Source organism: Musca autumnalis, unplaced genomic scaffold, assembly GCF_047663935.1.
Source record: "Musca autumnalis isolate F117 unplaced genomic scaffold, ASM4766393v1 scaffold_3, whole genome shotgun sequence".
NCBI lineage: Eukaryota > Metazoa > Arthropoda > Insecta > Diptera > Muscidae > Musca > Musca autumnalis.
Window position 1 is genome coordinate 212,713,810 of NW_027411866.1, and position 139,134 is coordinate 212,852,943.

The 139,134-nt window shown below is 38.5% G+C and overlaps 9 protein-coding genes and 2 long non-coding RNA genes across 13 annotated transcripts; 4 read left to right on the forward strand and 7 right to left on the reverse strand.

Annotated features, from left to right (window-relative positions):
• Window positions 1-21,250: 21,250 nt before the first annotated feature.
• On the reverse strand, window positions 21,251-23,904 carry LOC141398807 (tether containing UBX domain for GLUT4). Its single transcript, XM_073976505.1, has 5 exons — window positions 23,114-23,904; window positions 22,284-22,638; window positions 21,864-22,218; window positions 21,619-21,802; window positions 21,251-21,537 (listed from the first exon to the last, which is right to left on the reverse strand). Exons 1-5 carry the CDS (start codon window positions 23,614-23,616, stop codon window positions 21,411-21,413), a joined length of 1,524 nt encoding a protein of 507 aa, XP_073832606.1. The 5' UTR covers window positions 23,617-23,904; the 3' UTR covers window positions 21,251-21,410.
• Window positions 23,905-24,429: 525 nt separating this feature from the next.
• On the reverse strand, window positions 24,430-68,759 carry LOC141398853 (protein kinase C and casein kinase II substrate protein 3-like). Its single transcript, XM_073976569.1, has 2 exons — window positions 68,428-68,759; window positions 24,430-24,775 (listed from the first exon to the last, which is right to left on the reverse strand). The coding sequence occupies exons 1-2, from the start codon at window positions 68,643-68,645 to the stop codon at window positions 24,760-24,762; spliced, it is 234 nt and encodes a 77-aa protein (XP_073832670.1). The 5' UTR covers window positions 68,646-68,759; the 3' UTR covers window positions 24,430-24,759.
• On the forward strand, window positions 30,448-31,796 carry Pcmt (Protein-L-isoaspartate (D-aspartate) O-methyltransferase). The gene is made up of 5 exons (XM_073972935.1): window positions 30,448-30,674; window positions 30,749-30,885; window positions 30,946-31,189; window positions 31,266-31,429; window positions 31,499-31,796. The coding sequence occupies exons 1-5, from the start codon at window positions 30,620-30,622 to the stop codon at window positions 31,583-31,585; spliced, it is 687 nt and encodes a 228-aa protein (XP_073829036.1). The 5' UTR covers window positions 30,448-30,619; the 3' UTR covers window positions 31,586-31,796.
• On the forward strand, window positions 40,053-64,055 carry inc (BTB/POZ domain-containing protein inc). 3 transcript variants are annotated; one of them, XM_073976568.1, is made up of 6 exons: window positions 40,098-40,306; window positions 40,484-40,735; window positions 53,047-53,232; window positions 53,325-53,390; window positions 58,530-58,723; window positions 62,626-64,055. In XM_073976568.1, exons 2-6 carry the CDS (start codon window positions 40,550-40,552, stop codon window positions 62,636-62,638), a joined length of 645 nt encoding a protein of 214 aa, XP_073832669.1. In that variant the 5' UTR covers window positions 40,098-40,306; window positions 40,484-40,549; the 3' UTR covers window positions 62,639-64,055. The 3 variants fall into 3 exon arrangements, with proteins under 3 accessions (XP_073832667.1, XP_073832669.1, XP_073832668.1); XM_073976567.1 differs by having other exon boundaries at window positions 40,117-40,370; XM_073976566.1 differs by having other exon boundaries at window positions 40,053-40,735.
• LOC141398854 (uncharacterized) lies at window positions 47,855-48,535 on the reverse strand. The gene is made up of 3 exons (XR_012411719.1): window positions 48,439-48,535; window positions 48,103-48,377; window positions 47,855-48,043 (listed from the first exon to the last, which is right to left on the reverse strand). It is a non-coding gene; the product is annotated as an uncharacterized lncRNA (long non-coding RNA).
• On the reverse strand, window positions 62,474-65,226 carry LOC141398855 (uncharacterized). Its single transcript, XR_012411720.1, has 2 exons — window positions 64,527-65,226; window positions 62,474-64,384 (listed from the first exon to the last, which is right to left on the reverse strand). It is a non-coding gene; the product is annotated as an uncharacterized lncRNA (long non-coding RNA).
• Window positions 68,760-69,537: 778 nt separating the features above from the next.
• ArgRS (arginine--tRNA ligase-like protein) lies at window positions 69,538-85,091 on the forward strand. The gene is made up of 7 exons (XM_073976571.1): window positions 69,538-69,863; window positions 69,944-71,070; window positions 82,184-82,348; window positions 82,407-82,544; window positions 82,611-83,005; window positions 83,067-83,396; window positions 83,825-85,091. The coding sequence occupies exons 3-7, from the start codon at window positions 82,307-82,309 to the stop codon at window positions 84,972-84,974; spliced, it is 2,055 nt and encodes a 684-aa protein (XP_073832672.1). The 5' UTR covers window positions 69,538-69,863; window positions 69,944-71,070; window positions 82,184-82,306; the 3' UTR covers window positions 84,975-85,091.
• On the reverse strand, window positions 80,692-81,919 carry LOC141398859 (uncharacterized). Its single transcript, XM_073976574.1, has 3 exons — window positions 81,848-81,919; window positions 81,724-81,790; window positions 80,692-81,649 (listed from the first exon to the last, which is right to left on the reverse strand). Exons 2-3 carry the CDS (start codon window positions 81,779-81,781, stop codon window positions 81,270-81,272), a joined length of 438 nt encoding a protein of 145 aa, XP_073832675.1. The 5' UTR covers window positions 81,782-81,790; window positions 81,848-81,919; the 3' UTR covers window positions 80,692-81,269.
• A 1,089-nt stretch (window positions 85,092-86,180) lies between the features above and the next one.
• LOC141398858 (UPF0415 protein C7orf25 homolog) lies at window positions 86,181-93,174 on the forward strand. The gene is made up of 6 exons (XM_073976573.1): window positions 86,181-86,489; window positions 86,556-86,745; window positions 86,811-86,947; window positions 87,119-87,401; window positions 92,559-92,830; window positions 92,907-93,174. Exons 1-6 carry the CDS (start codon window positions 86,331-86,333, stop codon window positions 92,982-92,984), a joined length of 1,119 nt encoding a protein of 372 aa, XP_073832674.1. The 5' UTR covers window positions 86,181-86,330; the 3' UTR covers window positions 92,985-93,174.
• Window positions 93,100-117,294, reverse strand: Or13a (Odorant receptor 13a). The gene is made up of 4 exons (XM_073976572.1): window positions 116,843-117,294; window positions 93,921-94,376; window positions 93,631-93,838; window positions 93,100-93,566 (listed from the first exon to the last, which is right to left on the reverse strand). The coding sequence occupies exons 1-4, from the start codon at window positions 117,205-117,207 to the stop codon at window positions 93,171-93,173; spliced, it is 1,425 nt and encodes a 474-aa protein (XP_073832673.1). The 5' UTR covers window positions 117,208-117,294; the 3' UTR covers window positions 93,100-93,170.
• An 11,598-nt stretch (window positions 117,295-128,892) lies between these two features.
• Window positions 128,893-131,046, reverse strand: LOC141397074 (V-type proton ATPase catalytic subunit A-like). Its single transcript, XM_073972936.1, has 2 exons — window positions 129,125-131,046; window positions 128,893-129,064 (listed from the first exon to the last, which is right to left on the reverse strand). Exons 1-2 carry the CDS (start codon window positions 130,988-130,990, stop codon window positions 128,966-128,968), a joined length of 1,965 nt encoding a protein of 654 aa, XP_073829037.1. The 5' UTR covers window positions 130,991-131,046; the 3' UTR covers window positions 128,893-128,965.
• Between the last annotated feature and the right edge of the window lie 8,088 nt (window positions 131,047-139,134).

The following is a 139,134-nucleotide window of genomic DNA, read 5'->3' on the forward strand; positions in this document are numbered from 1 at the left end:
AGAAGAGTCCAACATTGTTTCTACTGATACAATTAATTCTGAGATTTCTGACGTGGAAAATTTAAATAATGAAAGCAATTAGGGCCGGCATTTTCGGAGACATTCAGCATTATCATGAACAGCAATTCCCCGTGAATTTTTTCCCTTTCCCCCTTTGGCTTATCATGAAAAAGGTGGGAAGGGGAAAAATCCGCCAATTGTGAAAAATAGCTATCACAATCGAAAGGGAAAGGGAAAAATGTTTGTGAAAAAATTCGCAAATAAATTGATGGGGAATTGGGCAAAAATATTAATAAAAACATCATATTTTGCAATATTTAAACAAAAATGACTTTAAGCACGTTTATTAAATACAATGCTAAAATTTTAATGCATTTAATTATTGATAAAATAGGTATTTTTCTATGAAACTCAATTTTTATTTCCACATGAATAGGCTCGAATGCAAAGTAAACAAGAAATGCGCACACACACTAATTTATTACATGAAAGCGCCACAACAGATTTACTGTGTAGAGTTGCCAAATTTGTTGTTATCGCTGAATTTTTTTATGGGAAAGCAAAAAATATGTATGTCCCACGAACATCCCCAAACAGCCCACAGAAAACTACAGCATGGCAACACTAAAAGTTATCTAAGGTTTTATCTTTTTTGTTTATCTCTTTTTCGCCTTTTTTCCATCTCCCCCATGGACCGCGATAAGGCGAAAAAGTGAAAGGGAAAATTGTTTCACTTGCAAAACTTTTCACTAGTGAAAATCCATGATAAGGCTGATTATCTGTGAGAAAATATATCCTCCTTTTAATGAGAAATATTTGAAAATGTTGAAGATCGACCTGTTATCATCGAAAAAGTCTTACAACTTATCGCGGAAACTGCAGCAATTTGAGCTTTCATCGGCTGAGTCTTTGGAAGCGTTACACCCTAAACTGCCCATAGGTTTTAACGAAAAAGTAACAGCAATTGTACACAGAATTTTAATGCAAAATCCGAAAAAGAAAGATTATTAAGGGGAATTTTTTATTGGCTTACTAGCTAATGGAAAAAGAAAGTATACAACGAATTTTAAGCAGAAAATACATATAATTGTCGCAAGGAAAATTGCCTAATGAAAATATGGACATAGCTGCTTCATAGCAACTTTAAAATCATTCCTGAATATGATGGAAAATTACGAAAATAGTTCTATAGCAGCAAAATGCTCTGTTCATTACACAATTTAAGAGTTTTAAGTAGGAAAACGTTGCAAAGACATGTGACGTTTGAGAAAATATATGCAATGTCAAGATGTGAGGCAGTAATACAATATATAGAATCCTTGGATCTAGAACTTTTCTATGTGGAGGACAAATTCCCAAAACTAATCTGAGTAGATCTCTTTACCCAAGGATACTGTATGTTTATCTTTCTTTGCGTAAAATAAGGCTGACTTCCGTAACGTCAATTGCGTTGTTAATGTCATAAGCATTCTATTCCATATCGCATTAATACAGAATTATTGCAATCCAAAACGTCACTGATGCGTATTTGAAACGCATAATACACACAAAATAATCATCAGGTAGAAACTGATGCATTAGGTAGCAGCTGTGATGATGTCCGGGAAAATTCTTTCAGCTACTAGAGGATGTGAGGTACTAGTGAATACTATGAACCCTTTCAGAGGTTATGAAGTTGGTGGTCTGTTAACGGAGACAATGATAGGAAGGTGTTCGGAGGCAAAAGAAATTACAGACAATCCCACGGCAGCGGGTTCTCTGTACCGGATTGACCCGGGGCCACACAACATCAGCGTTCCGGTCAGCGGCTGCCACCTCAGTGTACATGTGTTTGTATTTGTTTCGTTTTTCTGTGCTGGGAGTATGCTCCGGATTCTTTTGGTCGGTGCCGGGACGGAGGAAAACCCAGGACCAATATATTTGTACTCGGTTTGTCACATCCGCATCTTGACCCATATCCAATCTTCGGTGAGATGCAATAGATGTCAGGAGTGGGTGCATTTAAGGGGTTGCTCTGGACTTGTCCACGCGAGGGACTACGATAGGGACTATGTTGCTGCATGCTGCGCGAGCACAGCTCCAGTGAGTCGTCAGATTACGAAACTCCTTCGTCGTCGGATTACGAAACTCCCTCGTCGTCTGACTACGAAACTACCCCGCAGACCCCTCGACAACAACCGCACACGCAGCCTATAACTCCAGCCGTTGTTGTTCCAATCCCAGAGAATGTATCCTTTTTGCAATTTACTTGCAATGGACTCCGAGGTAAGATCGAGGAAATAGTAGATTTCATGAGTCGGAAGAACATCAAGGTCGCTGCGGTGCAAGAAACCAAGCTCAACAACAACTGTAGCTTACAACATTGTGATGGTTGGTTTGGTTTGGTTTTAGGACGCGCAGCTACCGTTGTTGGCAGCTACTTCACTCGGAGACCTTGAGGTCCATTGTGATCATCCTTAAAGAAACTGTGTGTTGTAGTTGGACTATATGTAATGATGATAGATGCTGGATTATTGCGGATTTGTTGTGAAGTTGAGTGTGTAGGTGATGCTGTGATGATGGATGTGAGTTTATAGGTTGTTGCTGAGGTTGTGATGGTGGATGTACGTTTAGATGGGCTGGATGTGATGATGATGGATGCTGGTATATAAGGTGGGTGGTGAAGCTGGTGACTGGTTTGTTCTGAAGTAAAGTGAGGTGGTTGGGCTATTGTCGCTTTGTTGATGTAAAGTGTCTTGGTGTGATGGATGTGGTGAGTAATGGATATGGTTGCGCGACTGTTGTGATTGTGGCAAAGTTGTTGATGTAATGAATGTGATGTGGGTGTATTGCCGCTGAGGGTGTTGTTCAATGTTGAGCCGATTTCCATCCCCTGTGTGAAGGAGAGAGAAGAAGAAAACAATGATTAATTAGTTTTGTTTGCCAGCCATGTGAGATTTCTGGCAAATTGGTACAAGTAGATGGGGTCTATGTCGGAGAAGAAAGTCAGAGTATTTATCTCATATCTACCGAAGAATCGATGTCTCCTCGTGAGTAACGAGGGGCATCTACATAGTAGATGTTCGACCGTCTCTGTTTCTTCCGGATCTTGACATAGCCTACAGTAGTCTACACCACTGTTGTCCCATCTAGAAGTTAGGGACCTGACCATGTTGTGACCGGTAATGAGACCTACAGTGGTCTTTATCCCTAACTTATTTAGCGAGAAAAGAGAGTTGGTTCTTTTTTGAGAATAGCTGGGCCAGATTGCCTTGGATACTTTACAACCAGTTTCCATTTGCCATCTTTGCCCCGCCTTCTCAAGGAAGTAACCGCGAAGTTGCCGGATGTAGTAGCACTTTGGTGGTCTGATAGATGACTCAACTGGTAAGTCAGTCGACTGAGAGCCACCCCGTGCTAGTTCATCCGCCTCTTCGTTTCCCTTTATGTCACTGTGTCCTGGAACCCAGCAAAGATCAACGAAGTCGCGTACTTCAAGCAGAGCGTTTTTGCAATCGAGGATAGCTTTTGAGTTTATGGTACATGACTTGAGAGCCTTAAGGGCCGCTTGACTATCGACAAAAATAGTCACCGGTCCTTTAAGGAAACTCCCAAGTTCTTTGATCATCTCCGCTGCTTTCCTAATTGCAAAAATCTCTGCCTGAAAGACGCTGCAGTTATCATTGAGTTTGAAGGATTGCTTAATATGTGGGTTTTCGCAGAAGACCCCGGCACCTGTGCCAGCCTCCATCTTTGAGCCGTCTGTATAGATGGCCAGACCGCTAAGAGGAGGGCTACCACTAGACCAGGCATCTCTGCTTGGGATTGTGACGTTAATTTGGTTGAAGTTGAGCACAGTGGGTATATAATCACTGATGTGATCGGGTTCACTGGACTCAACTAAATCGGTGAAGGGGAAAAGGACCTTTGCATGTCCAAATCGTGAACACTGCCACATACTTGCCTCTCTAAGCCTGAAAGCCGTTCTCGCCGCCTGAAATTTGATCGTGATATCCAGAGGCTGGAGATCCAGTATCACATTCAGGGCGGCTTGAGGTGTGCTTCTAATGGCACCAGAGATTAGCAGAGATGCAGCTCTTTGAACACTAGATAATTTGGACAGAAGTGCACTGTTCCCGAGTGCATGCCACCAGACAAGCCCCCCATAGGTAAGAATTGGGAGAACCACGGTATCATACAACCAGTGTATGATCTTTGGTTTGAGACCCCAACTCTTACCAATGGAGTTCTTACAGGAATAGAGTGCCATAAAACCTCTCTTAACCCTCTCCTCAGTATTCCTTTTCCAGTTTAAGCGTTGGTCCAGGATAACACCGAGGTATTTGGCTTCTGATGAGAGTTTTAGGGCAACACCATCCAGCTCTGGTAGCGGGAAATCGGGAATTTTGCGCTTCTTCGTGTAGAGTACGAGCTCGGTCTTCGTTGGATTCACACCAAGTCCATTGGTGCGAGCCCAGCTAGACAGCTGCACTAAAGCACGCCGCATAAGGTCTGATATGGTCGACAAGAATTTGCCGCTTATAAGGATAACAACATCGTCAGCATAGGCTACCACCTTCGTCCTTAGTTGGTTGAAATTCACAAGAATTTCGTTTATTACAAGGAGCCAGAGGAGGGGTGATAAGACTCCTCCTTGAGGCGTACCCCTGCAAACCTTTTTCCTTACGGAACTCTCTCCTAGATGGGAGTTGATGATTCTGCTCTTCAGCATTTCATCAACCCACCTAACAAGGATAGAGGAAACTCCTGCGTTAGTGAGCGAATTATGAATGGATTCCAGCTTCACATTGTTGAAAGCTCCCTCAATATCGAGGAAGGCTGCAAGTGTGAAGCACGAACCCTCCATATTCCTCTCAATATATCCAACCACCTCGTGTAAGGCGGTGTCCACCGACTTGCCTTTAATATAGGCATGCTGCGAGTTGCTTATAGTATTGGAATCTAGATGAGACCGTATGTCGTGGTCGAGTAGTCTCTCTAGAGTTTTAAGGAGGAAGGAAGAAAGACTAATAGGTCTATAGTCTTTAGGTAGTGTGTGACTAGGCTTCCCAGCTTTGGGAATGTAAGTCACCGTTACCTCCTTCCATGAGTTAGGTATGTACGATAGACGCAGGCAAGCCCTGTAAATTTCCTTTATGGTTGCCAGTACCGAGTCAGCTGCATTCTGCAACATAGCCGGGATAATGCCATCCGGTCCAGGAGACTTATAGGGTTGGAAGCTGTCTATCGCCCATTTTATTCTTGGGATGCTAGTTAAGCTGTCAATCAGTTGCTCGTCCTGTGCCGTGCAGCCCTGATTTTGACTCGTTTGTAGCGAGTCACTCTCTAGGTCTGTACAGCCTGGAAAGTGCACTTCAGACAGCAGATTTAGAGTCTCTAGACCAGAGTTAGTCCACGTGCCGTTTTCTCGTTTGATGCTACCCATGGGTTTGGGATCCTTGGATAGAATCTTACGAAACCTGGCAGCTTCGTTTACTCCTTCTATAGACTCAGCGAAGCAAGCCCAAGATCTCTGTTTAGCCTTTTTAATTTCACTCTTGTACTTATTGAAATTAACCCTGTAGGTATCCCAATCTGTACTGAGAGAAGATTTGCTGGCTTTGTTATATGATTTCCTGGCCGCCTTGCGAAGATTGGCCAGGTCTTTGTTCCACCATACCGGCTGAGATTTCTTCCCAGGGTAGGTTATTGGGCAGGAATCCTCGTAACACCTCAGGAGGGACTTACTTAGATTTTTTACAGCAACCTCGACTTCCTTTGATGTAGACAGTCTTTGTGAATTGCCTAACACCGAAGTCGTTTGTAAGCTGTACTTGTTCCAGTCTGTCCTCCTGGGATTCCTGTATGGTTTTTGTTTCTCCGAACTTATGGGGACTTTGAAGAGTATCATCTTGTGATCTGAAAAAGAGCACTTTTCGGATACCTTCCAGTCCATAGCTTCGGAGTCTTCCAAATTGGTTAGGGTGATGTCAATTACTTCGCCTCTAACTCTATTTTGGAAGGTGGGTGTTGTGCCCCTATTGCAAATTCTTAAATTATGTTGCAAAATAAATTTAAAAATTGACTCACCTCTAGTGTTGGTATCGCTGCTTCCCCAATGGAAGTGATGAGCATTTGCATCGCATCCAAGAATGATGTGGCCTGTGCTCCCCATTTCGTCCATTAGATTATTTACGATACCGCCGGGTGGGTCGGGGGCTTCATAGGGCATGTAGACAGAGGCCATTATAAGGGGTTTTCCATGACCTCTGTCCATCCTTATAGTGGTGATATCTCCTCTACTGAAATTAGAGAGAAGCATTAGTTTTAGGTTCTTTTTTGCGACTACACATGTTCTCACCTTGTCTCCGTTCGAGGCAGCGAGGACAGTGTAGTTGTTATTACTCAGTCCAGCAACCTTATTATTGTATAAATAAGGCTCCTGGACTAGAGCAATATCAATCTTGGAAGTCGAGAGAGTAAGTAGGAGTTCGGTAGCAGCAGCTTTACAATGATGCAGATTAATCTGCACCACACTGAGCTGCTGTCGCCTACCTCCTACTGTTGCTTTGTTGGGATTTTGAAGCATAACCTTCCCAATCCAAGGTTAAGCAACCCCTCTCGACTACGTAGATAGGCTTCCCCGCTAACATCCGTTGCAAAGCGAATGACAAGACCGCCGTTCTTCGGATAGGAGCTGAGAATTCTCCAGTTCTCCATCCGAAGACCGACGTTCTGCCTCTCGACTAACTTCAGTATTTTGTCCAACTCCATAGATGGAGGGGGGACCCATACTGAAGTCACCATCCCACACGGGATCTCAGCAATGCTGACAGCAGCCAATTCACTCCCCTCCCAAAGAGGATCAAGGTTGTTAACCGTAGATCTAAGGAAATCCGCAGATTCCTTATTCTCGCAGTTAACAACCATGACCCCCTTATAGGGGGCAGACTGACCGAGTCTCACTTTACTGCGATCCACCTCGTCTGAGATGAGGACGTCTCTAAGATGACCCTCGATTTGCAACCAATGACTTGTGCTGATCCTCCCATTGGGGTCAGCCTTGTCAATGATGGCCACTCTCAGGTCATCCGGAACTGTCCGTCGCAACGCACTGTCACCCTGCTTGGATGTGCAAGGTTTCTCTTGAGACCCGCTGGCTGGTTTACAAGGTTTTTGTGAAGGGACAACAATTGTGGAAGTATTACTCTTCCCTGTGTTGTCCTTCACACTCTCCTTGATCACCTTCGGCTCGCAAGGTTTTTGCGTGGTGGCGGTAGCTGCGGAGTGTGTAGCCCCACAGTTACTGGCACCTGCACTGACCTTGGATACCGGTGTAGCAGAGGTCTGCGAGATGATCGGTCGTGACAGGGATGATTTCTTCGCAGCCGGTGGTTGCTCCTCAGAGGACCTCATCCTCTTCACCACTACGGGTTCGGTGGAGTTTGTCCTCGAGGTACCACTGGTCTTTGAAGAAGTCGTCCCTGACACTGACTTCTCATCCCGTTTTTCGAGCTTCCCCCTGCCCATCAGCCGACCCACCTCCATCACCTTGTTTATGGGCTTAGAAGAAGGGGCAGCAGAGGGGTTTGGGGAGGCAGCGGTTTTTTTGGGCCTGGTTTTTGACCTTGTTGGCTTTTTCACAGTCTGTGTGGACTGTGATTTTGCCAGGTCCCCGGCGGGTGTAGTAGTAGGAGGGTGTTCTGTCGTCACATCCGTACGGGTTACGGCAGAAAACCCTCCCTCACTCGACGTGGGAATTTTGTTGATTAGGAAATCCTTAATCGTTAGGTGAGGATATTTCCTTTCAAATCTCCTCACAAACTTTAGGTTTTTCCTAATCAATTTAAATTCCCTTTCGGTGATGGTCTTGGGGTCCTTATCGACAAATCGCCCACAATACGAGATTGCAAAGCGATAGTCTTTCCTATCCATAGCTTCTTTGCTTGCACGTTTTGAGGTTGAGGGTTTTTGCGACTCATCCATGACTTCCATGGTTGCGTCGCACTCTCCGACAACTTCATCAACCGCAGTTTGCCTAAGAAGCTGTGAGGGGGAAATTAAGTGAGAGTTGTCCGTGCCCATATTCCTAATCGTCAACGAGAGAGAGGTACTTGCACTTGTGGAAGTGAAGACTGAGGGTGCCAAGGCATCCACACCAACATCAGTCGGGGTTTTTTGTTTTTTTGAAGGTTTTTGTTTTTTGGGGGGGGTTTTTTTAAAAGTTCTGTTATCCATAGGCTGATTGTTTTTAAGGAAGGATGGGAGGTCAACCGTGGCATTGCCTCCTTACCACGGTAAGGGCATTGACAGAAAAACAAGTTCGTTACTCGTTGATTCGCCCAGATGTCAACGAGGCTCCGTTCGAATACAGTTTTAGGTACCCCACTGCAAACCTTAAAACACCGATAGGCACGAGTTTTACGCATAACACCCCGGTGTTGGGGGATCTCTGATGGGTAGGAGATCGCTACCTGGATAACCTTTGGTCAGCCGCACTCTCTCGCGCTCAAAAAAGTCAAGTAAAACGGAGCTCTATTGGTCCGTTTAAGATGCCATGTCGAGTACCGAGAGATTGCGACCTAAGCCCCTGTATCGCGTCAAGATTGTTACCCCTGACAGGGGTAAATAATGAGGTGGGGGATTAGCTTTCCTTTTGCACCAGTCTGTTCAATACAGACCTATCTCGCTTGAGCCTGCCTCTAATGACCTGTACATGGAATGTATGGGGGTAGCAGTCAGGTGTGGAACTGCCGAGATAGAGTTGCTGAATATATACATCCCGCAGAGAAATAGCTGTATCTCAGATTATAAGCCTGACATTAGCCCGCTTTTGGAAGGTCATAATCCCAGGGGGACTTTAATGCGCATCATGAGATGTGGCATTGGGCCCTCTGAAACGACCAGAGAGGTATAGCGCTGGCTGAGCAGATTGATAGCTCTACGTTTTGCTCGGTCAATGAGGACGCCCCTACCAGAATTAGAAGAGCGTGTCACAGTTCGCCAGCATTAACCATCGTGTCAACTGGTTTGACAAATGACGTCACCTGGCAACCCGCCATTTCCCTTGGATCATCAGACTATCTCCCCATAATTGTCTCAATCACCAGACCACCCGATTTCATCACCTCTGAACGCCGCACATTCGTCAATCATGGGAAAGCTGATTGACATCATCAATGCTGCAGCCGCTCGCCATATAACTGCTAGTCGAATACCGAAGTAAGACCAAATTTCCCAGCAGAGGCGACGGGATTAGCAAATTAGTGTGATGAGCTTCGTCGAACCAACCCCGACGACCCCCGAGTCAGGCAGCTGACACTGGAAGTTAACAGGCTGCTCGGCGAGCATAAGCGGAACAAGTGGTTAAATCATCTGAAGAGTTGCAACATTGGAGCCGGTATAAGTAAATTGTGGACAACGGTTAAGTCACTCTCGAACCCCGGAAGGAGGGATGACAGGACCTTAGTCACGTTTGGCGACGTTACGTTGACTGACCCAAGTTACTTTAATCGACAGTTTGTCGAGCACCCCGAGAGTGACAGGGCGAAGAGAAGAGTGTTACGTCGCATTAGATCTCTTCCTGCCGAGGATGAACCACCATAGTTTACAATGGATGATGTTGCGAATGCCATCAGGAACGCTATATCATCCAAAGCGTTGGGCCCTGACGGAATTTCCATGGTAATGTTGAAACAGCTGTATGAGCCGGGAGTGGAGTATCTCACTAAAGTTCTCAACCTGTCGCTAGCCACCCTTATTGTTCCCGAAGTCTGGAAAATGGGCAGGGTGGTCCCGCTACTGAAGCCAGGCAAGGATGCCAGCTAAGGTGAATCGTTCAGGCCGATTTCGCTTTTGTCACCTGTAGCGAAGACCCTTGAGTCCTTAGTCCTCCCCAGCATTAGAAATAGCTATCAAGTTGCCGATCATCAGCATGGATTCTGTAAGCAGCACAGCACGACAACAGCGCTGCACACAATCTCCACACATATTTGTCGAGGGCTTAACCAAAAGCGGCCGTATTATAGAACAGTGATGGTGGCGCTTGACTTGTCTAAAGCCTTTGATACTGTCAAGCACTCCACGCTGTTCGAGGACATCGAGCAGACAACCCTCCGGCCAAGTCTGAAACGTTGGATAATCAACTATATGTGTGGTCGCCAGTCGTATGTGGAATTCAGGAACAAGAAATCCAAGCCCCGTAGAGTGAAACAGGGAGGTCCCCAAGGAGGGGTGATATCTCCGGAACTGTTTAACCTCTACCATTCCTGTATTCCGCCCCCTCCAGACGGCATTGAGATCGTAACGTATACGGATGATTGTACGATCCTGGCGTCAGGTATCTACCCTGATGACATCTGCGAGAGACTGAACTCCTATTTAACCGATCTAACACCTTTTTCCATGCAAGGAATATGCAGATATCCGCCACTAAATCGACGGCCACTGTGTTCAGCGAATGGACGGCGCAGTATAGAAGAGAGTTGAATATCAGGGTCGATGGTAGCAGAATTCCGACCGAAAACTGCCCCAAAAGTCTAGGGGTCACATTCGACACCACTTTCACGTCGTCCGCGCATGCCACAGCTATCTGCGATAAACTGAAATGTAGGAGCAAGGTCCTCAAGTCCCTAGCCGGCAGCACTTGGGGTGCAGATAAAGAAACCTTGTTGACCACGTATGTATAAAGCGATAGGTCGGTCTGTGGCAATCTATGCGGCGCCAGTTTGGTCCACGAATTAATGTGACACGCAGTGGGATAAGATTCAAATTTGTCAGAATGCAGCCCTGAGAACAGCAACAGGATGCCTCCTCAAATCTTCAGTGGACCATCTACATGAGGAGGCAAAGATTCTTCCAGTACGACAACATAATGAGATGCTATCGTTGCAGTACTTGCTCGGGTGTTACCGTGAGAGCCATCCCAATCACACCGATACACCCAGGCATATCAAGAAGGATATTTATGCTCTAGAGACGACGGTCCAACAATATAGGGAACCTCTAGATCAACAGGCATATCAGGCAGGTTTGAACAGCATTCACACGGACACAGTCATCGTAGTACATCCCCCATCTATCGACAAACCAGAGTAGTTTTGGCTCAATTACGCTCCGGATATTGCAGTCGCCTAAATTCCTATTGGGCGGGAATCGATCGCAACATGCAAGACATCTGCCCAGTATGTGGCATGGACCCGCACGATACTAAGCACCTATTCAACTGCCCCGCCTAGCCTACTCATCTGACTCCAGTGGATCTGTGGTTAGGAGGTCATGGTTTAAGGTGTCAGGGCCATTTGCAATTTTTGCATAATCGAATATTTTAAAAGTACTGGGGCCTAATTATGTGAGTCGATTCGATCGTGAATTTACTCGTGAATAAGTTTTCGACACGAGAAAAAAACGGCATGATAAGACTCGATCGAAATCTTCTTCTTCTTCTTCTGACATATGTTTCCATATGTCAATTCCACCAACTTTGGGGTGGAATTTTAAAGTGACATGAGACACTAAGTCTATGTTGCCACTTTCACGGGTATTATTATATTTCTCGGGAACTTTGTAGATTAGTTGAAATTTGTTCATGGGTATAATGTAAATTTTGTATGTTAAATTTAAATTTTGATATTGGCGTCTTTATAAAATTTCCATAAGGCAAAATATGCCTTTATGTTGTTGTTTTTTAGTATTAAGTCAATTGTTGGTTGGTGTATATTCAGTGTTCTCAGTTTTTGCAGCAAGGAAAACCTTGTGTTGTTGTGTATGTCTGGACAATGAAAGGTGATGTGGTCTGCAGTTTGAACTTCACCGCAATCACATCTGTCGGTGCTGGTTATATTAATTTTATGCAAGTGGCATTTCATTTGATTATGGCCGAATCGTAGTCTTGTAGTATTTGTTATGACACTTCGGGGTAATTTTAGGTTCCGGAACCAAGGATGGCAGTTGACCTTGGGTGAAAATGTGTAAAATCTTCTTCCAAATACACTATTATTCCATTTTTCTTGCCATGATATAATGGCAGCGGATCTATCTTGCCGTTTTAAGTCCGATGGACATATTTCTGGGTAAGAATCATCAGGGCTGTGATTGGTGGCAAGAGAGTCCACGTACTCGTTTCCATCAATGCCACAATGGCTTGGCACCCATAGAAAGTGCACGGAGAAGGCCTCCCTTGACATTTCATACACCTCATTCTTTATTTTGTAAATAGAGTGATGGGTGTTTTTACTGTTTTGGGAACTGATGGCCATAAGGACTGACTTGCTGTCCGTAATGATGAGGTTTTTCCAGTTTCACAGGTTCTTATCAGCATTAGAGCTTCATGAATGGCATGTGCTTCAGCGGAGTATATAGAACACGAGTTATCAAGTGAGAAGGAGGCTTCAATGTCTAAAGAAGGCATCCATATAGCACAGCAGGTCTTGTCATGTGTTTTTGAGCCATCGGTGAAGACTCTTATGTAATCACTGAATTCTGCTTCCACCGTTGTGTTGTATAAGTTGATGATGTCGGCTGGCGATGACTGGCTTTTACAAACGTTTAAATATGTCGTTTTGGGAGTTAGCAGGTTAGCATTCAGTGGAAACTGGTATTGAATAGGCCTTTGTAATTTTATTAAGTTCGTTGTTGTTCTTTTATCTTCGTACATTTGGAAGAGAGTAGGTCTGGCATAAAACATTTCGTTGTACTTTAAAATAAACTTGTTGGCTGGGTTTCTGCAATCGGCTAAGATGTTGTTAATATAGTTGTTTGCCAAGAATTTAAATCTTTCCGGTAATGGCATGACGTTTGCTTCCACTTCCAGCGATTGAGTGTGTGTGGAGATCATCGCTCCGAGAGAGGTTCTCAATGCTCGGAACTGAATCCTTTGTATTTTGAGAATTTTACTTAGTGGACAGTCAAGCAGGAGATGACCCATATATTCAATTTTGGGCCTAACTACGCCAATATAAAGCCGGATAAGTTGTTGTGGGTTGCCTCCCCAGGAAACTCCACATAACGCCCGGATAATATTCATAAATTGAAATGTGGTTTTATGAATGTGGTCCAGATGCGGCACTAGACTTAGTTTAGAGTCCAGTATAAAACCCAAAAAGTTGAAATTGTTTACAAATTCTATACTTTCGCCCTTGATGTACAGATCTGGTTGGACGTGTATGGCGCGACAATACGATGGTTTGAAGATCATACCTTTTGATTTCTGAGGGGAAAGTTCCAATTGTACTTCGTCCAAACGAGTAACAATGGTGTTTAGGGCATTTTGAATTTTTTGTTTTGCTGTATTTACATCGGCATCTGCGCAAAATATGACTAAGTCATCTGCATATCCCAAAATTTCCACATCCAGGTCATTAAAGATATCGTTGATATAGACGTTGAAACTCAAAGGGCTCAAGACAGAGCCTTGAGGTGTACCCGTAAAGGACCTTCGAGTAACGTAGTTTTCCGAGTCGATGACAAGTTCTTTGAATTGAAAGAGACTATGTACGATTGAACATACATGTTCACTTACACCAAGGCGTTTATATTTTTGGATTAGAATGTCGATATTGACGTTTTCAAAAGCACTTTTGATGTCAAGAAAAGTTGCCACTATAAATTTGCCTTCTCTCTTAGCTAGGTGTGCTGCAGACCATATGCAGGTTACATTGTCTCTTGTAGATCTTTTCTTTCGAAATCCAGATTGCGCATTATTCAGAGAGTCAGACGATTCAAGTTGATGGTCAATTCTTCTAAAGATCATTCTTTCGAATATCTTTCTCCAACATGATATCATAGCAATGGATCTATATGAGTAAGGGTCTTCAGGCGGTTTACCCTTTTTATGTATTGGACATATTTTGTACTCCATCCATGAGCTCGGGATGTCTCCAGAACGCCATACATGGTTGTATAAAGCTAATATTTTATGTCTTACCTCACTGTTGAATGTTTTCATGTGACCGTGACGAATGCCGTCAAGGCCCGAACTTGTGTCATTGGAAGCATCTATAGCTGCATTTAATTCATCCATGGTAAAATCGCTGTCTCTTGTAAAATTATCCACTGTAGGGGGAGCATTGACAGGTCCTATGGGTCCGGATAATATATCATAAAATTTATCCAAGCATTCTTCTGGCATTGTTTTTTGTTTATTTGAGCCTCTTCCTCTGAATTTTTTCACAGTATTCCAAAGTTGTGTTGAGGTGATATCGGCACTTATGTCTTCACACATATTTTGCCAGCCTTTCCGCTTTTCTTCCCTGAGTGTATAAAAATAATCTTTTTGGCATGCTTTTAACTTTTCGTTGTTTACTCTGTTCGGAACTTTTTTATAGCGAGCAAGAGCTCTGATTAAGGCCGCTTTGACTCGCTTACATCTCAGATTCCACCAACTGTTGTCTGGATATATTTTCTTGCTTACGGGTGTTTTGAACTTACTATAAAATTTTTGAGAAAGATTATCGAATTTGTTGCTCTCCGGGCAGTCTATATATTGTTCGTCGTTCATTATATCAATTATGCTGTTGTTTATCCGATCTTGCGCTATATTTCTTGGCACACCGTAGGCAATTTTACGGCAATTTGTGTGTAAGTCGATCTCGATAATTATTGCGCAATGATCCGATCCGAAACACTCGTTCAGAGTGTACCAAGTCGTAATCAGTGCAATTGCTGGACTGCAGATGGATAAATCCAAAGTCGAAGGGGTATTTTGACCAAAATAAGTTTTTGAACCGTCGTTAAGGAGGACAAGGTCTTTATCCTCTATAAACTGAAGCATGTTTTGTCCGCGAAGATCAGTGTTGTTGCAACCCCAAATCTGGTGGTGACAATTGAAATCTCCGCATAATATAATTTTTGCATTTTGGGGTATACATGATGTCATGCTCATAAGATCCGTGTTACTAAATGTCACATTCGGTGGGATGTATGTAGAAATTATGATAATTGGACCAGCGTCACTGTTTACACTGCAAGCAACTGTTTCTATATTTTGATTCGAAACATTAATATTAAAACTGTTGAAGTTTATTTTATTTCTAATTAATATGGCAACTCCGCCACCATATGTAGATCGATCTTTTCTTATAATGTCATATCCAGGTATATAAAAGTCATCCAAGCTATCCAAGTATGTTTCCGATATGCAGGCAATGTCTATTTCTGAATCTCTCAGGAATTGAGACAATTGCGGTTTTTTGTTGCGTATACTTCTCAAGTTAATTTGTAGTATCTTCATTATGAAGAGAATTCATATTTTCTTTTTGAAACGATTCAAAAAGATGAAGGGGTGTGTTGATTTTGCTATCGGTGGATGTGGATGACTGAATGGTTTTTTGATTTTTTGAAAAATTGTTTATTAACTGATTGGGTTGTTGTTTTAGTTGATTTCCTTCAACATTTGATTGGTTGATCTCAATGTCTGTGGAGTTGCACAGTGAATTCATGTCGAATTCAATGCTGGCTGCCTTCTCCAAAGAACCAGACAAAGGAATTATTGAGTTTGGTTGGGTTGCTGAAGTTTCAGTGTTAGCTGAAATGTCTTCAGAAGTTTTTGAATGGGGTGTTTCCTGGGTGCCCTCGGTGGACATATTTGAGGTATTGTCATTTGTGTGAAGAGTTTCCTCGGTAAAAGTATCTGCGTAATTTATGATTTTACGTTTTGTACCACCTTTAGGTCTAGTTTTCAACTTTGGCCTCTTTGCGCCGATTTCAGGAAAGTCCTCCTGTGTGATATTAAATACGTTTGTAGAATTAGTTTGAAGAATAGTTTCTTCTATGTTTATTAATTTTGGTGTTTTTTGGTATGCTTCTGTTTTTGCTTTGTTTCGAAGTTCTACTCGTATTGCGCACTCATTAGATCTGGCATCGTGACGACCATCGCAATTGATACACTTGGGTATCAATGAGCAGACACCAATATGCGCTGCCCCGCAGCGCGGACAAAGTTCATGGGTACGACTGCATACTTTGGTGGAGTGTCCATAGCTCTGTTCCTTTACGTGCAAGAATCTTCAATTTTTACCACTTTTTACTCGAAAAGCGTTCCTTTACTTCAGACACAATACAATTCATATGGGAGCAGTTTACAACTTTTACCACTTTTGCCGGTTTTACCATTTTCAAAAGTAAAGGAACAGGCCGCATATCTCCAACATTTCTTACACTGCAGAATTCTCTCGATAAATGGTTTTACGGGGAATAAAACCTTATGTAGGCTTATATGAGAAGGCAATTTGTCACTATCAAAGGAGAGCATAACCGCGTCGGAGTCAATTCTTTTACCATCTCTAGTGGAGTCAGGTCTAGTAAAACGTTTTACCTCGGTTATTGTGATGTTATCATACATAGGTCCATACTCAGGCTTGTGTTTAATGATCAGGTTCTCGAACAAGTATTGTTCAGAAAATTGTGGATCGGCTGGAATTTGCACTACGGCTTTGACTTCACACAATTCAGCTGGTATGAAGATGCTATGTTTTTTCCGAATGTCATCATTGGCCACAAGTTGGTTGATTGTATCACGGTCTTTGCAAACTATTTTCATTTTGCGTTTGGTTACAAAATGAGTTTCTAAGTTATCATATTTTCCGTGTAATTCATCGGCGATCTTCATTATCGGAATACTTTTATTTTTGGAAAATCCCTGCAAAATCGCTACATATTCGCTTCTATGGTTGGTATATTTTTTAATTCTTGGTAAGGGATACTTAAACCCATCTTCCAAGGTTATTTCGTCGGCCACAGGCCAAACCATGATTAATAGTATACCACTAAGTTATTAATGAGCAAAAAAGGATTTAATTAAATAAATTTGAGTTTTATTTTCTGAATTTTCTTCGCTGAAAAAATTTGCACGTCCTCTTTGTTCGGCGTCTTTCGCGGTTTTTCTCGATCGAAATCGTTGATCGAATGTTTCGAGAGTAACCGGTAATCGAACTATGTGTTCTTCAGGGAATGTTATGAAGGTAGATGTCAAAAAAAATGTGTTTATTTCAAAGCAAAAAACTAAAAAAACAAAATTATGGATGAAAAATGTAAATATTTGTGGAATTTTTTTAACAATACATTGAATAATAATTTCGGAATGAAGTTGTGCTAAGAAAATATGAAAATTAGTAATGTTTGCAAAATTGTTTTGACATTCTTGTTACAGTTTGCTAATACATCTACCTTAATAATTCTCTCTCAAAATAAATGAGAGAATTTGGTGGGTGTTTTGACTTAGCCTCTCTGAGAGAGTATTTCCTTTGGTAAACAACGTGGGATGAACTGTTTAAAATGCACTTTATTAAAAGTTGTTCACTTGTAAAGTGAAGGCTATTAATACCCGCTTGCGCGATGGGCTAGTTCGGCATCGGAAACTCGTCGATTCTCAGCGTTACAGTAACTAGTTCCACTTCTGACCCCTCACAGTGCAATCAAATGTAAACTTTAACATGGGGATGTCATAGGAGGTAACCAATTGACACTCTATGCATTACCTGTAGGTGGTATTGTACTAGTTCCAGGTTTACAGTCATATACCATTTTATTTATAAAAAAAAGTGGTGGGAAATAGTCACAACTGACGCTTCGTCGGGATATATAGGTGTCAATTGGTTACCTTCGCATTACTTATGGGTCAATTGTGAACTAGTACCACTTACCTCTAGTTTAGGACTATTTAAATTGCGACAATTGGAATTGCTAGCGGGTAGAGAGAACAAGAGGGCGATTTGCACATTTCCTTCGTATTCCTTTTTTATACCAGAACAATATGAATAATATCGACACCTCCAAATAATAGTATGCTAAGTCTAAAAAGTGAGTTTTGCAGGAGAAGCTCTCAAAGTTTGGAAATTTTTTTGAACTTCAGTACTATGCTAAGTCAATATTTGTTTATAACTTCTGTTCGGCTTGACCGATCATTACCAAAATTAGACAGAATTTAAGTTAAAGGACGTTCGACACCTCCAAATAATAGTTTGCTAATTCTGAGAAGCGAGTTTTGCAGGACAAGCTCTAAAAGTTTGGAAATTTCTTTGACCTCCAGTACTATGCTAAGTAAATATTTGTTAATAACTTCTGTTCGGATTGTCCGATCATTGCCAAAATTTGACAGAATTTAAGTTAAAGGACGTTAAATATAAAAATGTAAAGAACTTGAAAACATGCTAAGTCGACTTAGCATACTATTATTTGGAGGCGTCGATATGTACGAAGATATTCAGTCCATCAACACTAGCTTCTGTTATTGGATGCTTCATTTATATTTAAGTTATGAAGAAAATGTAAATGTGAATTATTTATACAACTCGTCATTTAAGTTAAGTCAATTAAGTCGCAACTGACGCCTCCTCGTTTACTTGGGGATAAAAGGGTGACAATTGGTTCCTTTCGCATTACTTAGGGGCCAATATTTGTACTAGTACTGATTAGAACTAGTTCTGGACTACTTAAATTGCGACAATTGTAATTTTCGTCGCAAGCGGGTATTAAATAATTTTTTGTTTTGCAGAAATTCATATTTTTTCAACTTGTATTTTAACGACTGCAAACACTAATTTTTGGTTAATGATAGCATGCATATGTATGTATTTATTTTAATTCTAATTTTATCACAATTTCCCAAAACGACTGAAAAGGACTTTTCCCAGTTTCTCTTGTTATTTTGTGTAAAGAATGCTCACAATTATTTACTAATATCATTTTTCCTCTATAAACCGTCAATAAATAAAAATTTTTTACATTTTAAACAAAAATACAATAAGAAATCTTTCATTTCGTTTGTTTACGATAGGCCATTTGGCTACGAGAAATTACTCGCAAATTTATGCTCAATTTCTCGATAATTTTACTCGATAACGAATGTTGTCATCCCAAATTTGAGTACTCGGGTCGAAACAACTCGATACCGAATCACGTAATTAGGCCCCTGGTAAAATAGAATATGTTGCAAAAATTTGTGAGTCGATCGGACAAATATTGGCTGAGATAAGAGGGTTAGAAAGGAAAAAATCATTGTGATTTCTATGTAACATCGAAGTTTAAAACGGGGTTTTCTCGAAAAGACATTCTTAAAAAGAAGTCTACTGTACCTCGGAAACGGCATTCTTATGTTTTTGTACGGTTATTATTCAAAAAAAAAGGTTGTCCTTTAGCGAAAAGTATTTACAGATTTATGGCTAAAAACAATAAATTGTTTTAGTTAGAATCGAAATTTTAACTGTCACAGTTCATCATTTTTTAATACCACGGCAGCGGGTTCTTTCGTACCGAATTGACCCGAAACCCCATAGTGTTTCGACCAGCGGCTGCCAACCCAGCATCAAACCTATGCTTCTACGTAGGTTTTTATGCTGCTACAACAACAACCTTTTTTTAAATGGATATTTTTTTATAGCAAACTGTTTTAGTAAAAACAGTGTTTCGTAGGCGGGCATTTGTCAGAACACTGCAATATTTTTCAACAACAAAAATGTCGAAAGTATGAACTAATATGTCACATTTCAGATGAAAACAAAAACTTCTAAAAAAGTTTGGTAGATTTCTTGTAAAAAACAAATGACAAATGGCTTTTTTCGTCCTAAATAATATAATAATAATAATAATATTGAAGACATTTCACTGATGTTTCCACATTTCTGAAGCTGCTGAAATGTGTGGCGCCGGAATGAAGAATGGGTAAAATCATGGTAGAACAATATTTGTTTACCATGGGGCATAATTATGTTTTTTTGTGCTTAAAGTGGCCTTGTTCCTTTCGGCTTCTTGGTCGCGGCGATATTTCCACAACAATTTGTTAAAAGGTATGTACACCTTGTTTTTTCTAATTTATGTCATGTTCATACCAGCATTTGAATCACGTCGTTCGTTCTCATAATTACGTACACGAATTAACCCGTTCATACGACATGGTACACAATTCATAGCAACATGATTCATATTTTCATGGTTTTTGTTTACAGATTTTAAAGAAAGTTTCAACCAAAATACGGGTAAAATTATTTTATATGAACTGAAAAAATATGTATCCTTCTTTCAGATATCTATTTAATATTAAATTCTATTATTTTCATTCATGTTTTCCATTTTTTCTCACAATTTTGGTGTTTTCAGTATATTTTCAATTTTTTCTATTTCAATAATTAACGAGAGAGAGACCTGCCAACATATATTTTTGGTATACAGACATTCCGGCAGGCATTTGATTTTTGTTTCTAAATTTGTACGCAAATTTGAAACGATGGACAAGAAATGCAACTGCAGTGGAAGAGAAAACAAAATTTGCTATTATTTGAATGTATACTAGTCGTTAAACTGTTTACTTTTCATTCATATTTTGCAGTTTTTCTAAAAAGTTATGGATTTTTAATACATTTTTAATTTTTTATTTTTCCTGTCATAATTAATTTATTTCGATAAATTCTCTCATTTGTTAGAGATGGGACATATTTTATCGTCGTTCTGAGAGTAATTTAAATTGAACAATGTACAAAAATCGTTGTTCGTTCTCAAAATTTTGTATGGGAAATGAAGTAATTGTATCGTAATTTGGGGTCGAACAACGAATAGAGAGCGAATTACCGCTAGTCTGAACATGGCATTAGTTTTTAGGTTATTTTAAAGCCCGTGGGCCATAGTAGAACAAGAAAAGGTAGCAAACGATTGAAGCAGCTTCTCTTTTTTCAATGAATTACCAGCGACCCCAAACATTTTTGCAAGAATTCTACTTTCTGCGAGAAGTTATGCATTTAGTGGAATGATATGGAAACATTCAAATTGAAAATCTAACGAGTTTCCATTCATGTTTTTCAAAATTATTAATCAAATGTGAAAAATTATTAGTTTTTTAAATTCCAATAATTTATAGACATTTCCTTGTTTTGTTTACATGTACGTTGACACTAAGGTTTACAAACAAAAACAAATTTCAATGTGGTTGTTGTTGAGTTGTATTTGTTGTAGTATTAACTTTACCTTGTATTTGTTCTACCATGCCCGTGGGCGTTCTTTTTTACTTTGGAATAGTTTTTTATATAATTTTCTTGCACTTTATACGTACTTTTTAGTCGATTATATTTAGTTCAACAAAAAAGTGCCTCTGTTTTAAGAAATATTTTACATTGCTTTATGCACAAAATGGAAGAAGCAAAAATAAAATCCCTATACGAAAATAAAAGTATTATAAATATATTTGGAATTTACGATAAATGCCTATCGAATGCCAACGCTTTATATTAAAAACAATCTATATGAATAAGTATATAGTACATACATATATAAAAATAACATCACATTTAACTCCAACCAACATAGGTTATTTTATTTGGGAAAAATGGCATAGTTAAGAAATTAAAAAAGACTTCATTTAATAATAAACTATAAGAAATGACTTTGTGTTGTTTTATTAAATAGCATTTTGTTGAGAAGCTTAAATAAATATATCAGGTTAGGAATCAGTCCATTTCCATTACTTCATTATTTCTGGGTCGTTTTGGTATAGCTCCTGTAGAGGGACTTATTTGAGGTCTTTCACATGTTGTGGTGGCCACCTCTTCAATTTTAATGTTTTGATTTTGTTTTCTATCGCAAGAGAAAGCAATTTATAATTTATTAAAAAGCCAATTCATTAAAGTTGGTATTTTAATTTAAGCACTTATTTACCTTAATTTATTTGCTGCATATAATGCTCCTTCTGGGCTGGTCAATTGCTTCAAATATTCCTCCTTAATAAGGACTGTTTCGTTATTCTCATCTTCTGTTGAAAAATGCACCAACGCATTTGGTACAAAATCCAATTCCAATAGTGTCTTATCTAAATCCAATATGGTTTTTGGTGGTATGGTATCTATAAATAGTTAAGCAATATTCAATGTGTGATAATAAACTCATCTACGAAAACTACTTACATAAATAACAAGGCTGTTCAGGTTTGATTAGAAATCTCTTTGCGAATTCGAGGACATCAGAAATTTTATCAATTGGCTTAAACATACCCTGCAATACATGACGATCTGGAAACTGTATGCGTATAGCACAATTTTTGTATTGTGAAATTTTCCGCAACATTGTGTTGTTATTTTCGATTTCACGTAATTTTTCTGTCAGTAATGGAGCATCTGTGTCACCGGTGGCAATTTTACGCAAATCTCGTAGCACTAATTTCAAATCGTTTACCGTAAGATCATAAAATGAATCGGGTAAGTCTTCGATTTGACTTTGTGCTGCATCGAGGTTATATAAAACAGCATTGTGGTCACCAATCTAAAAGATTTATAAACAAAGATAAAAAACCTCTTCTCAACTTGTAGTGTTAGAGTAAACCTCACAATATAATATTCAGGTTCTACATCTGGCTCCATTGATTCTTCTGTCTCTTGTGTCTCTGTGTTTTTAGATGCCTGCATCGATCTACCAGGAGCATCACCCCAATCATATTTTGGTTTTGGAACTTCTTTGGGCGTATCTTCTGTTTTGGTACCGTCTGTGTTTGCTTCTTCGACATCATCATTAGCTTCCGGTTTGGGTTCAGCAGCTTTTTTCAAAGACTTTACCAAATCTTTGGTAATGGCAAAACCACCACCTCCACCCCCGGCAGATTTGGTACTTTTAGGTTTAACATTATCATTTTCATCTTTTTTTGCTTCCACTTTAGCAGGGGGTGGAGCATAAACCATGGCCTGGCTGGAAAGATAAATGGGATTAGAAATTAATAAAGACGACATAAGGGAAACACACATATATAGATGGTCAAATTTTCCAATTTAACAGCAAAATAGGCCCAGTTTAGTGGATGGATTCGTACGAAAACAAAATCGTCGGACTCACTCTAAAGACTCCAACCAAATCTAAAACGCGCAAAAAATTCAAAATTAATTAATTTAAATATTTATGAAACGATTAATCCTAGGAGAGACCGTTCGTCTCGCGTGAAATTTTGAGTGAGCACTAAAACTGGAGTTCTTCCCATTCGAACCGAGTCCCTTAATCTAACTGAAGCTCCAAAACAGAACTTTAGTATGTTCCACTCTACATCTATACTTCCTCATTGCGACGAATTCCTTACATATCGTCACCTGAAATTCCCAAAGACGTAACCCTCAACGTAGCCCTTTGAGATTTACGTCTTTGGGTGTTTCAAACTTTGCGCCATACTCACGTTTTCAACTCCTCCACTTTCTTATTGGCCAAACGCAACAAGGCTCTTCCTTCCAATATACCCAAAGACTTTAATGCTGTCTTTTCCAATTTGTCCTTGCCCATAATATCTTGTCGCATATACATAATGACTGGACTTTCGTATTTTTTCAATTCATCAACGCCAGCCAATTCTTCCACAACGGTCCATAAATTTGTTGTAGATTTAAATTGTGCCTGCTTACGAGTTCCATCTTCCAATTGTACACATATATCAACATTGGCCACTGTACGTTTTTTATCCGCCTCAGACATTTCCAGGAGACAGTTATTAGGGAGTCCACTAAAGCGGAATGTTTGTGCCATAGAAACCTCCTTGTTGTGATGTTTCAAAGTAAAATCATCACTTGACAAGTTGTGTTTAGTGCAAACATCTTCCAGTATTTGGAGTAAAGTCATATTAGGTGAGATCCTCACATTTTGTCGTCTTCCATTGGGCGTGAGGACAGTAACTTTTGATTCCATTTTGTGGATACTTCTCAATATATGGTCTTTGTCGGCTTGACTTGCAAAAATTCCAAATCAAATAAACAACAAATACCGGAGCACGAAAAAGAAGAAGAATTTATCAAAACAATCAATTACCAAGGTAGATGCAAAAACAACAAAAATCGTCCGGTGACCAAGGTCATGGTAGAACAAACCAGGGGCTGGATTCTCGATATAAAGGAAATATTTTTCATTTTAAATTTTTATAGAACAAGAATCCAGTCCCAGCTAAAGTAAATACTACAACAAATATAACTCAACAACAACCACATAGAAATTTATTTGTTTTTGTTTTTAAACGTTAGTGTCAACGAACATGTAAACAAAATAAGGAAATGTCAATAAATTATTGGAATTTAATGCTTTGTTTACATTTACGAAATCCACCCGATTTCAACAGTCAATTCCATTGGTTAAACGTCAAATGAAATCCAATGGATTTCAGATGAGATTTCATTTGACGTTTGAGCAATGGAATTGACATTGAAATCGAGTGGATTTCGTAAATGTAAACCTAGCATAAAAAACTAATAATTGTTCACATTTGATTGAATATTTTGAAAAACATGAATGAAAACTCGTTAGATTTTCAATTTGAATGTTTCCATATCATTCCACTAAATGCATGATTTCTCGCAGAAAGTAGAATTCTTGCAAAAATGTTTGGGGTAGCTGGAAATTCATTGAAAAAGGACCCAGCAAAAAGTTTGCATCCACGGAAGCAGTTTAATCACTGGTGCAAGTGTCACGAAGTGCTTCTTTTTCTATGAATTCCTCAGTGAATTTTACAAGGGAGCGCGCAGAAAGGAAGCACTCCATTTTGCTTCCGCAGCACGCAGTTAGGAAGCACTCCATTTTGCTTCCGCAGCACGCAGCTAGGAAGCACTCCATTTTTACAATTTTTACCACTTTTACGAGTTTTGCGTTCCCGTACACAAAATTTGTATGAAAATCGTTTACGACTTTTACCACTTTGTAAAGTACGGGAACAGGCCATTAATAAGACATTTTAATTTTATTCTTATAGGCCGTTTATATATAACAAGGTTAACCCAGTGGGTCTGGGTTTCAAATGTCATTTCCATTGTATATACTTCAAACAAATCCTCATAAAGAAGGTTAACCCTGCAAAAAACTATAATATAAACGCCGTATTACTTTAATTTCATTTGTTGAATGAAAATTGAATTTTTTATCGTTTATACATAAAAGTGCTTGTTGGATGTAATCCAAATGTGAGGAAAAGGATTGCCTTTTTCATTAGTCCACTAGAAGCGCATCCATGCATGTAATGAAATCCTCACTCCCTTTTTTTGCTGGGGAGAATCTGGTTCAATCTTTTGTTTTTGAAATCAAAGAAGGACATGTTTATTAGGGCATTTTTTTTTTGCAAATTTAACAAAATACCACACATATTAACATTTGTTGTACCGCCTCTATAAGCGGGTTTTTTGGTGTGCGCCACGTCGTTCGGACTTGGAGGATGCTACATGTCGTTGATATGAAGAAGTCTTTATGGGAAATAGTTTTTTTCGGAATGATATATTTTTCCTCAAAATATTATCCCTAATGTACATCGAAAATTGAAATAAATACATATATAAAATGTCGTACGGAATTTGACACTAACATTACAGCCCAGTTCAATCAGCTGGGTATTGCTGTTACCTTATATTGTTCCACCATGGTGGACACCATGCATGGTACAATTACAAAGGTAGATGCCTCAGCCCAGCTGATCGAATCTAAAACGTCAAAACACTAGGAATTCGCCATGAAAAATCAAAACAAAAAACCATATGATTTGGTAAGGGGTAGTTTACACTATATGTAAATGTCACATGACATAAAATTTAATATGTGCAATATTGGGGATTTTTCTTACGCCATTTACTTTGTGCGTCCACACCAGCAAAAATTTAATAAAATTACGTCTCCACATTGCCTGCGTGGGTAGATATGGAATGTTTTTATTTCGTTTCATATGACATTTACATATAGTGTAAACTACCCCTAAGTAATAGATAGCATGTCTACACTTTATAGACAAACACAAGCGAAAATTTTGACAGTTTACGTTATAAAAAAGTTGTTTTGTTGTAGCAATTCGCCGATGCATCTACCTTTGTAATTGTACCATGACACCATGGCACAATTACCTAGGTAGATGAATCGGCGAATTGACATTTCCGCCATTTTCATCTCCAAATTAATGGCGATGACAACTTAACGATAATATCGATAGCAATCGATATTTTAAAACATTATATCTAAAATATCTAATGTTGGGAATTTCGATGGTTTGCCAGCTCTACTGAGGCATCTACCTTTGTAATTGTACCATGATTGTACTGTAGAGTAACTAGACGTTTACACTAGACAGTTTGTCTTCAAATACAACTCTGATTTACTAACACATACATACATAATTTGTCGTTTGTCTCTCAGCTGTCTATCATTTTTTCACAGACAGTTGGGTTAACAAATTTTTGACATTTTTGTGAAAAAGAAGTGAGATGATAATTCAAATGTGCTGAAAACAAAAGAATACGTACAAAAACAAAATATGTGAAAGAAAAACGAAAATGAATCGATGTTTTTCGTTCATAATTTTACAACTGTTTTTGCAGTTGTCTGGACGCCTACGTCACACAGGCAAGTTTTGGGTTTGTGACAATCAATACATGAACTCAACTGTCCTGCCAGTTTTTAAGCTGAGTACACATTGCCAGTTTTGAATGACAGCTTTGCTCGAATAATCGGTTGCTTGCCAGTGTGACCGTTAATTTTTGTCATTCATCATGCACCCACAAAAAATTTTGTGGTTGTTGGACAGTCAGGTGTTGGTTGTATGATAGTGTGCACCAAAAACGTCATTCAAGGAATAAATTTGCAGTGTAATTATCAAATAAAAATGAAGAATTCGTGTGTTTTATTAAATTTGGAGAATTACTATTGGAATTGGCGATACACGCGAACATAACAAAAGAAATTTGACGATACAGTGAACGGGATAACAAGGAAAAAAGCAAATGGACAAATGGTTCTGTGGATGACGACAAAACAAAAAGGAAAAAATAAATTTGTGCATTGTTCTGTTGGAAAAATATAAAAATCTCCCGGAGTTTGAATTGTATTTGTGCGGTACTAATAAATATGGAAATAAAACCAAATTGTGAAAGGAGTGAATATAATAAAAGGAAAAACGAGATGGTTCTGTGGATGACGCAAAAAGAAACAAATTCGTGTGTTGTGCCAATGGAAAAATGTGCTCAATATCTTCCACTGTCTAATGGGCACTTTACACGATATGTTTTTTACATATGAGTTGTCACTTTGCATATACATTTTGTATTGCAGAAGTGACAACTCATATGTAAAAAACATACCGTGTAAAGTACCCCTAATTGAATGTGCTATACTAATAAATGTGCTGTATTAATAAATAAATGCTTGTGGTTTTCCAAATTCATTATATGTGTATTTTTAATTTAGTGGGAAGTCATGGGTCGCTGAGTAGGGATTTTCATGGACAACATTCCCAAGTAAATAGAAAATAGCCATATATTTGTTAATATGCATCATTTTATTGTTTTTTTTTATTAGTTTGTGGTTGCCAGCGCCCATATTTATTGAGCAAATTTTACAATTTGACTGACGGCTTGGCATCCAACATGAATGATAGTGTGACCGCTCCGTAAAACCCAACAAAAATGAAGCAATCGATATTTTCGAAAAATCGTCAGTCAAAACTGACAATGTGTACGGCGCTTTACACATTTTGTACATTTTTACCCAAATGGCGCTGAATAGCTTTCTCTTTAGAAACATTTTACACGATAAATTTGGGCGAGCAAAAATATGCGGCATGTTTGCGGCTTCTCATTGGTTTATTCGCCGGCTTTGACATTTGTTCCAGTTTTTTTGAAGTTTCTGCCATTTTTCCGTTCCCGTACATTTTGGAAAAATGTGTATGTGGAACTCATTTTCGACAGTTTGCTCTTTTGACACTTTTATCATTAAAAAAGTACGGGAACGAAGCTAATTTGTACAAATTTTGAGTAACGTTTTACGTTTTAAATTCGATCAGATGGACTGACGCATCTACCTAGGTAATTGTGCCATGACCGGGACTTACCACTAGCCATTAACAGCAACCGCAAAAACCAAGGCCTACAGAAGATCGGCCATTCTGAATTCTGTTAACAACTTTTGACAACAAACATAATAGATTTTACATTATTGTGATTTGAGTATCTTTGTATTTTAAATCACAATAATGTTTTTGACAACAAACATAATAATCAGGTGGGCTTATTGACCGACCTTGTGTAGGCCTTGACAAAAACTTTTGCCAAAATTGGCACCAAATCGGTTTATCCGTTCGAGAGTTATCGTGCGCACCAGCCAGCCAGACAGACAGACGGACGGGCATTGCTAAATCGACTCCAAATTATCTGAAACACATTTTGGGGTCTAAAACCATTATTTCGATGAGGCACATTTTCCCCGTATGAAAGTGTATATACCCTCGTTAGTCCCGGTCCACACTAGCGTGAATTTCATTAAAAAAATTCATGAAATTAGGCGTTCTTAAATCGAATTTCCCACTACAGCAATTTTATGATTTTACTCTACTATGGAAGTCGATCTAGAGACGCATAATTTCATGCAATTTTTTCAATGAAATCACTCTAGTGTGGACCGGGACTTAGCATAATGCTGAGGGCATGGTAGAATAAAGTAAAGGTATGCCACAGCTAACAGCTGATTACAATTTTTTCTTTTTATGGCCTAATCTGTCAAAAGCAGGGTTGACATTTTGTACTGTTTTTGACATTATGCAATCATAAAGGTAGATGTATCGCTGAATGGTTCCAACAAAAAACTTCTGCTGTAACACTATCCCACATTATTATAAGCCTTCTTTAGTTATAGTTTGGATTTACCGAACAGATTTATAGCGTTCCGGTTAACTTATAATTAAAAGGGATGATTGAATTTCAAGGTGGAGCTTCAAGTCATTAACTTTCAATGTGAAAATTATAAGTCTGTCTGGTTACTTTTCCAGCAAGAATTGTCCAGCAAGAACTTTCTCAGAGAGTAAGAAGTTTTTATTCTCTTTTGCAAGAAAATTGCAAAAAGTAAACAGACACCTTCCCAGCAAAAACCAGCAAGCAATCAGCTGACTTGCCAAAATAGAACAATTTGTCCGCCAATGAAGGAAGCAATAATGTTGTATTTTATTAAAAATAAAAAAGAAAATGAGCCAAAAAAGAATTTTTCCCACTTTGCAACTTTGTTCCCCAAAAAATCAATACAATTAGGCTTGCTATTTCCACAATAAAATTGTTTTCAATTTTCACAAACATAAATCAACGAAAAATTTAAAACAGATGATTGATTGTTTTCAGGAAGAAGAAGAGTGCAAGTGCTTGCTAGAAGAAATTTGTCCAGCAAGAATTTGCAAGCTCTCAGTGAAAGAACGGTCAAAATGTCTCTCTCGAATCGCTCTCTTTTGCTGACTTTTTTGGCCCCGGCACATACGGTACGTTGTGCGTTGCGTCACGCGTTAAAAACAACAACCACATGAAAAAAATGTAAGTGATGCCAAGTTTGTTCTTGAAGTTTTCATGTGGTTGTTGTAACGCGACGCACAACGTACCGTATGTGCCGGGGCCATTTGTGTTAACAGACGACTTCCAGCAACAATTGGTACAAATTGTTACAAATTTTAGGGTAACCAGACAGACTTTATATTTTTAATGCCTCCAAATTAGCTTATTTTGCATTTTCAAATCCATCAGATAGTAAAAGAACACATGTAATAATGGCCCTATATCTTAAAATTGAAAACAATGACAAATAATGTGTATTCGCGTGGCAAAATAAAATTGTTGATTTTTTTAGCAAAACATACGAATGAACTATTTAGTCGAAGGTCACACTAGAGTGGTTTCATTGAAACTTTTAGGTATTTATAGATCGAGTTCCCCACTACAGCAAATTTATGATATCACTCTACTGTGAAACTCTACCTAGGAACCCTTATTTTCATGAAATTGTTTCAATGAAACTCTCTAGTGTGACCTTCGACTTATCAAATATTGATATTAATTTAAATTTGTTCCAAAAGTACGGGAATGTAAAAATTACAATTTTTGTAAAAATTCTGCTGACATTTATCTGCAAATCGGATGCCAGCACGATGTCAGATTAGCCAAACTTGTGAAGTAGAAAATAAGTGAATGACATTTTTTCATTGTCATAAGTTTGGGAAGAACTTTTGCTATTTTTGGAACACTTTTCCAACAAGAATATTCTGGAGTCTAGCTAAAGAAATGTTTTAACATATAAAAAGTGAAGCTCTAAGTTCCATATGTTTTTGTAATACGGGATAGCTATGCAGGTACATCTACCATTATTATTGTACCATGCCATTTGACGTTTTAAGCCATGGCTGCAGGTTGGCATTTCTCAGTGATTTTCATACCTGGCCTACCTCTACGGCATGTGTAACTGCAGCGTAATGACAAACAACCAGTTTCTGTATGTCGAAAGAAGAATGTGTTCGAAAGAAATACGTCTAAACCCCTTTGTGTTTTTCAAATTTGTTTTTTGTTCTGAAGCAAAAGCAAAGGTTAAATTATTTCGAAAACTAAAGTTCGGGCGTGTTTCATTCGCACACATTCTTCTTTCGACATACAGAAACTGGCTGAGAGTTTTCATTGAAAATTTCGTAGTCTGGCATATGACTAACGGCAACCGCAACAATTTTTCATTTTGCGCAGTGAAAAATAACGACACAATGTGTGCGTCATCATTTAAGTTTCACCCACAAATCCTTCAAACGTAAACATTGTTCGCAGTTGCAATCGAGAATTTTTTTTTAATTTTTACGAAAATCAGGACGAAAAATAGCGTAAACACGGATAAGGTTGTCAAATTATTATTTTTATTTACATTTTGTGATATAACTATGGCTTGGCGTTCCGTCGGAGCCAATAATGCCGATCTAATACGACAATTAAGAGGTACTGTGTGATTGCATTTCTTTGTTTGGGAAAAAATTGCAAATAATTTTCTATTGCATTCCCTAATGTTAAAGAGTATGGCGTAATAGCCACGGAAGCAGTGGCACAGGCAATGATTGCCACTGATCGGAAATTTTATTCTCCACGGAATCCCTATATGGATGCACCACAAAGTATTGGTCATGGAGTTACGATTTCTGCTCCTCATATGGTAAATTATAAAAATATTCTAGATCACATCAATATGAACTTGGTATCATTCGTTTTATAGCATGCCTTTGCTTTGGAATATTTGCGGGACCACATAAAACCTGGTCATAGAGTTCTTGATGTTGGTTCGGGTTCTGGTTATCTCACAGCATGCTTCTGGCGCTATATTAAAGCTCAAGATGGTGATCATGATAATACGCGAGTTGTGGGTATTGAACATCAAGCTGAATTGGTTAGGCAAAGTATTGCCAATTTGAATATCGATGATGATTCTATGTTAAAATCTGGTAAACTAATTATAGTTGGTAAGTAAGGAATGTCATCCCGTATAGCATTGAGATCTATTCATATATTAATTTGTATGTTTAATTAACTGATAAGAGGGTGATGGTCGCAAAGGTGCTCCTGATTATGCCCCCTTTAATGCCATTCATGTTGGTGCCGCCGCTCCCGAAACCCCTAAAGCCTTGCTGGATCAATTGGCCAAGGGCGGACGGTTAATTGTGCCCGTAGGGCCTGAGGGTGGAGAACAGTATATGATGCAGGTAGAGTATAACAATTGACTATATTTTTATAAAGATCATAAAGTAGAATTTTTTTTTGTTTCTTCGTAGTACGACAAAGACAATGAGGGGAAAGTCCATCCAACACGACTCATGGGCGTTATGTATGTTCCCCTTACTGATTTACGACGATCCTGACTTCTCCAAGCCTTTAAGGCAGCCATTGTTTTATTCTTGTGCGGACTTATTGCATACCGTTTCTGGTTATGGATGAAATAAATCCCTTCGTTTTTTTGCTCTTTGAGTTCTTCATTTGCAAACGTTTATTTATTTAGGTTCCTTTACGCGAATGATGATAAGAATTTCAATAATAATTTATGATATTAATTTATTTAGATGATATTAAAAATATGTGTTTATTTTTTATTACTTATGTGGAACCTTTGTAGGAAAATTATTTTTAGATACAAGTTATCCCCATCAGTTACCCCCATTCAGAAAATAGTTGCACTTTCCAATTTAAACGTATCTTATAGTACGTTAACATCAAATAAATCCTCAAAGAATTCTAATGTGCCGTTTCCGCGGTACGTCGTTCGTTCTCTATTCGTTGTTCAACCCATAACTACGAATAAATTACTTATTTCCCCATACAAACTACTGAGAACGAACGACGATTTTTCTACGTTGTTCGAGTAGAAATATTCTCCGAACGACGAATAAATATGTCCCATCCCTAACAAATGAGAGAATTTATCGAAAAAATAAATTATGACATGTCTAACCCAATGATTACACATGCAAGTAACTTACAGACAGTTGTGTATACATATTATAGTCGAAACTTCAATTTTTTCGAACTGACACTTGCATGTGTAGACGTTCGGAAAAAAATTGAAGTTACTTTCAAAGCACTTACATTGATTACTGACAAGAAAATTTTGTCGGCAGTGAGGTCGTTAGTTGGTGTGGCAATGAATATGTGTGAGTGTATTTGTGTTTTTCGAACTGCCACTTGCATGTGTAAACGGGGGGTAACCCAACCTTTACACATGCCAGTGACAGTTCGAAAAATTCAATACATACACAATATTTTACTACCACAATTACATTTTTTGAGTTGTCGACTCCACTGGCATTAGATTTTTCATGCCAGCAAAATTTTGAGCTGGCTGCCAATGATATGTCGAAAATGAAAAAAGAGTTGCCGAGACTATTTTTTAATCCATGTACATTTTTGTTTCTTTTAAGAATGCAAAGATTTAATGCATATTTTCAAAAAGATTAGGAAACACAAAAAATACGTCTTAGCAGCTGCAATATATTAGTGGTTAGTAAAGACATAATTTTGATGTTCTTCATGCAAATATAGGTTGATAAATAATTTCCCCTCTGGGATTATACAATATTGAAAAGGCGGCAATACCAGATTCATAATGTTTATGACTGAAAACAATCTTTTTAAAACGAAATAAAATAAAAATAGTGAAATATGTTGTGAATTGTGTTTTTAATCTGAAATATAATGCAATTTTGTGTGTTATATGCGGCTTAAAATAATTTTCGAATTGAACTTGCACTGGCATGTGTAAACACACAAGAAAACTGCATGCCAGTCGAACACTTTTTCGGCATTTTCGAGTATAATACATGTACTCAATTGGCACCAATTTACTGGCATGTGCAATGTCATGTTCACACGAGCGTTTCAATTACGTTGTTCGCCTGTCGAACGACGTACACGAATTAACCCGTTTCCACGACACCATTCGTAATTAACAGAAACATAAACAAATTTTCCTTCATTTTTATTTTCACGAAAACTCATAAAATCTGCATTAAATGAACAGAAAAAGCAACAGACTTTCCTTCAAATTTATCTTCTATATTTAACTACACACATTTCATTCATTTTTTCCATAAATTCTGAATAACTCTGTATTTTCAATATATTTTTATATGTTTCTATTTTTAAAATTAAAAAGACATGTCAAAACAATTTTTGTGTATACAGACTTTCAGTTATTTGTTTCCTTTTTATTTCTGATTTTTTACGCGATTTTGAACTAATGGACAAGAAATGTGTGTGGAATTTAGAAGGAAACACAACCATCTTCCTTCTGCATTTATATAAAATGTTTAGTTCATTAATTTTCTTTCATCTTTTTCGCTTTTTCTAAAAATTTTTGTGTTTTCAACAAATTTTTCAATTTTGAATTTAGACATGTCATAATTATTTTTTTCGATAAATTCTCTCATTTGTTAGGGATGGGACATAATTATTCGTCGTTCAGAGAGTATTTCTAATGCCATGTTCAGACTAGCGGTAATTCGCTCTCTATTCGTTGTTCGACCCCAAATTACGATACAATTACTTCATTTCCCATACAAAATTTTGAGAACGAACAACGATTTTTGTACATTGTTCAATTTAAATTACTCTCAGAACGACGATAAAATATGTCCCATCTCTAACAAATGAGAGAATTTATCGAAATAAATTAATTATGACAGGAAAAATAAAAAATTAAAAATGTATTAAAAATCCAAAACTTTTTAGAAAAACTGCAAAATATGAATGAAAAGTAAACAGTTTAACGACTAGTATACATTCAAATCATAGCAAATTTTGTTTTCTCTTCCACTGCAGTTGCATTTCTTGTCCATCGTTTCAAATTCGCGTAAAAATTTAGAAACAAAAATCAAATGCCTGCCGGAATGTCTGTATACCAAAAAGATATGTTGGCAGGTCTCTCTCTCGTTAATTATTGAAATAGAAAAATTTGAAAATATACTGAAAACACCAAAATTGTGAGAAAAAATGGAAAACATGAATGAAAATAATAGAATTTAATATTAATAGATATCTGAAAGAAGGATAAATATTTTTTCAGTTCATATAAAATAATTTTACCCGTATTTTGGTTGAAACTTTCTTTAAAATCAGTAAACAAAAACTATGAAAATATGAATCATGTTGCTATGAATTGTGTACCATGTCGTATGAACGGGTTAATTCGTGTACGTAATTATGAGAACGAACGACGTGATTCAAATGCTGGTATGAACATGACATAATCGAACAAGGTAGACAAATCGTTGTTCGTTCATTGAATTTTGTGTGGGGAAATAAGTAGTTTATTCGTAGCATGGTACAATAATACAGGTAGCATTATCATGCCAGCTGATGGTAACATAATGTGTCAACTGCATTGAATTGATGTCAAATTTTGACACCTTATGTTACCAACAATTGCCGATGCGGCTACCTGTGTATTTGTACCATGATTCGTAGTTATGGGTCGAACAACGAATAGAGAACGAACGACGTACCGTGGTAACGGGCTATAACGGAAGTGTAAATTAAAATTTTATTGAAAACACAGACATTTTCAGAAAAAAAGGAAAGGATGAATGAAATGTAATGAACTAAACCTCTTAATCCCACACACATTTCATACCCATTAGTTCAAAATCGCGTAAAAAATTAGAAACAAAATGAAACAAATAACTGAAAGTCTGTGTACATAACCATTGTTTTGACATGCCTCTCTCTTTTCTATTTTGAAAATAGAAACAAATACCAAAATTTACAGAATAAATGGAAAATATGCATGGTAGAACAATATAAGGTAACAGCAATACCCAGCTGACTGAACTGGGATGTAATGTTAGTGTCAAATTACGTACGACATTTTATATATTTGTTTCTATTTTCCATGTATGTTAGAGATATATATTTTTTGAGGAAAAAATATATCATATTGAGGAAAAAAATATATCATAGAGTTGAAGAAAGCTCTTGGAAACAATTAAACCAAACTCTCTTTCAATTCCCTGAAGATGATTGGAGATTCCAATCGAAATATTGGATAATAAAAACAAAATTGAAATAAACAACTAGTTTTATTTAAAAAAGCCTGTAGCCGAACGATACCTAAAACACAATATATCATTACGAAAAAAAACTATTTCCCATTAAGACTTCTTCATATCAAGGACATGTACCCTCATCCAAGTCCGAACGACGTGCCGCATACTAAAAAAACGCTTATAGAGGCGGTACAACAAATGTTAATATGTGTGGTATTTTGTTAAATTTACAAAAAAAAAATATGCCCTAATAAACATGATTTCAAAAACAAAAGATTGAACCAGATTCTCCCTTTTCAATGAATTTCCAGCTACCCCAAACATTTTAATCCATTTAGTGGAATGATATAGAAACATTCAAATTGAAAATGTAACGAATTTTCTTTGATGTTTTTCAAAATACTTAATTAAACGTGAAAAAATATTATTTTTTTTTAATTTCAGTAATTTATAGACATTTCCTTTGTTTGTTTACCTATATCGGTGACACTAACCTTTGGTATGTTCCTTTACTTTTGAAAATGGTAAAACTGGCAAAAGTAGCAAAAGTTGTAATCTACTTCCATATGAATTGTATGGTGTCTGAAGTAAAGGAACGATTTTCGAGTAAAAAGTTGTAAAACTTGAAGATTCTTGCACGTAAAGGAACAGGGCTCTTACAAACAAAAACAATTTTCCATGTGGTTGTTGTTGAGTTGTATTTGTTGTAGTATTTACTTTACCTTGATTGTTCTACCATGGAAAATATAAATGAAAAGTGTATGGAAACGTCTAAAACATACATTATAGAGGAAGATTATTGTATGTTCTGTTCAATTTAGTGTAAATTATGTGCGTTTTGTTCAAATTTCCCTAAAAACGGGTTAATTCGTGTACGTCGCTCGATTGCCGAACAACGTAATTCAAACGCTCGTGGGAACATGCTATAAGCATAAACGGACAAAAACATAAGCTGTGTTCCTTTACTTACCTCAGGTTACCATTTTTCCCATTTGTTACCATTTTTAACCTGCAAAGCGTTCCTTAACCCCGAAAAGTGGCAAAACTGGAAGCTATTTTTAAGAGAGTGAGAGTGGAGAGAGAGCGAAAATGGCTTTCTCTTCTACCACAGGCTACCAGCAAAATTTCTACAGGTAAAAAATGGCAGAACTGATTTTTCGACTTTTGTTTGACGATTATTTCACAAATAGACGATAAACAGAAGAAAAAGTCGAAAACTAAATTAAAAACTGTGAAATAAAAGACGAAAATTGATTTTTAATGTTTCTTTTTGACATTGCTGCCAGATATACCATTTTTCCGTTCCTTTACTTTTCTGGTAAAAATGTTCATGAGAGAGCAATTTTGACACTTTTCTCTTTTACCACCCTTACCATTAAAAAAGTAAAGGAACAAAGCTATAGTTTAGCGCAAGATCTATTTAGTCCCGGTCCACACTAGAGGGATTTCATTGAAAAAATTGCATGAAATTATGCGTCTCTAGATCGACCTCCATAGTAGAGTAAAATCATAAAATTGCTGTAGTGAGGAAATCGATTTAAGAACGCCTAATTTCATGAAATTTTTTAATGAAATTCACGCTAGTGTGGACCGGGACTTAACATGTCACGTAAAGAGCACAAATCCAACTCTGATTTGACCGAAAATTCTTCAAGCTGTCAAAATGTTTGTTTACTTTTTCACACAATTAATTCACAATAACAAAAAATTTGACAGATTGAAACCAATCAGCTGGCCATTTCACGCCACCTTATAATTCCATCATGGTTTAGCGTAGACGGTGTTATGCTTGGTTTACATTTACGAATGTAAATTCCATTGCTCAAACGTCAAATGAAATCCAATCAATTTCAGATGAGTTTTCATTTGACATTTGAGCAATGGAATTGACAGTTGAAATCGAGTGGATTTCGTAAATGTAAACCAAGCATAATAGTACATTTACGAAATAGAGTGGATTTCAGCTGTCAATTTCTTTGTGTATAAGTGAAATCTCATCTGAAATCCATTGAATTTCATTTGACGTTTAATACTATGTTTACATTTACGAAATCCACTCGATTTCAACTGTCAAATCCATAGGTTAAACGTCAAATGAAATCCAATGGATTTCAGATGAGATTTCATTTGACGTTTGAGCTATGGAATTGACAGTTGAAATCGAGTGGATTTCGTAAATGTAAACATAGTGTTATAGCACGGTTACACTACAGCTTTTTGCCGGGTTAACCCACTTCATGAGGATTTATTGCTTAATCTGGTCAAATCTGACCAGATTTGCCATACAAAAATTAAATCCTCTCACGACTGGGTTTATTTTAAATCCGGCACAAATCCACCAAAAATACAGAGTTGTATTCGGTATTTGTGCAAAAAAATCCAACTGTACTCAAAAAGTACCAAAAGTTGCAACTGTCTTTGCAACAGAGTTAGTCGTGTTTTGCACGTTTACGATTGGTCGCATGAGATTTTATGGAGTTAATAAATCTAAAGTTATTTGAAAATCATAAAATTATTTATTTTTTACATTAGACACTTTTTTAACAAAAAAGTACGCTTGATACCATGATACAAAAATGTATCCCTGTGTGTAAAATATACCAATATGAGCAAAGAGGGGACGATATCTCATACGAGAAATTGTAAAAGTGTAAAACACGACTTTATTAGTTATTTTGTATGTATACGTAAACAAACATCAGCTGACAGTTTATATCCTCGAAAAACTAAGTGTAACCAGCAAAGATTAACCCACTGGATCTATTAAACCCAGTGGGTTAACCTTCAATAGTGTAACCGGGATATTAAGCAATGGAATTGACAGTTGAAATCGAGTGGATTTCGTAAATGTAAACCTAGCATAACAAACCTGGCGGTTTTCTCAAGTGGTCTGTTCCTTTACTTTTGAAAACGGTAAAACCGGCAAAAATAGTAAAAGTTGTAAACTGCTCCTATATGAATGGTATGGTGTCCGAAGTAAAGGAACGCTTTTCGAGTAAAAAGTGGTAAAACTTGAAGATTCTTGAACATAAAGGAACAGAGCTTATAATGTAAAGCTTTTGTTATTCTGTTTTTGTTATTTGTTGAAATATAATTGCAATAATATAATAATTGTTCCACAAACATCCCAGATGGACGAACGGTGTGTCTTACGACACCACTTGTAGAGAAGTGTTGGGCCAAATACAGCGGTCCGTTGTCTGACGCGTTGAAAACAACAACCACATGAAAAATGTGTAAAGGCCTGGGTACATAAGCTGCCTCGCCTGGTTGCCTTGCTTTCCTGCTCATTTCTGACATAACAAAAATAAAAGAATAGAGAAGATAAGGGCAACCTAGTTCGAAATTGGTTCGGCCTTCTTTATTCTTTTATTTTATGTTATGTCAGAAACGAAGCAGGAAAGCAAGGCAGCTTATGTACCCAGGCCTTAAGTGATGCCAAGTTTGTTATTGAAGTTTTCATGTGGTTGATGTAACGCAACGCTCAACGCGCCGTATGTGCAGCGGCTGAAATACTCAGAAAACTTCGCCAACATTACTGAGGGGTATTTTGCCACTGTTGAAGCAAGCAAAGCAAGCGACGATTGATTCTGTTCTGGCCTTAAACCTTTCATATAGATGCAGAAAGAAGAAGGTGGACTTTCATTATTAATCATCCCACACACATTTCTTGTCCGTTGTGAGTCGCGTCGCGAGTTAATAACAACAACCACATGAGAAATGTGTAAGTGATGCCAAGTTGGTTCTCGAATTTTTCATGTGGTTGTTGTAACGCGACACTCAACGGACCGTATTGGCCCCGGCACATACGGTCCGTTGTGCGTCGCGTTGCACGTTGAAAACAACAACCACATGACAAATGTGTAAGTGATGCCAAATTTGTTCTTGAAGTTTTCATGTGGTTGTTGTAACGCAATGCTCAACGGACCGTATGTATTTGGCCCTTATGTCCCGGGACCTTTATTACGCCATGCATGTATCAACTAAATCAAGATAAAGTCATTATACTGATAATAATATTTATTTAATTTCATTTATTTCAATGGAATTACAATACCTTGCAGAGTATGATAATTCAAAAATATATAAAATTTAAATATTACATATTTAAATAATAAATAATAAATATTTTAAAATTTAAATATTAGCTGTGTTCCAGAACTTAAAAAGTTTTTACAATTTTTACGACTTTTACACATTTTACTCGAAAAAGCGTTCCCGTACACAAAAAAGTTGTAAAATGTTCACTTCTCTTTAAACAAAAATGGCGCTGAATGACGCTCTCTTTAAAAACTTTTTACAAGACAAATTTGGGCCATTTTTCCGTTCCCGAACTTTTTGAAAAAACTTTTTTGTGACAACAATTTTTCTCTCTTTTACGAGTTTTACTATTAAAAAGTACGGGAAAGAAGCTATTATTAGGCCTGTTCGATAACTTCGCAAGTAAAAAGTATTTGCAAGTTCTTGCAACTACTTGCAAGTACTTCTCATTTCTCTTTTACTGAAGAAGTTTGTTATCGAACATCATTTTGTAAAAGTTTGTACAAATTTTTACAAACTTTTGAGTTATCGTACAGACATATTATTAATGGGAACTTTACACGATATGCATTTTACATATGTTCTGCCACTTTGCATATACATTTTGTATTTAAAAAGTGACAAACCATATGTAAAAACCTATCGTGTAAAGTACCCATAAATATTAATATTTATTATTTATTTCTATTTGGATGATCAAAAATATTTTCACCTGTCTTTGACTCATTTTTTACAGTGTATAACGATGACAATTGAATGAGATAAATTTATCTGTGCGTCCACCATTCCCTGTGAATGTTGTAAATACACAAAAGAAGAAGCAGCAAACCACTAAAGAGAAAAATAGCATTTTAGAAGCATTTCTAAAAAAATAATTTTTGTTATTAGAAAAAAGTGCATTAAAAACGAAAAAGGAAATAACAATTTAATTGTTGCAGACTTGCCAAAAAGTCTATTGCACATTAATAGAAATATAAATACAAACAGAAGATAATAGTGAAAAAAGTAATTGTTGTGTTCTGTTGTGTGTTGGTGGTGACAGTGTGTACAGTGTGTGTTTCTTTCGGGGGTCGGCAAGCAGCAATTTTTTTCGTTTTGCAAAACAAGAAAAAGCAATAAAAACAAAGTTCTTCTTTTCTTAATACAAATTGAAACTTTTTACTAATTTCATATTATCAACAGAGTTATAGCATTGTGTTCGCAAAGTGTGAGAATAAACTAATTAACATTAAATAGTGTGTGATAATCATGACCACGGTTAATATTAATACACGTAAAAGTCCTAATGTTCTGAAAAAACAGGGCACAGACCAGTGGGTAAAATTAAATGTGGGTGGTCAATATTTTCTCACAACAAAAACCACATTATCCCGAGATCCTAATTCATTCTTGTCACGATTAATACAAGAGGACTGTGATTTAATATCAGATAAGGTAAGTTGTAACACAACGACAAGAAGAAAAAAACATTGAAATTTAAGTATGCAAGTTGCCAATTTTTTTGTGGGTTTCTCTCGCCATTACACACACCACCCCCCACTAGCAACCAGCCTTTTCATTCTTATCTTATCAACTAACCTTGGATATCATCAGCAGTATTTATAATGTAATTATGTTGATAAGTATTGCAATCCTTATTCGCTTAATCACATCCTATTGCTCTTCCACCTAGACAACTGTGTAATGATGATGATAATAATAATAATAACGACGATAACAATGTTTAATGGCTAATTTACTGCCAAGTTAACTGTCAATTGTAATCTAATCAATCGCCTTTATTTGGTCTTTCTCCCTCCTGACTAATAAATGTTTCTGTCTGTCGGTCTGTCACTCGTCTCGCTGTTGTTTATATGTACAAAGAACAACCTCGCATACCATAATACCATGACAAAAATAATATCAGGGTAAAACAAATAAGTAATTGTAATTGTTTTTTTTAGCTTTTTTGCCACTAGTCAAAATGAATCATTTTATTTGTGGTGCTCTTTTTGTTTACTACCATCAACAATCAGCATTAAGCTCAACAATAACAAACCAGCCAATAAAAATAAATGAAGGCTTTTAATTTGTTTAATTATTATATCCCGAAATTCCGCCAATGCTCTCGTGCACAAAAAAACCCATACCATAAGATTCTTTAATCAGAGAATGTTTATGCTAAAGCAAAATAAGAGGCATGGTTTTAGAAATTTGTTTCCACTGGTGAAACTTGGTGTGATCATCACTACATTATACATTTAAAAAAGTCTAGCTGTCGAATCTGATGCCTAAAATCTTGGGGAACATAGCAGAATTCCAACCACTGCTAAAATCGACCATTACATTCAGCTCTGTGCTCACCTCCGCATTCCACGTGGTTGTTGTTGCACCAGCATATGGTTGTTGTTGTAGTAGCATAGGTTTGATGCTGGGTAGGCTGGCGCTGTTCGAAACCACCACAGTGATTTCGTCTGGGTCCAAACGCTTAGGTTAACGTTCCTAATCGCTTTTGCAACATCATTCGTTGTAAATTGTCGAAGAGATCAAAATCGACGTAGCACTGTTCTTTTCGCACCCTTGTTGTAAAATAAACAATGTGTAAAGTTGTTAAAAAGTTACAGAATAGGCCTACAGGGGCTGTATTCTTGTTCTATGAAAATTTGAAATGAAAAATATTTTCTTTATAATTTTTTCATTTGACATTTGTTTCCTTTATAATATTTTTCATTTCACATTTTCATAGAAACAGAATTGAGCTCCAGGTGACAATGGTGAAATGACAATCTCTCCTAATTCTGATAGGGGCATCCTCATTGTAAAAAGATCGTTCAATTTGCTCAGCCTGCACTATACCCCTCTGGTCGTTTCCGGGGACCGAATGCCAAAGTTAGTGAGCCAACATGTGCCGCGCGTTCACCCATAAGAACGTTAAAAACTTGGGTTTGGGTGTCGGGCTAGTAACCCCCCCTAGAAAACAGCAGCCTACTATGAAAAAACGAAAGAAAAGAAAAACAAACCCCTCTAAAGTTGACGAACCCCGCAAACGTTTTAAGGGCCATGATCTGTGAATCTGTACCTGGAATGTTCGCACTCTTTATAGAGAAGGTGCAGTTTACGCGCTGGCAGATGTACTTGAAAAGTACAAGGCCGACATTACTGCCATACAGGAAATACGATGGACTGGGAAAGATGTCACAACAACACCTAAAGGTGACGCACTGTATTATAGCTGCCATGACACAAAGCATGAGTTTGGTTGCGGTTTTGTACTTGGTCAGAGGTTAAAACGTCTGGTATCCAGCTTCACCCCAGTGAATGAAAGACTTGCTACAATTCGAATAAAAGCAAAGTTCTTCAAAATCAGCTTTATTTGCGCTCATGCTCCCACTGAAGACAAGGACGAACAGACCAAAGATATATTTTATGAGCGCTTAGAAGAAACATATGACCGTTGCCCTGCCCATGACATTAAAATTGTTCTAGGTGATTTTAATGCCAAAATTGGAAAGGAAAATATCTTTGGCCCAACAGTCGGGAAATTCAGTCTCCACAGTGAAACATCTGACAATGGTATGAGGCTGATAGACTTCGCAGCGGCAAAAAACATGGTAGTTAGCAGTACCAGATTTAAGTATCTCGATATTCATAAGGGCACTTGGCTGTCTCTAGACCAAAGAACAATAAATCAAATTGATCACGTTGTGATAGATGGAGGACATTCATCGAGCGTGTTGGATGTACGATCGTTCTGAGGAGCAAACATAGATTCGGACCATTACCTCGTTGCAGCAAAGGTACGTACCCGTCTAAACGTTGCAAATAAAGCACGGACAGACAAAACACGAAAGTTGGACATCGCTAAGCTGCAAACACAACAGATAGCCACAGCATATTCCACTCAACTGACCCAATTGCTTAATGAAAGCGCTTCTCGTCCCGATAACATATCAGCACAATGGCAAAATATTGTCCACTCCATGCAAACAGCCGCAAGATCAGTACTTGGATACCAGAGACCTCCACCAAAGAATCCATGGTATGACCAGGAGTGTCGTGCTGCTACCGAAGAGAAAAATGCGGCATATAGGGCTACTTTACAATCAGTAGCAACGCGTAACGCACGAGAGAGGTATCGGGAGAAAAGGAGATAGGAGAAACGTATTTTCCGCAGGAAAAGAAAGAGAGATGGAAAAGAGGGAGTGTGAACAAATAGAGATGTACAGGAGACAGAACGAAGTCCGAAAATTCTACCAAAGAGTGAAGCATCAAACTGATGGCTTTGGTACAGACCAGACCAGACCAACAAGGTAATTTTGTAACTGATACAGATGGTGTGCTCAGGATATGGAAAGAACATTTTTCCAAACTCTTGGTATGCGATAGCAGTGAAGACGGCGAAGATACCACAGATCCAATCCCAGAAGATGGTATTGAATGTATACCGCCCAGCCAAGATGAGGTAAGGACAGCAATAAACTGGCTGAAGAATAATAAGGCGGCAGGAGCAGATGGCCTACCAGCCGAGCTATTCAAAACCGGAGGAGACACTCTGATAAGGTGTATGCATCAGCTAGTTAGCACCATCTGGTACGAAGAACGCGTACCCGACGATTGGAAAGTGAGCATCCTATGTCCAGTCCACAAGAAGGGTGATAAGACTGTGTGCTCCAATTACAGGGGCATAAGTCTGCTCCCTATTGCATATAAGATATTATTTGGCATATTGTGTGAGAGACTAAATTATTGGAATTTAAAATTATTGGACCCTATCAGTGCGGCTTTAGAAATGGCAAATCCACCATTGACCAGATATTTACCTTAAGAAAGATCCTGGAAAAGACCCAAGAAATGCAGATCGACACCTTCCATCTTTTCGTCGATTATAAAGCAGCATTAGACAGCCCTATACGTTCAAAGGTGTTCCAAGCCATGTCTGATTTTGGTATTCCTGCAAAGCTCATTCGGCTTTGTAGAATGACATTAACTGATACTCGATCGTCAGTTAAAATAGGAAAGGACCTCTCCGAAGAGTTTATTACCAAAAGAGGTTTCAGACAAGGAGACGGCCTGTCGTGTGATCTATTCAACATTCTGTTGGAAAAGGTCATACGAGACGCGAAGGTCAAAAGAAATGGAACGATATACACGAACAGCCATATGTTACTGGCTTATGCCGACGACATTGACATCATGGGTCGATCGGTAAAGGACGTAACTGACACCTTTACAAAAGTCGAAAGAGAATCTGCTAAAGTTGGTCTGGCAGTAAACGGCGAAAAAACCAAGTTGATGGTATCGACGCGTAATATTACCACAAACCCCGCACCATTTGTGAATGTTGGTACCTACAATTTTGAGGTAGTAAAGGACTTCGTCTACCTCGGCACCGCCATAAACACAACAAATAACATCAGTTGTGAAATACGAAGAAGAATAGTGTTGGCTAACAGATGCTACTTTGGGCTGAGTAAGCAGTTTAGGAATAAAGCCACCTCTCGTCAAACAAAATTAACACTTTACAAAACACTGATACTACCCGTGCTAGTGTATGGTTCCGAAGCATGGGTACTTTCTCAAGCAGATAAGGCAGTGCTTGGTGTGTTCGAGAGAAAAATTCTTCGAAAGATCTACGGGGCAATCTGTGTTGACGGCGAATATTGGCGTCGTATGAACAACGAGCTGTATCAACTATACAATGACATCAATGTAGTTGAACGAATCGAAATACAACGATTGCGATGGCTAGGCCAAGTTATAAGAATGAGTGATGATGAACCCGCTAAAAAGGCATATAAATACGGGCCGCATGGAGGTTCTCGCAGACTTGGAAGGCCAAAGCTTCGTTGGAGCGAACAAGTGAAACGAGATATCAGAAAGCTACATATCCCAGATTGGGAAAATACAGCAGCAAACAGACAGGATTGGTGATTTTTTCTTAGTTCGGCTTATGGAACAAATGTTCTGTAAAAGGCCAGCTAAGTAAGTAAGTAATTTTCTTCCAAGTAGCCGACCTTTGGCCGAGATTTAAGACTTTCTGCTATGGACAGGAGCAAATATCGGGCACGGGAACAAAATTTTCTTTTAAATTGTATTTTTTTCAAGTAAACAAGGGAATTTCCGGAAATTCAGAGGCCCATATCTCGGGAAGTATAGACTTTATATTTTTGTAATCAGGACGAGAAGATCTACCTGTGGTAAAAAATTTCAGATTTTCTGCCAGCTTTTCGTATAAACAAGTGGAAGTGGAGGTGGGGGATTAGCTTTATTATTGCACCAGTCTGGTCAATACAGACGTATCTCGCTTGAACCTGGCTCTAATGACCCGTACATGGATCGTATGATGACGGTAGCAGTCAGATGTGGTAGAGTTGTTCAAGGTATACATCCTTCCTCAATACGCTGTAATCATCACAACGCTGTAAGCTGCAGTTGTTTTTGATCTTGGTTTCCTGTACCGACGCGACAATGATATTCTTCCGATACATAAAATCCACTATATCGAAGAACACGCCGCAGTGGGATTGAACTTTCGTGGAGGAGGTACCCGAAGCAGTGCAACGATATTGCCTATGTTTGAACTTGATTTATGTTGGACAAAACATTACGAGGGGCTATTTTGTTTTTAATCGTATTGTTAGCCTAAAGGTTAAGGGTATAACAACGAACATATGTTCGAGAAAAGTGCAGCGTTAAAAAAGAGGAGAACTCGGCCACCTAAACTTGTTATCTTCATGAAAAATATACTGTAAATAAAAAATAATTTAAAAAAATTAAAACACTGAAACTTAATTTTTTATTTTTTATTTTTAACTTTTTAGTAAACAAATTTTTTTTTTGACCACTGAGAACAAAATTATAGTCAATTTAGGCCGAAAATTTAGATAAAAACTTTAAAATGCCTGAAATCGTGTAGTACCGTTATGTAAAGGCTATTCCAAAACCTAGACCTATGTCAACAATTTGTGGTGGAGAAGTTACTGTACCATTGGGGACTCCAAATGCCAAGTTACAGCCAATTCAGTTTTAAAAATGAAGATAAAATCCTTAAAACACTTGAAATCGGGCCGTACATATGTCCATCATTTTAGTGAGAAAGATTCTGTACCAATGGGGGACCTTATTGCCAAGTTACAGTCAATTCGGCCTAAAAATTAAGATAAAATCCTCATAATACTTGAAATCGGGTGGTACCGCTATAAGGGGGCTATACCAAAACCTGGACATATGTTCACAATTTTTGGTGGGGAAATGTCTGTATCATTGAAAATGTCAAATGACAGCTAATTCGGGCAAAAATGAAGAAAAAATTCTCAAACTACCTGAAATCGGGTGGTACCGCTTATAGGGGCTGTAGGAAAAGATGGGCCCATACTCATGTATTGTCATCCAAATCTGAAAGGTGTGCAAAGTTTCAGTTCGATTGGTCAATTGCAACTGTGTTAAAAATGAGTTACTAGATTTGAACTAAATCCGGTGATACCGCTATATGGGGGCTATAGGAAAAAATGAACCCATATTGGATTTGGTTTCATATTCAGGTATTGTCATCCACTGCAACTGTTTCAAAATTGAGTTACCAGATTTGAAATGCAATTTAAATAAAACACCGTAAAAACACTTTAAAAACTGACCAATATTGGTTTTGATTCCACATTAATGTATTGTCATCTAAATCTGATAAGTGTGCAAAGCTTCAGATCGATTGGTCAACTGCAACTGTGTTAAAAATTAGTTACCAGATTTTAACTAAACGGACACCAAAGCAAGTTAAATAAAACACTTTAAAAAATATTTCAAGCCGATAAATTTCTAATGATGTTAATATTTAAAATAAATGGAAAAAAATTGGAGGGTCGACATTTCAAAGGGCATTCTAAATAATATACATGTACATATGTAATCTCTTTAGCTAGCTTAATGTAACAAGCCTTCTGTAACTACCACTTAGTAAATAAGATCAAATCCTGCCCTTCTAGTCATCTATATTATAAATATTTTCATCCCTTTCTCGAAAGATTTAAATGTTTTTTTTCTCAATCAAATATTATTGGCTTTGGTTTTTTAATATTCACATCATATTCATCTGTCCATTTTCGAAATTCTATTGTGAAAAATCACAGTGATGGCATTCATTCATTCCAATTGACATTTATGGATGAATGGATATTTGAATGAATACAAATAAAGCGGGTACTTTAATCAAAAGGCACATTTTCATCGTTTCGTTGAGAAATAAAACAACTTTTGAATGGCTGGCTCTCTGGCTGTTTTAAATAGAAATAGAAAACCTATTTTTGAATTGTTCAGTATAAATGATATGAATGTGAAAAAGAATCGTATTAAAAATTAGAATTAAATACATATTAATATGTTGTATTCTCTATTTCAAAACACAACACACATCCGCAATTATGTACGTTTTACCGTATTCAGTATTGTGTGAAGATTAATGACTGATCTAATATTTAAAATTTTCTCATAATAAATATAAAATTACTTTTGTATTGATATACATACATATTTATTGGTATATTCTGTGAACCAAAATAACAATGGACCATTATGAATTTACCAAAAACAATAACATATTTAATAACATCTTCCAGACAAACGACGACGACGATTTCTTCTAAAATCTCTACGTTTTCTATACATGGGACGATCATACGAGGTAATACTACCCATGGTTTCATATATGTTTCCAACAAATCGTTTTGGCATTATCATAATAAAATCTCTATTAGCCGAATTTCTTGCCAACTATATACATAATAAAAATAATAATTAATTTTAGCAAAACCAAAAAACTTGCAATTTACCCTTTTTGGTTGTGGATTTTTTCTTCGATTTCTATTGCCTTGTGATCTCAATGCTGGTGCAATTTTATATTTATCTTTTCTATGAAAACTAAAAGGCATTCGAATTCGTCCATCAACATCCACAGTTAATAATCCCATTCGATGACCCACATCTAAGGCTTTCTTCAGATATTTTTGTATATTTTCCATTACAAAAGAAGACGAAGAATTTTTAAGGTTCTTATCTGTTTCCTGGGAATTTTGCAATTCCAGGCCCATATTTCCAATAGTCTCAGCTTAAATATAAAGAAGAGTTGTTATATTTACAAAGAAACCACCAAATAATTGTCTACTCACTTGAATTTGATCTTCTTGATAGAATTTCCAAAATTTTAGGTAATAATTTTGAATTTTTATCGCTCATAATAAAATGGAACAGAACACAAGAAACTTTTGACACAAATCTAAACTAATAAAAGTCAAAGAATACTATAGCTCTGTTCCAGAACTAAAAAGTTTTTACAATTTTTACCACTTTTACACATTTTTCGTTCCCGTACACAAAATTTATATGAAAATCGTTTACGACTTTTACAACTTTTACGGCTTTTACCACTTTATAAAGTACGGGAACAGGCCACATGATAGAAATTTGAATTTGTACTTAGTCCACATTTACATTAGGCAATTTTCCGTGCGGCAATTGTCAGTTTGAAGGAGAGAGAGGTGAGACATATGGTTACCTTTTGCCTCTCAGCACCCTCTCTCACCAACAAATTGACAATTTCTGCAAGGGAAATTGCCTAATGTAAATATGGACTTACTCTCCGTGCCCTCCGTATCTGTTTATATTATAGCTTCTTGCCAGTTTATCCTTCTTCATGAGGATTTATTTGACGTTTACGCCATGGAATCGACATTTGAAACCCAGTGTGTTTATTAAATCCGGTTATATATGTATATTAGCTCAAATTTTTTAGCCGAGTCCGATCGGTGTCTTACGAAACCACTTACTTGCGCGGGTCTAAGAAACCTTTTGTTCTTCCGCTTTACCCTCGTCAGTTGGGGTAGGACCGGATTTGAACAGTCACCTTCCCAAGTTGACTACCCTTACGAGAGTCTTTTGGTGTCGGATTATGCCCCTTATCCTTTTCCAGTCCTTTCTGATCCGGGTTCGGCTTTGGAACAGCTTAAGGATCCACCTTACTGCCAGAAGCAGCAGGCTTCACCTCCACTTTTTTGCTTGTCCCCGCCGTCTCTTTCGAGTCTTTGGCTGAAGCAGCGACAGGGTCTGGGAGAAAGATTTTGTCCACCAAGAGTTCACATCTGGGTGCGTTGGGACAAGTTCTTTCGAACTTCCTAACGTACTTGAGCTTACTCTTGATGAAAGTAATCTCCCTCTTGAATGCGAGTTTGCGTCCCTTCCTACGAACTTGCGCAGATCGAAATCGCACGTTTATAGTGCAGCCTCTTTCGCGGATATTGCAATTAAGTTGGTGTCCGTCGATGAAGTCTCCTTGGATTCCTCAACGCAGGCCGGAGACTTAGTGTCAGTGGCTTTTGTTGGAGTTTCCGTTGATTCCTCATCGTTGGTCATCGACTTAGAGTCAATGGCTGTCGATGGATCCTCTTTAGATTATCCATCAACATCCATTGACTCAGTAGCAATCTGCCTCCGAAGCTTAGTATCGGCGGGAACCTAGGTCCACAACCTCTTCGACAACATCACCTTCAGTGGACATGTCATCATCAGACCACCTAGTTGACTCAGCTGGTATCACCGTAATGTCCAGTTCGACGTCAGTGAAGGTGAGATTATTTAGCATGTCCTCTGGTGGCATGGTCGGAACAAGTCTCTCCACTTGGTCAAGGAGTTCCCTACTCTGTCTCTGAAGACTGTCTCCAATAACTTTGAGATTTCCGTGTAGGTAGTCCCCGCCCAAAACTACGGTCCTGTCAGCCGTGGACTGATTTACACCAGTTATGGCTAAAGCGTTGTCCTTTGGAATTGCCGGATTGAATTTTCTGCACTTGTAGCAGTTACAGCTGTAGGTACCAAGACATCCACACCTAAGACAGCCGGTTCACAATCGCTTGATCTCGACGGCACGTGGCTTGTGATCTCACCAACGCTTACCGCCGGTACTGGGTTATTAACTCCCTGCACCGTAACTTTACGCCTTTTATGTTTTTTACCCATCTTAGTTGATTTATTTAAGGGAACTACCTCGATCCAATTTTGGTCCACGGGGGGTTTAAAAGAAAAACCCCCTGGGTCTTTGAGATATGTGAAGACAGAATCGCCTTCGGTTTCCCTCGGGCAGTGCTGACCCCACATAACTCAGAGACCCCCTTCCCATCCGCCACCCGGGAAGACGCGCCCAGTAGAAGATTGGCAACTCCCTTGGGATGATTCCGACCAAGTCCAACAAGGAAAACCACAGTAGCATGGACGATAGTGAAGTAAATTTTAAAGAAGGACCGGCAGAATCTCTGCCTTCGACAGATAATATATCGACATCTGTCGATAAAAATAACGTCCAAGGCAAAATGAGCCAGATGCTACGACTGCATCTGTAGAGTCCAAGGAAAATGTAATGCTTATAAATAATTTGTCTGTTCCAGAAGCTGCAAGAATCTACAAATGTTTACTAAGTAAAAGCCTGTTGCCCAAGGCAAATTGGTGCAACCAAAAACGCTCTAGTCAAACTATCGAGACGGGCACGGGCACACAACAATGGTTTTGGGTTGAACCCATCAAAGACGAACAAGAGAAAAGTCAAATCAATCACCTTTGAACACAAAGGATTCACCTTTGAACACAGAATCATTCTCGACCACGTATTAACGTGGAAAAGGGATGTCGAGAAACGAGGCGCTTTATATTCCATTAAGAATTCCATTGGCAAGGGCTGGGTGTTAACATCACAGGTCATCCATTGGATTGTCACGACCATCGTATCTTCGTAAATTGAACCACGTAAAAAGAGCGGAATCCGTGCTAATCACAGATGTAATGTAGATTAATCTACTTACGGCTCTCAATGTGCTACTTGATGTGATGTTCATCCTAAATAAATTCATGGTACAGCCGCTAATACTTCCAGGCTGCGATTCTACGGTAATCAGAACCACCTCTGAGCTGTTCGAGGACATTGATCAGACAAGCTTATGGCCAAGCTTGAAACGTTGGATTATCAATTCAGGATCAAGAAGTAGAAGCCCCCTCCAGACGACATTGAGATAGTTACGTATGAGTACGATTGTACGATCTTGGCCTCGGGTACCTTCCATCTACATATATTGATTGATCAAACCAACTTTTTCCGCGCGAGAAATATGCAAATATCTGCCAATTCCGACCACTTACTACCCATCTATTACTGTAGAAGCCCGTAGGATTTAACAGGGTGTTCCCTAAGGTGGGGTGTTATCTCCAGACGACATTGAGATAGTTACGTATGAGTACGATTGTACGATCTTGGCCTCGGGTACCTTCCCTGATGTCGATTGTGAAAGGATGAACCTCTATTGATTGATTATACCAATTTTTTCCGCGCGAGGTATATGCAAATATCCGCTACTAAAACTCATTGACTGCAGAAGTTAGCAGTGAGTTGACTGTAGTGGTCGATCGTAGCTGAATTCCGACCTCTTACTACCCATCTATTGCTGTAGAAGCCCGTAGAATGAAACAGGTGGGGTGTTATCTCCAGACGACATTGAGATAGTTACGTATGAGAACGATTGTACGATCTTGGCCTCGGGTACCTTCCCTGATGTCGATTATGAAAGGATGAACTTCTATTGATTGATCATACCAACTTTTACCGCGCGAGCAATTTGCAAACATCCGCCACTAAAACTCATTGACTGCAGAGTTGAGCAGTGAGTTGACTGTAGTGGTCGATCGTAGCTGAATTCCGACCACTAACTATTGCTGTTGAGGAGTGTCAGCTGCCACAACAAACCAGAGTAGTTTTGGCTCAACTACGCTAATGATGGTGAGTGCAGCCATCCTAGATTCCTATAGGACATTCCTACAACTGGGCATGGAACCGGAACCAGATTTAGCACCAATCTGGCCAATCCTCTCTAAGAGTAACAAGAAAGAACGTATCAGTCATCTGTTACAACAACAGATATATATTATCTCAGCCTTCCCCCTATTACTACCAAGAGGTACTGTTTTCCTTTACAAGAAATTGTTAAGAGTGACATTTAATATGGCAATTGATTTGAGCATTCAAATCTCTTATTGCATTTCAATAATTCAATATTTGTGTAATATGCAAAAGTAGATGAAATGACGGAATGTGTGTATCTTGGCTCATTTACAAAATATTTGCCATTTCCCAAAATATTGCAGTAGGTTTTTCCAAATCTTCTATATATTTACACTTTGTACATATGAATTGCAGCTATATGCACTATTGATTTAATAGTTTTGTTGTTGTTACCCTGGCCAGATGTGGTAATAACAAATACCTACACATGACCTGTTTTACAAAAATGGTCGTCTTTCTCTAATAGAAATTAGTTCAAACACACAAAAGAACATTGCAGCAAATGTTTTTAGTATGATTCTTAAATTCATTCATTCATATACTAGGGAACCTTTTTTGAAACGGTGATGATGGTGCTGGCAAAAAATGTAGGTGCAGGTGGTTTAGGTTTACTTAAAAGTTTATGCTGGCATGTGAATTGAATGAACACCAAACATTACAACCCAAACACATTATGATGATGTTTTGGGGGTGAAGGTTGCTGTTATTCGTGTTTTTGTTGTTGTTGTCGTCATTTGTTCTAGTTTTTATTATGAAGCTTTTAAATTGGCGTTAAGGGATGGAGGGAGGTGGTATAATAACGTGACAACTATACAAAAGTTCTATGTCAATCATACATTTGTGTGTGTGTGTGCCTTTATTTTCATTTTGTGCCTTTTCTATTTCTTTTTTTTTCAAGGACGAAACTGGTGCCTATTTAATAGACAGAGATCCCAAATACTTTGCACCGGTTCTTAATTATTTACGTCATGGCAAATTGGTCCTGGATGGCGTATCAGAGGAGGGAGTACTGGAAGAGGCTGAATTTTATAATGTGACACAACTGATAGCATTGCTCAAAGAATGTATTCATCATAGAGATCAAGTAAGTTATCAACTTTTCCCGCTCAAACAAATGATTTGTTTATATGTGTTTTGTCTTTTACGTGCTGCCTTTCCTTTCCTTTTTTTTTGCAGAGACCTCAAACAGATAAAAAGCGTGTTTATCGTGTACTGCAGTGCCGTGAGCAAGAATTGACACAGGTTCGTTGAACTTTATGATTATTGTATTGTTTTGTATACATATTTTAATTGTTTACCAAAGCTAGATAGATGATGATGATGGCGATGACGATATGTCTATATTGTTGTGGTCAATATAATAATAGATGGAAAAGAAAGATAATATAGAGAAATTTTAATTAACAGTTCTAAAAAAAGTAATTAAACATTTAGACGAAAAGAAATATTTCCATGTTGTCAGGGTGGCTAGTAAAACTTTTTGTAACAGCTTATTGTAAAGAAACCTCTAACACCAATTGGACTCGTCCCTAGCTGAAGGATAGGGGAATCCTTCCCAGATATGGGTGGTAAGACGGAAATCAAATACGTCTTGCGGACCAACCGGTAGCTGCGTGTGTCTTTAATTAAAGCGGCTGCAAACAGCCTCTGAATTCCAGGAGTAGCGGTTGAAACTAGACGGAAAACTATAAACCATTCAGAAGGCCTCAGGAAACCACTGAAGTAACTCTCTGTTGAAAACCATGCAATATAAATAACGAACAAACGAGGGTCCTATTTCAACATATTTATAAATTGTTTTAAGATCGCTTATAACCAGGTAATGGAATAGTCAATTAAGGAGAAGAATGTAAAGAAAAAGCTAATCAATCATGGCGGCAGGTTCTAGGATCAACAAAACGGTGTACTTTATGAATAGGAAAATGCTTTGGATAAAGCGGTGCAAAGAATAAGCTAAACACCAACTGCAGTTTACCGACTCGAACATAAACAATAGGTCGCAGAATTGGAATTTGTAGCAAAAATAATGTGCTAATTAGAACGGTGCAGAAAATGAATCAGGGTCAACGTCACTCAGTGTATATATTAGGCCGGGGCGATTTGAAAACCTTAATGAGCCCTTCGCGTTTCTGATTCCTGGGATTGAACTGAGCAAAAAAGTCCACTAGACCATAGTTCTAACGCGAAAATCGAGCCTCCCGATTTTGACTTTCAGTTTTTTATCCACGTTTTTTGGACATTTTAGCATATAACGGCCAAACCATTGATATTTTCGATCCAATACAAAGATAAAAATTTTAGCCAAGGCAGTGATTAAGAACTCTCTAATACATCGCAAAAGCATTAGTACGCTCCTTCAGGCAGTTTTGGCCCTGAGAAGGTTCAAACTTTTCGGAAAATGTCGATAAATTGCACTGTGCCACGGTAAAAGTATGTCCAAAAAACGTGGATAAAAAAATTAAAGTCAAAATCGGGAGGCTCGATTTTCGTGGTAGACCTATGGTCCAGTGGACTTTTTTGCTCAGTTCAATCCCAGGAATCAGAAACGCGAAGGGCCCATTAAGGTTTTTTTCCTTCCATACAAATCGCCCCACCCTAGTATATATGTTTCTATTTGTAGCGTTTGTCTGTATTGTCCCGTGCCGCAACGGAAACCATACGCCGAAATGTAAACCCAGGACCAATAGATGTCGAGAGTGTGTGCTTCTCAGGGATTTTGCTGCATGCTGCTAGTCCCCAGTGGGTTACTGTCATACAAGTAAGAGACTCTCCCACAGCAACCGCACATGCATCATTTGACACCAGTCGTGGCCGTTCCAATACCTATAAATGCTATATAATTGCAATGAACTAAGAGTAAGATCGAGGAAAATTTCCTCAGGAAATAGTGGACTTTATGAGTCGAATGAATATCAGGGTCGCGGCGGTGTAAGAATCCAAGCTCAATAAGCTAAACTACGTTTCCACGTTGTTATGGTTACCATGTACTGAGAAAGGATGACACCAGAAGTGGCGCTTGAGCCCAGATCTAATGAACCTATTCTGAACCAAAGTTTCACGTGAATTTCGTTTTTCCACCGTTTCAAATTAAAGAATGGTAAGAAAGCTCACGAGGAATTTAGTCCAAAATAACCCCGGGAATGTATGGAGGTAGCAGTCAAGCGTGGAACTGCCGATGTAGAATTCCTTAATGTATGCAGCTTACAGCTTTGCGATGGTTACAATGTACTGAGGAAGGATGACACCAGAAGTGGGGTCATCTCGCTTGAGCCCAGATCTAATGACCCATACATGGACAGCCTTATTCTGAACCAAAATTTTACGCGAATTTCGTCTTTCCGCCGTTTCAAATTAAAGGAGAGAGTAAGAAAACACACGAGGAATTTGCGTCCAAAATAACCCCGGGAATGTATGGAGGTAGCAGTCAGGCGTGGAACTGCCGATGTAGAATTCCTTAATGTATACATCCTGCCGATAAGTAGCTGTACTTGGTTATAGGCCCGTCATTAGCCCGCTTTTGAGAGGCCATACTTAACTTATCTTAGAGAACTTTAATGCTCATCATGAGTTGTAATTTGCTGAGCAAATTAATGGCTACGGTTTTGCATGGTCAATGAGGACGTCCCTAACAGAAATATCGGATAGTGCCAAAGTTCGCCAGACATAACTATAGTGTTACTTGGTCTGACAAAAAGCGTCACCTACCAGCTCGTCGTTTCGTTTCTCTTGGGTCAGACCATCTCCCCATAATTTTCTCCATCAGCAGACCGCTCGATGTCATCACCTCTGAACGTCGCACTTTTATCAATCATGGGAAAGCTAATTGGCTGAGTTTCAGAGGGTTCACCAATCATCGCTTCAGAGATCTGCCTAATCCTTCTGATGTTCCGGTAGCGGAAAGAAAAGTTTCGAAACATCATCACTGCTGCAGCCGCTAAGCCAACCGTAGTGACTCCAAAGTTAGGGAGCTGACACTGGAAGTTAGTAGGTTGGTCTGTGAGCATAAGCGGAACATCTGAAGAGTTGCAACATTGTAATCGTAATAAGAGTATTGTGGGCAACGGTGAAGTCACTTTCGAACCGTGGAAATCAGGAAGTAGAACCTCAATCGCGTTAGGCGACGTTACGCTTATTGATCCGAAGAGATGTGCAAGTTATTTTAATCAACAATTTATCAAGAACCCCTAAAGTGGCAAGCCGAAGAGAAGAGTATAACGTGGCGTTAGATCTCGTCCCGTCGAGAAGGAACCATAACAATTTACAATGGATGATGTTACAAATGCCATTAGGAACGTTGAAGGGCCGTCCGTCACTCCAGCCCTTCTACCAGTTGCGCCACCGGCGATCCTCACTCCTCCATCACTTAAGGAGCAGGGCTTCTTGGGATCCTTCGACGCCTCAGTTGCCTGTTTACCAGGCCTCTGCATCGTCGAGGTTCTCAAGAGGTCGCTGCTTCTATTTACCCCGACAGAAGAGGTGGCAGTCACCGACGAGGCAGATGCATTCGGAGTCGCCTTGAGCATCTGCGTTGTCCCTGACTGTCCCTTTTTCTGTTCCGACGGCAAGACGGTTGGTGCCTTTGAGGACATCAGCCGTCTTGCTGTTTCCAGGGTCGAGGGCATCCTTCTGCCCGTCTCCGCCGCTGACACCATCGGTGTCTGCAAGGAGTCCGAACAGCCTGATACTCCCGGTTTGGGTAGGTTACCCGGAACGACTGCACCCTTGACAGCCGTTGGGCTGGAGGGGTCAGCCGTTCCAGGAGTTGGAATTTGATTAACCGGAACGTGGATCTTCTCCATATGAGGGTACCTACGCTCAAGTCTCCTCATAACTCGAAGCCTCACTCCGATTAATCGAAATTCGTCCTGACTTATGTCAGTGGCTTCTTTGCCAACAAATTTGTTGCAGTACTTAGCGGCTCTTTTATATTCATGCCGATCCTTCTTCTCCTTGGCCTTCTCGCTCTTGTTGGTAGAGGTCGTGTTAGAGGGGGTCGCTTCCTCCATCACGGCTTCTTCCTCCATGGCGTCCTGCCTCGGAAGAAAAGGCTTATCGGAACCGACCGATGTAACATCCCGTAGAGGAGTTGGACCTGCTGTGGTAAGGTTCGAGGTCCCTCCTTGGGCCGAGGAAGGCGCTTCCTGGGATGTCCGAGATGGAATCACAGTAACGTCCATCTCTTCATCCGACATGAGGGAGTCGTTCGCGCATGCCATAGTTATCTGCGACAAGCTGAGATGTAGGAACAATGTCTTCAAGTCCCTACGCAAGCGGCACCATATAAGGAAACCTATTTGATCACGTGAAACGCGATAGGTCGGTATGCGGCACCAGTATCGTCCGCAAATATAAGTGCAACGCGATGTAAAAATATTCAAACTTGTCAGAATGCCGTCCCGTGGACCATCTACATGAGCAGACACAGATTTTTCTAATACAGCAACACAATGGCATGCTTTCGTTGCCGTACATTGAGGTCCATCCTAATAATCGTATGGTGGATAGGACCCCCTCACCAATCCAGGAATGTTAGGAGGGATCTTCATGATCTAGAAAGAGAGGCCTAACGTTAAAAAAAGAACAATTAAATCAACAAGTCCATGAAGCCGTTTTGAATAGACCAGACCTGTGGTCAACATTTTAAAATAATCCTCGAATACCCATTAACTTCAAATAGGGAAATTTTGTGTACTATGTATGCCGTCTTCAAAGCTGATCTAATATTTTGATAAATATTGGGTTGGTATCGTGACCAGTAGTCTGCTTATGTTGTGGTCTCAGAGAATTTTAGAGCTCATTATCTAAGAAAGTATGGACATAACAAAAAGTTTATTCTTGTGATGAGGACCGCAAGTACCACCTATGGTAAAAATTGCAAAACGATCCTTAAACAAAACGATCCTTAATGAAGGTTATTGTGCTATTCAGTCAGTACAGTTGGTCCCGACAGGACTTTTTAGAACTCATGGGCCATTATCTCCGGAAGGGCTACCCGAGCAAATTGTGTAGCTTTAGTGGCGGCCGCGATGAAAACCTGCTGCAAATAATGTCAAAACTATCCGAAACATGTCCTCAAACTGCACTTTTCCGAAGGCGTGGGTATCGACTAAATATATAAAAATATTGTCTTTAAACGAGTATTCTTTTAAAATGAAAAATATGAATTTATGAAAAATTGGGTTTTTGGTCTGCAAAACTGGTATAACCACTTATTTTATTTGTCAGGTTTCAATTTAACGCTGATTTTGCAAAACTACCTTAGGGCTACGTTAAAGCATTTTTATGTTAAAATACCCATTCCTTAATCGATGATTATATTAAGATTCTATTATATCTTTTATTTCATTTAATCTTTTTCATTCTTGTTTTGTCCCCTACCAGATGATCTCAACACTCTCTGATGGCTGGAGATTTGAACAGTTAATCAGTGTGGGCACACAATATCAATTAAACTATGGTGCATTTGATAATAATGAATATCTATGTGTTGTTTCCAAGGAATGTGGAACAACACTTGGTCGTGAATTGGAACTAAACGATAGAGCTAAAGTGCTGCAACAGAAAGGCTCACGCATGTAAGACAAATATATAACCAGTTTATCCCAATCAATCTATTATTTACCTTTATGTTCTAAGTTTTTATTACATTAAGATAATCGAAAAAAATCACTACCACCTAATCACCATAACCAATAATTACATAACACATGATTTTTTACATTTATTAATTCTATTTTAATTCTTCATTATTTTGTACAATATGGAAGAGTATTTTTGTGGCATGCTTTTTGTTCATCTTTTTCATATTGTGAATTTGTCCTCCGCTTGAAAAAGTTCTAGATCCGTATATCTTAAACGTTACATTGTCTACTGCAACGTTTTCCTAGTTGAGGCAAAAAATGAGAAGAGTCATCATGTTCAGCAATGATTTTATAGTTGCTATGAAGTCACTTGTCTCCTGAATAGGATGTTTGTTTCAAAAAAAGAAGGAAATTAAATAAAATCCTCTTTTGCCTTCGAAGAAATAACTTCTGTCGTACATAAAATGCATTGGCATTGCAGTTGGAATACAGTGGGGTTTTTTTTTTGTTTAATTATCCGTTGTATTTATTGACCTTAAATTCTGAATAACACTGCCGGTATATTGCCATAGCGAACTTTCGAAGTAATCAATGCTCTACACCACTGTGGAAAAAAAGTTTTGAAAGTTGGCCCATAATTGGGGATTTAGTTAGGATGTATTCTTCGTACATCTTTGCTGTCGAACATCTCTAAAACTAAAACGGCCTTAACCAGCAACTATATGGAGGGTATAATTAAATTTGTCATTCCGTTAGTAACACTTCGAAATATTCGTCGGAGGCCCTATAAAGTATATATATTATTGATCAGCATAAAATGCTATGTCGATATAACCATGTCCGTCTGTGTGTTGAAATCAAGATACACCTCACAATTTTAATGATAGAGAGTCAATATTTGGTACAGAAGTTTTTATTACTTCCAGGATGGTTGGTATTGAAAATGGGATATATCGGTCCACGTTTTGATATAGCCCCCATAGAATGGTACCTCCCTATTTTCGGTATTTTTAAGGTTTTAGCTTCATTATCCTACCAAAATGGCTGAAATTTGGTATAAAACTTTCCCCCAGCATTTTGTCGGTATCGGTCCACACTTTCATATAGCCCCCATAGAACGGTACCTCCCGATTTTCGGTATTTTGAAGGTTTTAGCTTCATTATCACACCGAAATGGCTGAAATTTGGTACTTAGTCTACGTTGGTGGTATAAAACCTTCCCCCAGAACTTTGTCGGTATAGGTCAACGCCTTCATATAGCCCCCATGGAAAGGTACCTCCCGATTTTTGGTATTTTTAAGGTTTTAGCTTCATTATCCCACCAAAATGGCTGAAATTTGGGACGTAGTCTACTTTAGGGGTATACAACTTTTGTCGGTATCGGTCCACACCTTCATATAGCCCCCATAGAACGGTACCTTTCGATCTTCGGTATTTGGAACCTTGTGGCCTTAATATTCCACCGAAATGGCTGAAATTTGGTATTTAGACTTCGTTGGGGGTACTCAAACTTCCCCTATAAATTTGTAGGTATAGGTCCACGCCTTCATATAGCCCCCATGGAAAGGTACCTCCCGATTTTTCGTGTTTTGAAGGTTGTGGCTTCAATATTCCACCACAATGGCTGAAATTTGGTATTTAGACTCAAACTTCCCCTTTAAATTTGTCGGTATAGGTCCACGTCTTCATATAGCCCCCATGGAAAGGTACCTCTCGATTTTTTTTATACCCTCAGCCTTTAGGCTATGAAGGGTATATACACTTTCATACTGGCAAAATGTACCTCATCGAAATAATGGTTTTAGACCCCAAGTATGTTTGGACGAAATGTGTTTCAGACAATTTGGAGTTGATTTAGCAATGTCGACGATAACTCTCGAACGGATGAACCGATTCGATTCAAATTTTGGCTTTCGTAATATTTTGTCCAAACTTAGTTTAAGTTCGAAGATGAGCTATGTCGGTGCACTCCTTCCGCTACCTCCCCCACAAAAGTTCAAAAATGTTCGGAAATTTTGTGGGCATGATAACTCTTGAAGGGAGCAACCGATTTGGTCCATACTTTGCACATCGTGAAAATCCTACCAGACTTAGATGAGGTTCTAATATGGACTCAATCGGCCCACTCCTTCAGGTACCTCCCACACAAAATTTCGGATAATTTCAGTTTAGGACCTGCTCTCGAATCGCTTTGATTTTTGTTGCAACAATTTGTATTCCCCCATACGACGGTACAAGTTTTATCAGGGGCAAGTCCATACCTTCTGAGAAAATGACAGGAAAGGTGCAAAAGCCCCTATGACACCTTGTGTAGAGGTTGGAGCGCAAGATAACTCTCGAACGGATCTGTCGATTCGGTCCAAAATTTGGCTTTCATAATATTTTGTCCAAACTTAGTTTAAGTTCGAAGATAAGCCATATCGGTTCACTCCTTCAGGTACCTCCCACACAAAAATTCAAAAATGTTCGGAAAAATTGTGCGTACGATAACTCTTGAAGGGACGGACCGATTTGGTCCATACTTTACGCATCCTAATATATCTACCAGATATAGATCAGGTTTGAATATGGACTATATTTGCCCATTCCTTCGGGTACCTCCCACACAAAATTTCGGATAAGTTCACTTTAAGACCAGCTTTTGACTAACTTTGATTTCTGATGAAGCAATTATAACGGTAAAAGTTTTTCAGTTGCAAGTCCATACTTCTTGGGAAAACAGCCCGAAAGTTGTAAAAACCCCCTGTGGCATAATATGTAGTAGTTGGAGCATAATAACTCTCGAAGTGATAGACCAATTTGGTCCAAAATTTTGCCTTCGTCATATTTTGTCCAAACTTAGTTTAACTTCTAAAATAGCCCATATCGGTCCTCTCCTTAGGATACCTCCCCCGGTTCATTCCCTTTAATCCTAATCCACGTTTTTGTCGGCAAGTTCAAATGTCCAAAAAGTGCCACAACATTCTGAAAAGACCCTAAATACATTCGATCTGTCCGTAGATGAAAGTTCCAATTCAAATATGCTGTGGGTATATCTCTGTCGGCAAAGCCGACTGATACTTTTTTACTTGTTATTTTTGGCTTCAATATTCCACCACAATGGCTGAAATTTTGTATTTAGTCTTCAATGTGATATAAAACTGTTCGCCAGGAATTTGTCTGTACAGGTACACGCTTTAATATTGCCCCATTTCCGACTAAACTTCGTCGGTATAGGTCCACGTTTCGATAGAGTCCGCTTAGAACGGTACTGAAGATTGTGACGACAATATCCCACCGAAATGGCTGAAATTCGTTACTTAGTCTTCCAAGAGTTATAAAATATTCCAGAAGAGTATTATCAGCTTAGGTCCACATCTTCCTACATCCCCATAGAAGCGTACTTCTTGATTTTCAGTATTTTTTAAGTTTTAGCCACATTCTCTTACCGAAATATAGGAAGTTTGGTATTTAGTCTTCTTTGAGTCTAAAAACTTTCAGTCAGAAATTTGTCCGTATAGATCGACGTTTTGAATAGCCCCCAATGCTGAAATTTAGTATTAAGTCTTCTTCATACACGAAAGGAAACTAGTAATTCCATTTTACTTCAATACAACTTGTGGTGGAGGGTATAACAAGTTCGGCCCGGCCGAACTTAACGCCGTTCTTACTTGTTTTTCAATGCTGCAGGATTAAGGAATTGCGGAATTGTGACATTTTATTCTCCATTTAGTTGTGTGGTGTTGGGTATCAAACCTACATGCATTTTTATTCAAGTTCGGTTATTATTTTTTGCAATTGCTTTCCATTTTTTCTTTCAATTTTGGGTTACAAAATTAAAATTTTCTTGTAAACATTTTTTGTACAAAATTATAAACAAATATGCTCTTTTTTCTTTTTCTTACTACCATTTGCAGACTTGGAATTTAAAAGCAAAACAAATCAAAATACTGTGCGTTAGTAGATGCAAGACACAAACAATGTTGTACTATCACCACCACCCCGCCACCACGTCCTCTTTGTCCAAAAACAACCAAACAACACTCCTAACAAAAATCCCCAAAATTATACGAAATAATTAAGAAGTAATTAATTAATGGAACAAATAAATGCAAAAAATTTTAATGACACTAGATGTTAGTTGAAAAAAGAAGAAACAAATGCAATTGAATGCTTTTATAGCGAACCGTGTCGAACGGTATCAAGAAAAAACGGTTCTCATAAAGCTATTTGAATGCATTTTCGGGAAATAAATCAATAACTTTAAACTGCTAAAAATCTATCGCCTGTGACAACAAATAAAACTGGATAAGAGAACACCAACATGTCACATAGTTTCCATATTTGCCTCAACACTTTGTTTACTTTCCAAAAAGAACACATAATATGCAAAAATAATTGTTCGTCAACATTGAATGGTAAATGTCATTTCATGCTTTCATTAGAAACCTCATCTCTCTTCATCCTTGGCAAAAAAAAAATAAATAAAGACACACACACATTTAAGACTTACAATGCAATTGCTGCAAAAGAAAACATAGTGAAAGTAGCAACAAAAAGAGGAAATCCATGATTATTATTTTAAAACGATGGATTTGAGTTTAAAGTGTAATACCGAAAAACATATATATAATGTAATAGCTATCCTAAAGACTCTTTAGGCTATATTCAAAATAAACAAAAGTGGAAAATCAAAACAACTTTCGTTGCTATATTTGAATTAACCAATCAAGCCCAACCAATTAATACGCAATGATGATACATTTTTTTGAGTAGTGTTTAACACCTTCCATCAATTAAATAACAACAACGTCGAAACGCTAGAAGAAACCCCAAAATATATAAAATACCCTTTTAATAATTATTGTTTCTTTTTATCATATAAATATTGAGAATTTATTAAAATTAATTTTTTTTCTTTCTTTTTTTACATAAATACATATATTTAATTATAACTAACGTACATAATTATGTAATATTTTTTTTAGATTTAATGCTCGCCACTTCAAAAGAATAACAAAAAAAAAAAAAACATAAATTAAACAAAAATACCATTTTTAGTCATCTACATGTATTTTGTTATTTGAAATGAAGAATATGCATTTTTTGTTGAAATTTCGAGCATAAAACAAAAACAACAACAATATAAATAAATATATAAATATTACAAATGATATAAGCTACTTTAACAACAAGAAAAAAAAATATACCGATTGTGTTGACAGTATTTAATTTTTCGTAATTTTTTATGCACTTCATTGGAACAAAAACTAAAAAAAAACATAAAACTGAAAAAAAAATAAAAGAATAAACAAAATGTGAATTTTCGATATGAAAAAAATTACAATATTTGTCCAACGTGTTTTATTTTGTAAAGGATAAGTATTTAGAAAGACGAACGTTTTTCAGATGTATTTGGAGAATTCCATTTGTAATTCGTTAAATTACATTTGTAACTAGAATTATTTTATTTGAAGTTCGATTTATTCCATTTGAAATGCAATGTTTCTCTTAGAAGAAATAATGATGATATTTCCGGCAATGAAACAATAAAAAATAATTAAAGTAAAGAAGTGTAGGACCAGCCAATATATATGGGTGAATATTGCGAAAAGACTTGTTTTTGGGGTCGAAAACGGCAAAGTGCGAAAATGGGTTTAAATCAGAATTCGGCACCTCTTTACTCGCGAGCAAGAAAAGAGAGCTCTCTCTCCACTCACTAATTGAAAATCCATGCACTAACAACAGTGGTTGCTCAAATTGTTGTTGTTGTGTGCCGATTTCTGGTTTAAATATACTGTTTATAAGTCAATTATACTGTTTTATAAGTCAATTTTATGCAATAGTTAGCGATGGGCCATTTTTTGTCATTACCGTAGTTAGAAAATAAGCACGGTAATGATGCAAACGTGATTATCCTTGGATTTAAATGTGGAAATCTTCAACATTTGTTACAAAATATAATATAATTCAGTAAAGGCTTAACAAATGAATACACCATTACCATAAATTTGGAAATTATAATATAAATAACGGAAAAAAATACTCAGCACGGGAATGAACAAATTTCAGGAACATGCACAAAAAACACTAAACAATTCAACAGTTCTCAAACAACTGACTATATTTTTCACTTCTGTCTATTATCTTTAAAACCAACGGGAATTGTCGCTGCACTGACATTCCATATAAACAAAAAACCTGTTTAAAACATTTATTTCTCATTAAACACATTGGCCCACGGGAATGACAAAAAATAGGGACACGACTAAAATGTCTCAAAATCATAATTTAAAAAATAAAATTGCACTTATGACAAAGTCCATTCTTCTAGAATAACTCGGCGTACTTCATATATACAATATATATTGAAATATAAATGAATATCAGTGTTTTTTGAAAACAAAACGACTGTGGACACGCACGGCAATGAGTATTTGCGCCTTGCGACCAATTTTTTTCATATAAATATGTAGAATATTTTATTTTGGTTTTCGAGCATCGTTTAAGGACATTTTGTTTTACTTATTCCTTTTCTAATAATTAAATTTTTTTGAACATTTTTAGAAATTTAAAAGCAATGTGATTGGCCGATTTATTTATTATTCATACATTGTAATGCCAATAAGTCAAATAGACCCAAGGTAGCATCACCATTAATACAATAATTAAGCTTATACACATGACCAGATAATAAAATCATTCACTATTCCGTATAATTCACATAATTTAACAAAAATCTATATAGCAAATTCAAAGTATAAAAAAAATCAAAAACCTATGAATGTTTTGGCTCCCCAGCCAATAAAAATCAAATAAATTAAAAAAAAATTAAACCCATAGCAATATTGACAACTATACCCTCTACTGTGACAATCAAAATGTTCCTATTCAAATAAATGTGGATGACGAAGATACAATAGATAACGTTGCTTGAAAGTATGAGGCGAATAAGCAAAATTACGCAGGCTAATCGGAAGAATATTCCACAACCTAGCTACTAATCGGTTCATCGGCTAATTCATCCATATATTCCCCAATTGAAGTTATTCAAAATGCAATAACTTTTCTGCAACTGTTATTCCACAAAAAGAAATGTATTTCTTCTATCTATCTAAAAATGATTTTGTCGTATCTAAAAAAATGATTTTGTCGGACTTTCATCAGTTTTCAAACGAAATTTCCTATTCATGACTAAGATGCTTCATAGCAACATTAAACAAATATTGCTCTACATAATGCAAAAGCACGAAAATGTTCGTTTGAAAAAACGTCTCTTCTCATGTGCTCAATATCGAGGAGTTTGTAACTTATTGTACGCAAAGTCTAGATAAATTTTAAAATCCTTGGATTTTCTCTATTCAGAGGATTAACTCATATTGAGAGTTTGTCCTCCGAATAGAAAAGTTCTAGATCCAAGGATTCCTTATATTGACTTACCGCGTCACGTCTCCAAAAAAAGTTAAATTTAGTTTGTTTTATTGAATCTAATACATAAGACTAAAATACATGCTCTTGCAAAATTTCAAGCTTCTGTGTTAAAAAAATAACGACCCTATTCTAGAAATGACATTTCGGAAAATGGTATAGCATTGCAGATTTTATTGTAATGACGGATTCCAAAACCGTTTCCGCGGTTTTGGTCTCATTACTTACTCCCATTCGTATATGATTGGTAATATCCCATATATATTCATAAGATTAACGTTTTTTTTTTGCTTCTCCTGTAAAATTATTATTTTGTTAGTTACGACTTTTGGTAATTATGGTGACGATGTAATACTTTCTCAAACGTCAAATTGTCTTTGCAACGTTTTTCCTTGGTTGTCTACTGGATGTGAAGGTGCTGATATTGATAGCGACCACAACCTGTTAATTGGCAGCTTCAAACTGCGTCCCGCTGCGGTACACACCAAAAAGAAACCTCCCAAGTGCAATACCTACAAGCTCCAGGTCAACAATGTTGCCAGGCAATATAAGAACTACATAGCGGACCAGCTGAACACACATGCACACACTTCTTGGTCCACCATTCAAAACACTTGCACCATAGTGCAGCGCATATTCTTGGCATTCAGAAAAGAACCCACAAGCCGTGGATTTCCGACGAAACTCTTCTAGAAATAGCAAAGAGGAAGAGATTAAAAAATAAATTAAACCACTCTAAAACAACAGAGCCCAAAACAAGAGCAAAAGCAGAATATCGGCATCAAGAGTTAAACTATTAGCACGAAAGGACCGTGAAGCCTTCTATTGTAATATATCAGTAGAAGCGGAAAAATCAGCATCGGTCGGAAATATGCGAGGTGTGTATAACGCCATTAAACAGCTTGGAGGCAAGAACACACGCACTCCACAAAGGAGCAATTATCTTGCTGGAGAGAATTTTTCAACCCCCCCCCGCCCCAATGCCGGAAACATTGCAAACTCCCTCCTGGACCTGGCCTGAAGGCCGGCACCCTCCAAGAAGACATATTTCTACTGCAGCCCCTACATACTCGGTGGTGTTGAGTGCGTTATCGAAACTAAAAAGTTCAAAATCCCCTGGCCCGGACAATATCCCGGCTGAGCTCTTAAAATATGGTGGTGAACCTGTTGCTGAAGCACTTACTCCTATAATAAGAGAACATTGGGAGCAAGAGACCATACCAGAAAGCTGGAAGGAAGGCATCGTAGTTACCATACCGAAAAAGAGTGATCTTAGGATATGCAATAATTGACGAGGCATAACTCTACAAAACGTGATAAATAAACTTTTGTCAACCATCATTCTTCAGCGAATATCCCCAGTAGTAGAAACCATCCTTCGTAAAGAGCAAGCAGGATTTAGACCGCGGAGATCATGCGTGGACAATATAAACACTGTTCGAATCCTAATAGAGCAGTCTATTGAATATAACAGCAGTCTCTACCTCCTGTTTGTGGACTTTGAACGCGCGTTTGATACTGTGTCCCGACCTGCTTTGTGGGATGCGCTAAATATAAAAGGGATTCCTCAGAAAATTATACGCCTGATACGTGACCTATACAATGGTGCAAAATGCAGAGTTCACTACAAAGAACAAGAGAGTGAACCCTTTGAGACCTTTTCTAGCGTTAAACTGGGCTGTGTCTTATCCCCCACATTATTTTTACTTCTCCTGGATTGCGCGCTGCAGGAAACAAATAAAGAGGCGTCATATGGTATCCGCTGGAACATAAATGAGCTGCTCTATGACATCGATTACGCTGACGATATCTGCCTGTTTGCGCACCGTTTTGAAGATATAGAGAAAAAATTACGCGCACTCTCAAATAACGCCAACAAAGAAAACCAAGCTAATGCGAATTGCTACTAACAACACCACAGCACTAACCTATGGAGAACAGACTATCGAGGATGTCGCAGTCTTCTCCTATCTGGGAAGTACTATTTGCAAAGAAGGTGGATCCAATGAAGATATAACGGACCGTATTAAAAAAGCCCGCAATGCGTTTCACTCCTTGCACAGAATTTGGCGGTCAAACAACATCTCAACCAAAACGAAACTCAAAATCTTCGACTGCAGTGTAAAATCGGTGCTATTGTATGGCTGCTCCACCTGGAGCTCCACCCAAAATTCCAGAAAGAGACTGCAAACATTTCATAATAAATGCTTAAATCAGAACCTGCGCATATTCTGGCCAAATTGGGTAACAAATACCCAGCTACTTACCGCAAGCCCATCGATAACACTTACCTGGGTACCTTGGTTAGATCTAAGACAGCGTGCAAATTGAATAGCACTTCCTTAAAGAACTCCAGTCGAGTCTTCTCCATTGCTTGGCACTTTTCGAACACAGATGTCATATCTTCTATATACACGGAATTGTATTTTATTATCTCAGCAATAGCCTGTTCATATTTTTCTCGACACTTCTGAACCTGATCTTTAGTCTTTTGAACTCGGTCGTGCATTTTTTCACCTAAAATAGAAGAAATTTATGTGATTGAAAGTAAATATTTGAATAATTTGTCTTTCGAGTTGAGCTGTAAATATTGCTGTAAGTAAAAATTAGATAAGGACCGAGCTTTTTTAATATTCAATAGGATATTGGATCTATAAAAAGTATTTCCCTTTTACCGAAAAAAAGAGTCCGAAATGTGAAAATACACTTCGCCCCGTATGGCAAAATTTCAATAATTTTTAAAATACCTTAAATCGGTTAACTCTATTTGAGGTATACAAAAAAAAAAACTATAATTAGTTCCTTCCTATGATTCAAAGGCCTTTCAGATCAGATTCGGTGATAAAACTAGATAGCATTAACTGAAAAGAGAATTGTCCTACAGTTTCACAGAGTTCACAGTTTGACAGAGAAGTTTTCTTTTTCGGAAATTTTGAAAATTGGTAAATTATACTACCAACTTTTCTATAAGTAGTATCGTGTTATATTGGGAACGCCGGTATCATATCATTTAACTACATACATATTTCCAATAATTGTCAAAACTGATAAAAGCCGTCAATTTATGCGGCATATCTTATAAGAATTCTAAAATATAATGTGAACCTATACAAAAATAAAAATTTCGGGTAGTTTATCCGTATGGAAAAGTGACATATTACATACACATTACATGAATCGTGGACCTATACTTTCTATGTTATATACAAATGATCCAAGATATCAGAAAAACCTGCTCCTTTGGAATAATTCATAAGCGACATGATGATGCATGAAACGGATCGCCTCATTTTATTTGGGCGCACACAATGTGTGTAGACCTTAACACGTTTGACGTCATACGCTATGCTATACGCGACGTCAAACATTAAGACGTACCTAGTGGCAACACTGTTATTGTCATCACTGACACTTTTGCGTTCACTAATACATACGTGTATGGGAATGTCAAATTGGACTCGAGCATCACAGTGATCATTATTAAAAAACCGGCAAGCGAAGAAGACGTAGAGAAAAGGAAATTGCAATTAAGACCCTCGTGCTGATTAAATATATCCCAAGAGGAATACAAAAGTTGAAGTCGATTTCCTGATCTTATTGAACAAGGCAAATAAATTTACAGTCAAATAAAAGACTTTCATTGTGATCAGTGATAAATCTGAACGTGACCTTAGCAACAAACCAAATTTCTATTTAAATTTTTTTCTCCGCATTTTTTTTATGCATGGTAAGACATTTGCAAGAAAACAGGTGTTTCTTGAATGTGAAATAAAATGATTTTCTTTAATTTTTTTTCCAACTGTGTAGTGACCTTCAAATACATATTTATGCTTGCACAGTGCCTACAATAAATTTATTGGATTTGCGGAATTATTAATGAACGAAATTGAAGAAAGAGTGCCAAAACGACCTTACAATCAATTTTGGAATGTTGATGCAGATTTCAGTGTTCAAGTGCAACGCACCAAATCCTTCCCAGCATTAAATCATACTCCTCAACATAACCATGCAAACAATTTATGCGGTGATGTATTAATGAAATTAAAATGTAGTGATTTGTGGGAATTTAGAATATTATAATGTGGAAATTTTAGACATCATAAAATTATTACAAAATAGTACTGTTCCACTTAATTTTTGCCATTTCCATAAAAATTAACCTGCTGCAAATAATGGTGCATAAACGATATATTTACATATTGATAAATATGTAATACATATGTATACATAATTTTTTTGACTTATTGAATTTTTGCTTTCTCTAAATTTCTTGCTTTCTGTACATAACGGTACTTAGTTGACCTTCATGTACATGCATAATTAGACATACATATTTTTTTTAAGTTTCTTTTTGTAAACAACATCCCGTTAGGAATTTAAGAATAGTTTAGTGTATTTGTAAAAGAAGATGAGTGTCAAATATTAGAATACAACCCAGCAAACATTTTTAGATCTGACCCAAATATAATATTTTAATGGGTAATTTTTCGAGTGCTAGATTATTGAGCTCAATCATCAGGCTATTTTAATAGACTTTTTGGTTAGTGCCATTGCACAAAATTGGGTTTTTGTTATAAACAAAAAAATATTTTGACATTTAGCCTTTTTCTTAGTTTTTCCTTTTTTCTATTTTTTATGTTTAATTAATTTAATAATTAACGCAAATATGCAATTAATTTTTCATTTTTAATTTCAATTATTTTTCTTAAATATTATTATGAATTATGTACAATAAAATGAATTTTGTTATGAATATGAAATGCTAAACTGACTTCGCATTTAAAAGGAATGTTGGGTAACCAAGGCTTTTAGGATTTGAAGGTCACATTAAGGGACATTGTAAATTAAAGGTACATACAATGTCATAGGCGACAGGGTGGGACAAGTGTACCTCGGTATGACATTAGACCTCGTCATACCACAAATGGTCACAGGTAAGATACAACAATGACTCACAATTGACCTTGTGCAATATAATTCAAAATCAACTCTACTTTTTAATAAACGTTTGGTTTCAGTGGCATGGAATGTTTATTTTAATATGTTCGCGCGCTGAAGAATAACGGGTTGAGAACTTACCTCCTGGATGAGCTAGCCAGGCAAATTTGTTATCTCACCATGCCCAAACCGACCTCGTACATTTTTCATACATTTTTATTCGATTTTATGCTTTGAATTTATTCAGCGGATAGCCGGCGCGTAACATGCATTGCATTGTCAACGTCTATATTGTGTCGTCTTGATGTTTTTCCCTAAATAGAACAATAGGAAACCTTAATTCCCTAACGGCAAACGGCCAAAAAATTCACTCTTTTTTCACATTACATTTTTGTGGCACTGTCACGTCATCTCGTAAATGCTTTATATGTCGTAGACAAAAAGAGAGAGGGGGCCTTTAAATTATTGAGAGTTATAGCACGGTTACACTACAGCTTTTTGCCGGGTTAACCCACTTCATGAGGATTTATTGCTTAATCTGGTCAAATCTGACCAGATTTGCCATACAAAAATTAAATCCTCTCAAGACTGGGTTTATTTTAAATCCGGCACAAATCCACCAAAAATACAGAGTTGTATTCGGTATTTGTGCAAAAAAATCCAACTGTACTCAAAAAGTACCAAAAGTTGCAACTGTCTTTGCAACAGAGTTAGTCGTGTTTTGCACGTTTACGATTGGTCGCATGAGATTTTATGGAGTTAATAAATCTAAAGTTATTTGAAAATCATAAAATTATTTATTTTTTTACATTAGACACTTTTTTAACAAAAAGTACGCTTGATACCATGATACTGAAATGTATCTCCGTGTGTAAACTATACCAATATTAGCAAAGAGGGGACGATATCTCATACGAGAAATTGTAAAAGTGTAAAACACGACTTTATTAGTTATTTTGTATGTATACGTAAACAAACATCAGCTGACAGTTTATATCTTCGAAAAGCTAAGTGTAACCAGCAAAGATTAACCCACTGGATCTATTAAACCCAGTGGGTTAACCTTCAATAGTGTAACCGGGGTATTATGTGTCGTCGAAGTTTCCATACTTACCCATCCCACTTAGCCATCCAAACATCCACCATCCACACGAAGAAGAGAAAAATTATAAAATTATTTCTTCATCTGGCGGGCTTACAGCCGATTTTGGAGCATATTTCTCCGTATTAAAGTTTTTCATCCCTGCGTATGGGCATGGGCATGGGCAGCCTGGCGTAATACTGGGCGTACCTTTTCCTCATAACCCAATACGGTATGTCATACGACAGTGCCGCCTTTCTCCTACTACAATTATGTATGTGAATTAATTCACAAGCTTTTAATATATTCTCTTCCATTTCAATAAGTTCTTCTTTAGTTCTTCTACTTCTTTTTCGTTGATTTGGTACTTCAATGACTATAATGGCAGCACCATTATACACAAAGTCTAGATAAATAAGTCCTCTATTCAGAGCATTAACTCGTATTGAGAGTTTGTCCTCCGAATAGAAAAGTTCTAGGGGTCGATTATGGATAGCAAGCCAACTCCAGTTGCGTTGCCCACAGTAAATTTAGTAACAGAATTTTCTATTTCCGCATTAAAATTTATACTTTTTAACAATTAACCCTCTCTCGCACATATGCAACATTGTCTTTATGGGCGTCTAAGTACCGTTATTTTACATATTCTGCTTTGAAACTTTCCCAAAAGTATACACAGGAGGCTGTTTAACCTTGTAACAACAACAAAAATATGGGTTGTGTTTCGATCAACATAGCTACGGTGCATTATTCAATGTGAAGTCTAGCACTCCAGTGAAAATTAAAAATCGTTGTGTACAGTCCAAATTATTCAAATCTTTTCTAACAGCCTGTTTTTGTAAAAATGCTTGCCTGTCACACGAACCATTCGTACTAAAACGTATACGTTCAAAATTTGGTTCTTGTAAAATTTTACGAACCATTCGTTTTTACCTGAAAGCTTTCGTCTATTTCATAAAAGCTTTTATATTTCAGGGTTTCCATGATACTTATTTTGTGAATTTTGCATAGGCATCTGCACGTAAAATGTGTTACTTGATGGCAACCCCGATAAACAGATGGAAAAACAAAAAATAAGAAAAAAATGTAATCAAATTTGTCGAAAAATAATTGTGATAATATGAAGAAACGGATGTACATATACGCCTGTGCTTCTATGGAAATAAATAAAATTGCATTCCCTTCCAGTTTTCGTGTGGTTTGTGCCATTTATTACTTAAATTATTTAATTTTCATTCAAAACTATGGGTCTTTTCCATTCGTTTATTTTTGACGTATTCGTTCGTCAGATTTTGTTGCGAAAACCAAAAAAATTACGAAAATAATAAGCTATCATTTGTTTGTCACACGAATGCAAACATCAACCGCTATGAAAACCAAATTGTGCCTTCGTTCATGAAATCGACGAACGAATGGGCAAAAACTTTTTACAAAAACACGCTGTAAATCAAAATATATGAGCATCATGTTAAATTTTAGTTTTAATTCTTTAAAAGTAAGACCAAAAGAATACTTAGTTTACATTTGCAACTTTTTCGTGATTTCGCTGGCTTTTCGTGATTTCGCGCGAAATCCAGCAAAATTTTTCATGATTTGGCATACAAAAATGAAATCATCTCAATTCGTGATTTCAGCGAAATCAACATCGAAATCACAGTACACATGATATACAACCTTGCTTTTGTCTAGAAAAGTACCAAAAGTTGCAACACATTTTACGTATCACAATAAACAAGGTAGATGTGCGAATTGCTGAAAAAATGTTATGTTTGGTTTACATTCGGCGTCTTTTCGTGATTTCGAAGGCGTTTCGTGATTTCGCGCGGAATCATGCAAAATTTATCATGATTTCGCATACAAAAATGAAATCATCTTATTTCGTGATTTCAGCGAAATCAACATCGAAATCACAGTACACATGATATACAACCTTGCTTTTGCCTAAAAAAGTAGCAAAAGTTGCAACACTTTTCACGTATCACAATAAACAAGGTAGATGTGCGAATTGCTGGAACAAAATATGTTAATACCAAAATTTGTAAACAACGTGAAAAAATATTAAATTACATTGTTACAATGCTATTTTTCATTGTGTTCACGTACTTTTTTTAATGGTAATGTTAGAAAATAGACCGAATTGTCAAAAAATACGGGAACGAAAAAATGACGGAAATTGCAAAAACTCCAGGAAAAATGCCAAAATCAGCGTATTAGCCATCGTATTCAGATGCCAAAAAACATGCTGCTAGTTTTTACTTGGCCGAATTTTTATAGCAGAGAACAGGAGAAGAGGCTTTTATTCAAAATCAAGTGCAAGTCTTGCTAGATTTCGGAGTACTGGAACGCATTTCTAGCGCTAAACGGGGAAAATACTGCAAGTAGTAATATTTTGCAGTTTCTGAACACAACTTTTATGTATCGAAATTTATTATTATAATGTCTCAACGATAAAATCATTTTTTAGTTTTAAATTTCTTAGTATTATAAACAATTAATACGATATATAGATAATTTTACGATCATTTTCGAAATAAGGCAGTAAAGTTCTATATTGTCGTAAAATTTTGATGATTAATTCAATTTACAACAAATTTTTTCGAAAATTCATGTTCGATCAGCTGCGCATTTGCATCTACCTTGATTATTGTGATATGCTCGAAATCAACAAAAAAATAAGTGTAAACACCGGGGTGTATTTCAGGATTTCGTGAAATCCAGTGGATTTTAGAGCGCAAGTGTAAACTTGGCATTAGTATCAAAATTTGTAAACAAAGTGAAAAAATACTAAATTACTTTGTTACAATGCTATTTTTCATTGTGTCCCGTACTTTTTTAATGGTAATGTTGGAAAAAAGAGCGAATTGTCAAAAATAGCTTCCCCATACAAATTTCTAAAAAAAATACTGGAACTGGAAAAATGGCGGAAATTGCAAAAACTCCACTAAAAATGTCAAAATCAACGTATCAGCTATCGTATTTATATAAGAGTAGTGCAAGTCTTGCTAGATTTCTTAGTACGGTAACGCATTTTTAGCACTAAACGGGAAAACTGCTGCAAGTGTAATATTTTGCAAGTTCTGAACACAACTTTTATTTATCAAAATTTATTATTATGATGTCTCAACGATAAAATCATTTTTTATATTTTCATTTGTTAGTGCTATACACAATTATTACGATATATAGATAAGTTTACGATAATTTTCGAAATAAAGTTGTAAAGTTCTATATCGTCGTATATTTTTGATGACTAATTCAATTTACAACAACTTGTTTTGAAAATTCATGTTCGATCAGCTGCGCCTATGCATCTACCTTGATTAGTGTGATATGTTTGAAATCAACAAAAAAATAAGTGTAAACACCGGGGTGTATTTCAGGATTTCGTGAAATCCAGTGGATTTTAGAGCGCAAGTGTAAACTTGACATAAGAGTTCAGTCTTATCGGGCTATAAAGTCTTTTTATTGTCAATGAAAAATAAATAAAAATTACTTATTTCATTACTATCCAACGTTTCGTTGGGTTTTTTCCCAACTTCTTCAGGGATAAGTTTTTATTGATAAGTAATTTCTCGGCAGTTTTTCATTTAAATATTAATAATTGCTGTTAATAATAAAAAATAACACAAGCAATTAATTGCAATAAAGCAATAAATGTAAAAATAATCCAAAATTAAGTTAAAATATCACAGAGTTCCTTATTACTAGTAGTCACAGATGTTTAAACACGACTAATGCTAGGTTTACAACATCTACGAAATCCACTCGATTTCGACTGTCAACTCCATTGCTTAAACGTCAAGTGAAATCGAATGGATTTCAGATGAGTTTTCATTTGACGTATACGCAAAGTAATTGAAAGTTGAAATCGAGTGAATTTCGTAAATGAAAACCAAGCTTAACATATTGCCAAAGTATTTTAGCACATTTTTTAGTGTTGGGCAATGTCGTTCGTTGAGCTGATCGATATTTTTCGTTCCGTTCACCAAAAAGATCCGGGTCGTTCACTTCGTTCGTTGGCTCTTTTTCGTTCATAAACCATTTCAGTCTATCATTTTCTTGTGAATATGGTTCGTTCTCTGTATGTCCGTGTTTATACTTTCAAACTGGAAAGGCAAATTTTCTTCCCAATTTCTTTTAAAATTTCCTTGCAGATTAGACTCGCAAATAATATTTATGTCAATTTTCTGATTCTTCGTCACACTAATTTTCTCGTTTGATCATTAAAAAGGCAATACTAAGGCGATATCGCTTATAGAAATTAAATTAAAGTTCATTAAAAATTAAATAAATACATACAGTCAACCAAAAAAGTCTACATACACCCTATAAATCACGGGTTTTAAGGGTAACACTATGTTTACATTTACGAAATCCACTCGATTTCAACTGTCAATTCCATTGCTCAAACGTCAAATGAAATCCAATCGATTTCAGATGAGTTTTCATTTGACGTATACACAAAGAAATTGACAGATGAAATCGAGTGGATTTCGTAAATGTAAACATAGGTAAGGAAGCATTTTTATGAAAATCCAAGTACATAGTTCTATCTTATTGGTCTGTTCCTTTACTTTTGAAAGTGATAAAACCGGCAAAAGTAGTATAAGTTGTAAACTGCACTCATACAAATTGTATGGTGTCTGAAGTAAAGGAACGCTTTTCGAGTAAAAAGTGGTAAAACTTGAAGATTCTTGCACGTAAAGGAACAGAGCTTATATCTCTAATAAACAATAGATCCGTTCCAGCTCTTTTTTAATGGTAAAATGTGCAAAAGAGAGAACCGTCAAAAATGAGTTCAACGTACGCATTTTTCCAAAATGTACGGGAACGGAAAAATGGCAGAAACGCCAAAAAAACTGGAACAAATGTCAAAGTCGGCGTGTCAGCCAATCGGAAGCCGGCAAGCATGTTGCACATTTTAGCTCGCTCAAATTTGTCGTGTAAAAAGTTTCTAAAGAGAGAGCCATTCAGCGCCATTTTTGTTCAAAGAGAAGTAAAAAGTAAAAACTTTATAGTTCTGGAACGAAGCTAATATTACATACAACAAAAATAAGGTCTGTACGATAACCCAAAAGTTTGTACCAAGGCGAATTTAACAAGGTGATCCAATAGCTGACGTTAGGTTGTAGTCTTCATTTGCTGCCAATTTTTTTTTGCGCGAAATATCCACAAAAGTTAATAGAAAACGTTAAAATATTATTCGCGAAGCTTAAACAAAGATGTTGTACACAAATATTTTTTATAGAAGTGAAATATTTGTTATTTATTTTTGATTAAAAATATGTTTTGACAGCAAATGAAGACATCAGTTGGTATTATTGTATCACCTTCTTTCTTACACCATGGTTTGTACAAATTTGCACAAACTTTTACAAAATGCTGTTCGATAACAAACTTGTAGGAAGGAAAATTTTTCTTGTAAGAACTTGCAAGTTTGATCAGCTGATTTAAATACGAATGTTTTGTGGCGGACTTCTTGACAAAAACATAAAAATACGTTTTTGTTATTAAAATGAATAGAAATAAAAAAGGGAAACATTTTTAAATAAATTATGGAAAACGATAATGTAAATAAAATAAATTATTTTGTAGTTTGTGGTGACTACTTTTTTATTTTATTATTTATTTATTTAATCTTTTCCGCCAACTTCTTCTTCAAATCACTTGACTTCTTGCAAGTTTTTGCAAATTGCTGTTCCAGCCAAGATCACCCATATACGTTAACGTATGTGAGAATAACAATCAGTCGTCGCTGAGCAGCCGACAAGTAAACATGTGCATGGATATACGCATAATTTTAGTGAGAACACTGAACAAAACCGCACACACCCGTCACATGTTTATTGGTCACAGGCCTAGCAACCACTAAATGTGGATACAAATTTTCTTGTGATTCTCTCACTACTTCACTCTCTTTTTTATTTTGAGCATCAATGCTGTTCGATAACAATCTGCAAATTTTTAGCTTCGAGAGAGTAAAGTTGGTGGAGAGACGTTACTGAGAACTTGCAAGTACTTTTCACTTTCGAAGTTATCGTACAGACCTATATATTCCATAATACGAATAACGGTAAATTCTATAAAAATTAAAAACAATAATAGGGAAAAGTTGTACATCAATGGTGAGCAAAATAGGAAAAGAGAAAATTTAAGGGAGAATTAATATTTAATTTTTCTTGTTGTTTCATTACATATTTAAACATTTTAAGCACTAATATTACCTAAAATCGTGCTACAAATGAATTATTAAAGAATTATTATAAAAAATACTTAAACGCCCAAGTGTTGTTGAAGTAATTAAATTAAGAGTATTTTACAGAAACCACCAGTGGACGGCCGTGCACACCATTGGCGTATATCCATGCACATGTTTACTTGTCGGCTGCTCAGCGACGACTGATTGTTATTCTCACATACGTTAACGTATATGGGTGATCTTGGCTGACATACACCCAATGAAATATTAATGGTCTGTTCCTTTACTTCAGAAAATGGTAAAACCGGCAAAAGTAGCAAAAGTTGTAAACTGCTCCCATATCAATTGTATTGTGCCTGAAGTAAAGGAACGCTTTTCGAGTAAAAAGTGGTAAAACTTGAAGATTCTTGAACGTAAAGGAACAGAGCTTAAGATTACCGTAAAATTTATGGAATAAGCAATACAAATTTTACATTTTATTGTTTTGTGTTGTTTTTGATTATTGTTGACCTGTTGAATATTACTTTTGTTTGGCTGAAGGTCATTAAAAAGATTGTTGTTTTATTTTGGTTGATTAAATTTTATTTCCAATATTTCAATTGTCTTTGACAATCATCCTCAGGGATCTATTATTAAAAACACAATTTTATTATTACAAATTATAAAATACAAATGTAACACAGAATATTTTATTTACATTTATTTATGGAAAAAAAAAATATAAAACAACAATCTTTTTAATGACCTTCAGCCAAACTATCGCCAAACAAATTTTATTCTTTTATCTAATGTCTCTGGTTGTCTATGATATATTTTAGACAAAATAGGAACATATTTGTGTTTTAATTGCCGTTATTTAATGTCAGACTTCGCGTATAGCTCGTTAAGGCGGAACCTTGGAGATTTCTTTTAGTTTTTCAGTCTAGTAGTTTATGAAACCCCAGAAAATACAGTGGGACTAATAATTTTGGGATCCAAGAGCGCTATGAAGTTTTTCTTGTGGATAATATATGCTCCTGAGTTTCGCTAAATATACGAATTCCTGAGGCTTCTCATAAATTTTATAGTTTTCACAACATTCCAAGGGGCAAATTACATGCAGAAGCCTTAGAATTACCTTGTTTTATTTACCTACGCATAATTATGTTAACAAGAAAAAAAAACTAATTTGTTCATGGTAAGACGGAGGTAGAGCGAAAGATATAATGGGGACAATGGAGATGCTGAAGGTGGTGACGTAATTGATGAAACCTATGAAGATGATGCAGACGATGAAATGGTGTATATGCCGACTGCAAATCAGATGTGACTGCTGTATTTTCCTTCTCCTCAATATTACTGCATTCCTCCGGACTGATGGTCATATTTGATAATGGTATTTTCAACGTATCCATTCGCTTTTTGGGGACACTTTCTTCGGGACCCGAATAGATGGTTGGATGCAGACACCAACGAGTGCCTGCCACTGACTCCGCAACTCCATGTTGGATGTTTCTGACACTGTTTCGGAATCACCCACTGCCATATTGCGATAGCGTATTTTTGAAGTAAACAATGCTTTTACGAAGTTGTAGAACATATGCATTACAGCGAATGCACATGACATTCGGTAACCTGATATTGCCTAAAAAACATCTTCACCACCAATTATTGCAAAGGAATCACATACCGTTAGTACCACTTTTGTAATTATATTTGTTGTCGCATTGTATTTTGTGATCAACATTTTTACCCATCAAAGTTTTCGACTCACTGTAAAGTCATCTTAAAGGAATGCACGAGCAACAACCTTATGATAGGATGATTACAACTCATCATTCGCATTAAAATGCTGCTTAATATTGTTGTTATGTTTTCGTTGAAACCCAAGATTCAGCCGATAGAAGCCCAAATTGCTGCAGTTTCAGCGATAAGTTGTAAGACTTTTTCGATGATAACACTTTCAACTCGTTCTCATTAAAAGGAGGATTTATTTTCTAACATCCTTGAAAAGTACTATCACGGCGTGTTAACGTTCAGAGCCGAACCCATAACTTCCGAAGGCTGCGCGAAAAAATGTTTGTCATGGAAGCCATACAGTTTGAACGGAAAAAAGCTCATCACTGTAAAAAGCACATTGCACAGCCGACATATCGGATGAGCTGCTACCAAAAGCGAAAACATGGTGCTAGTTGTGTGGGTTAGAATCTTTGGCTTTCCTTTTTCACTTGCAAAAAATCTTAGATCATTAAGCTCGACTCCAAATAGAAATTAATTAAAATCCAACGTTCGAACTGTATCTTAGACTCACTGTGCGAGCATTCCCATCATGAACTAGGAAAACGATCACTACAAATCTTTACTATATAAAATGCGTTTTTATTGAAAAAATCACACATAGTTTTTTATGATTATAGTTATAAATCTAATATCTATATGTAAAATGCTTATGGTACAAAAAGCATAAATACATCTATATTGTGGTTTTATATAATGTATACGATTCTTTTCCAAAATAAAAATTAAATTCAAATATTTAAAGCTTATAATTATTTTTCAATTACGTATTTTGCTATATGAGCTGAATTCAAAATAAAATCTTCAAGTTTTTCACTTTTTTTGCTTTGATGGCAAAAGGAAAGCATTGAAAACGTATTTTGTACAATACCTATTTGCACCATTGTATTAAACAAATATCGACCGAAAGGTTTATCACCTTTTATTAGCCAAATACGAAAATAAATAAAAATATTCTCTTGATACCGAAACGTTTATCACCCTTTGTAAGCGAAATAAGAAAATCAATACAATTAATTTTCTTAATAACAAATCGATTTTTGCCAAGAAATATTATTTTTTTTTTTAAACTATTGCACATTACAAACTAAGAGAAAAATAAGGGATCAAAACAGTACAGATTTTTTCGTGTGGGTTTCTTATGGAACACCCCTTAATACCAAGCCTCTTTCCCTTATAGCTTCGGCCACGGCATCCTCATAGACCTCATAATACAATGGCCTTACTCTTGGCCTTCTAGCGGGTGGTGGTATTATTATGGCATTATTCGATGCATCATTATCGTCGTCGTTGTCATTAACATCATCATCATTATCATCAATTCTTCTCCTACGCCTACTTATCAAACCGTGCTGTTGAATGGCTGCATTTATCGCCTCATCATAATTGCTTTCAAAAATTCGACTAGCTACACGTTCCTGACGGTCTGCTTCAATGCGTCGATTAATAAAATTATCACATTCACATTCAAAAATTGCATTATGTTGCCACAATATTAGCTGTTCATTTGTCATTTCAACTACAGCAAGCGAAAAAAATAAACAATAGAATGCAATTAAAGGAGGAATACATTATTGTAAAAAGAATACTTACAATTCGAGTTTGGCAGCAGGGCAAACAAAAAATCCATATTCATATCAAAATTTTGCATAATTTTATTCTATATATACATAATATATAATATACATAAATTAAAAATTAATAATTTCATAAATACCCCACACAATTTCAATTTGTTTAAAAAAAATCTTTTTTACTATTGTATTGTTATTGTTTTTTCGTGTGTAGTAAAAACAAAAAGTAGGGATTTGTAACAAAGTTTTTGTGGCAAAAGCTGTAGGGTTCTGTCAGTGACAGTTTTTGATAATGGTCTACGGAAATTGATTTAATAATTACTTATTTTATGTGGTAATTATTATTTTTTGTTGTACAATACAATGTTTACATATATCTATTTAGTATATTAAATTTAATCAACGGATTTTATGTGTCTTCTCCCTCATCTATTCAAGTTTTCTCTGTGTAGTATTGTTTTCACATGTTATCATTTCAGTGTACATTTTGACCCGGGCAAATAATCAGAAGAAGCATCTGACAAATTTACTTTGTAGCTTTACATGTGGCAGAAGATTTTTGGATTTCGCTTGGAAAAATAGCTATATATTTGTGAAATAATATGGCGAGTTTGAAAAGGGAAATAGATAACTTACAAGAGTTGGTATGTTGGACACAAAGTGAAATAAGAACTTCTCATAATTATAAAATTATTTCTGTAGGAACGACTCACTGCTGAATTGCAAGCCCAAATTGAAGAGACGAAGAAAGGTGTGGGCTTGGAGGAAGATGACGAGGAGCTAACAAAATTACAATTGGAAAATAGCAAGCTTAAGCATCGTTTGGCGATATTAAATAATGTATGTCTTATTTCATATTAAATTTGAAGATATTTTAAAACATAAACTTTGAAATGTAACTCACAGGCCATTGAAGTAGAGAAGGGTAATAGTGGTAATGCTACCACTTCATCAACAGCAACCGCTAAACAATTCACACCCGCCGAAATACCTGCCGAAATCAATACAATGGTTTCTATTAGTGATCACCTGTTGGATTTGTTTACAAATGCCATTGCAAAGGCCTTCCCTCAGCTGGCCGGTACACCAGCTATAATATCAATGGTAAATTCAAATGCCGCTAAGTTTGGTGATTATCAATGTAATAGCGCCATGTCATTGGCCAAGACACTTAAGGCTAGTGGAATAAATAAACCACCCCGTGATATTGCCAATGAAATATTGAAGCAATGCCAATCATCACCTTTAGTTGAAAAGTTAGAAGTAGCCGGTGCTGGATTCATCAATGTGTTCTTAAAGAAGTAAGTTTTTGGAGATTGGAGTTACGTTTGTTTGTAAATATTGATGATCGTTATGTTTCAGATCTTATGCTGTTGATGCTTTGACAAATATGTTAAAATCTGGTGTCAACCCACCTAAGGCGAAAAAGCAACGTGTTCTTGTGGATTTCTCATCGCCCAATATTGCCAAGCAAATGCACGTGGGTCATTTGAGATCTACAATCATTGGTGAATCTATTTCTCGTTTGCTGGAATTCATGGGTCATGATGTGTTGCGTGTCAATCATGTCGGTGATTGGGGTACGCAATTTGGTATGTTGATTGCTCATTTAGAGGATCGTTTCCCCAATTTCCTCAATGAAAGTCCTCCCATTGGTGACTTGCAGGCCTTTTATAAGGAATCGAAGAAGAGGTATGTGGAAATTCGAGTATCATAATAAATGAGAATCAGTTTATATAGATCAATGATATGACTCAGAGGAGCATCATACTGAATAAATTGGTTATTTGAGAAAAAAGACAAACGTTTTGTCCGGTTGAAAAAAACATATCGGACATGCGAAGTTTCACGTGGCCTAAATACTTGGGATATTTAGGCAACCTTACACTGAAGGGTATAATTAAGATGAATTGGAACTGCATATCATTTCACCACCGCGGTGTCGCCTAACCTATACACCTATTTATCATTTATCTTTGTAAAAAACATAATTATTTAACAATTCAACTGATCTTGTTTCTATAGCCGGTGTAACCTTCAAAAATTTTACAATACGGAATAGACTATAACTTATGAAATATTTGAGTTGCCCTTTAATAAGTCCTTTTACTATCTTTTAGGTTTGATGAAGATGAAGAGTTCAAGAAGCGTGCCTATAACCGTGTAGTTCAACTACAAAGTGGTGAACCCAACTCCACAAAAGCCTGGAATTTAATATGTGATGTATCACGTAGTGAATTCCAAAAGATCTATGATCGTTTGGACATTTCCCTTACCGAAAAAGGTGAATCTTTCTATCAATCGCGAATGATTGAAGTGGTTAAGTTTTTGGAATCCAAAAACCTTTTGGAATTGGATGAAGGTCGTAAGATTATGTGGCCCACTGCTGATAAGAGCGGTATCCCTTTAACTGTTGTCAAATCTGATGGTGGCTTCACATACGATACCTCCGACATGGCTGCTATCCGCTATCGCATTGAAGAAGAAAAACGTGATTGGCTAATTTATGTTGTTGATGCTGGACAAAATACTCATTTGAAAAATATTTACCTAGCTGCTGAAAGGTGTGGAATTTTAAATCCCGAGAAACATAAGGCTGAACATGTTCAGTTTGGTGTTGTCTTGGGTGAAGATGGTAAAAAGTTCAAGACACGTTCCGGTGAAACAGTTAAACTGTCTGATCTACTAGATGAAGGTTTAAAACGTTCATTGGACAAGCTAATCGAAAAGGAACGTGATAAGGTTTTGACACCCGAAGAATTGAAGGCGGCCCAGGAATCGGTTGCCTATGGTTGTATTAAATATGCTGACTTGAGTCATAATCGCACCAATGAATATGTATTCTCTTTTGACAAAATGTTGGAAGATCGTGGTAATACTGCCGTCTATCTCCTTTATGCATTTACCCGTATTTGTTCCATATCACGCAACAGTGGAGAAGATTTCTCCGATTTGGCGAAGGTGCTCGAATCGACTAAAATTGAATTGGAACATGAAAAAGAATGGAAATTGGCCAAGACTTTACTTAAATTCCCTGATGTGTTGGTAAAAATTTCCAAGGATCTTTTATTGCACGTTTTGTGTGAATATTGCTATGAAGTTTCGACGGTGTTTTCGGAATTCTATGACAATTGTTATTGTATAGAAAAGAATAAGGAAGGACAAATTGTTAAGGTAAATCGTAGCCGTATTTTACTGTGTGAAGCCACAGCTGCTGTTCTGAGGAAATGTTTCTATATTTTGGGATTAAAACCAGTGGCTAAGATCTGAAATTGTTTTTTGGTTTGTTAAAACGACAAGCGAGCGATGGCGTAAACACTACTCACAGAATTTTTTAAAATATTCTTAAATATTGAATATTTAAGAATATAACTAACTACAATAAAATATATACGATATTTTGTAATCAACAAAAAATGAGTTGCTTTCTTATATGGACGAAATAAATAGGAACTCATGTGGTTCATTTGCAGTTGGGTCTAATTTGAATATGGGCTATAACTTACAAGTATATAAGGCATCTTGTATTTTGGATTATCAGTTGTACATTGATCGTATTGATCGTGTAAAGTTCTTAAAATAAAACTTGGCATAAGACGGGAATACGAGCGCACACCCAAGTATGTCTCGTCCTGAACACAAAAATATAGGTACCATCTCTGGGAAGCCTATACTGCCCGAGATATAGGCCTTTAAAGTTCCAAAAATATGTAACCGAAGGCCGGCTAATTAGAGAAAAATTAATAATATAAAATAAAGGTTTGTTTCCGTTCCCTAGATTTGCCCCTGTCCATAGGAGAAAGTCTTAAATCCCCGGCCGAAGGCCGGCTATTGCAAAAGAAAATTTAACAATTTTTTTTTAAATTTGTATTGTATGTATTTGTATTATTTTGTATCCAGGACGACGAGACCTACCTGAGGTAAAAATTTCAAAAAAAATCGGATGTGCGCTCGTATTCTTGTTCCAACTGACAATTGCCGCAAGGAAAATTGCCTAATGTAAATATGGACATGTAGTGATCACAGATATCCCTATTTTCTGTTAATACAATAGAAATTTTTGATGGGAAATTGCAATTGTATACCTTTTCTTATTACTGTGCCAAATGCTGTAGTTTATGTTATCAATTCATTGTTAATAGATTTGCCACTGTCAAAGACATAAAATATAACAAGATGGGACATTTGCATTGCTACTATACATCGGCAGATGGTGCTGGAGGTCTAACATAATGTTATGTTCCAATATGGTGACATAAAATTATGTTATACTTGTATTTGTTGCCTTCGTGTTCTGTTAGTTGTCTGTTATACACAAACACCCTCTATGGTTTAATAGTAAAATTGAACTGCATTATGCACTATGTCCAATCTTTACAGTTCTATGTCTTTGCCACTGTTCAGTTAAAAACAGCTGTTGAAAGGCTCTTCTATCGCAGTGAATTACATAACAGCCAATTAAGAAGAAGCATTTTTGCATTTTTTCCATTTCGCCACTCTATAACATTCTAAACTTTTCAATTTGCTTTGCTCTCTTATTCTAAACATTGCAAATCTGTTTTAACAGTCATTTTCATTCTTTGACTTGCGAATTAAGAATTTTATATTGTTAATTATTTAAAAATTATGGAACCTGAACTACCGTATGAAGATGATCTCTTGCAAAAGGCTGAAGATAAAGTCGAACTGGGTCAAATGCTCATCAAAATTCTTGATGAATTCCCAATCCAAGGTGTTCAAAAAGTGCAACGAAAAATTGTACAAGAAATCAAATTTCTGCAAAAGGTATGGCTTAAATGTCATTTTTAGCTAATCTTGTTGCTTTTTAATTGTTTAAAACTTGTTTTCAAGGTTATTAAAAATAAGACCTTAAAAATTAACCACGTTCAATGCAGTAATTTAACACATTATGAGTTCTTGGTAAAAATACTACAACAACAAAGAGATGTGGTGCATGTTGATTGTGGCTTTGCTGTGGACTATCGGGAAAATCCTCTTCGAGTGGATATTGTATGTGAAAATGGTTTGAAGTGGATTAAAGGTAAGATTTCAATTAAGAAAAACTCACTCAATCTAATATTTTTAATATATTTTTTGGCATTGTAGCCATTGCTCGAAATGCAAAATCTCTAACGGATGCTGCTCGCGGTGAGGCCAGTTATGGAGCGCGCAGCATAATCGATCAGGCCCAAGAATTTGTAGAAGCCTCCACACAAAATCTTTGCATGTTTAAATGTCCCAAGGTAAATTTTTTTGGATAAATAAAGTTTTAATGTTCTTCACAACATTGACATTAGGTTTGTCCTTTTACGTACTGAACTTTACTGAACATTGTTTCTTCAGTAATGTTTAGCAACATTTCAATTATACAATTGTCAAAACTTTACTCACATTTAATTTCTTGTATTCCACAGGTGGTTTTCTATTTTAGCCATCCAATAGAAAATGAATTAGCTATGGCCTTGGAAGCGGAAGGTGTTGAAATTGCCTCCCTGGAAAAACCATCCGAAGTAGATAAAAATTCCGATATAAGTAATATTAGTATTTTGAATCTTGATATCACAACTTTATTGGCTTATGTTAGTAATGTTTGCAACGGTAGCTGTAATTGGAAATTTCAAGAGCCAATACTTACCGAACAAGCTGAGAAGGAGAGGGAATCACCCTTAAAACCAATATTGGATAAATTATTTGCGGGTAAGTGACGTTTTTCTTATTAAAATTAAAAGACTTCTGTGACACACACGACATAAAGTTTATAAATTGGAGACATACCTAAGCCCTATCCAACATATGGTGATTAGGATGGCTCTCACGGTGTTGATGTACAGAAAAAATCTTTGTCTCCGCATATGTTACGACCTCAATGTTGTCTCGAAGGGGTGGAATACAGGAGATGTTAAACAGTTTCGGAGATATTACCCCACCTTGGGGAACTCCCTGTTTCTCTCTACGGGATTTGGACTTCTTGTTCCTTAATTCTACGTGCGACTGGTGTCCACACATCTAATTGATTATCCAAGGTTTCAAACTTGATCGGAGGGTAGTCTGCTCAATGTCCTCAAACAACGTGGAGTGCTTGACAGTATCAAAGGCTTTTGATAAGTCGAGCGCCACCATCATTCTTCTATCGCACGGCCGTCTCTGGTTGAGTCCCCGACTAATATGTTTGGAGATGGCGTGCAACGCTGTTGTCGTGCTGTGCTGCTTGCGGAACCCAGGCTGATGATCGGCATCTGGATAGCTATTTCCAACGTTGGGGAGGAGTAAACCCTCAACTCTCCGCTTATGCTCACCGACCAACCTGTTAACTTCCAATGTCAGCTCACTGACTCTGGGGTCACTGGGGTTGGCACGACAAAGCTCATTAGGCTCATTTTCGTACCTAATTGACCCGAAGCATTAGTGTTTAGGCCAGTGGCTACCACTCCAGCATCAAACCTGTGATTCTACGTAGGTTTCTGTGCTGCTGCAACAACACTCATTTGCTAGTCCCGTCGCCTCTGCTGGGAAATTTGGTCTGACTTCGGGAGTACGGCGAGCGGCTGCAGCAGTGATGATGTCTCGGAAAGTCCTTTCTGTTTCCCAATTAGCTTTCCCATGAACAAAGTGCGGTGTTCAGAGTTAATGAAATCGGACAATCGGCTGATGGGGACAATTATGGGGATATGGTCTGACGACTAGTTGCCGGATGACGTAATTTGTCAGACTAGGTGACACGCTGGTTATGTCTGGCGAAGTGTGATTCTAATGTTGTGCTTATAACCTGGAGTACAGCTATTTATCGGCGGGAGATATACGTTAAGCAACTCCACTTCGGCAGTTCCACTCCTGACTACTACCCCATACATTCCATGTAGGGGTCATTAGAGCCAGGCTCAAGCAAGATAGGACTGTATTGAACAGACAACAATAGGAAAGCTAATCCCACCTCCACTTCTGATGCGCTCCTTCCTCAGTACGTTGTAACCATCACAATGATGTAAGCTGCAGTTGTTTTTGAGCTTGGTTTCCTACACCGCCGTGACAATGATATTCTTCCGAATCATTAAATCCACTATTTCCTCGATCTTATCTCGGATTCCATAGCAATTAAATTGCAAAAAGGATGTATTTTCGGGGATGGGAACAGCAACGGCTGATGCGGAACTGCAGGGAAGTCTCGTATTCTGATGTCGAAGGTGGTGACGGCTCACTGTGGATTGTGTTCTCACGGCATGAAGTAGTCCCTCACATGAACGAGTCCAGAGAAATCCCTGAGGTGCACCCACTCCTGTTATGTATTACATCTCACTGAATTTTAAATTTAGGTTTTACAGTCCCGGCAGGGATCAAAAGAATCTGGAGCTCGCATTCCGGGATATACTTTAAGGTGGCAGCCGCTGGTCGGAGCGCTGATGAAATCTGATTCCGAATCAAACCGGTGTCGTCGAAGAACCCGTAGTAGGTTGGGCCATTATCGCAGAAAGTACTTACTTTCTTAGCTGGCCCATTACAGAATATTTGTTCCATAAGCCGAACTAAGAAAAAATCTCCAATTCTCTCTGTTAAGTGCCTCAGAAAGTATGGAATACAAATTTATCATCGTAATAATAGAAGCCCAAAAATTAAAAAGATCCGAAACATGTCCTATACTACACTTGCTCCAAAATTTTCCTGCAGTCTGATCTATGTTTGGTAAAAATATTACGAGGTGTAAAGTTTGATCGGCTGATCCATTTTGGAGTGTTGCCGTACGTACCAGACATATGGACGGGCAAGGCTAAATCGACTCCAATTCGCTTTGGGGTCCAAAACCATTGTTTCGATTGAGCACATTTTAGAGGGATGATGTACAACATAACATTCACGTTTATTGTTGTCCTTGATCCAATTTTATTGTCAATTTTATACCCTCAGCATTTATGCTAACGAGGGTATATACACTTTCATACGGGCAAAATGTGCCTCATAGAAATAATGGTTTTAGACCCCAAGTATGTTTGGACGAAATGTGTTTCAGACAATTTGGAGTCGATTGAGCAATGTCCGTCTGTCTGTCTGGCTGGCTGGAGCGCACGATAACTCTCGAACGGATCAATCGATTCGATCCAAAATTTGGCTTTCGTAATATTTTGTCCAAACTTAGTTTAAGTTCGAAGATGGGTTATATCGGTCCACTCCTTCCGGTACCTCCCCCACAAAAGTTCGAAAATGTTCGGAAAAATTTGTATGTACGATGGCGTTTGAAGGGAGTAACCGATTTGGTCCATACTTTGCAAATCGTGAAATGTCTACCAGGCTTAGATAAGTTTCCAATATGGACTCAATCGGTCCACTTCTTCCGGTACCTCCCACATAAAATTTGGGATAAGTTCAGTTCAGGACCTGCTCTCGAATCGCTTTGATTTTTGTTTTAGCAGCTGGTATTCACTGCTCCCTATACGACGGTACAAGTTTCATCAGGGGCAAGTCCACACTTCCTGAGAAAATAGCCCCAAAGTTGCTAAATAACCCTATGACACCGTGTGAGGTGGTTGGAGCGCAAGACAACCCTCGAACGGATCTGCCGATTCGGTCCAAAATATGGCCTTAGTAATATTTTGTCCAAACATAGTTTAAGTTTGAAGGTAAGCCATATCGGTCCACTCCTTCAGGTACCTCCCCCAAAAATTTTCGGAAAAATTGTTCGTACGGTAACTCTTGAAGGGAGTGGCCGAATTGGTCCATACGTTACACATCCTAAGATATCTACCAGATATAAATCAGGTTCGGGTGCCACCGTGGTGCAATGGTATGCACACCCGCCTTGCACACATAAGGTCGTGGGTTCGATTCCCCGGCCAGGCAACATCAAAACACTTTTCAACGGTGGCAAAATACCCCTCAGTAATGTTGGCGACATTTCCTGAGTATTTCAGCCATGTAAAACTTCTCTACAAAAGTGGTGTCTTAGACACGCCGTTCGGACTCGGCGATAAACTGTAGGTCCCATATCATTGAGCTAATATGAATCGGGGTGCACTCATTGATATGAGAGAAGTCTCCCTTGTCCCTATGGGATGTTGTGGAACAATTATATATATATATATATAAATCAGGTTCAAATATGGACTATATTTGTCCAATTCATCCGGTACCTCCCACAAAAATTTCGGATAAGTTCACTTTCAGACCTGCAATCGAATCACTTTGATTTTTGTTTAAGCAATTTGCATTCGCTGCCTCAATTACAATGGTAAAATTTTGTTCAGGGGCAAGTCCATATTTCTTGAGCAAACAGCCCGAAGGTTGTAAAAACCCCCTATGGTACCATATGTAGTGACTGGAGATCCACTTCCATAATATTCAATGTCGATCTATTCCTTTAAGTATCTCCTCCGCAAAATATTTGATCTTTAATCCTAATCAACATTTTTGTCGGTTCATAGGCCCAATATTTTTAAACCTCCCTAAATACATACGTTTTTTGAGAATAAAATGTTTCAATATACACAGCTGACTGATACTTTTTTCCTTGTTATTAAGTGATTCGATAAAAAAAGCATCCGCACCAAAAGCTTTTAAATTTTGTTCGAGAGTGATCCTACCATTTTAGCGAAACAATTTTAATTTTTGTGTGGCAGGTACCGAATGAAATGCAGCCCTCTTTGAACTAGATCTAAGTTTGGTAAAAATATTACGAGGTGTAAAGTTTAATCGGATAATCCATTTTGGAGTGTTGTGGTACTTACCAGACATATGGACGGACAGGGCTAAATCGACTCCAATTTGTTTTGGGGTCCAAAACCATTGTTTGGATTGCATAACACTCACGTTTATTTTTGGTCCTTGATTGTTCCCGAACATCCTTAAAAATCCAATTTTATTGCCATCATTTTTTGTTTCAAAAATTCATTTAAATTTAAAACTTTTACCCAGTCAGCATTTTTTGAAAATTTTAATCAAATTCGAGTCTTTTTTGATCCGACTGCACGATTAAAAAGCTAGAATATGAGCTCATTTTCTGATCATAAATGACTCCTTTGTCGGTAGGAAAACATAACCTCAGGCGACTCTTCTAAACAAATCACAAATGAGTCTTTTTCGAGTCGTATTTTAATCATTTATTGGTGTTTTGTTGATTAATTTCGGACCCTTTTTCGAGTCTTTTTAGAGTCATGTTTATAATCATTTATGAGTCTTTAGGGAGTCATTTATGAGTCTTTTTGTTAGACGAAATAAATTAAAAAAAAATTTTATTTTTATTCTTCTTTGTTTCTTTCCTTTGTTTTATAGTCTTTTCTGCTTTGTTATGTCTTTTAATTATCCTTTATGTTGCTTGGTGGTTAGTATACTGCTTCTTCATTTCACTTGGCAAAACCTGTTGTGTTGTGTTTGTCTGTACCTTTAATATTATACGTTACATTTATATCAAAATTTTGTAGAAAGTGTATATGAGAATTTTATTTTTTTATTTACAACCAAATAAAAATAAAACAAATCAATCAGTTTTTAATCACCTAACTGTTCAAAATATGATCAGAGTATACATAATTATAATCACTTTTCAAACACCTGTATGACCCTTTTTTGATTAAGCATTTTTCAATCTTCCAGATGATCAAAATGTGACAATAAATAACAAAAAATTGTCACATTTTAAACACCTCAATGATTTATTTGTGATTGCTACACATTTGTTGTTGTATTTTAAATTGAACTCTTTTTAATCATTACAGGGAGTCACTTTCGAGTCCCTTTCTGATCACACAAGCGACTTAATCAATTTTTGATCACCAAAAAGACTCTAAAAAGACTCCTCAATGTGATTTTTGAAAAAACAGTCTTCTAAATGCTATCTGGGTAATTATTTTTTATTATTTCCAATTTTAGGTAAACGCCTGATATGCTGTTCCACTGCCCATAAGTCGTTTCAAGACATTGTCGCCCTACTTGGTGGTCCGGAGGAAAAACGACGAGCCGATGAGCTTACAAAACGTATTGAAATATTACCCGATGTTCAATCTATACCAGCAGAAATAGCCAGCATTAAATTTAGTGGGAAAATCAATGAGCGGAGTTTGTTGATTTTTGCCCTTGGCATGCATATGAAAGCGGTAACGGTTACCTCAAATAAGGCCTTTATAAGATCAGCTAAAATGCAAGTAAGTGAGCAACAAAATTTTGTTTCAATATTTTCGGTAGTTACTAACAAAAATATTTTTGGCATCAAAAACAAAGGGTATAAATGTACCCGTCTTTACCCATCAAGCACGAGCCTTAACAGAAGCCAAAGAGGAAACGGCCACACCATTATAAATGACTACAAGTGATCATCACTGCTATGCTATATTTTGCGAAACTGCTGACTGTAATATAATTGTTTGAAACAGTGCCCCCTTTTTGAATATCCTCTAGATAAAATGTATGTAAATTGTTGTTACTAATCATACTTTCTTGTGTAATATATAGAATAATAAATTGTATCGAATATTTCATTTTTTTCTAATTTGTTGACGTATCGTCCTGATTTTCATCATAAACTGTTTTTAGCAGAGTAAAATAACTCATCGATGAACTTAGAATGGCTGTAAACGATTGCAAAGATAGTGTTGAAAATTTTAGGGCAGTTATTTTCACGGGTCGTTGACTGCACATTATCATGATTTCTAAATTTTGACGAAATTTTTTATTAGCTGGAATGTAGTAGCTGTAGTTGGATTGAAGTCCCTTTAGCTGATTATGTTGCTGATTAGATTTAAAAAGTTTTTCCAAAGATTTTCCATGGCCATGGTTTCGTGGATATTCTTTTATAACTTTGTGGCGTAATACAGGTGTTGTGGGATGTATGAGGCCTCCTTCCCAGTTGCATGTATAGAGATGAGCTGCAGTTTCGGTAGACTGTAATGATTTTCGTTTTAACACTCATGTATTTGGTAATTATGTTTGCATGTTTTAGCCTTACATGTTGTATAAGAGAATCCCCATTCCAGCATAAGACATATAGCTGAGACAGTGAAGACGATATGTAAACCATGAATTTAACATAATCCCCAATGAACATATCTTTCCCAGTCATCAACTGGAAACCTACCATGCAAATTAAGATTGAGGAAATTGTAAAATTGACCAAAAGGATGGGATTAAAGAAGTTTTCTAATTTGGCAGAAAATCTGAAAAAAAAATTAAATATTAGTAGAGATTTCGTTTTTAGAAATTACTTAAAAATCCCTTAAAATATTCATAACTACTCACTCAATCAATTTATTATGATCATAGGCAATGTGATTCAGCAGTTTCACATAGGCATCCTCTATCTCATTCTCATCTTGTCTGTTGCCCACCACACTTCCATAAGCATCAAAGACCAAATTATCAATACGTTCATGTAAAATTTGAAATTTACCACATGTATAGGTGACAAAGAAACCAAATATTGAATCTTCTGCAAACAGAGTTGTCACCACACATATCCCTGCATAACTTGTAAATATATATGTCATAATATAATTCCAACCATGATGAGCATCGTAGGGAAATAACATTTTGTAGGGGAATGGTTTTTCATCTGCATCCAGGCCAACATCAAAAAATAACACCACTAGTGGCATTACACAGTACATAGATATTAGGCAACTCAGGAGGACAGTCATAATGCGAAATGTACGCATATTCCTTGAACACTCTGCAGCAACATGCGGATGTTGTTTCCTAAAAAAGAAAAATGGTTTTAGATTTCCGAAATTTTTTGGTAAACTTAAAATCTATTCAAATGTCACCGTTGTGCAAAGGCCAGGCAATAACGAATTTACAATGGTGGCATACCCCTCAGCGTATTTGTGGCAACATTTCCTGTGTATCTTAGTTATGCTTCGTTCGAACTCCCCGAAATTTTTATTGGGGTACCCCTTTGGGTTGTTTTTAGAACAATTCTCATTAAACTATTCCTTAGGAAAATTCATGGAGACTTCTCCCATATCAATGAGTCCTTTCTGATTTCATTTACATATCAACTTTTATCAAAAATTTTCCACATCGTCATTATGGTTTTAAACCTCACCTATGTTAACATTAAATTAGTTTCAGACAACTTGAAATCGATTTAGGTATGCCCATCAGTCTATCTGGTTGGCTAGTGCACACAATAACTCTCGAAGGAAAAACAATTGGTATGTTCCAGTACTGCAAGAATCTACTAATTATACCCTCAGCCTTTAGGCTAGAAAGGGAATATACTAGGCCGGGGCGATTTGTATGGAAGGAAAAAAGTGATAGTGGGCGCCTGGAGTTTCTGATTCTTGGGATTGTACTGAGCAAAAAAGTCCACTAGACCATATGTCTACGGTGAAAATCGAGCCCCCGGATTTTGACTTGAAATTTTTTAAGGATATTTTGGCCAAACCATATCTCAGAAACTTGACCTATCCTGAAAATTTCCTTTTGCGTTCTTAGTACACTCACCAATGGCTTTCATCTACAAAAGGAAATTTCCACCCACTGACTTTGAGTCAAATTTTGTATCACAGTGTAATTTATCGATATTTTCCGAAAAATGTGCAGTTTCTCGGGGTCATAACTGCCTGAAGGAGCGTTCCAATGCGTTTGCGATGTGTTAGAGAGTTCTTAATTATTGTCTTGGTTACAATTTTTGTCTTTGTGTTGGATCGAAAATCTCAGTGGTTTGGCTGTTACATACATGCCAAAATATCCAAAAAACCTTGAAAAGAAACTTCAAGTCAAAATCCGTGGGCTCGATTTTCACCGTAGACATATGGTCTAGTGAACATTTTTGCTCAGTACAATCCCAATAATCAGAAAATCCAGGCGCCCGTGGTGGTGTTGAAGTCGCCCCACCCTAGTATATACACTTTCATACGGGCAAAATGTGCCTCATCGAAATAATGGTTTTAGACCCCAAGTATGTTTGGACGAAATGTGTTTCAGACAATTTGAAGTCGATTTAGTAATGTCCGTCTGTCTGGCTGGCTGGTGCGTACGATAACTCTCAAACGGATAATATTTTGTCCAAACTTAGTTTAAGTTCGAAGATGGGCCATATCGGTCTACTCCTTCAGGTACCTCCCCCACAAAAGTTCGAAAATGTTTGTGCGCACGATAACTCTTGAAGGGAGTAACCGATTTGGTCCATATTTTGCTCATCGTGAAATGTGTACCAGACTTAGATAAGGTTTCAATATGGACTCAATTGGTCCACTCCTTCGGGCACCTCCCACACAAAATTTCGGAAAAGTTCAGTTTAGGGCCTGCTCTCGAATCGCTTTGATTTTTGTTGTAGCTACTTATATTCACTGCCCTCCATACGACGGTACAAGTTTCATTAGGGGCAAGTCCATACTTCCTGAGAAAATAGCCTGAAAGTTGCAAAAAGCCATATGACACTGTTTGTAGTGGTTGAAGCGTAAGATAACTTTCGAACGGATCTGCCTTTTCGGTCCAAAATGTGGCCTTCGTAATATTTTGTGCAAACTTAGTTTAAGTTCGAAGATAAGCCATATCGGTCCACTCCTTCAGGTACCTCCCCCACAAAAGTTCAAAAATGTTTGGAAAAGTTGTACGTACGATAACTCTTGATGGGAGTGACAGATTTGGACCATACTTTACACATCCTAACATATCTACCAGATATAGATCAGGTTCGAATATAGACTATATTTGTCCACTCCTTCGGGTACCTCTCACACAAAATTTTGGATAACTTCACTTTAAGACCTACTCTCGGATCACTTTGATTTTTGTTGAAGCAACTTGCATTCGCTGCCTCAATTACGACAGTAAAAGTTTTTTTCAAAGGCAAGTCCATACTTCTTGAGAAAAAACCCCGAAAGTTGTAAAAACCGCCTATAGCACCATATGTAGTGACTAGAGAGCTCGAACCGAATACTGCGTTCGTCCACACTTTGGATATCGTAATATTTCCTGGAATATATTTTTGAAGGTGACGTAGTATGAGTAACGCCGCTGGGCAAACGTAACGTATGCGCCACAACACATCGTACAGTGATAGTTCTATTTCTATGTAAGTCTTTACTAGTAGTGTGTAGAGTTGTGTCAAAGGAACTATATGGAACTATCTAGTTCACTTCGCAGTTCCAATGGCCCACATTTTTTCTTTGAACAAACTGCGTATACTTAACATCAAACGTTATATTTCATGATGTTACTTATACGTTTTGGAACTATTACAAGGAACTAGGGAACTCGATTACCCAACTCTACTAGTGTGGGATTGAGTTACCTATTAGCATTGGAGTATACCGCTGTTGTTATACCCTCAGCCTTTAGGCTAGAAGGGTATATACACTTTGATACGAAAAATGTCTGTCTGTCTGGCTGGTGCGCACGATAACTCTCGAACAGTTCAACCGATTCGAACCAAATTTTGCGTATCGTAATATTTTGTCCAAACTTAGTTCGAGTTCGAGGATGGGCCATATCGGTCCACTCCTTCTGGTACCTCCCCCACAAAAGTTCAAATTTTTTCTGTAAAATGGTCTAAACGATAACTCTCGATGGAAGCAATCGATTTTGGTCAAAACTTTGCACATCGTATTATTCCTTCCAGATATAGATCTGGTTCGAATATGAACTATATCTGTCCACTCCTTCGGGTACCTCCCACACAAAATTCGGATAAAGTGAAGTTAAAGGGCTCCTCTCGGATGGTTTTGCATTTTTTTTTCAGTAAGATTTCCTTGCGGCTCCCTTTATGACGGTACAATTTTTTTTCTTGCGGAAGTCCATACTTCCTCGGGTATCACCGACGTAGTCAGGGGGGGGGCCCGGGGGGCCCGGGCCCCCCCCGAAATGACTTGCGTTCCCATAGGACATTAGCTTATCTTACACATTTTTTTAATTTTTGAGTAAAATTTTAAAATGTTTTAGATTTTTAAAGAAATATGTAAAGTATTTGGGTCAACTACATTGGTTTACTTATAGAAAGTATGAAATAATGAAGAAGTTAGGTTTTTTGAGCAATTTTCTGCATAGTTGTTGGTAAGTTTTAAGGTCTTTTTTAAGCGTTTAATAGTAATTTTAGGCTAACTCTAAGTGTTGTTGAGTTCAGAACAAGATGTTTACTGGCTTGTAAACAATATCTAGAAAAAAAAACATTCTTTTGGTCCTTATTCTTTATTATGTTTCAAATTTGCAAAAAAAGAACTATACCAACCATTTTTTATGATAAAACTTCTGTTCCACCGCAGTCTCGTTCGTTGAGATTATTAGAAACTTGTCTCTTGTTACAAATTAGTAAATGTCTATTGTACAAAAAAGGGTTTTTCTGTCGTACTTTTATGTTTTGTTCTACCTATCGAATGTTAATAAAACCAAGATTAATAAGCTTGAGGTCAATATTAATATTTTATTTATTGCATATTATTTCCAATATTTCGAAATTACATTGAATTTCAACTTCAGGGATTTTTTTCTGTCTATTACACTGTGCAACATTTTTAATGTGATCTTTTGCAAACAATTCGAACTGATGATTTTTTGAAAGTACAGACCCAAACGACAAGAAACCTTAGTTGGGGTTTGTTGTGCGAGATCCAGCTCGGATTTTATGGCCCCATCTAAACATGGTTAAATATTGAGTTTTTAAAGAAATTCGGCGCTATATCTCTGAAACCAATGCGAATCTTCTTCTGACCTGTGAAGCAAATTTGTAGATAAGGACAAGAATAAAATATTTGGAGAAATAATGAACTCGAAAAACTGCATTTATTGCCTCAAATTTCAAAATATATGCAAAAATTTCACAATTTTTATACATTTCGCACCGTATCTCCACAACCCTTATTTTTTTCTGAAAATATTTCCTGGAATGTAATACACAACTCTTCAGAACATGTCATTGTTGTAAAATGACTCTATGCCTCTATTTTCAGTACATTTTTCAACGACCATTTAATAAAAATGTCAATAGTGTAGTGAAAACCAAAATGCGAGAATAAACTGTTGGTGTGAACTGTGTTTGAAATACGTGTTGTAAAAGATATGATGCAAAATACTGCTGAAACAACATGAAGTAAGCATTTTACAGTTTCAGAATGTTCGAAAGAGTTGTTGAGAACTTTATTTGGAAGATTTTTGCAAAAGGTTACTTGGTTCAACTCCCAATAGTTTAGCTACAATATTGCTAAATATTGCTAAAGACAGCAAGGCCAAATTCCTATTTGTTTCTGAGATAAAAGCTTGATAAATGCAAAAAAACGTGTAGATTTAGTCCGTTTTAGATGAGGGCTTAAAATCCGAACTGGATCTGACAGGACAAAACCCTACTAGGGTTTTTGTAGTCTAAATATGTATTTTTAAAAAATTCATAGTAGAAGTTGTTTGCATTTTCAGTGTTGTATTGTATTTTGGGAATTATGGATGCACATTTGTAGAAATGTTCCTTTTTCCTGCTTTGTCAAAGGACTTTGTGACGACAAAAAAATCAAAAAAAAAAAAACTGATCGGAAACAGATTCTCTTCTTCGTCAAAATCTCAACAAGAATCAGTCGGCTTTTTGGACAGGAATATACCCTGAGTCTGTGTGAACTGAAATTTTCATCTATGTACAGATCAAATAGGGGCCACACAACCAAAATCCTTTAACCCAAAGCTATGTATTAGGAGATTTTCAGAATTGTGTAGCCATTTTCGGACGTATGAACTTGGCGACAAAATGTGGATTATAACATTGATCACAAGTGTTGCGGAGAAGGTACCTAAAGAAATGGACCGGACCGACATAGTTCATTTTGGAAGTAGATTTTATTTTGGAAGTCATTCCTTTTAAAAGATTTTGCTCCCACCAGTCATTTTAGTTCGTCACAAAATATTTTTCAGGAAATATGGACTTGCCCACGAAAAACACAAGGAATACCTTCAGTAAACATTTCTAAGGATCCTCGAACAGACCTTAAACTGCATTTAACAACTATTTTGATGGTTTTTGAAGGATGTACCGCAGTATAAGGTTCGAAAGTTGTCGTGCGCACCAGTCACTACACATGACGGCCGTAGGTGTTCTTTACAGCTTTCGGGCCATTTTCTCTGAAAGTATGGACTTGCCCCTGAAAAACTTGTATTGTAGTAATAGTGGCCTCGAGAACACTTGTTGCAAAAAAGGAAAGCGTTTCCAGAGAGGTCTTTTTATTTATTAATTTATTTATATCATATTTTTACTTATAACTAAATTATTAGCAAAAAGGAAGTGAAGCCATGACTACTTAGGTCTTCAGCTTACACTTATCCACTTATTTATTGTCGAGAGAGGTCTTAAACTGCACATCTCTGAACATTTTTGAAATACTCTGTGGAAGGTTACCGAAAGAATGGATTGATATGGTCCATCTTCGAAGTTGATCAAAATTTGGACAAAATAAAACGAAGGCCAAATTTTGGACCGATCTGTTCGAGAATCATCGTGTCCTCCACCAAGACGGACGAACATAGCTAAGTCGAAATCAAGTTTTCTGAAACATATTTCTTGCAAACACACTTTGGCGCTAAAACCATTATTTCGATGAGGTTTATTGTGACTAAAGGCTGAGAGTATAAAAAATGTAGATTGGGAAACATTTTGTTCATGGATTTTTGCTAAAAGAATGTATACATGTATTGATCTTCGATTGGACGTCAGAATTTCATTTTAAAAGAATTCAAGACTGGTTGCCAGAGTTTTCCTAGTTCCTGATCAATTTATGAGAAGATCCACGATCGGAAACCAGAATTTCTATAAGAGAAGTCCGACGATTGGGCAATAGAATTCGTCATTTACATACCCGTGATTAGTTGCGAGAATTTCATGATTGATAGACTCACTATTGCTCAGAATATTTTTTTTATCAAGAAAACCACTATCGGCCTTCAGAAATTCTTTGTGATAAGATCTACGATTGGACACCAAAATATCTTTAGGGAAATAACGATAGTTGGTTTCTTTATGACAATAAGAACAAATGGACACCTAAACTTCCGAAATTGAAAAATTGACCATACTCTGGAGTGGAAAATTGAAGCCTGAAACAAGGGGAAATTGGCCAAGAAATCTTACGCCATTTTAATTAAAAAATAGTAATGAAAATTATTTCATCAGTAAAATAAGCCTAAAATAAAGTTTAAATCATTGCTAAATAATAAATTTCCGCTGACATTAACTTCAAAAATTTTGGTCAGGTGGGCCCCCCCCGCAATGAAATCCTGGCTACGTCCCTGTCGGGTATTGGCCTAAAAGCTCCAAGAAACCCTGACTGCACCAACCAAAATGGCTGATCCGCAAGATAATCCTCGCAGGGAATTTCTGATTGGTGCAGGCTTTGCACATCGTGAATTATTTCATCCAATCATGTATCAGGTTGGAATATGGATTGTATCGGTCCACTCCTTCGAGTACCTCCCACACAAAATTCGGATAAAGTGAAGTTTAAGAGCTCCTCACGGATCGTTTTAAATGTTTCCAGTAAGTTTTTTTTGATTTATGCAGGCTTTGCACGTCGTATTATTTCATCCAGTCCAGTATGGGATTGAAATATAGACCATATCGGTCCACTCCTTCGGGTACCTCCCACACAAAATTCGGATAAAGTAAAGTTTAGGAGCTCCTCTCGCATCGTTTTGACTCTTTTTCAGTAGATTGTTGGAGCGGCCTCATTTACAATGTTACATTTTGTTCCGAGTAAGTCAATACTTCCTATGATAATGGCCCAAACGCTTCAAAACCCTTTCGGATATTGTGCAAGATAACTCTAAAACTTTTTCAAAAATTTCCTTCAAACTTATTTTAACATAATTCAATCCTTTATGAGGAAGTTTGGTTGCCAAAAATGTTTGGTATATGTCAATGATTTGGTATAAGCCCACGTTACGGTACCTACAGATTTTAAAGCAAACTCGTGATATAAAATCAATCGCAAGTTCATCTTCATCTTTTGTCTCTTCTACAAGCAGTTCTTACTTCCTTGTTGTGTATAAAATTTCCAATTCAATTTTTTATGCGACGATTTTTCATTGTTCTTTGATATTTTCAGATTTCTTCTATTAAGCTCCAAGTTGATGGGCTCATCCATTCCTTTTTTCCGGGGCATAGTGTCCAAGTACATTTTCGCACGTTTGTAAAAGATTATTTTTAATGTGTTCCCAGCGTTCTTCTGTGCCTTCGTTTGGGACATTCTACTGTTCTAGCATCATATTTAAATCGTTTTCTACGGCTTCCTGATAACGAGGGTATTTTAACTTTTCTATGTCAAACTTCGATGACGTAAATTTTTGATGTATATTTTTGATGGCGCTTACTTTCATTTGCACTCTCGCGAGAAGTAGGTGGTGGTCAGAGCCAATGTCAGCACTACGTTTTACCCGTACATCACAAAGATTATGTTTCCATTTACGGCTAATGCAAAAGTGGTCAATCTGGTTTTCAGTTCTCCTATCTGGAGATATCCATGTCGTTTTGTGACTACGTTTGTGCTTGAAACAAGTACCACCTACTATGAGACCATGTCTGCTACACGTTTCTAATAGAAGTTCTCCATTCTCGTTTCGTACTCCTATTCCGTGCTTACCCATAGAGTGTTTGTAGGTTGTATTGTATTTTCCCAATTTAGAATTAAAGTCTCCCATACATATCAGTATATCTCTCTTAGGTGTTTTGGAGAGTACTTTATCTAATTATACCCTCCACCATATGAAGGGTATAATTAAATTTGTCATTCCGTTTGTAACACATCGAAATATTCGTCGGAGACCCTATAAAGTATATAATATTGATCAGCATAAAATTCCATGTCGATTTGAACATGTCCGTCTGTCCGTCCGTCTGTCTGTCTGTTGAAATCTTGATACAGCTCGCAATTTTAAAGATAGAGAGTAAAAATTTGGTACAGAAGTTTTTATTACTTGCAGGATGGTTGGTATTGAAAATGGGATATATCGGTCCACGTTTTGATATAGCCCCCATAGAACAGTACCTCCCGATTTTCGGTATTTTGAAGGTTTTAGCTTCATTATCCTACCAAAATGGATGAAATTTGGTACGTAGACATCTTTAGGGGTATAAAACTTTCCCCCAGAATTTTGTCGGTATCGGTCCACACCTTCATATAGCCCCCATAGAACGGTACCTCCCGATTTTCGGTATTTTGAAGGTTTTAGCTTCATTATCCTATCAAAATGGCTGAAATTTGGTACGTAGTTTTCTTTATGGTTATAAAACTTTCCCCCAGAATTTTGTCGGTATCGGTCCACACCTTCATATAGCCCCCATAGAACGGTACCTCCCGATTTTCGGTATTTTGAAGGTTTTAGCTTCATTATCCTATCAAAATGGCTGAAATTTGGTACGTAGACTTCTTTAGGGGTATAAAACTTTCCCCCAGAATTTTGTCGGTATCGGTCCACACCTTCATATAGCCCCCATAGAACGGTACCTCCCGATTTTCGGTATTTTGAAGGTTTTAGCTTCATTATCCTATCAAAATTGCTGAAATTTGGTACGTAGTTTTCTTTAGGGGTATAAAACTTTCCCCCAGAATTTTGTCGGTAATGGTCCACACCTTCATATAGCCCCCATGGAACGGTACCTCCCGATTTTCGGTATTTAGCTTCATTATCACACCGAAATTGCTGAAATTTGGTACTTAGTCTACGTTGGTGGTATAAAACTTTCCCCCAGAACTTTGTCGGTATCGGTCCATGCCTTCCTATAGCCCCCAAAGAACGGCACCTCCCGATTTTCGGTATTTTGAACGTTGTGGCCTCAATATTCCACCGAAATGGCTGAAATTTGTTATTTAGACTTTCTCTGGGGGTACTCAAACTTCCCCTTTAAATTTGTCGGTATAGGTCCACGCCTTCATATAGCCCCATGGAAAGGTAGTCTTCTTTGTCGGCTTAGATCGACGTTTTGAAATAGCCCCCATAGAATGGTGCCTCACATTGTTTTACCGAAATTTCTGAAATTTACCCCCAGTTTTTGTAAAAATATTTATTGTTCTCACACGAATTGTCAAATTTTGTAGATCGATTTACTCGCCTTAGGGCAAATGTAGAACGCTGATTTTTGAATGAGGAATTCTATACTATATATAGAACATGCCTACGAAGAATTAGGTCTGTATATCGTCTAGGGGCTGAGCTATGGATGCTCAAAATATTACGAATATAGACGAACGAACAAAAAATAGTTACAAAAACAGGGGGTTAGTATTAAGTCTTCTTCATACACGAAAGGAAACTAATTATTCCATTTTACTTCAATACAACTTGTGGTGGAGGGTATAACAAGTTCGGCCGGGCCGAACTTAACGCCGTTCTTACTTGTTCACTATAGAATTTTGTCTTATTGTCTCTGTCGGGGCATATACTTCGACAATGGTGATGTTACGTATTCTGGAGTGGAAACTGGCTGTCAATATTCGTTCGTTTACTGGATTCCAGTTTATAAGGGATGTAGATGCGCTTCTGCTTAGGAGTAATGCAACACCGTCGCTATGTATATCATTTTCATCCCGGCCAGAATAGATTAGAGTTTCACCTGATTGTAGTCGATGTCGTCCCGAGCCGTTCCATCTGCATTCACTTACACCCAAGATATTAATATCCATTTTTTCACGTTCCTTTGCCAGTTGCGATAATTTTCCACATTCGTAGAGAGTTCTAACATTCCAGCACGCAATTTTGGTACGCTTTTTAAATGCGAATGTTGATTTAGTCTTTGTAGAGGTTTCTTTTATACTGTCTAAACATGAATTGCTCCCTCCCAGACCTGTGGAGCTTGCCGTCGAAACGGGGGGATTTGACATTTGCCTGTGACCCCCTTGGAGATGTTTGATATTCCTTCGTGTTGTATTCATGTTACTTTGACATTCTGTCAGGGTTTCTCCGATGCTTGTAAGGACAAAGAAGAGCTTAGTTGAGCCCGACACTCATGAGCGACTAAGCACGGGTGTAGGCTTCTGGAAGCTTGTGGGCGCTACCGTTGACAGTTATCTGTTCTTCCGCTACCATCCCTTTTACATAATCCAACCATAATTATGCAATTATCTGCCTGACCCTATTCCCCGACTACTTCGAGTTGGCTCATTGGCAGATGAGATATTGTTGTTTGGATGCTAATTTTAAGGACGGCATCTACTCGTCCTGACAATGAGGTGTTCGGGTTATGGAGTTTCCATACCCTATTCCTCATCCGCTGCTTGTTCGGGGTTGTTTATTCAATATATTCACAACTGGCCCCAACTAGGGGCTGTGCACTATCCAAAAGCTGTGACCCGTCCGGTAGCTTGCAGCTCAGCTCTCACGGGTATCTCACTCCCGCGAACCGGAAAAAATATCGATTTCACGTATTTTCATAGCGATTTCACGTATAGTGATTTTGAGCTGTGGAATGCATTGAATTGAAGGTGACGTATGAGCAACACCGATGGGCAAACGTAACGTATGCGCCACAACACTATCGTATAGTGATAGTTCTATACGGGTGTTGGATTGAGTTTCCTAATAGCATTGGAATATACCGATGTTGTTGTAGTGGCATGTTATATTCCTGTGTTAATTTACGGTTTAGTTAGGCAGTAAAATCTGGTAAACAGAATTCCGAGAGGTTACGGTCAATGGCTGCCAACTGAGTTCGGTCGGTTTTGTCGACCTAATTGTTTGTGTTCGTATATTTTTTTCACCATGGGAGGGGAATGCCCGGAATGCCTGCTCCGAGCTCGTTTTTTCCGTGCCGGGTTGGAGATGAACCCAAGCCCAGTATGAATCTATTCTGTTTGCCAACTTCGGGAAGATGTAATGGATGTATGGCTGTTATGGTCTTAGTCGCCTCCAGAGGCTACTGCGATAGGAGTTATGATCTGTGTTCATTGGACTACGAGACTTCTCCACAGTTTTCACCAACAACGACAAAGTCAGTATCTAACACCACAAGTTGTTGTTCAGCGCCCCGCAAATGCATCATTCCTGCAATTCAATTGAAATCGTAAACTTTATAAGTCGGAGAAACATAATGGTCCCCGCGATCCAGGAAACAATGCTCATCATCACCTGTATCTTGAAACGATAGTTCGACTATTGATAGTTGCCAGCTCTAGCTACACCGCCTGTAGCAATGCAACGATTAAATCGCTATTGAATAAAAAAAAGGATGATTGCATGACAGAACTTTAAGTGGCATGACAGTGACAACCCAATGATCTGTGTATGTTATTTTAACCAGCATTTTATAGAGCACCCCCAGAGTGGTAGGGCGAAAAGGAGTGTGCTACGCAAAATTAGCGCGCTCTCTCAGTCGAGGAGGTATCAACACAATTTACGATGTTCAGATGTCATGCGAAACGACAAAGCGTTAAATGGTAATGTTGGAGGAGTTCGGAGTTGAGTGTTTGACGAACGTCCTCAATGTATGGTCACCCAACCATATAGCTCCAACAGCCTGGAAAGTTGGTAGATTGGTCCCGCTTCTATAGCCTGGCAAGAATGGCAGCAGATGCAAAACATACCTGTCGATTTTCCTCCTGTCGCCATTAGCGAAGTTTCTAGAGGCAATACTTCTGTTTCTCAGTTGTCCAACATCGTCATGAATTCTGGAAAATTCACAGCACCACAACAGCATTACATGTTATATCCATATACATATGTATATCAGTCGAGGATTGAACCAAAACAGACCTTGCGACCAAACAGTTATGTTGGTTCTTGACTTATCGAAGCCCTTCGGTGTCGTCAACCACGCTATGAGGACATTGAAAATACTCCAGTCGTGTTTGAACCGTTGGATAATCAAATATATGTGCGGACGCTAGTCAAACAAGGACTTCTCCAGGGCTGGGTGATGTCTCCGGTACTGTTTAAACATCTACCTTTATGAAATTTCACCACCTCCAAAGAGCATAGAGATAGTATAGAATGTGGGTGATTGTGCGATCTCGGTGTCGGGTGCAATCATCGATGACATATATAATATGTTAAATATCTATCTTAGCGCTGTTTTTCCATCTGAGAAATATGAAAATATCCGCCGCTAAATCCACTGCCACACCACCCCCCTTGTACATATTGGTCGATGGTGCCCTGATTCCGACCACTAACTACCCTAAGATATTGTGTGTAACGTTTGACCGCATGTTTAAGTCGTCCGCCCAAGCCACTACTATTTGCAATAAGATCAGAAGTAGGAACAAGGTTCTTAAGTCACTGTGCACATGGTGTGCTGCCGAAGAAACCTTGTTGACCTACAATCAAGCAATATGCCGGTATCTGGTAAGCTTAGCGGTGCCAGTGTGGTATGCAAATGTTAGCGCTATGCAATGGAAGATTATTCAAACCTACCAAAATGCCGCCCTGTAGTGGGATTCTGTAACTCATTTTTGCTGTTACCGACAAAAATCGGTAAAATTAAATCGTAAAATGATGACTAAAAAAATAAAGAAAATTGGGATCACTGTTTGTGTCGGTAGAGGCTAGCGACTACTTTTTATTCATCGTTAACTTACCGAAAAATTTCGTTAATTATCGAAATTATAAGCCTTTTAATTTTACCGACAATTATCGATAACAGCAAAAATGAGTTACAGAATTCCACTACAGAGGACCTCAACAGGGTGTCTCCTTATGAAACTGTTGTTGTAGCTGTGTTTATTATTATTTTTGTATGTTCTGCTGTTCAATCTGACTCTGGGTCTATCTCCAGTTCCAGGAAAGTGGTTGCTTCGATGGGATGTCACCACAGATCCACTGGAGTTAGATGAGTAGGTTTGGCGGGGCATTTGAAAATGTGTTTTGTATCGTGCGGGCCCATGCCGCATACTGGGCAGATGTCTTGCACGGCGCGATCGTTTTCCGCTCAATAAGAATATAGGCGACTGCAATATCTTGAGTGTAGTTGAGCCAAAACTACTCTGGTTTGTCGTGGCAGCTGACGCTCCTCAGCTGCGATAGATAAGGGATGCACTCCGAGAACTTTATTCACACTATATTTACTTATGGCCTTAGCGACTGCATCCGTGGGAATACTATTTAAACCTGTCCTATATTCCTTTCTGATACGCCTGAATGTGTCGGGCATAGCCAGCAGATGGTGATTGGGATAGCTCTCACGGTAACACCCAAGCAAGTACTGCAACGAAAGCATCTCATTGTGTTGCTTTACTGGAAGAATCTTTGCCTCCTGATGTAGATGGTCCACTGAAGACTTGAGGAGGCACCCTGTTGCTGTTCTCAGGGCGGCATTCTGACAGGTTTGAATATTTTTCCAATTCGTATCCCATAATCGCGGGGACCAAACTGGAGCCGCATAGCTTACCACAGACCGACCTATCGCGTTATATGTGGTCAACAAGGTTTCTTTATCTGCACCCTAAGTGCTGCCGGGTAGGCACTTGAGGACCTTGTTCCTGCTTTTCAGCTTGTCACAGTTAGCTGTGGCGTGTGCGCACGACGTGAATGTAGTGACATCTAAAATTTTAGGGCAGATTGTGGTCGGAATTCGCTACCGTCAACCGCGACATTCAACTTACGTCCAAACTGCGCTGTCCATGTGGTGAACCGAGCGGCTGTAGATTTTGTGGCGGAAATCTGCCTATTCCTCGAATGGAAAAAGGTGGTAAGATCGGTTAAATAGTTGTTCAGTCTCTCACAGATGTCATCAGGATAGGTACCCGACGCCAGGATCGTGCAATCATCCGCATCCGTTACGATCTCGATGCCGTCTGGAGGGGGCGAAATACAGGAGAGGTAGACGTTAAACAGTTCCGGAGATATCACCCCACCTTGGGGAACTCCCTTTTTCACTCTACGGGGTTTGGACTTCTTGTTCCTGAATTTCACGTACGACTGGCGTCCACACATATAGTTGACTATCCAATGTTTCAAACTTGGCCGGAGGGTTGTGTGCTCAATGCCCTCAAACAGCGTGGAGTGCCTGACTGTATCAAAGGCTTTTGATAAGTCAAGCGCCACCATCACTCTTCTATCACACGGCTGTCTCTGGTTGAGTCCTTGACAAATATATGTGGAGATGGCGTGCAGCGCTGTTGTCGTGCTGTGCTGCTTACGGAATCCATGCTGATGTTCAGCAACTTGATAGCTATTCCTGATACTGGGGAGGTCTAAGGCCTCAAGGGTCTTTGCTACGGGCGACAAAAGCGAAATCGGCCTGTACGATTCACTTTTGCTGGCATCCTTGCCTGGCTTCCGTAGTGGGACCACCCTGCCCATTTTCCAGACTTCGGGAACAACGAGTGTGGCTAGCGACAAGTTGAGAACTTTAGTGAGATACTCCAATCCCGGCTTTGGATGATTTAGCGTTTCTGATGGCATTCGCAACCATTGTAAACTGTGGTGGTTCATCCTCGGCAGGAAGAGATCTGATGCGACGTAGTACTCTCCTCTTCGCCCTGTCACTCTCGGGGTGCTCGACAAACTGTCGATTGAAAGTACTTGCGCACCTCTTAGGGTCAGTCAACGTATCTGAGGTCCTATCTTCCTTTCTTCCAGGGTTCGAGAGTGACTTAACCGTTGCCTACAATTCACCTATACCGGCTCCAATGTTGCAGGTCTTCAGATGATTTAACCATTTGTTCCGCTTATGCTCGCCGACCAGCCTGTTAACTTTCAGTGTCAGCTCCCTGACTCTGGGGGCATTGGGGTTGGCACGACGCAGCTCATCACGCTCATTTGTTAATCCCGTCGCCTCTGCTGGGAAGTTTGGTCTTACTTCGGGCATTCGACCAGCAGGAATATGGCGAGCGGCTGCAGCAGTGATGATGTCTCGGAACGTCCTTTCCGCTACCCGAACATCAGAAGAATTGGGCAGTTCTCTGAAGCGGTGATTGGTGAACTCTCTGAAACTCGGCCAATTAGCTTTTTTTATAATTGACGAATGTGCGGCGTTCAGAGTTTATGAAGTCGGGTGGTCTGCTAATGGAGACAATTATGGGGAGATGGTCTGACCTAAGGGAAATTACGGGTTGCCAGGTGACGTCATTTGTCAGACCAGGTGACACGATGGCGAACTGTGGCACTGGCGAACTGTGACACTCTCCTCTAATTCTGGTAGGGGCGTCCTCATTGACCGTGCAGCGGGCTCCGTAGAGCTATCAATCTGCTCAGCCGGCGCTGTACCCCTCTGGACGCTTCTGAGGGCCGAATGCCACATATCATGATGCGCATTAAAGTCCCTCAGGACCAGACGATTATGACCTTCCAAAAAAGGGCTAATGCCAGGCCCGTAATCTGAGATACAGCTAGTTCTCGGCCGGATGTATACGTTCAGCAACTCTATCTCGGCAGTTCCACACCTGACTGCTACCCCCAAAGATTCCATGTACGGGTCATTAGAGACAGGCTTAAGCGAGATAGGTCTGTATTGGACGGACTGGTGCAATAGGAAAGCTAATCCCCCACCTCCACTTCTAGAGGTTAACAAGTTGTAACCATCACAACTTTGTAAGCTACAGTTGATGTTGAGCTTGGTTTCTTGCGCCGCCGCGACCTTGATGTTCTTCCGACTCATGAAATCTACTATTTCCTCGATCTTACCTCGGAGTCCATTGCAATTAAATTGTAAAAGGGATTCATTTTCCCGGATTGGGACAACAACGGCTGGTGTTAAAGGCTGCGTATGCCGTTGCTGTCGAGGGGACTGCAGAGGAGTTTCATAATCAGCCGACGAGGGAGTTTCGTAATACGATGACGACTCACTGGGGACCATATCTACGCAGCATGCAGCAACATAGTCCCTGCCGTAGTCCCTCACGTGGACAAGTCCAGAGCAACCCCTTAGATGCACCCACTCCTGACATCTATTGCATCTCACCGAAGGTTGGATGTGGGTGAAGATGCGAATGTGACAAACTGAGCACAAAAAAATTGGTCCTGGGTTTTCCTCCGTCCCGGCATTGACCAACAGAATTCGGAGCAGGCATTCCGGGATATGCTGCTCCCAACACAGAAAAACGAAACAAATACGAACACATGTACACTGTGGAGGCAGCCGCTGGCCGGAACATTGATGTTGCGTGGTTCCGGTTCAATCCGGTACGAAAGAACCCGCTGCCAATTCATATTGGGCCGGAATTAATGTCGCGATACCCAACACATGCCCTGCAAGTTGATTTGGGATCACACGACACGCTGCATTTCTTTAGCTGCCCAGCTAACCCCACTCACCTGCCTCCGTATACTTCATGGATGGCACCAGTCCACTTTGTACATTTTTATACCCTCAGCCTTTAGGCTAAAGAGGGTATTTACACTTTGATACGACCAAAAATATGCCTCATCGAAATAATGGTTTTAGACCCCAAGTATGTTTGTAGGATATCCGTTTCAGACAATTTTGAGTAGATCTAGCAATGTCCGTCCATCTGTCTGTCGGTCTGTCTGGCTGGCTTGTGCGCACGATAACTCTCGAACGGATCAATCGATTCGGTTCAAGTTGTGGGTATCGAAATATTTTGTCCAGATTCGATTTAAGTTCGAAGATGGGCCATATAGGTCCACTCCTTCAGGTACCTCCCCCACAAATGTTCAAAAATTGTCGAAAAACTTGTGCGCACGATAACTCTTGTAGGGAATAACCGATTTGGTCCATACTTTGCACATCGTGTAATTTCTACCAAACTTAGATTAGGTTCCATTATGGACTCAATCGGTCCACTCCTTCGGGTATCTCCCATACAAAATTTCGGAAAAGTTCAGTTTAGGACCTGGTCTCGAATCGCTTTGATTTTTGTTTACGCAAGTTGTATTTGCTGTCCTCTATACGACGCTGTAAGTTTCATTAGGGGCAAGTCCATACTTCCTGAGAAAATAGCCTGAAAGTTACAAAAAAACCCTATCACACCGTGTGTAGTGGTTGGAGCGCAAGATAACTCTCGATTCGGTCCAAAATTTGGCTTTCGTAATATTTTGTCCAAACTTAGTTCAAATTCAAAGATGGATTATATCGGTCCACTCCTTCCGGTACCTCCCTCCCCCACAGAAGTTCGAAAATGTTCGGAAAATTTGTGCGTACGATAACTCTTGAAGGGGGTAACCGATTTGGTCCATACTTTGCACATTATGAAATTTCTACCAGACTTAGATGAGGTTCCAATATGGACTCAATCGGTAAACTCCTTCGAGTACCTCCCACACAAAATTTCGGAAAAGTTCAGTTTAGGACCTGCTCTCGAATCGTCTTGGTTTTTGTTTTACGATCTTGTATTCACTGTTCCCTATACTAAGGTACAAGTTTCCTCAGGGGCAAGTCCATACTTCCTGAAAAAATAGCCTGAAAGTTGAAAAACAAACCCTATGACACCATGTTTATGGGTGGCAGCGCAAGATAATTCTCGAACGGAAATGCCGATTCCGGCCAAAATTTGGCCTTCCAAACTGAGTTTAAGTTCGTAGATAAGCCATATCGGTCCACTCATTCAGGTACCTACCCCACAAAAGTTCAAAAATATTCAGAAAAATTGTGCGCACGATAACTCTTGATGGGAGTGACCGATTTGGTCCATACTTTACACATTCTCATAATATCTACCAGATATAGATCAGGTTCGAATATGGACTATACTTGTCCACTCCATCCCGTACCTCCCACACAAAATTTTGAATAAGTTCACTTTAAGACCTGCTATTGAATCACTTTGATTTTTGTTGAAGCAACTTACATTCGCTGCCTCAATTACAATGGTAAAAGTTGTTTCAGAGGCAAATCCATACTTCTTGAGAAAACAGCCCGAAGGGTGTAAAAACCCCCTATGGCACCATATGTAGTGGCTGGAGATCCACTTCCATAATGGTCAATGTAGATTCATTCCTTTTAGTATCTCCTCCGCAAAACTTTTGATCTCTAAAAACCCCTAAATACATACGTTTTTGGGGAAAAAATTGTTTCAATATATACAGGCTGAGGGTATCTCTTTATCTTTTTAGCGGGCATCGTTCATTTTTATGATATGGCCTAGCCAACGCAATCGTTGCATCTCGATACGTTTAACTATATGGTTCATATGACGTCGAAATTCACCGTCAACGCAAATCGGCCCGTAAATCTTTCGAAGAATTTTCCTCTCAAACACACCAAGCACTGCCTTATCTGCTTGTGCAAGTAACCATGTTACACAGTGTTATTTTTGTATGACGAGATGTGGCTTTGTTTTTAAATTGCTTTTTTAAACAGTAGCATCTGTTGGCCAATACAATTCTTTTTCTTATTTCACAACTGATGTTGTTTGTTGTGTTTATGGCAGTGCCGAGGTAGACGAAGTCTTTAACTACCTCAAAATTGTAGGTACCAACTTCTACAGTTGGTCCGAGCTCTATGGACGCTTTGCGGGTCGACACCATCAATTTTGTCTTTTCGCCGTTTACTGCCAGACCCACTTTCGCAGATTCTCCTTCGACCTTCCTAAAGGTATCAGTTACTTCCTTTACTGATCGTCCTATGATGTCTATGTCATCAGCATAAGCAAGTAACATGTGACTATTGTCGTAGATTGTGTCATTTCTTTTGACATTTGCCTCTCGTATAACCTTTTCCAGCAAAATGTTGAATAGGTCACACGAAAGGCTGTCTCCTTGTCTGAAACCTCTTTTGGTTCAAAATTCTTCGGAGAGGTTCTTTCCAATTTTAACTGAGGACCTAGTATCAGGATGAGCTTTGCGGGGATACCAAATTCAGACATTGCGTGGAATACCTTTGATCGGAGGGGACTGTCGAATGCTGCTTTATAATCGACAAAAAGGTAAAATATGTCGATCTGCATCTCTTGGGTCTTCTCTAGGATTTGCCGCAGGGTAAATATATGGTCAGTGGTGGACTTGCCAGGTCTAAAGCCACATTGGTATGGTCCAATTATTTCGTTGACCATTGGCTGTAGTCGTTCGCACAATATCCCTGACACTATCTTATAGGCAATAGGGAGAAGACTTATGCCCCTATAGTTTGAGCATACAGTCTTATCTCCTTTCTTGTGGGCGGGACATAGGATGCTCAGGTTCCAATCGTCGGGTACGCATTCTTCCTGCCAGATGGTGCTAACTAGCTGATGCATACACCTTATAAGCGCGTCGTCTCCGGTTTTAAACAGCTCGGCTGGTAAGCCATCGGCTCCTGCTGCTTTATTATTCTTCAGCCGATTGATTGCTGTTTTTACCTCATCTTGGCCGGGCGGTATACATTCTATACCATCTTCTGGGATTGGATCTGTGGTATCATCGTCTTCGCTACCATTGGATACCAGCAGATTGGAAAATGTTCCTGCCAAATTCCGAGCACCCTATCTTTATCTGTTACCAAATTACCTTTGCTGGTCTCTACAGGAGGATGTGCCTGTACCAAAGCCATCTGTTTGATGTTTCACTCTCTGATAGAATTTTCGGACTTCATTCTGTCTCCTGTACATCTCGATTTTTTCACACTCCCGCTTTTCCATTTCTCTCTTTTTCTTGCGGAAAACACGTTTCTCTTCTCTCCTTTTCTCCCGATATCTCTCTCGTACAATACGCGTTGCTACTGATTGTAAAGTAGCTCTATATGCCGCATTTTCTCTTCAGTAGCAGCACGACACTCCTGGTCATACCATGAATTCCTTTGTGGAGGTATCTGGTATCCAAGTATGGATTTTGCGGTATCCAAGTATGGATTTGCATGGAGTGAGCAATATTTTGCCATTGTGTTGTTATGTTATCGGGGTGAGGAGTGCTTTGATTAAGCAATTGGGCTAGTTGAGTGGAATATGCTGTAGCTATCTGTTGTGATTGCAGCTTACAGATGTTAACTTTCGTGTTGTGTCTGTTCATACTTTGTTTGTTACGTTTAACCGGGTGTGTACCTTTGCAACAAGGTAGTGTTCCAAGTCTATGTTTGCTCCTCTGAACGGACGCACATCCAACACGCTCGATGAATGTCTTCCATCTATCACAACGTGATCAATTTGATTTCTTGTTTTCTGATCTAGAGACAGCCTGGTGCCCTTATGGATGTCGAGATGGTGAAATCTGGTGCTGCTAACTACCATGTATTTTGCCGCTGCGAAGTCTATCAGCCTCATACCATTGTCAGATGTTTCACTGTGGAGACTGAATTTCTCGACTGTTCGGCCAAAGATATTCTCCTTTCCAATTTTGGCATTAAAATCGCCTAGAATAATTTTAATGTCATGGGCAGGACAACGGTCATATGTTTCTTCTAAGCGCTCATAAAATATATCTTTGGTTACTTCGTCCTTTTCTTCAGTGGGAGCCTGAGCGCAAATAAAGCTGATCTTGAAGAATATATCTTTTATTTCAATTGCAGCAAGTCTTCCATTTACTGGGGTGAAGCTGGATACCAGATGTTTTAGCCTCCGTCTAACTACGTATCCGCTACCAAACTCATGCTTTACGTCATGACAGTTATAATACAGTGCGTCACCTTTAGGTGTTGTTGTGACGCCTTTCCCAATCCATAGTATTTCCTGTATGGCTGTAATGTCGGCCTTGTACTTTTCAAGTACGTCTGCCAATGCGAAGACTGCACCTTCTCTATAAACAGTGCAAACGTTACAGGTACAGATCCGCAGATCATGGCCCTTAAAACGTTTGCGGGGTTCGTCAACTTTATAGGGGTTTGTTTTTCTTTTCTTTCGTTTTTTCATAGTAGGCTGTTTTTTCTAGGGGAGGGTTACTAACCCGATGCCCAAACCCAATTTTTAACGTTCTTATGGGTGAACGCGCGGCACATGTTAGCTCACTACCTTTAACGAGTGTTAAAGGCAGTTCCCCAGGTGACACCACGGGAGGTCAGTGTCCACTTGAGATAAAAGAGGGACCAAGATAAATCCTGGGCTTTGCCAAGTTAAAACCGGTCAGGGCCGTTCGTTGGTATCTTCCATCTCCTACGTCACCCACACACATGCTTTAGTATTGATGGAAATATTATGGGCGACGCTGATATAGAGACACCAGTAGTGCGATTCTCTAACTCATTTATTTAGTTATCGACAATTGTCGGTAAAATTAAAATGCTTATAATTTCGGTAATTACCGATGTTTTTCGGTAAGATGTAAAGATGTACCGATAGCAAGAGTGTTGTCAACTTTTATTTGAAAATAATAATAATGTGTTAGAGAATCGCACCAGAATATACGAACGAACATATTTGCGTTTCAACAACAACGAAGCTATGTGACCGGCGTTGAATTTATTATGCAAGGTGGCGTATGATCAACGCCAAAGGGTAAATGTAACGTATGCGACACGATACAAAGTGTGGTCATTAGGGTTATGACTTCTTTACAACCTCATATCCCTGTATCATAGCGTGATGAGTTTTGCCCTAAGATTACATAAAATCATAATTATAAGGTGATTCGGTGAAATAACCTCACGCATAAAATGATTTTAAAATTTGAATTTATCAAAATTTTGGACAATTTTTTGAAGTCACTGTAAGCAGATATACAATTGAAAATAAACTTTAGAGTCACATGAGATAATTAAACTGACATAACATTTATTTCTCACTAATTTTCTTCAATTCTGAGAATCGTAAAAATGTCGTAAACGCTTTTATTTAAAGATATAATTTTTTAACAAAACCCCAAAAATTGAAATTTTTTCAAAGTGGTTTGTGCATGACCTTTTTCAATATTTGAATGAAATAAACATTATTATTGTTATTAGTAGGCTTATATTTATTCATTCGTGCAACAAAAAATAATTTTTGAAAAAACTTTTTTCATTTCATAAATTTTTTCAAAAAATTATATTTTTAAAATCGATTTGTGCGTGAACTTATTTTAATATTTCAATGGAATAAACGATAGCGTAGTGATTATTAGGCAAAAGTTCATTCATCCCTGCTACAGGAAATCATATTTGAGAAAAAATGTCAAAAAGTCATAACCCTAGTGGTCATTGTTGGACCGACTCTTGTAATAATCATGTCTTCTCTTACGTAGAAAGATCTAGTCCAAAATCACTAGCGCACTCATCTGGATACTCGTAAGCACAATCAGCAAACACATGTGCTGCAACAACAACAACGATGCAGCACGGACACAAACACAAAATACAATGATCTTTGGTTGCATTTAAAAATCTTTATAAAATATCCGTGCTTATTTGGGTCTTTGGTTGCACCAAAAATTCTTTAAAAAATTCACGTTTATCTTAAAATTATTTATATACTCACTTATTAATCCAAATATCATCAACAAATTGCTGAATAATTTCCTTAAACTGCGGCTGATGCAAACGCATGTGAAGCAGGCGTACAAAATTCAAAGCTCCCATAAATGTGGTACAGCAATTTTCCGTTGTCATCATAATATCCCCGAAATTATTAATTAGAAATGCTGTTTGGAAACCGATTGTTATGCCCACCGACCACACAACATACCATGACCAAGCGGTATATAACCAACCCCAAACATAGCGGGATGAATAGAAATCTTTGCTCGCCTCATGATTATATGGCCAAGAACCATTTAATTTTAACCAAATACATTGACCGGGTATACGATATTTGGGATCATTTGTTGGTTTTGGATTGAACATCTTTGGAGAGTTTCACTTCCTCCTTGTTGTCTATTGTTGTTGTTATGCTTTGTTGGTGGCGTTCGCTTTTAAGATGAATGGTTGACTGAATGTCTTGGCCTTATATAGGGCCAATATCATCATCATCATTAGGGTATGCATTGTCTTGAGGAAGCACGCACGCACACACACACTCACAGAATATTAATAACGAATTTATAATTCTGTTTGATGTTTCATAGCTTTGCTCTTTGCTTTATGTTTTTGTTGTTGTTGTTAGATTCCTTTTAGATGGATGGTATGTAAATATTTTGATTGCTTTGAAATTAACTGCACTTTAAATGAATTCTTAATTTGAAATGGGCGGATTAATGGCAATTATAATTATGGCCTATACACATTGTGATGATTTTAAGTAGTGTACATTAAAAACAACAAACACAAGAAATAAGGAGTGAACTGCCACAAAAACACTTATGTGTGTCCTTTTAGTAAATTACAGTGGATGAAGAGGGATCAACCGAAAACCAAATAAAGCGTAAACTTTTTGAAGGATTTTTAAAGAGAGCTTTAAGTTTTTTTTTTGCCTAATCAAAGACCCGAATAAGTGTGGATTTTTCTAATGATTTTTAGGTACACCCAAAGAACTAAATAAGCGTGATTCGATTCGAATCAATTCAAATTGAATGCTCACTTTAGTTTCGAAGCTAATTTGCAAATCATTAACTTTGTTCAGGTCAATTAATAGATTTACATTCATTGCCCTCAGTTTCGCCAATGTTCGCACTAACTACTGGTGCCGGTGATCTCTCTCAATTAAAATTTTACCCATTATCCTTCGTATAATTTGTAAGCGAAATTTAATCTGCGAAGCATTCTCTTGTTTACAATTTTATTTTCTGAGGCCTGCTTTGGCGAACTCATAAATATCTCGTTGTTGTAGCCGCGCAAATATGTTCATTCGTATGCCTTTCAGTTATCCGGTTCTGGTTCCTATGAGTACAGAATTTTAAATTCTGCCAGGTTGTGTCCATCAAGAATCAAGAGACATATGGTCTGTTCCAGAACTGCAATAATCTACTAATTTTTACTATTTTTTCCGATAACATAAAGGAAAAAAGGTTATCGTAGTAAAAAGTAGTAGCTTCTTGCAGGTTCTGGAACAGAGCAAAACATATTAGCTTGGCAGTTAAAAAAATGCAGCGTGTCGTGTGGTCCATGCAAGGCAAGTCCCAATATGAATTGAGGCGGCAGCATCGTCCGGATCTTAACTAGAGTTGGGGAATCTAGTTCCTGGTGCGGATCGATCTTTCTAGTTCCTTTTCCCAAAAGGAACTAGTTCCTCAATATAGTTCCATAGTTCCGAGGCGATATACATTGTTCAATGAATCTTTCTCTTTCATCGTTCTTTCTATTTCCTTCATTCCAAATAGTTCCGAGAGCGATATAGTTCAATAAAACTTTCTCTTTCGTCGTTCTTTTTATTTCCTTCGTTACAAACATGGTACAATTAAAAAGGTAGAAACAACGGCGAATAACTACAACAAAGCAACTTTTTTTGTAATGTAAAATGTCAAAATGTTAGCCAAATGATCTCTTGTTGTCTCTTTTTATCGCTTGTGTTTGTCTATAAAGTGAACACATGCTATCTCTTACTTACCGAATCATATGGTTTTTTGCATGGTTTAATAAGAAAGGTTAGCCAAAGCTTTATGTCAATTTAAATTTTTTCATTCGAGTATGCCTAAAACTTCAAAACAATATAAACAAACTGTGTATGTGTGTGTGGTGTTTGAATAATATGCCAAACAATTTTAAAAATAATCGAATTCAATGATTTTTAAAATTGTTTTTAGACCATTTGTATGGAAGAAATTGGTGAGATTTGCATTGAAACAATAAGTTTATCATATTCACAACTCGATTATGTGGAGAAAACTTAACTCTTCATTCATTTTTCGAGTTTTTTTATAAAATGCTCATAAAATGCATTGTAAACAAACCCACTTGTTGATTTTATTTTGAAGTTTTAGGAATTCAAGAAAAACAAGGGTTCTATAGATTTTTTTCATTTAAATCTACCTCTTTACTTATACCATGGTTTTTTGTTTTGATTTTTCATGGCGAATTCCTAGTTTTTTGACGTTTTAGATTCGATCAGCTGGGATGAGGCATCTACCTTTTTAATTGTATCATGGTTACAAATAGTTCTGAGAGTGAAGTAGTTGAACGAATCTTTCTTTTTGTTTTTATCTTTTGGAGGATAAATTGACAACGAGGATGTGATTTACGTTTATTTAAGAATGTGGCCGCATCTGAATGATGAAGGAACCGAACGTGAAAGAGGGAAGTAAGTGTGGAATTAAAATAAATTATACAAATGGAAGGAATTATATGCACGGTTGGAACTATATGAACTTAAGGAACTATATAAATGCAAAAGCCGGATATAGTTCCAATAGTTCTTTGTCCGGAATAGTTTCTTGGAACTAGTTCGTTCCGGAACTACACAACTCTAATCTTAACTAGGCAGAAACCAATCGCGTGTGCCTTGGCAGCTGGTGTTCTTCTGCTGCAAAGGGTGGGGGATTGTCTCCGAGTACGGCAATCACACTGTACCGGTGTATTGTCTTCGCAACTGCATCAGTGTGAATGCTGTTCAGGCCTGCCTGGTTTTTGTTGTTGTAACAGTGTTTTATTATTATGTTTGTATGTTCGTTCTCCTGTTCAATCTGGCTCTGGATCTATCTCCAGTTCCAGGAAGTTGGCTACTTCGATGGAATGTAACCACAGATCCACTGGAGTCAGATGAGTAGGCTTGGCGGGGCAGTTGAATAGGTGCTTAGTATCGTGCGGGCCCATGCCGCATACTGGGCAGATGTCTTGCACGGTGCGATCGATTCCCGCCCAATAGGAATTTAGGCGACTGTAATATCCTGAGCGTAATTGAGCCAAAACTACTCTGGTTTGTCGTGGCAGCTGACGCTCTTCAGCTGCGATAGATGGGGGATGTGCTCCGATGACTGCATTCATACAATAATTGCTTATGGTCTTAGCAACTGTGTCCGTGTGAATGCTGTTCAAACCTGCCTGATATGCCTGTTGATCTAGGTACTCTCCTATATTGTTGGACCGTCATCTCTAGAGCATGAATATCTTTCTTGATATGCCTGTGTGTATCGGTGGCCAGCAGATGGTGATTGGGATAGCTCTCACGGTAACACCCGAGCAAGTACTGCAACGATAGCATCTCATTATGTTGTCGTACTGGAAAAATCTTTGTCTCCTCATGTAGATGGTCCACTGTAGATTTGAGGAGGCAACCTGTTGCTGTTCTCAGGGCGGCGTTCTGACAAATTTGAATCTTATCCCACTGTGTGTCACATAAATTCGCCGACCTATCGCTTTATACGTGGTCATCAAGGTTTCTTTATCTGCACCCCAACTGCTGCCGGCTAGGGACTTGAGGACCTTGTTCCTACATTTCAGTTTATCGCAGATAGTTGTGGCATGCGCGGACGACGTAAAAGTGATGTCGAATGTGACCCCTAGAATTTTGGGACAGTTTGTGGTCGGAATTCTGTTACCATCGACCCTGATATTCAACTCTCTTCTGTACTGCGCAGTCCATGTGGTGAACAGAGTGGCCGTCGATTTAGTTACGGATGTCTACATATTCCTCGCGTGGAAAAAAGTGGTAAGATCGATTAAATAGGAGTTCAGTCTCTCACAGATGTCATCAGGATAGGTACCTGACGCCAGGAACAATTATCCGCATACGTTACGATCTCAATGCCGTCTGGAGGGGGCGGAATACAGGAAAGGTAGAGGTTAAACAGTTCCGGAGATATCACCCCTCCGCATACGTTACGATCTCAATGCCGTCTGGAGGGGGAGGAATACAGGAAAGGTAGAGCTTAAACAGTTCCGGAGATATCACTCCTCCTTGGTGAACTCCCTGTTTCACTCTATTTGGCTTGGATTTCTTGTTCCTGAATTCCACATATGACTGGCGACCACACATATAGTTGATTATCCAACGTTTCAGACTTGGCCGGAGGGTTGTCTGCTCGATGTCCTCGAACAGCGTGGAGTTCTTGACAGTATCAAAGGCTTTTGATAGGTCAAGCGCCACCATCACTGTTCTATAACACGGCCGCTCCTGGTTGAGTCCTCGACAAAAATGTGTGGAGATGGTGTGCAGCGCTGTTGTCGTGCTGTGCTGCTTACGGAATCCATGCTGATGATCGGCAACTTGATAGCTATTTCTAATGCTGGAGAAGACTGAGGCCTCAAGGGTCTTCGCTACAGGTGACAAAAGCGAAATCGGCCTGTACGATTCACCTTTGCTGGCATCCTTCCCTGGCTTCAGTAGCGGAACCACCCTGCCCATTTTCCAGACTTCGGGAACAATAAGGGTGGCTAGCGACAGGTTGAGAACTTTAGTTAGATACTCCACTCCCGGCTCATCCAGCTGTTTTAACATTACAATGGAAATTCCGTCAGGGCCCAACGCTTTGGATGATTTAGCGTTCCTGATGGCATTCGGAACATCATCCATTGTAAACTGTGGTGGTTCATCCTCGGCAGGAGGAGATCTAATGCGACGTAACAATCTTCTCTTCGCCCTGCCACTTTCGGGGTGCTCGACAAACAGTCGATTGAAGTAACTTGCACACCTCTTCGGGTCGTACGTAAACGTAACGTCGCCAAACGTGACTGAGGTCCTGTCATCCCTCCTTCCGGGGTTCGAGAGTGACTTAACCGTTGTTTACAATTTACTTATACCGGCTCCAATGTTGCAACTCTTCAGATGATTTAACCACTTGTTCCGCTTATGTTCGCCGACCAGCCTGTTAACTTCCAGTGTCAGCTCCCTAACTCTGGCGTCGTCGGGGCTGGTTCGACGAAGTTCATCACGCTCAATTGCTAATCCCGTCGCCTCTGCTGGAAAATTTGGTCTTACTTCGGGTATTCGACCAGCAGGTATATGGCGAGCGGCTGCAGCATTGATGATGTCTCGGAACGTCCTTTCCGCTACCCGAACATCAGAAGGATTGGGCAATTCTCTGAAGCAGTGATTGGTGAACTCTCTGAAACTCGGCCAATCAGCTTTCCCATGATTAACGAATGTGCGGCGTTCAGAGGTGATGAAATCGGTTAGTCTGCTGATGGAGACAATTATGGGGAGATGGTCTGATCCAAGGGAAATGACGGTTTGCCAGGTGACGTCATTTGTCAGACCAGGTGACAAGATGGTAATGTCTGGCGAACTGTGAAACGCTCCTCTAATTCTGGTAGGGGCGTCATCATTGACCGAGCAAAACGTAAAGCTATCAATCTGCTTAGCCAGCGCTATACATCTCGTTTCAGAGGGCCCAATGCCACATCTCATGTCCCCCAGGGCCAGACGATTATGACCTTCCAAAAGCGGGCTTATATGTTTGTCTGCTTATGTCAGGCTTTTAATCTGAAATACATCTATTTCTCGGCGGGATGTATATATTCAACAACTCTATCTCGGCAGTTCCACACCTGAATGCTACCCCCATACATTCCATGTACGGGTCATTAGAGGCATGTTCAAGCGAGATAGGTCTGTGTTGAACAGACTGGTGCAAAATGAAAGCTAATCCCCCACCTCCACATCTGGTGCGATCCTTCCTTATTACGTTGTAACCATCACAACGTACTGAGCTGTGGTCGTTCAGCATGGTTTCCTGCACCGCCGCGACCTTGATCTTCTTCCGATTCATAAAGTCCACGATTTCATCGATCTTACCTCGGAGCCCATTGCAATTAAATTGCAAAAAGGATGCATTTTTTGGGATAGGAACAACAACGACTGGTGTTAAATGCTGCGCGTGCGTATGCTGTTGGGGGGACTGCGGGGGGTTTCGTAATCCGACGACGATTGAGTTTCGTAATCTGACGACGACGACTCACTGGGGGCTGTGTTCGCGCAGCATGCAGAGCAACCCCTTAAATGCACCCACTCCTGACATCTATTGCATCTCACCGAAGATTGGATATGAGGGAAGATGCGGATGTGACAAACCGAGCACAAATATATTGGTCCTGGGTTTTCCTCCATCCCGGCACGGACCAAAAGAATCCGGAGCAGACATTCCGGGATATGCCGCTCCCAGCACAGAAAAACGAAACAAATACAAACACATGTACACTGAGGTGGCAGCCGCTGGCTGGAACGCTGATGTTGTGTGGACCCGGGTCAATCCGGTACAGAGAACCCGCTGCCGTGGGATTGAGGCCTGCCTGGTAGGCTCGTTGATCTAGAGGTTCTCACTTGTACCGTCAGACATCTCTCTCCAGGGGGAAGTTTGAGCCGATAAAAAATTTGTGTCCTCATGAATGTGGTCCACTGGTGTAATAAGGAGACACTCTGTTGCAGTCTTCGGGCGGAATTCTGGCAGGTTTGAATATTCTTCAACTGCGTAGCGCTAACAAATGCATACTAGACTGGCGGCGTCTATCTTACCACAGGCCTAGCGACTTGAGGACCTTGTTCCTACTGATCTGATCTTGTCGCAAATAGTTGTGGCTTGGGCATACGACTTATGGCCGCTTTCTCTAAGACGACTTGAATTTAACCTATAACATATGTTATCCATGATAGTACACGACGCCAAGTTCGTACAATCATCCGCACACATTATGACCTCTACGTCATGTGGAGGGTATGGAATTTTAGAAAAGTAGAGGTTTAACATTTCTGGAGATATCACCCGCCTTGACGAACTCCCTGTTTCACTCTACGGGCCTGAATTCCAAAAACGACTGGCGTCCACACATGCAAGGAAGTCGTATCCATATGCTAGGCATTTTCCGGAATCCATGTTGATGTTGGGGAACTGGGAAACTACTTCTCATCATGCCTCTAGAATTTTCCTCAACTGGCGACAGGAGGGAAATCGGCCTATACGATTCGCCTCTTTTGCCATCAATAGCGGGATCATCCTGTCAACTTTCGAGGCTTCTGGTACAATATGGGTGGCTAACAATAAACTGAGGAGACTTGTCAAATATTCACCCTGGATTCATTCAGTTGCGCTTAAGTATTACTATTGAGATTCCTTGTGGGCTCAATGCTTTGGATGATTTCTCGTTTCGGATGACATTGGCAACACTGCTCATCGTAGATTATTTTGGTACACCCTCGGCTGAGAGGGCTATCATACTGCGTAGCCCCCCATCAATTTGCCCTATCACACTCGGCTTGCTCTATAGATTGCCGGTTAAAATAACACACGCATCTCTTCGAATCTGTCACTGCCACGCCGCGGAAAATAAAAGCCATTCTACCATTTATCTTTCCAGAAAATTTTGCTGTGATTTAACCGTTACCCACAACTTACTTAATCTTGTACTAATGTAGCATTGCTTCAGGTTATCTGGTCACTTTTTTCGCCTGTTAACTTCTGGAATAAGTTCCTTAAATATTGGGTCTTAAAGGTACGTACGACGAAGCTCATCACGCTCATCCGCTATTCCCATTGCCTCTGCTGAGAAATTTGATATAATTTCCGTTATTTAATTCTCTCAGCTATCAGAAGGTTCTGAGGGATTGGACAGCTCTCTGAAGCATTGTTTGGTAAGTCAAGCCTATTGAATTCGACATTAAATTCCCAAACTCTTGGGTCTTCAGGGTTCGTACGGCGAAGATTATCAAGCTTATTTATTAATCCCATCTACTCTTCTGAGGAATGTTGTCTAATTGTATGTAATCGATCAGCAGGTATGTGACGAGTGACGTCAGCTCTGGATCTGAGGGACTAGGCACCTCTTTGAAATAGTAATTTGTAAATTCTCGGAGATCTTGCTGATCAGGTTTTCCATGATTCAGAAAAGATTACAAAGGTTACAAAGTAGTGTGGTCTGCAAGTGGAGACTACGATGGGAAGGTGTTCTGTGCCAAGCAAAATGACCAAAATGACATGATGTCAGAACTATGGCAATCGCAGGAGCCTCTTCGTTCACCGTGCCAAATTTGGAGCTATTAATTTGCTCGACCAGTACTGTATTCCTCTAGGGCGCAAAAGTTAATGATGAGCATTGAAGACCCCTTACTTACTTACTTAGCTGGCCCATTACAGAACATTTGTTCCATAGACCGAACTAAGAAATGATCTCCAATGCTCTCTGTTTCGTGCTTCACTTTTTTTCATCTCTTCATCCACTTATTTGCGCCATCTATTCTTTGGCCTGCCAATTCTGCGTGCACCGCCTTGTGGCTCGAATTTATACGCCCTTTTAGAGGGTTCATCATCGCTCATTCTTATTATATGGCCTAGCCAACGCAATCACTGCATCTTGATACGTTTAACTATATTGATGTCGTTGTATAGCAGATACAGCTGAACGCAGATTGGTCCGTAGGTCTTTCGAAGAATTTTTCTCTTAAACACACCAAGCACTTCCTTATCTGCTTGCGCAAGTACCCAGGCTTCGGAACCATACATCAGCACGGGTAGTAGCAGCGTTTTGTAAAGCGTTATTTTTGTTTGACGAGTTGTGGCTTTGTTTTTAAAGTGCTTACTTAAGCCAAAGTAGCAATTCTTCTTTTTATTTTACAACTTTGGGTTTACGGAGGTGCCGAGGTATACGAAGTCTTTTACTACTTCAAAATTATAGGAACCAACATCAACAGTTGGTCCGATCTCAATGGACGCATTGCGCGTCGACACCCTCAACTTGGTCTTCTCGCCGTTTACCGCCAGACCCACTTTAGCAGATTCTCCTTCGACATTCATAAAGGTATCGGTTACTTCCTTTACTGATCGTCCCATGATGTCTATGTCATCAGTATAAGCAAATAACATGTGGCTATTGGTGTAGATTGTGCCACTTCTTTTGACGTTTGCCTCTCGTATAACCTTTTCTAGTAGGATGTTGAAAAGATCACACGAAGGGCTGTCTCCTTGCCTGAAACCTCTTTTGGTACAAAACTCTTCGGAGAGGGTCTTTCCTATTTTAACTGAAGATCTTGTGTCAGTTAGAGTCATTTTACAAAGCCGAATGAGCTTTGCGGGGATACCAAATTTAGACATTCCTTGAACGTAGCGGGCTGTCGAAGTCTGCTTTATAATCGACAAAAGGGTGGTATGTGTCGATTTGCATCTCTTGGGTCTTCTCCAGGATTTGCCGCAGGGTAAATATCTGGTCAATGGTGGACTTGCCAGGTCTAAAGCCGCATTGGTATGGTTCAATTATTTCGTTGACCATGGGCTTTAGTCGTTCGCACAATATCCCTGAAACTATCTTGTAGGCGATAGGGAGAAGACTTATGCCCCTATAGTTGGAGCATAAAGTCTTATATTCTTTCTTATGGACGGGACACAGCATGCTCAGGTTCCAATCGTCGGGTACGCGTTCTTCCTGCCAGATGGAGCTAACTAGCTGATGCATACACCTTATCAGCGCGTCGCCTCCGGTTTTAAACAGCTCGGCTAGTAGGCCATCAGCTCCTGCTGCCTTATTATTCTTCAGCCGGTTTATTGCTGTCTTTACCTCATCTTGGCCGGGTGGTATACATTCAATACCATCTTCTGGGATTGGATCTGTGGTATCATTGTCGACTTCGCTACTATTGGATACCAACAGTGTGGAAAAATGCTCTTTCCATATCCTTAGCACACTATCTGTATCAGTTACCAGATTACCTTGCTGGTCTCTACAGGAGGATGTGTCAGTTCCAAAGCCATCAGTTTTGATGTTTCACTCTTTGGTAGAATTTTCGGACTTCATTCTGGCTCCTGTACATTTCGATTTGTTCACACTCCCGCTTTTCCATCTCTCTCTTTTTCCTGCGGAAAAGACGTTTCTCCTCTCTCCTTTTCTCCCGATACCTCTCTCGTGCGCTACGCGTTGCTACTGATTGTAAAGTAGCCCTATATGCCGCGACACTCGTGGTCATACCATGGATTCCTTGGTGGAGGTCTCTGGTATCCAAGTACTGATTTTGCGGCTGTTTGCATAGAGTGGGTAATGTTTTGCCATTGTTCTGATATGTTATCGGGACAAGGAGTGTTTTGATTAAGCAGTTGGGCCAGTTGAGTGGAATATGCTGTGGCTATGTGTTGTGTTTGCAGCTTACCGATGTCCAACTTCCGCGTTGTATCTGTTCGTGCTTTATTTGCAACGTTTAGACGGGTACGTACCTTTGCTGCAACAAGGTAGTCAGTGGTCCGAGTCCATGTTTGCACCTCGGAACGATCGTACATCCAACACGCTTGATGCATGTCTTCCATCTATCACAATGTGATCAATTTGATTTCTTGTTCTTTGATCTGGCGACAGCTAGGTGCCCTTATGAATATCGAGATGCTTAAATCTGGTACTGCTAACTACCATGTTTCTTGCAGCTGCAAAGTCTATCAGCCTCATACCATCGTCAGATGTTTCTTTTAATGTCATAGGCAGGGTAACGGTCATAAGTTTCTTCTAAGCGCTCTTAAAATATATCTTTGGTCTGTTCGTCCTTGTCTTCAGTGGGAGCATGAGCGCAAATAAAGCTGATGTTGAAGAATTTTGCTTTTAATCGAATTTCAGTGAGTCTTTCATTCACTGGGGTTAAGCTGGAGACCAGGTGTTTTAACCTCCGGCCAACTACAAATCCGCAACCAAACTCATGCTTTGTGTCATGGCAGTTATAATACAGTGCGTCACCTTTAGGTGTTGTTGTGACGTCTTTCCCGTTCCATCGTATTTCCTGTACGGCAGTAATGTCGGCCTTGTACTTTTCAAGTACATCTGCCAATGTGTAAACTGCACCTTCTCTATAAAGAGTGCGAACATTCCAGGTGCAGATTCGCAGATCGTGGTCCTTAAAACGTTTGCGGGGGTCGTCAACTTTAGAGGGGTTCGTTTTTCGTTTCTTTCGTTTTTTCATAGTAGGCTGCTTTTTTCTAGGGGTGGGTTACTAACCCGACGCCCAAACCCAAGTTTTTAACGTTCTTATTGGTGAACGCGCGTGTAAGCTCACTACCTTTAACGGCTGTTAAAGGCGGTTCCCCAGGTGACACCACGGGGAGGTCTGTGTCCACTTGAGATGAAAGAGGGAGCAAGATAAATCCTGGGCTTTTGAATTGAAGTCCCCTACATCTCCAAAAACGGACTAATATCAGGCATATAACGCGGAACACATATATTCATCGGCGTTAAGTACACATTAAGCAACTCTACCTCGGAAGTGCGAAAGTAAAATAGCAGATATTCCAGGATATATTGCCGCTCGCATGGTGAACAAATATACGAACACAAATTATGTTGAGGTGACCGTCCCTGGTTGAAGATTCCTCCGAGTCAATCCGGTGCATATAACCGGCCGTGGTACTCTTCAGACTGTGTTTCATTAATCTCTTGCATCGCTCAGTTGATGAATCCAAGAAATCTCTCTATTTCTTCCTCAAAATGTTTCCCCCTCATTCGGACACGGCATGATTGACTATCCGTTTCCTTAAGGACAAACTATAGACTAGTTTCCAGCGCTCTCTTCTTCGGCCATTGATCCGGCTCGAAGGACCAATGACAAATCTTATCTCAGTTTATTTTAAGAAGTTCTGCCCATGTTTATCGTGTGTAAGTGGACTCTATATTACAAATAGATCCCTGTTTAACTATTCTCTCTTTCCTTTACGCCAGAAAATCGGTCTACCATAATGTATACAGTTAATCCTTAATGTCTGCACAAAGTTTTGGGATTTTATTTCGAAAGAAAACTCAGATATCCACACGGCATAAACAAATGTTAGCTGCCTCTCTAATCACTTGCACCCAGATTACCAAATGCCACTTCAATGGAATCATTCAATTGACCATATTCCTCTAAAATCTTATCCTCTCCATCTTTAAGGGGGTCCTACAAGTTAAACAGGTGTTTTGAACTTCTCACCTCATTTACCTAGCTTTCCATACTCACCATAAATTTCATTGATTGCAATTGATAAAGTATAGCCGCCATGCTAGTTTGAATCTTATTCCAAGTGATTTTCTGTTCCTGACCCTTGTTGGCTGTGGACGACATTTCCAGTGACTGCTTGGCCAGTTCATAGAATGTGATGATGTTCTTGAGCATGCCAAAAGTCTTATAGAAGGGACAAAAACGATCATAGCTTGAATAGGAATTTTGTTGTAGAAAATCATCCTTAAGCATTTTTGCCACTTCCAAGGTCAACTTATCGGTTTCCGCAAGAGAAGCCTTACCCACTAGTTGTACAATTTCAGATAAATCCTCTTCTTCCTGTAGGATTTCCTTTGCCTTTAGACGCAATGGAACAAAACCCGGGAAATTCTTATCATAATACGGATCCAGGGCTCGAGTATACTTCGAATATGATATCAACCAGTTGATGGAGGGGAAGTGTTTACGCTGGGCCAATTTTTTATCTAAACCCCAAAAGACTTGAACAATGCCCAATGTGGCAGAGGTAACGGGATCTGAAAAATCGCCACCAGGTGGTGAAACGGCACCCACAATGGAAACAGAACCTTCACGTTTGGGATTTCCCAGACACTTTACCCGTCCTGCCCTTTCATAAAAGGAGGCCAATCGTGCCCCCAAATATGCTGGGTAACCAGAATCAGCTGGCATTTCAGCTAAACGTCCTGAAATTTCACGTAATGCCTCAGCCCAACGCGAGGTAGAATCAGCCATCATTGAAACATTGTAACCCATGTCACGGAAATATTCCGCCAAGGTTATGCCGGTGTAAATCGAGGCTTCTCGGGCAGCCACGGGCATATTGGAGGTATTTGCCACAAGGGCAGTTCGTTGCATTATGGACTCAGTAACACCATCTATTTCCACCGACAGTTCTGGGAAATCTCTCAAAACCTCAGACATTTCATTGCCCCTCTCACCACAGCCCACATAGATAATGACATCCGAATTGGAGTACTTCGACAAAGCTTGAGATATAACGGTTTTACCACAACCAAAAGCACCAGGTATGGCCGTGGTGCCTCCCAACACCGAAGGAAATAGGGCATCTATTACCCTCTGCCCCGTAAACAATGGATAATTTGAAGGCCACTTCTCCGACACTGGCCTGGGATGTCTAACCGGCCAAACTTGCAACATTTTGTGTTTGGTTTTGCTATCCTCAAATTCCGTTTCCAGAATCTCATCAACAATGGTATAATTTCCTGCCGGAGCAACATAGGTTACCCGTCCCTTTGCCCTGGGATGTAACATTATGCGATGAGTTACCAGCGAATTTTCCACAACATAACCACAAATATCACCGCCGGTAACCACCGAACCAATGCGCATATTACAAGGCACAAAATCCCACATTTTTTCACGTGATAAACTTTTAATATCCACACCCTTGGGTATATAAATGGATTGGGTCAATTCATGAATTGATCTTAAGGGACGTTGTATGCCGTCAAAGATGTTACCCATTATACCAGGAGCCAATTCAACGGACAGCGGCTTGCCAGTACGTTCAACAGGATCTCCCACTGCCAGACCGGAGGTATCTTCATAAACCTGTATTGTCGCCATATCACCTTCAAGGCGTATAATTTCACCTACCAAATGTGAATAGCCGACACGTACCAGTTCATACATGGCTGCACCAATCATATTCTCGGCGGTTACCACTGGGCCCGAAACACCATAAACTCTTCCCGTGCCATATTCTACACTTTCAGTTGCATAATCCATGGGAGGCATATTTTCCTCGGCATTGTTTACATCTAGCGACGAGTAAGCATTTGCTTCATCCATATTTCCCGTCGCAAGATCGGCATCGGAAAATTGTAGATCAAAATTATCCATTTCTGTTGGTAGTTTGTTTTTTTTTTCAAGGGAACTAATTTCTATATTTGTCGGTTTGAAGCAATATGCCTCGGTTTGAAGTAAAGCTCAAAGTAGATATTAACCAGCACATTATTTGGATTCAAAGGGTTCAGCATCAAATCGAACTATTGGTTTTTTCGGCGAAAGAGTCGTCCGATATAGTCCAACTTCTAACGGCGTGCAAAGGTTGGAGAAATGTCAGACAATCCTTTCGATAATAATCGTCCCACCAGTTGGTAACCGTGTGATTTTTAAAGCTTTTGGATTATTATGTCCGGAGGCATAGACATGTCCATGATAAACGTTATATTGCTGTAAAGAAGACCACAAGGTGCATCAGATCTCTTCCTGCCGAGGAGAAACCACCACAGTTTACAATGGATGATGTTGCCAATGTCATCAGGAACGCTAAATCATCCAAAGCATTGTGCCCTGATGGAATCTCCATGGTAATGCTGAAGTAGCTGGATGAGCCGGGAGTGGAGTATCTCACTAAAGTTCTCAACTTGTCGCTTGTTCCCGAAGTCTGGAAAATGGGCAGGGTGGTCCCAATACGAAAGCCCGGCAAAGATGCCAGCAAAAGTGAGTTGTACAGGCCGATTTCGCTTTTGTCGCCCGTAGCAAAGACCCTTGAGGCCATAGTCCTCCCCAGTATCAGAAATAGCTATCAAGATGCCGATCATCAGCATGGATTCCGTAAGCAGCACAGCACGACAACTGCGCTGCACGCCATTACCACATATATCTGTCAAGGTCTCAACCAGAAACGGCCGCGCGATGGAACAATGATGGGGGCACTTGACTTATCAAAAGCCTTAGATACAGTCAGGCACTCCACGCTGTTTGAGGACATTGAGCAGACAACCCTCCGGCCAAGCTTGAAACGTTGGATAGTCAATTATATGTGTGGACGCCAGTCGTACGTGGAATTCAGGAACAAGAAGTCCAAACCACGTAGAGTGAAACAGGGAGTTCCCCAAGGTGGGGTGATATCTCCGGAACTGTTTAACCTCTACCTCTCCTGTATTCCACCCCCTCCAGACGGCATCGAGATCGTAACGTATGCGAATGATTGCACGATCCTGGCGTCAGGTACCTGTCCTGATAACATCTGTGAGAGACTGAACAACTCTTTAACCGATTTACCACCTTTTTTCATTCGAGGAATATGCAGATTTCCCCCACAAAATCCACAGCCACTATGTTCACCACATGGACAGCGCAGTTTGGAAGAGAATTGAATGTCGTGGTCGACGGTAGCAGAATTCCGACCAAAAACTGCCCCAACATTTTAGGGATCACATTTACATTCAAGTTGTGCGCGCACGCCACAACTATCTGCGACAAACTGAAAAGTAGGAACATGGTCATCAAGTCTCTAGCCAACAGCACTTGGGGTGCAGATAAATAAACCGTGTTGACCACATATAACGCGATAGGTCGGTCTGTGGTAAGCTATGCGGCGCCAGTTTGGTCCCCGGGATTATGTGATACGAATTGGAAAAAGATTCATACTTGCCGGAATGCCGCCCTGAGAACAGCAACAGGGTACCTCCTCAAGTCTTCAGTGCACCATCTACATGAGGAGGCAAATATTCTTCCAGTAAAGCAACACAATGAGATGCTTTCGTTGCAGTAACTGCTTGGATGTTACCGTGTGAGCCATCCCAATCACCATCTTGTGGGTAGGCCCGACACATACAGGCAGATCAGAAAGGATATCCATGCTCTAGAGGGAGAGGTCCAACGATACAGGAGAGAACCCCTAGATCAACAAGCGTATCGAGCAGGTTTAAATAGTATTCACACGGATGCAGTTGCCAAGGCCTTACGAAATTATAGTGGGAATAAATTCCTCGAAATACATCCACGACAAATTAGAGTAGTTTTGGCTCAACTGCGCTCGGGATATTGCAGTCGCCTAAATTCTTATTGGGTGGAAATCGACCGCGCCCTACAAGACTTCTGCCCAGTATGCAGTATGGGCCCGCACGACACAAAGCAGGTTTTCAACTGCCCCGCCAAACCTACTCATCTAACTCCAGTGGATCTGTGGGTACATCCCATCGAAGCATCCACTTTCCTGGAACTGGAGATAGATATATATTGGATGTTGTTGTTGTTGTAGCAACGCAAATATGTTCGTTCGTACATATATTTTAGTCAGCTATCTGGGTCTGCTTCTTCAGTATCCAGATTCAGAAATTCTAGAACATGAACTGGCTGCGTCCATAAAGAATCAGGAGACAGGTGAGAGGGGTTAGCTGGGCAGCTAAACAAATACAGCGTGTCATGCGGTTCCAATCCACGTGTATTGGGTATCACGCCTTCAATTCGGGCCCAATTTGAATTGAGGCGGCTATTGCCTCGACGACATGTTGTTGTTTTAATGTACCGGTAAAATCTTCATCTCCACTGGTGCCATGAGGAGGCACGCTGTTGCATTCTTCAGTGCGTAAGTCTGGCAGTTTTGAATATTCCTCCACTGTGTAGCGCTAATATGCGCAGTCCACCGCACAGTGGCAAAAGAGGCATATCTAGCGTGCAGAAAATAAAAGTCGATGTTTTATTGTAGTATATTTATCCATAATTATGATAAGAATAGCTTTAGATTGACAACTTCACTTAATTTATTGATATATTTGGCCGATTTGTGTTATTTATATATTTTTTGATATAACTCTCATAGGGCGGTACCTCCCGATTTATGTAATTTTAATGATTTTACCCGCATTATCCAACTGAAATGGCTGACATTTTGTATTTAGTCTTCGTTGGTGGTACAAAATATTCCAACAGAAAATTGTCGGTACAGGTCCACTTTTTGATATAGCCCCCATAGGAAGGTACCGCCCGATTTTGGTAGTTTTGAAGATTTTAGCGCATTATCCAACTGAAATGGCTGAAATTTGGCATTAAATCTTTGTTGGGGGTATAAAATATTCCGACATAGGATTGTCGGTACAGGTCCACTTTTTGATATAGCCCCCATAGGAAGGTACCGCCCGATTTTGGTAGTTTTCAAGATTTTAGCGCATTATCCAACTGAAATGGCTGAAATTTGGCATTAAGTCGTTGTTGGGATTATAAAATATTTCGACAGAGAATTGTCGGTACAGGTCCACTTTTTGATATAGCCCCCATAGAAATGTACCGCCCGATTTTTTTATTTTTAAAATTTCACCCACTTAATCCAAACGAAATGGCTGAAATTTGATTTGAATATACATAATTTATGTATATTCTGCACTTTTTGGTAATAAAATTTTGTTTTAGACCCCAAGTATGTTTGTACGATATTCGTTTCATACAATTTTGAGTAGATCTAGCAATGTCCGTCCGTCTGTCTGTCTGGTGCACACGATAACTCTCGTACGGATCAATCGATTCGGTTCGATCGAAATATTTTATCCAGATTTAAGTTCGAAGATGGGCCATATAGGTCCACTCCTTCTGGTACCTCCCCCCACAAATGTTCAAAAATTGTCGCAAAACTTGTGAGCACGATAAGTCTCGAAGGGAGTAACCGAATTGAACCAAGCTTTGCTTATGCTAATACTACCTCTAGGCATCTACTGCCCCCCATACAATGGTATAATCTTCATCAGGTGCAAGTCCATACTTCCTGAAAAAAAAATAGCCTGAAAGATGCAAAAAACCCCTCTGACACCGTGTGTAGTGGTTGGAGCGCAAGATAACTCTAGAACGGATCAACCGATTCGGTCCAAAATTTGGCCTTCGTAATATTTTGTCCAAACTTACATTAAATTCGAAGATAAGCCATATCGGTCCACTACTTCAGGTACCTCCCCCACAAAAGTTCAAAAATGTTCGGAAAATTGTGCGCACGATAACTCTTGAAGGGAGTGACGATGTAATCCATACTCCTAATATATCTACCAGATATAGATCAGTGTCGAATATGGACTATATTTGTCTACTTCTTCTGGTAGCTGTCCCAAAAAAGTTCGGATAAGTTCACTTTAAGACCTGCTCTCGAATCACTTTGATTTTTGTTGAAGCGATTTTCAGGGCCAAGTCCACATTTCTTGGGAAAACAGCCCGAAAAGTGTAAAAAACCCCCATGTCACAATATGTAGCTTTCGGAGAGTACGATAACTCTCGAACTGTTCAACCGATTTGGTCCAATATTTGGTCTTCGTCATATTATATCCAAAATTAGTTTCATGGAGCAATACCGGTCCACAACTTTCGGTACTTCTCCCCAATATTTAAAAAATTTCACTAAAACGCTAGGACGATATCACTTGAATGTGGCAATCAGTTTGGTCCAAACATTGGATCTCCTAATATTTTGTCAAAATTTAGTTTAACTTCTAAAATGGCCCATATCGGTCCTCCCTAAGGGTATCTCTCCCACAAAAGTTCAACATTTGTGTCTTAGTGCAGTTAATTCCTAATTCACATTTTTGTCGTCAAGTTCAAATGTCCAAAAAGGGACACAAAATTCAGAAGAGACCTTTAATACATTCGGTCTGTCCGTAGGTGAAAGTTTCACTTCATATTGGCTGAGGGTATATATCTGACACTTTTTTACTTGTTGTATTCCTTAAGTTTATCCTTATATGGCTGCCAGGATCCGCTTTGGCAGCTGACGTTGAATGCATCTTGTGATTGTTTTCTTAGCTCGGACGTCCACCATGGTGGATAATGTTTCTTTGAGCGCGTCAATGGGCATGAGACTTTAAAAGCTGTATATACAAATTTCACTAGCTGGATACAGCCTTTTCTATATCTGCTGTGGTTTCATCTGCAAGTTTGTCTTTCAGAACCCTTTTTCACTTTTCCCAGTTCGTTCTTTTAGGAAAACATTTAGTGGGTGTTGCCTTTTCAGATATGTTGAATAGTATCCAATTGTGATCTGAGAAGGACCTCTTATCGGTTATCTATTTTAATTTGTAGTCTGTCTGATACTGGTGAGAGGTCGATTACCTCCTGCCACCCCGAGCTTGGCAAAACAAAAGTTGGGTTAGTACCTCTGTTGCATATTGTGAGGTTGTTAGTATTTATAAAATCTAAACCTGACCCACCTCTGTCGTTTGTTTCAGTGCTGCCCCACAGGGTATATCTTGCGTTAGCTTCGCAGCCAATGATTATAGTGACGTGTGGTAGAATGGCCCACATGAAGCTCGGGACCTCGCTTGGTGGAGCTACTCTTGATTGGGCCATGTAGCAAGAGGCAATAAGGAACTGCCTAACGTTTTCCAGTTCCACTCTTGCAACAGTGAAGTCCGCTGTGCTAAACTGGGGACATAAAAAAGCGTTTATGGTGTTTTTAACAATTAAACATGATCTAGGCTTACCATTATCCTTCATGTATATGGTCCTGTAACCTCTGTTATCCAAGCCTTTAACTTCGTTTTCGTAAACGTAGGGCTCCTGTATGATGCCTATGTTCAGATTCTCCTCAACCAGAAGGATCCGCAGGTTATCTGAAGCAATTCTCGATTCATTTTTATTGGGTGAAAATGTGGATGGCCCCTATAGTTGCATATTGTCAAGCAGCTTACCGGCATCTTCGATGCCAACCTCATCGTCGCACAGAGGACGAAATCATTGATCTAGCGGCGCGAAAGTCAAAAAATCAAAGTATAAAATTGCGAAATGTTTTCCATTATATCGATTACAGACACTCTGCTGACTAAGATTTTGTTTTTTTTACTTTTTTGTTGTTGTAAATATTCACTCAGTTATTCAGTGTCAAGTGCAAGAAATTTTGACGGATCAGATTTTAATAAAATAGTTGCTAAAAACCTGATCTCATATTTGTTTAATTGTTAAATAAATTCGTAATAAAACTGAACAAAGTTTATTTTTTATTGATAGGGGAGGGTTTAAGTTAAATTAAAATAAAATGTTTGGGGCCTGAAGTTACATAGTTATAAAGCAATAAATTTTCAAAAATTATTATTTTTTGTATGTTTTTAGTGCAATATACTTTTGTTGGATGGAGCGTAACTACAAAGGTCCACCGAGGTTCGGTCCAGTTATTTTTTTAATAATTAAATTGGACTCCCTAGATTCCGAATAACTAAAATTTAGCTGCAAATAGCTGCAAATCTTGCTGATAAATGGTCTTGAAAAATAGCTTAAATCCTCAAAATACCCAAAATCTGTCGGTACGGTTATATGGGGCCTATATCAAAATGTAGACCTATGTTCGCAATTTGTGGTGGAGAATTTGTGTGTCCACTGGGAACCCCAAATACCAAATTACACCTAATTTGGTCGGAAAATGTAGCTTTAAATCCCCAAACTACTGAAAGTCGGGAGGTACCTTAAAAGGGACCTATACCCAAACGTGGACCTATGTCCACAATTTTTGGTGGAAAGGTTTAGTGATCACTAGGAACCCTAAGTACCAAATTACAAATAATTTGGTAGGAAAAGGTGGCTTAAATCCTCAAAATATCGAATATCAGGAGGTACCGTTATATGGGGGCTATACCAAAATATTTGCCTATGTTGTTCATATTTAGTCCATAATTACCCACAGACCCAGATTGAGTTTGTGCAAAATTTCAGAAAGATATCTTCATTCGTTTCCAAGTTATTAATTTCGCGCCGCTAGATCAGTGGTTTCGGCCACTGAGCGTCGTCTCCATTCGGGCCATGTGGGCGTAGTATTTTGACTTTGACTTCCCTTATGCCAAAGAACAACTTGTTCCCCATTCTTTTGAGAGCCTTTACTCCGGCCTCAGTAATTGAGAGAACTAAGCTCATGCGATTACGGACCACTCGTCCATCGGAACATCTTTGTTCATTTTCGCCAGACATTTCAGCAGCTTGTTTCCATGTGTGTATTTGCCAATCGGTTACCAGTTCGCCTGAACATTGTAGACCACCCCAGATCTAAGGGGACTAGAGCAGTCCATGTAGCAGCGGGCACATAAAAATACGAGAAAGGAGTGGCTGGGAGTCAGTTGTGAATAATAAACCGCGAGCTTTAAACCGTAAGTGTAAGTAAAGAAGTAAAGTGCAAACTAACTGAACTGAAGTTTTGTGTGAATAACTGAAGTAAAGTGAATAAAGCATTGTAGAATCGTAACGTGTTAGGTTACCCTGGTTTTATTTTCTAAAAATCGTATCGGGGAATAAAATAACGTCTAACGATAAAGTCAAACCCTAATTGCATAACAATATTTTATATACGGCATAATTATTGTGTTTGCATCTTGTTTGGTCATATGTTGAGGGTATATCTCCGTCAGCACAGCAGACTGATACTTTCTTACTTGTTTTGTATTCGTAAGAGTGACGTAGGGGATGGAAGATACCAAGGAACGGTCCTGACCGGATTTAACATGGCAAAGCCCAGGATTTGTCTTGGTCCCTCTTTCATCCCAAGTGGACACTGACCTCCCCGTGGTGTCACCTGGGGAACTGTCTTTAACACCCGTTAAAGGTAGTGAGCTAACATGTGCCGCGCGTTCACCCATAAGAACGTTAGTAACCCTCCCCTAGAATAAAAAAACGAAAGAAACGAAAAACAAACCCCTCTAATGTTGACGAACCCCGCAAACGTTTTAAGGGCCATGATCTGCGAATCTGCAATGGAATGTTCTCCCTCTTTATAGAGAAGGTGCAGTTTACGCATTGGCAGATGTACTTGAAAAGTACAAGGCCGACATTACTGTCATACAGGAAATACGATGGAACGAGAAAGCGTCACAACAACACCTAAAGGTGATGCACTGTATTATAGCTGCCATGACGTAAAGCATGAGTTTGGTTGCGGATTTGTAGTCAGTCGGAGACTAAAACGTCTGGTATCCAGCTTCACCCCAGTGAATGAAAGACTTGCTGCAATTCGAATAAAAGCTAAATTCTTCAATATCAGCTTTATTTGCGCTCATGCTTCCACTGAAGAAAAGGACGAACAGACCAAAGATATATTTTACGAGCGCTTAGAAGAAACATATGACCGTTGCCCTGCCCATGACATTAAAATTATTCTAGGCGATTTTAATGCCAAAATTGGAAAGGAGAATATCTTTGGCCCAATAGTAGGGAATTTCTGTCTTCACAGTGAAACATCTGGCAATGGTATGAGGCTGAGAGACTTTGCAGCTGCAAAAAACATGGTAGTTAGCAGTACCAGA

Coding starts and splice junctions, on each gene's coding strand:
- LOC141398807 (XM_073976505.1), bottom strand. CDS start 23,616: ATGGAATCAAAAGTTACTGTCCTCACGCCCAATGGAAGACGACAAAAT. Junction 22,639..23,113: donor AAAGTGGAGGAGTTGAAAAC/GTGAGTATGGCG, acceptor TTATCTTTCCAG/CCAGGCCATGGTTTATGCTC. Junction 21,803..21,863: donor TGAACAGCCTTGTTATTTAT/GTAAGTAGTTTT, acceptor AACTATTTATAG/ATACCATACCACCAAAAACC.
- Pcmt (XM_073972935.1), top strand. CDS start 30,620: ATGGCTTGGCGTTCCGTCGGAGCCAATAATGCCGATCTAATACGACAA. Junction 31,190..31,265: donor TGGTAAACTAATTATAGTTG/GTAAGTAAGGAA, acceptor TTAACTGATAAG/AGGGTGATGGTCGCAAAGGT. Junction 31,430..31,498: donor GAGAACAGTATATGATGCAG/GTAGAGTATAAC, acceptor GTTTCTTCGTAG/TACGACAAAGACAATGAGGG.
- inc (XM_073976566.1), top strand. CDS start 40,550: ATGACCACGGTTAATATTAATACACGTAAAAGTCCTAATGTTCTGAAA. Junction 40,736..53,046: donor GTGATTTAATATCAGATAAG/GTAAGTTGTAAC, acceptor TTTTTTTTCAAG/GACGAAACTGGTGCCTATTT. Junction 53,233..53,324: donor GTATTCATCATAGAGATCAA/GTAAGTTATCAA, acceptor TTTTTTTTGCAG/AGACCTCAAACAGATAAAAA.
- LOC141398853 (XM_073976569.1), bottom strand. CDS start 68,645: ATGCACGACCGAGTTCAAAAGACTAAAGATCAGGTTCAGAAGTGTCGA.
- LOC141398859 (XM_073976574.1), bottom strand. CDS start 81,781: ATGCAAAATTTTGATATGAATATGGATTTTTTGTTTGCCCTGCTGCCA. Junction 81,650..81,723: donor CCTGCTGCCAAACTCGAATT/GTAAGTATTCTT, acceptor CGCTTGCTGTAG/TTGAAATGACAAATGAACAG.
- ArgRS (XM_073976571.1), top strand. CDS start 82,307: ATGGCGAGTTTGAAAAGGGAAATAGATAACTTACAAGAGTTG. Junction 82,349..82,406: donor TAGATAACTTACAAGAGTTG/GTATGTTGGACA, acceptor TTATTTCTGTAG/GAACGACTCACTGCTGAATT. Junction 83,397..83,824: donor TATAAGGAATCGAAGAAGAG/GTATGTGGAAAT, acceptor ACTATCTTTTAG/GTTTGATGAAGATGAAGAGT.
- LOC141398858 (XM_073976573.1), top strand. CDS start 86,331: ATGGAACCTGAACTACCGTATGAAGATGATCTCTTGCAAAAGGCTGAA. Junction 86,948..87,118: donor GCATGTTTAAATGTCCCAAG/GTAAATTTTTTT, acceptor TGTATTCCACAG/GTGGTTTTCTATTTTAGCCA. Junction 87,402..92,558: donor ATTGGATAAATTATTTGCGG/GTAAGTGACGTT, acceptor TTCCAATTTTAG/GTAAACGCCTGATATGCTGT.
- Or13a (XM_073976572.1), bottom strand. CDS start 117,207: ATGTTCAATCCAAAACCAACAAATGATCCCAAATATCGTATACCCGGT. Junction 94,377..116,842: donor GATGATATTTGGATTAATAA/GTGAGTATATAA, acceptor TTTCTTTTTTAG/GAAACAACATCCGCATGTTG. Junction 93,567..93,630: donor GGGATTCTCTTATACAACAT/GTAAGGCTAAAA, acceptor AAATCATTACAG/TCTACCGAAACTGCAGCTCA.
- LOC141397074 (XM_073972936.1), bottom strand. CDS start 130,990: ATGGATAATTTTGATCTACAATTTTCCGATGCCGATCTTGCGACGGGA. Junction 129,065..129,124: donor TGCAATCAATGAAATTTATG/GTGAGTATGGAA, acceptor TTTAACTTGTAG/GACCCCCTTAAAGATGGAGA.